Below are 142,474 nucleotides of genomic sequence, written 5' to 3'. Positions count from 1 at the left end.
CAACTATATGATTTAAAAAAACAAGGACTAAGAAATATGTTTTTTAGATATTGGTTAAAACTTTCACAAGTGCTGTCAGATAATGTATGGAAAGAGCTGCTATTGCCATCTGAAGAAATGCCTGCTTCTGATCAAAAACAACCAGTCAGAGCCAGGAGGAGGGTCTTAGCGCTGTCAATCAACCTCATCAATGCACTGCTAAATGTGCTAATGGCAAATGGCCTTGCTGATTCACTGCACTAAGACCTGCCTCCTGGTTCTGATTGGTTGTTTCTCGTTTGCACTGGGAGAAGAAAGAGGATTTTTCTCCATGGAAGTTCCTGGCAGTTTCTTCTGATTTGTGACGTTACACTCAAAAGAGTTTTTATTAATGGCTCATTTTCCAGACATTAACTTATTTCCAAAAACTGAAATTTCAATAATAAGTCATCTTTAAATCAATAGGTTTGACCATTTAAAACCCATCTCTAATTTGCTATGATTTGGTAAATCTGCACCAAAAATCACTAAGTAAACGTAATTGCTAATAAATGCTAAATATATTCAATACACTATTTGAAGGTTACCGACTAAACTGCAAAGTTTGAAAGTTGTTCTTTACTGTCTTGTCTAACATTTGGATATATGGTGTAAAACTGAACTTGAATACATTTGAAATGCTTGGAGGAACAAGTTGAGCGCTTGACTTATCGGCTTTGGAGGGTTATTGGAGGAGAGGAAATCCCACGTATGAATTTGTGAGTCATGTTTAGAGTCACGGTTGACTGTGTTACTCATGTAGATGTTTTCTCCCCGGACAAATCGAGGAGATTTGTTTTGTTTTTAAATCATATTTCTTGTCTGTTTCTTTCCTTCTTCATTATTTCTCATCAGAAAGTTACTGTAGCATTTCATAGTTTGCATGGTGTTGACAGTTTAGATATAAATAGGAAACTCTGCGTTTGAACTCTTAATACAGCGTTTTTAATTAGCTTTGTGTCTTTGCTGGAAAAGGCCACTTGGCTGAATAAAGAGCTCCTCCAACCTTAACATATTCAGGAAAAACAACACTTGAATATTCACTGTTGGTTAAATAGTTGCGGTCAAATCAGCTTAGGTCCAATTTGTGATGATTAGATTTGCATATTTTTACTCTGTTTTGAGAAGAAGTTCCTGTTTGTAGGTTTGAAGACATGCTGTTCAGTTCTGCTCTCAGGTTGAGTCTTGTTGTTTTTTGTCTCTTATTTGTTGATGGCTTTCTTCATACATTTTCTTTCTTTTTACAATTTTTCTGATATTTCTTAAAGTTAATTCTTAGTTTAAAAAATTCTTATTGCAGTTTAGAAATGTCTTTTTGCTTCAAATCTTTGTTCTGTTTAATTTTTTTGGTTTTCAGTTTCAAATCTTTTATTGTTTTCCTTTTTTTAGTTTGTTTGGAAATTTTCTGTATCAAATCTTTTTTAAGTTTAGAATTTTTTGGCATCAAATATTCCTCTTTCTTTAAAATTTTTACAGGTTAAAATCTTTTTTCAGTTAAAATGTTTTTCAAATATGCTTTTCAATTTTATTTTTATTTCAATTTTAAATCCTTTTAAATCACATTATTTTTCTTTCAACATATTTTGTTTTCAAATCTCTTTTGTTTCCATTTCCTTTTTATTTTTTTTACTTGTGGGTAATTATTTTTCATTGATGTTATGAAAACAATCACAATAATGCTGTTTGGTTTTTTTTGCGTGCATATTTTAAGTAACAAATAGTGTTTTTTGTTTGTTTTTTATTCAAGCCACAGGAACAAATGCTTGAGCATGGTTGTGTGCATACATGCAAACTTTCAGGAGAGTCGCTGGCTGTACAAACTGTTCCCTACTTTGGGTCATTCCAGGCGTATTTTTGTGTCAAGAAGGGCACTTATCATTTTGAAGACTGAAATAAACAGTCAAAAATAATTAACTGGAGAACATTCTAGCTACATGCAAGGCATGTGATGCATGAACAGTAATTATAAGAAAACTTATTTTCTCAAACTGACTTCACCTTCTTAGTAAAATGGTGATTAAAGCACAAAAACACAAGTTTGAAGCCATTTATAGTTTTAATTTAAAGTCGTTTTACTCATATTTGCATCAAACTATCAAGAAACCTTTTTCTTTTCTTCATGAAGTTGCACATAACTTTACTCTGTTTCTTTAGGCCAGTTATTATAGATTGAGCTCCAGGATGGCAAAGCACCTGGATTTGAGCAGCTCTTCTGCTAAACAGTTTGAGGCTTTGAAAGGGATGAGAGTTAAGTCGCATCCTGCTGCTGGTGTTAGGTTGTCCTCTGGGACTCATTTATGTTGTTTCCAAGGCTGAGAGAAATAAAAACACTACACAGACTGTGTGAAAAAAGACAATACATGTAATTTTTACTATGCAGTCAAATTAGATGTGCAAAATGTGAAGAAGAATTCCACAAATTAATGGTAATGTTGGCCACTTTTTTGGTTTATATTGTCTTTTTCATGCTGCAAACAATGAAACTTATTTTCTGGCACAAAAGGTTTTAAAACTTCTACAGAATTAGAAAATTTGCCCGCTTGGTAATCCAACACGTTCACCTGACTGCTTCATTCTGAGTAACAGCCTGATTATGAGATCATTTGGCACCTGGATGTACATTTCCTACCAGCTGCCGCTTTATTTTCTGCTCCGATTCCAATCTTTACTGTATTTCCCATCCAGTCCGAGATGAATTTATTCCTGCGAGATTGGCCTGGTGAGACATTAATTTAATGCGGACCGCTGCTTTGTCTCTGTTCGCCAATATCTGCCGTAGGAATCCATAACTCCTGATATTAAAAAAGTAATAAGGCAGAGAAAGACATAGGAGTGGAGGTGGAATGAGAGACGTGGAGAAGATGAGGTGTCACGTAATGGGTCACACTCATTACCAGCGCCAGCTGCTGTTTGACTCGCAGCAGAGGAAATCTTTCTTCTGCAGAAAATCAGTTTTGGACCAGCCTGGCCTTTCAAGGACACCTGATGGATATTGTGTCTTTCTTGTGTAAATCTGCTCTTTTTTTAAGGTTGTACATCTAAAAAGAAGAAATCCTAAAGCTCTCATATTAAAGCATTAAAGCTTCTGCTCTGAAGGTTTGTTATGCTATGGATTATATGATTCAGTCACTTTATGCCAGAAAAACATCAAACAACCAAATCAAAAGATTACTTTCTGCCAATGATCAATACTTACTGAAAGGGTTTGATTTAATATTGTTTGTTTTGCGATTGTAGCAAAATGGATCATCCAATAGTCTTAAAGTCGGATTATATCAAGTTTTTATCGAGGTCTGATTTGGGTCACTTTCACTGTGTGAATGTTGCCTAATTCTTGGTTTGGGTTTCTTCTTTTCCCTAAATAGATGAAAAATAGTTCAGCATTTACTGATATTTAAGTTCTAGCATTGATGCTGATGGTTGTATTTTGCAGGCAGGACCGGACACACTGAGGTGGTGCGAGTTGTTTACCATCCAGAGAAGATCAGCTTCAACAGCCTGCTGAAGGTCTTCTGGGAAAGTCACAACCCGACTCAAGGTAAACACAACATTCATGTCTAAATCCTGCAAATAGAACAAGAAGGGTTTTATTTTGAGTTTATATTAGGTGTGAGCAATACAGACTTAAAGCTGCAGCTTAAAATGTGTTTTTCATGTATTAAAACTGTTACCATATTGTGACAGTGTCATATGAGACAGATAATGTGTGAAAACACATCTCCATCTCCTCTTTGAGCTGTTAATGCTGTCTGAAGAAATGCACCAATAACGACCAATTAGAGCCAGGAGGAGGGTCTTAGTGCTGTCGATCATCCCATGAATGCGCTGCTAAATGTTCTAATGGCGGAGAAACAACTCATAGTTTCAGAAAAACTGTTAATCTGACGTCATCGGTGTGAGTGCATGACACAGCAGCATCAATGACGACACAAACACAAGTCGCAATAAATTAATTAACAATTAATCGCTTCATATACTGAAACAAATTCAATAATTTTTATTTGCATGATTTATTGTTTCTCTCCATCAATAAATGTCTTCAGTCTGGTGATTTGTTCTCAACTAGCACTTAGTTTGAAGAACAGTTTTCTTTCTAGAAACTTCATAGTTCACTTTATTTGTTGTTTCTTGTTGTTTTGTTTATTTATTTTGGCTATTTAGAATGTCTTCAAGTTCCAGGGTGAATTTTCATCAGAATTTAAAGTTTATTGATTTTTAAGAACTTAAAAATGGTGTCAAAGCAACAACATTATTACTTGCAACAACAACAACTTCTGGGACGATTCACAGCCCCATTTGTAATGTGTTTCTTTACGACACAAGAACTGTGATTTCTATCACAGTATTTTCAAATTTACTGATATTTATTGACGCTTTCATTGAACAAACAGTGGAAAAATTTGTAAATACTATCAATCTTGACAGTAATAACAGTTTCGGGGGTTTAAACATCATTAACTGGAATTTATTGTGACGACGCATCAGTGCTGAAACTCCAACCAGAGAAGAAACCAGTGGAGCTGACAGACTGCTCACATGGAGAGAGTGAAGTGAGGAGTTTCCTGCAGTGTTTATCCCACTGCTAGTGGGATAAATTCCCACTAGCAGTGGGAATTTATCATGATAAATCCCCACTGCTAGTTTTTGCTCGCGACATATGATCAATAAATGTATCATTTTCAAACCTGTTCCTACATTCGACTGATTAATAGAGCATCACATATGTGAGCCAGCCTTGGAAAGCTTGAAACATTGAGACTGACAGACTGACAAGCTGACAGTGAAACGATGACATGATCAGTCACGAAAAAACAGCTTTCAGTTCTGCCAAGGCAGAAGAAGACAGGTTATATTTTTGGAAATGCTGTCGGTTGTGGTTTGCCAAGAACTGAAGACAAAGACGCCACGCTGCCATCGAGATCCTCGTTTTAAAAAATGAACATGTGTGTTTTCAGGAATGCGTCAGGGGAACGATGTCGGGACAACGTACCGCTCTGCCATCTACGCCTACACTCAGGAGCAGCTTGACGAAGCGTTGGCCTCCAAGGATCAGTACCAGAAGGTGAGCAGATCCACCGGTTTTTGTTATCTGAACAAAAACATTTTGATTTTTAAGGGATCCACCATTAGTTGAACATGTTGCCCTAAATAAGTTGTAATTTTCCTTTTAACTTACATAATGCTGTTTGTGATGTAGCAAAAGTCGTTATTACTTCAGATATTTTTTTTTATACTTTTCACTCTTGGAGGTGGCAATTTGTGAACCTGATGGGTTGATGATCCATTCTGTACTGGAATCTACAGAGTAAACACAAGAAGGCTAACTTTACCGTGGTGTAATCTTAGATAGTACTACACTGCATTGCTGTTGGATGTAATTAAAAAATAGTGAAAGTCACTATATATTAAAAAATAGTGACTTCCCACATGATTAAAGAAAAAAAAGAAGAGCATGGTCAGAAAAAGCTTCCAAAGGACCAATTTGTGCGCTCAACATTTCTCTCCAGAAGACGTTAAGTCATTTATACGAGCAAAACTGATGAAGGCGCTAACAGGTGTTACCTTTACAAGCTAAAAATAAATGCGGTACCAACAGTTTTTATCCACAAAGCTGCAAAGCCCTGCAGCTGCTGCAGCGAAAACCACTGGGACAAACTTCAGACAGGCAGCACAGAAAACTCTTTGCAATGCTAACATAGCTTATGCTACTGCTGCCGTTTCTGATTGTGAAACCACGGAGCAACACCGGACCGTAAACTTCTGTTACCGTACTGGCACAGAACAATAAAAGTGCTTACCGGATCACACAGTCCAACCAGAGGTATATGTCAAGCTGGATGGAGCTAGCGCAATCTGACTGAGCATACATCATTTACCCAGAATGCATTGCAGCAACATGGCGAAGTCCTTATGAGAATATTTTATTGAGATTTATAAAACCTAAACATCCTGCAGTGTTATTACTGTTTTGTTTTAACATCTAAAATAAATATTTCTGAGATAAAGTCGATTGTTACAACTAAATGTGGATCCCTTTAAAGAATCTGGAGAAAAGCCGAGCTGTGTATGAGACAGCTGGGAAGTTTGTAGAGGACAGAGAGTTTTCTTTTTGTAACTTCTTATCAGGTCAGTGGGAAGAGGAGAACAACATCAGGGGACGGACAGATGGATTGCAATTAGAGTTTTATTTAAAGACGAAACTGAGATGTAGCAGAGCCGGCAGTCAAAAGGAAACCAACACACAAAGCGAAATGGGCCTGGCAGAGCGACTCACTGAGACAACAGAGATGATCCAATGTAACAGCATAAGCCTGACGCTAAAGAAAAAACAACCAAAAGAGCTAAATAACCCCAACAATAACTAAAAACAACTTTCACCAGGGACAAATGCAACAGAAAATGCTGCAATCAGAAAATAGAAGCAAAGGGGAAAATGCCGCATATAGTCAAAATAACAGCAAATGTGAAAATTTGCTCCATAAAAGTCCTCCATACAACTTGGCCTTTTCAGGCCACTTACCCATTTGACAAACACTCATGGCTGCCTATGCTGAAGTTGCCCCACAATAACACAACATCTTAGAAAATGCAACCTGAAATAAAAATATGAGTAGCTCATTGTCTTAGTTCCTCCCAATGAGAAAGGTGGTGCTGTTTTGTAAACATGACTGGCCATAATTGGGGCATTTTGAGTTATTTACAGATTCTGAAAAGGTGGAAGGTTTCCAATGATAGAAAGTACCAGGAATTCAAAAAACTTATTTAATACAAGAGGCATAATTTAGAAGCATCATAAACACATAATAGATTTGAGTTGTGTTAGCAAAAAAACATTTTCTTTCAGAACATAGTCCACCATGAATCATTTTACTTTTGGTGTTAAGATGCAGTTAGTCAGCATGGGGCGCAGCGTTGCTCTCTGCCTCGTCACCGGTGGAGGGATATGCCAGTGACGAGGCAGTGAGCAGCGCTGCGCCCCACGCTGATTGACCGCATCTTAACACCAAAAGTAAAATGATTTATGTTGGGCATGTGGCATGTTATGTATCATAGTAGTATTAAAAAACAAGTTATTTAACTCACCCTCTTCGGTTTTTCTTTTTAATGACGCAGTCTTAAGCCATTTATTAAACACAATCTTTTGCTAAGTTAACTCTTCGAGCTCACCTCACAGCAAATAGAGTTGTTTACATGCAGTATGTTGCGGACCACTAGGGGGCGCCTGTGGACCACCACTGTTCCAGCTACCAAAGTTTTAGAAAGTTGCACTTTCTAAAAAGTGCAACTTAAATGAGCTACTGCTGTTCTCTAATATTGAAGATGTTAAGTAAAATTCTTGATTCTTCCTCCAACTTGGTTCTTGAACAAGTTAATTATTAAAATCCAGGAATTAATTCATCTACTGCTTGGACTAAAGTTAATGCTGAGCAAAGTTTCCCTTTGTCTGACACTGACTTAAACATTTGGCATTTTGACTTTTCCGTCTTCATTTTTCCTCGTTATCCTCCCCGTTGCCCGCTGGCTGCTGCGCAGGGGGGCGGGGATTAAAAACGAAGCTCATTAAAATCCCTGCTCTCACTTAAGGTAACTATGCACAGTTTTGCAGTGCGTTGCCTCAGTTTTGTTGCCGTTTGCTGAGGTCAGATCTAATCTGGTGCTTTTATTTTTTGACCCTTGTGTTAAATATTTTATGGCTCCTCATCTGACTCAGAGTTTTGACCAATTTTCACTGAAATCAAGCTGTTTTGCTCCTTTTCTGCTATTAAACAACTGAAAGTATAAATTTTTTATATAATTTTTGTAATTTTCCAACTTTTCTGAACCAAAACTCCTTTTAAACATTTTTTTAAACCCTAGTATCAGGCATGATTTTCGTTTTTCATCTGTTATTCCTAATGACCTGAGTTTTAATTACATAATTTGCCGACAGCTGATGTAGAAAAATCTATTTTATATAAAAAATAGACTTGTAAACACTGAAAAACAAAGGATTTTATATCTAATATTTTATATGTTTTAGTTATTGTTATAAACACACAATATAGTTGCAATTAGTTCTAGTTTTCCCCGTTAATCACTATTTTTATTTGTTTCTTTTGTTTTTTTTTACTTTAGCTTTTGTTATTTTGTCAGTTTTAGTTAATTGTTTATTAACAATTGCTCCAGAATGGTTTCTGTTTTGGAAATCAGTTGTTGGCATCATCAGGATTCAGTCTGAAAATGAAACATTTCCATTTTTATGAATTTCAGTTACTAAAAATGATTTATGCACTTCAGTTTTCATCACTTTGTTAGTTTCAGTCAACTCTATGACGCACATTGTTCTTTAAAAATCTTTTCAGCTTTTGTCAGGATTCATATCAGCTTGACTTCACTTCCCAGCATTCCTTGCTGCTCTCCGGACCCGCTCCCTTCGTCAGAACCGTTCCTTTTGCTTCTGCTTGTACATGCAGCTCGTATACGTCTGAACGCTTTTAAAGTCCACTCACACAATAAGAAGTTCGCACGCCGCCTCCCTCGTCGACTCGTCTCCCGCTGAGGCTTTCCACCGCCATCGCACCAAAAGGCTTGTTTCCATGGAAACTGACGGGGTAGAGGCTACTCTATTCTTTTCTAGTGTAGTCTGGTCTTCATTAGTCTTTTTTTCTCTCCTTCTCCTCACCCTGTTTGGCCTTCCTTTTCTCCTCTTCTTTTTGAAACCTCTCTTTTCTTTTCACCGATATCCGTCTGAAAAATAAAACGCGTGAAAGGATTTTCTGTTATTGCTGGGCTTTTTGGGGTTGTCCCATCGCTTTCAGCTGGTTTGAGGCCTTTTATGTTCAGAATGAATAGAAAACAAAGTCAGCCGACAGGAAGGTGGGACGAAAACTGTAAGCAGATCTATGAACAGCCCCCCGGAGGAGAGATAGAAGGATGAGGTTGAACACGCGGAGAGGTGAGGAGTGGAGATTCAAAAGGTTAATTAACAGAGATGGTAGAGATTGTTGTGACTCTAACTGCTTCAATACAAAACTGCTGAAGTGAAATTGTTTATCCTTTTGAAGGTCAGGCTCTTTTAAGGGACTTTGCACATATTGATTTACTTCTGCTGCTTGTTTTCTACAAGCGCTTGAAGTTTCAAAATGTATAAAAATAATCTTTGGTTTGTTGCAGGGACTGTAAGTGCAAATCGTTTACCTGGAAATCAGACTTATTACATCTTCAGTTATAATTGTCTGTTTTTGCTTAAAACCAAGATGCTTTCAGACATTTGGGTTGCTGAACAATAAACGTGATAAACTTGGACCCCCATCTTTTTATGGAGGCATATCAGGACCACTGGATGGTAAAAAAATCTAAATATAAAGTAAATTTCCACCAACAATTCAGATATTTAAGGTTAATTTCTGAAATTGACATAAAAACACTGGAAATTTCTTAGTTTAAAAAGTAAAAAAAATTCTAGAAAAAAAATTTTCATTAAAAACTGCACCGTTACCTAGCAACCCAAGCTGAGCTCAAGCGCATCTAGTCACTGGTTTCGCCACTGCATGCGCCGTACAACGGCTGCTGGAAGAAAAAGGTATTTGGTAGTTGACTTGTCATCCATTCTTGTCAGTTGTGCAGGAGGCTCCACTTCTGCTTTTCAAAGATGGACGGTTGTATAATCTGTCTGCAGTCATTTTCACGTGGGAGTGTAAACGTTGAGTTGAGTGGCCAGCAGCAGCTTATTTGGATTTAAAGTGACATGCAGTCCATAAGTTCACTGTTTATTTTCCAGTCTGTTTGGCTGCAAACATCTAATTGTGCAAATCTAATCAGTAAAATAACAGAAACCATTGTGTCCAGGTTGGTGGCCATAGATCTCATCCAAGAATTCATCAGCATCGGCTCTGATACCGATGTTGGATCAGATCAGCTTCATCTCTGTATCACTGGAAGAGCGGTCTCTTCCAATCAAACAGACCGCTGGCGCTTTGGTTTCCTTTTTCCTCTTATTTTCTCGCAGAAACTCAAACGACTTTCTCTGCGTAATAGAGAGATTTCCTGACTCCGGCTCTAACAACCATGTCCTCCTGAAAATCTCTCTTAGATTTTGTTTCCGTTTTTTTTTCCTCACCAGATTGGCTCACCCACCCCCTCCCATCTGTGTCTGCATGTGTGTGTGTGTGTGTGTGTGTGTGTGTGTGTGTGTGTGTGTGTGTGTGTGTGTGTGTGTGTGTGTGTGAGAGAGAGAGAGAGAGAGACACAGAGAGAGAGGAAGAGAGAGAGAACATGCTTGGCCTTTAGCAAACACAATCCATGCCAAACCATCTGGGCATTAAATCTGTCCTACTCAAAAATCGCTTCAGTTGCAAAAGTAACGAACTCTCTCTCATACTCACACTTTGGGTTTGTTCTGATGATGCATAGTTTTTATTGTTTGCACCAGAACAAAGTCCGGTTGACGATGAAGGGCCTAAAGCTGCCATTTATGTAAATTCTTCCCTTCTTTTCGCCACATGCCTTCAAATATTTATAAATTTGTGCTCCAGAAAATCTCTTTAAAGTCTTTGTATTCAGCCACCCAGTTTGTTCTTTCTGAAAACCCAGACTGTGTCGAAGCCTTGCCGATCACGCGCTGACCTGAATTTCCAAAAAGCTCAGTTAAATACAAAGTTAAATGCTCTTTTATTCCCTTTTTTACTCGACTGCCATGAAAAATGTAGATGGAGGAGCAGAGACGAGTGAAATAAAAGTTTAAACCAGAGATGAGAAGCTAAAAAAAAAATAAATAAAAACAGAAGGAAAACAGACGGGTTCATTTGGTGTCACGGTATTGACCATGTTCGCTTCGCCGGCTGCCTTGATTGTATTGTTCACACAGAGCGTGATTGGGTAATTTAGTGTGTGTGTGTGTGTGTGTGTAAGGCACAACAACGCTGCAGAAAATTACCTTGCAGGCGACTGGTGGTTGTCTGCAGCATAAAAGGAGCCTCCCTTTTCTTTTCTCGCCCCCTACCCATCATTAGGGTGTGCACTGCGTCTAAAATGGCAGGTAGTGGTAAACGTGTGTGTGTGTGTGTGTGTGTGTGTGTGTGTGTGTGTGTGTGTGTGTGTGTGTGTGTGTGTGTGTGTGTGTGTGTGTGTGTGTGTGTGTGTGTGTGTGTGTCGTTGCTTGATGTAATAATGTGTGCTCGGCCTGTGGGTGCAGGCATGGCTCCTGAAAGCGGGGTGTTTTCATTGTTCTGGTATCTTTTCTGGCTGATCCATTTTCTTTCCATTCTTATATCCACTTCTAAACAAAAACTGCTGCTTTTATTTCCTCTGCCTCTTTGTGCACAGATTCCCTCTCTACTGCCTTCACGTAGCCTCTGTTTTCTTTTTTCCATTCCTTCTGGCTGCTTATCAGCGTTGTTCACGTTTTCCTGCTTTACCGGAGCAGTTGGAGGTATTTGCATACCAAATGAGCAATCTACCTCTCTGACATGCAAATTAATGGATGTGAATTATGCATTTATGGCACGCAGCTAACGCCGCATCAGGCTCCAGCACAAGCAAATGCTTTGAAAACATTGAGAAGAAGGAGGGACAATAAAGATGCCACCACAGCAAGGAACGCTGCGGCTTTGAGCTTCACATGCAGAACTGGTGTAAACAGGACAGCAGCCATGTTTTCTGCCAGTTCCGTCTTAAATTAACCCTTAAGATTGTTTTTGTAGTTCTGGAAAATAAGGAATTTGATTTCACTGTAAAGAATTTCTTTGATTTATTGTTGTCACTATAAATAAAAAAATTAAGTGACGGTATTATCTAAAATGTTATATTTGCTATTTTCTCCATTGTTTATTCCACAAGAGCATCAATAAATATTAGTAAATTTTATTAAATGTAAATGCTTTGTGCAGTTTATTGATACAATGAAAATGTTTTTCAAGTTTTGTTTTTGTTTGTGGCGCTACAAATGCTGTGCCAATCAGTAATCTAAAAAATAAGCAATAAATCGTGTTTTTTTTTTTTTTACAATATCACAATAAAGCCAAAAAGTGTTCAAATATAATTTGAAGTCAACATTGCCCAACCCTCCTTCTCACAAACAGCTACTGTAGCTGCAGTAGATGAACCAACCAGAAAATTTGTTTTCAGTTTTAGATGCAGATTTTAGCTGATTTTATTCCACTTTTAGTCACAAATAATTAACTTTTACTCTCCCATAAAAATCTATCACATTTAACATTTCCATACACACGTCAAATATAAATAAAAAAAAGCCATTGACGGGATTGTTCTACTGCTGCAGCGTAAAACAATTGTCTTTTTGCCTTCCAGCAAAATATCCGATGTAAACAGCAACATGCATATTAATACTGTAATAATATGTTTTCCTTGATGTTTACATAAAAATATGTTTTTTTCTTTTTCTTTCCAGCTGTTTTTAGTTCATAACTTAATAGCCTCCCATTATATCTGCTGTATATCTTCCCTCCATATGTGTGACCATAGATGGAGTCCATCAGAAGTTCACAGGAAGTGATGAATCAGACTGAAACTCTTTTCCTGCCTCTAAAGCCTCACAGACCCTCTGGGCTTGTTTGCTGATTTCTTTGCTAACGGTCTCCAAGTGCTGACGTCAATTAAGCTAAAATGGTTTTCAAATAATTACCTCTCTCAAAGTATTAGAGCCACCAAAGTGTGAAATTACTGAGGACACTTTTAGTGTGATTGTTTTTGCGCTAAAACAAAAGAACTCCTGACTTGTGAAATGTGAAGTGCCATCACAAGGGTTTAACGTTAAAGCTGTTTTGAATTGAGCTTTAAAACATTGTTTTGTTTTTTAAAGAAATTTATTTGTATTGGATTTTTTCCTCTCTGGTTTTAGTGCATTAAATCCACAACAGAAGTAACTTTTCCCTTTCAGGGAAAATTCCCCTGTTGTAGTGAATTGAAGTTTTTTCTTCATACATGACGTTGCTAATCAGTACTTGGGCGTCTTCTTGTTAGCATGTTTATTTTGGTTCTGTGTACCCAGAATGCCCTGTGCCATAGTCCACTTCCTGCTATTGGAGTCAAATCCAGTTAGTTTTCGCTTACGCATTCAAACCGCACCAGAGTTCCCTTGTGCCGAACCCAGACTATTACGCAAAGGCAAAAGATAAATCTCACAAAAAAATTTTGACACCACTCCATTTTATTTATATTATATGAAGAAGAAAGTTGTGCTCTGTGTCTTCTGAGATTTTACCGCCATTTCCTTGGAGAGTCCTTGGCACAGTGCCCCCTCAGGTGAGGAGTGGAACAGGTTTTTAAATTAGTTTGACAGAAAACAAACCGCTGCAGCTGGAACTCCAGTCCCAAATGTTGCAACCAAATTTCATCATTTTGGAATAAAATAATTAATGTTATTAATTAATTTAAGTAGCAGAGAGAAGCATCATTACATTTGCTCTGCGTGAAATTTTAGTTGGTCTTTGTTCGTTGCCCTCCACCTCCACTTCACCATTTTATTAAAAACACAAATAAATCCACACAAAAATGGAAATATTAAACCTTACCGTTGCTTTTTCATTATTTCACTGCTTATGTCTGTTATAATAACATTTAAAATAAATATTTTCATGAAACGATCCATTTTATTTGTCATGCAAAGTAACGTTCTCAATCTGATTCCCACCTTTCTTTTCAAATAAAATCATTTTTAGTGCATCCGAGGGCTTTAATTAACCTATAAAATATATTAAAGATGATTTATCACACCGTTTATTAACTTTTTCTGAACAGATAGCCACACACAGCACATAATGACAGGATATGGAGCGTATAATCAAGCTCTGAATTATAGCGCGCAGTTTGTTTCCAGTTGAGTACCTCCTCTAAATCAAATGAAGCGCCAACCTCTAAATAATTAACCTGGATGCCCAGACTTTCGTTACATTCACATAAAATTTTTAGTGAGTAAAACCGGAGCGCCTTCGTCTTCTTCATTTGATGAAAATGAATCGCTGATCTCGGACCGAGCTTCAGAATCGGCCCGGATGATTGTTGACCAACAGGATAATAACCGTAAACTTAATGAACTCAGAGTTTTGGGTTTGCTGCTGTCAAGTCGAGAAGAAATAGGAGCAGCTTTGCAAATAAAAGCCTAAGCGAATAAATGTCAAACCATATTTATCTCCTCCACCATCCATGAGATGATCAAACAAAAAGCTGAGCTGTAAACGGCCCAGCTAAAAACACGGCAGCATCTTCCATCGCAGATTAAACTTTCATCACAGTCTGCGTGTGTGTGTGTGTGTGTGTGTGTGTGTGTGTGTGTGTGTGTGTGTGTGTGTTTGTGTGTGTGTGTGTGTGTGTGTGTTTTCATGCGGACCGTCTCTCTTTGTCTTTTAAATTACCCACACACCATCTGGTTGAGTAATTTTTATAACAAGCCGGAGAAGGTGTCATTACCAAGCGATGCAGCGATTGTGTAAGTCTGTTTTTCTTCAGACGTATGAGATGCTTGGCAGGACGAGGTGTTGATGGGATTAGTTCAGCTTAAAGGTTAATGATTATTCAGGTAAATTTGGTTTAATGCAGACACACAAACAGCGTTAAAGACAGAAAACATGAGACCAGGACAAAAAGAAAGTTTCATTTGAGAATATCAGAGTTTATGGTTTCAGTTTTTCTTTTTTTTTGCAGCAGATTTTAGCAATATTTTGTCCATTTTTATAGTTTTTTGTCTAATAAAAGCTCTTATGAACTTCTTTTGTTGGATTTAGACCATGAGAACACTGGAGACAACGTCTCTTTTTTAGCTTAATAATGTCTTTTATTATGTAAATGAAGACATTATTAAACCAGTAGCTTTGGGTTTCTCATTATAGGTTAGTTTTATTTCATTGTGACATTTTATTTGTCTAATTCAGTTGCTTTCAGTTAGTTTTTAGAGTGTTGTTAGTTAAACATGGTTTGGTGTTTATTAGCTATGATTGTTTTAGTTTTTTCATGCTTTGGTTAATTTTTAGGTGCAGAATTTAAAAAGTGTTATATTGTGGTTATATGTGGTTATAATCAACAGAAGAAATTAATTTCAAAAAAATGTTTCACAAAAAGTCACTCTTGCGATTTATTTATTTGAACTAAGTTTTAATGATTGTTTTGACTTCAACTCACCTTCCAAAGTATGTTTTCTAGTAAGTAAAATCTGGAGTCTGTCTTTTATCACCTCTCAACATTTATGGCCTTTTAAACATTTTTTTGATGTTTTCTTTTCTTCTGCTTCTCTCAGGTTCTTACAGAGGAAGGTTTTGGTTCAATTACAACAGAAATCACTGAAGCCAAACCGTTTTATTACGCTGAGGATTACCACCAGCAGTACCTGAGTAAAAACCCACATGGATACTGCGGGCTGGGCGGGACAGGAGTCACCTGTCCGATCGGACTCAGCAAAAAGTCCTGAGAAATCCTCACCCATCTACAATTACAGCCAACATCAAACAAATGTTGTTCAGCTTCTTATCAGACATAATTTTTACTTCCTGCTTTGTACATCTGTAAGATTGAATTTTTTCTGAAAGAAATTGTGAATTATTATTTTTTTTCTGTTGGGACTATTTTTATAGTCTGTTTAATGAGTTGATTTCAATTAAAGCAGCTTATAGAATAATGCAGATTGTCTTGAATAAAGCAACCTCTGAAAGTAGACATGTTGAGTTTTTCCTTCCACTAAACTTTCCTCCTTTGTTTGAAAATGTTTTTTATTTTGATGAAATGATTCTGACCCTTTGTTGATTTCAGGTTTTTTCATAAATAAACAAAGTGATAAGAATGTTGGTTCTTAGCACTTTGACAAAATCCTTCAAGCTTTTTTTTTTTTAATACTTTGGAAATACTCAACTAAAAAATTTTTACTCAATTGCATTTACTTACTGAGTAACATTTAAAAAAAAATAAAATACAAAGAAATATTTTTACTAGGCTGTACATTTTACTTCTACTTGAGTAACTTCATTATAAAGTATTTTTACTCTTTGAGTAAAATTTCAAGATTTTTGACCCACTGAATAAAAAACAAACATGTTTTAACCAGAAATTTACCAGATTCAGAGACACTGCAGTTTGTTTTATTGAAAGATACTGATTTGGGAACATTTTCTTTCACTTGGTTTTGTTAGTTTTTAGTTACTAATATGAATTATTGTCATTTTTGTCCTTAAAATACCAAAATTTCCACTTAACTTTAGAGTTTGGTCCATCTGATGACATTATTTTTAAATGATTGATAATTTGATCAGCCAAATACTTTTTTACTCTTTCTAAATATCCTCTCTATGCCTGCTCAACTTGCCCATCGACAATAAAATCTGGGTGAACAGTATTAGAAAGGTCAGATCAGATGATTTACTGTAAATATTTCCGCAGTGCGTTTGCTCTGCAGTGTTTTGTGTGCATGTTGTGTTGTGAAATGACCTCTTTCCTCTGATCTTTGCCCGAAGCCATGTTCCGGTCCAGGCCTCATCTGTCATCACGGTTAATCTCCAAGCATGTGTGTTTCTCTCCACTACATGCACATGTGTGTGTTTGGATGCAAACTCACACACACCCAGCAGGAGGAGAAAATATCGGGCGCCAGGCCCGCCGAAGCCTGGCGCCGACATCACGCAGCAAACCAGGGAAGAGATGAGTCTCTTTGGAGATGGCAGAGCGCCACCTTGCATCTCTGCTGGCTCGGACTGCAGCTTCACTGCCTCTTGGAAGCTGATCTGGAATAACTATTTTTGGAATAAAGTGGGTATTATCAGCAATATTATGCGACTCTGCCATTTAAATCAAATTTGAAATAATTTCCTCATGTTAAAAACTTTTACGTCTCATTTAATTAAGGGGAAGTGTTTTCCAGGCATAATCAAGTAACTAAATTACCTTTAATTGATATCAAAATGTTGACTTGAAAGAAATTTGTCCTTGTAATTTAACGCTGAGACATGGCTCCTCTATTAACCCTTTAACATTATTTTTTACGAATGTTACTGAGAAGTAGCTCGTATAAAGAGTTCAGTTCCAGCGGGTGTTTGCTAATTGCTGCTGGCTAGTCTGAAGGAGCTGAGTGAGGGAGGGCTGCTGGTAAACTGCAGCTCTGAGGAGGAGCTGCGCCTCGAAGGCGGGGCTTTGTCCACCCAGGCGTCTTGCAAGGATGGGTTGTTGCTATAGAGATTAAAGGATTTCTTAAGCATGCATGAGAAAACCGGCAATGTTGTTTTGATTTCAGAACAGCATTAAAACATGAAGATAAGCTAAAAAGGGGAGATTTTACCTGATACTGTCTCTTTAAATGTGCCAACAATACAATAGTTTTCTCACTTAGCATGTAGCGCCCTCTAGAGTTATTAGCCATGCAAATAAAATATGTTATTACACCTTAGTGATCATAAGATGCCTCTTTGTTGCAGATTTTCAGCAGTCAGCTTGGTTTTCTTCTCACCCCGCCGGGTTTTTAGAAGTTCCTGATATTTTGATCTTTATAAATATTCCTGTGAGCATACATATAGGTAAGTGTATATAAGTATCAGTTCATGTTTTCATACTACAACCAAAAACTTTACACTTCAAGTACACAAAATATTACCAAGTATTTTTGGTTTAGCTTCAAGTGCAGTTACACATAGAATAATATATAAGTTATTACAAATATGATAAATATATTGTTCCACTGGCAGATTATTTCACTTATAACTAGAACTTTGTGATTGATGGGAGGAACATCAAGCTGAGATCCCAAAGTGACTCTGGAGGAGCTGCAGAGACCAACAGCTCAGCTAAAAGATTACTGAATCCTAAAACATATCCTTTATGTAAAACACTAACTCTGATGTGCAGAGAAGGTGAAACTATTTTATAATATCATCTTTGTTGGTATCTGAGTTGTTTTTGCATACAATCTAGATTTTTGTTGCAAGTTCATAATTTTGAGTTTTTAAATTTTCCAAAATCAAACTTTGTCTCAAAAGGGGGAAGCAGTGTTATTTTTATTAAGATCATGTTTTAAACGAGCTGACAAAAAAAATTACTCATTTAGTTTGTAAGCTAAACATAAAATACCAGGAGGTTTAAACCCTGGCCTCTGCTGCCATCTGGTGGTGAGTGTGCAGAATGACCATATTTCTGTGTTATAACAATAACACAGAAATAAACATTTTAATTTGACCCGGAAAGTTTTTATCCAATAAGATTTCGCCTGTTTTTGCTGTTTGTAATTCTTCAACTCTGCTTCTATAAATGGGATTTTAAAAATAGTCACAATTTTCAGCTCAAATCTCATTTAAACGAATCTGGTTCATCCAGATCAGGTTTAATGAGCTGATTTAACTGGCATCACGGTGCACACGTTCCATAAAAGGCATTTCTACACTTTACTCTTCATTGTGTTAGTTGTGATTCACCTGTTCATTCACCTGTTCTTGGCTCGTCCTGCTGAGTCTTTCAAGAATTCCCAGTTATTTGGCGTCTCTTTGACATTTTAAATATATAAAGTCGTTTCGTTTCATCGTCTTTGTTAACATTACTAATCTAGAAAAAAAAGTTGTTTCCAGGATTTTCCCAGTTTTAATCCTAACATGCTCTGCTCCACCGTTTCTCATCCTCGCTTCTGTCTTTAAAACTCTGATGACCCTGATGACCCTGAACCCTGACCCGTTATGTCAGAGGAGGTTTGGTCTGATTTAGTCAGACTATTATGTATTTTTATTCAATGTATGTAAATATCTGGTTTCTATTATATATCATGTTCACTTTTGAATCAAATTTCTGAAAAAGATTAACATTTTTGTGTTTTTCTCATTCCTTTAAATTCTCTTTGCACTTTTCTGCTGAATCTGAAAGTTTGTTTTCTCACCACTTGAGGGCAGTAGTGTAGCAGTTTACCATGGAGTTTGCAAAGCAGCAAAACCAACGTGCAGAGAGAAATCATGGGAGATTCATCAAGAGTTTTTAGATCCAGACAGCCTGTTAAGATTCACAGATCAGATGCTGATGTCTGGTTTCAGAGCCAATTTCTATATTAGGCTCAGAACGTCTAAAACTTACTTTCCAACTGTATTTCAAGACCTAAATGCCAAACACAACTTTTTCCTTGCCCGTTTCAAAACATGTCAGGATGACGATCTGTGTTTTTGTTATGCTTCCTGTGAGTTGTTGATGGTTTGCAGATATTTTCCTACTTAGACCCGAAGGCTCCAGCTTAGCAGCCACCTACACATTTACTCTTGCAACACTGCACAGCGTAAAAGTATCCACACCTCCACTGGTTTTTGTGAATGTGTAATTGCAGATAATACAATCTAAACAAACTTCTGCAATTGCTTGCAAAAAAGTGGAAATTTGAGCCTGAAGAGATAGAAGTAATGTCAATATTTGGACGTTGCAGGGAAGGCTTCATTAGGGAGGTTTGGAGATTTTTCTTTTTGGGTGTTTGGAGAAAATGAATGAGAAAACTCTCAGACTCCTTCCTGAGTGGGTTGTATTTACAGCAGCCTTATACAAAGATCTGCAGTCAGCATCACAGACCATAAATAATCTAATTCGGATAAACAACATCACATGAATTGATACAGTAAAGCATAAAATGTTTTATTTGTGTCCGAAACATGAAGCAGATTCAGCAACATGAACAGTCAAATAAAGTGATGACAAAGCTTCAAACCAGAGACAACAAGGCCAGTCAACATTTATAACTCGCAAAAGAAAAGAGAAAAAGTTCAACACTTCAAGTTTTAAACACTGAACTGGATTCTTTTTTCATTAACCTGCAAAATATACTTAAATAATCTCAACTCTTTCACTCCTGGTTTGGAATAAATTTAAATATAGAAATGCTTTGATATATAAATATTTACATCATAAACTACATTATTTGAACATAAAAATGTATCATTTTTTAACCAAATGAAAGGAGTTAAAAATGACGAGCTGGGTCATATAAAACAGCCACACTGATGGTTTATATGTTTTGACTTGAACAAACGTCACAGGATTATACACACCTTACAGGAAGAGCTAATCTGTAAGATAATGGAAACAAAAAATGCAGAAGCATTTCCACGAGATTGCCTCATCTGGTTGGATTAACAAAAAATCCATGTGGATTAAAATGCAACAAAACAAAATGTAGACTTTAAAACTTAAAAATCTGAAAGTTTATCATCACACAACAAGCAGGTTTATCTCTTCAAACTTTCCTCAGGATAACGAGGGAGTAATAACTGGATCTCACGTGTTGTTTTTTTGACATTAATGCATTATTCTTTGAAACTTAAAGGCTACTTTACTAAAATTTAAAAGCTCAAGTTCTTGGAAGTAAAAGTTACTATCCTGACACATATAAGTTCTTCTCTGCAATTCACAGGTTACATTATATCTGTAACTTCAAAGCTACTATGAAGGAATACATCGATTATTTTCCTCAAAAGTTAATGGATAAAAAGTAAAGGATATTTTTCTGAAACTCTCTGTTTGCTCTCCTGGAGCTTACAGACGTTTTGAATATTTACAGAAACATACAAGTTGCTTTCAGGAAACTAAAATGTTGTTTTTCTAAAACTTTAATAATAATTTAAAAGTTTCCATTTAGGTTCCTGAAACAGGTTGCTTTCTGAAATGGACGTTACTTTTCTACAACTCACAGATCACCTTCCCAAAACTTGCATGTTGTTTTACTGCAGTGTTTCTCCACTGCGGTCCTCAAGTCCTCTGCCTTTTAGGGGTTTCCCTTCTGCCACACACCTGGATTTAATCTGTGGATAATTCAGAGCCTCCTGTGGTACTTGGTGGTTGCAGAAGAGGTCATGCAATCATTTGAATCAGCTGTTACAGCTGTTACAGATGATGAATAGAGGCTCATGTAAAACATGCAGACCGGTGAGGCTGTTGAGAGGCACTAATTCACTGGAACTTAAAGAATTTTTACTTTCTAAGTATTTACAGGTTAGTTTGTTAAAACTAACTTTTCTCTTAAATTTAAACATTAAAACAACTTTCATTAAAGATGTTTTCGGCAATGATTTTATGTTTTTCTTTGGTGTCTGGAAAATTGGCTGTTTCAAAAATCTTCTGAATGCAACGTCATAAATCAGCAGGGACCAGACTGTTACCTAGCAACCTCAGTTTTTGAGTAATCATTCAGAAACCATTTGTTACATTCTTGGTGGTTGTGCAGGAGGCTCCACTTCTGCTTTTCAAAGATGTACAGTTGTATAATTGCGCATCGCTTTGCAGACATTTTCATGGACAAGTGTAAACGTTGAGTTGGGGGGCGTGTCCACTGCTTATTTAAAGTGGCAGGACGTCAATAAATGGCTCAAAATAGGCAGAACTGATAAAAACAATTTTCTATGAATGATTTTTATACAAAAAATGAAATGTAGCACATTTTCTATGTCCTATATACCTCTCCTAACATTTCAAAGAAGAATTATAGGAACATTTTAAAGCTTTGTTCCTGAGAAGAGCAGTAGTTGTTAAGTTTTTATAATGGCTACATTTAAACCAGAAAGATTGACTAACAGTCATTTTTCCATCATTTGCAATGAAATCGGTTTGGCCCCCAGTCCTGCTGTTGTCGTAGTTGTTGTGACCATTGGTGTGGTTGAGGTAGACGTTATCAGTCTCTTCCTCAGACATGGTGGGAAGAAAGTGGAGATGTAAGCTACCTTAAAGCCTGAGTTGCAGAAGCAGTAAACCAGTGGGTCCAACAGGCAGTCGGCGTAGGACAGAACCATGAGGGCGTCGTACACCTGGACCACCATATTCTCCCAATCCTGACAGTTTTTCAGCCTCACGATCAGCAGCGCCAGCCGAGCCACCGTGCACGGCAGGAAGCAGATGGCGAAGATGATGGCGACAGACAGGACGGCGAACACGGCTCTCCTCAGTTTGGCCTTTTCTCCAATCGATTTCCTCCTCAGTCGGCTGATGATGCAAGATGTGCAGTAAATGAGGATGATGAAGGGGATGATGATTTGAGAGAAGAAAACGATCTAAAAGGGAAAAAAAAAGCTTATTACTCAGGACAGCAGTGCTTCATGTGGTAAATACTAATTTGATATTACAGATTTTGTTTTAAAACTGGTGGAAAAATACAAATCGGTGGTGATTCCTGAAGAAATGTACTGATGTGACTAACTCAGCGTCAGTTAGTGAAGTGGAAAGATTTACCCGTGTAGGTAATAATTAATCTCCTGAATTGTTGCTTCTCTGAGAGACTGGCTTTATGTAAATAGCTGCAGGTCAACTTACATACAACATCTTGCATTTGTCTTGCTTCTCTCTTAAATCAATATATTATTTTTTCAAAGTATTTTTCCAAATTTGTTTCATTATTTTTAATTTCTGATTTATCTGTTTATTTAGTCTTGTTATATATATATATTTAATACTTGAGAGACTCCTGTATGCAGCTGGTTTTTATTCAGTGTTTTCACAGTAATAGTTACTCTTAAGCAGAGCAATATTTCAACATGTTTTTACTCAATTAAAAGTTAAAAAAAATAATTGGAAAAATGTTGACTCAAGTACTGAGCAAATGATCAATTATTTAATTTTTTTAAATTAAATAATCAGAAGAAACAAAATATGAACTGGAAATGTTTATATTTCCACTAATAAAAACACTCCTAAAAGTAAATTTTTCCAAAATGTTACTCAAGTAAAAGTAATTGAGTAAATGTAACTAGTTACTACCAAACCTGTCTATGAATGATTGCCAAGTATGTGGTTGTATAAAATTATTTCTCATCATTGAATCATTGGTAAATATCTACACTTTTAATATTGATGTAAATTAGTGAGGGCAGAATTTTACCTCTCTTAAAGTGTCAGTAAAAACTTCCAGAGTCGTGGTCTCACGTCGGCCGAAGCTGTTGCAGCAATCGAAGGAGGATAGCATCGTGGGTATGGTGAGCGGCAGTAAGAAGACCCAGATAAGCACAGAGATCAGTGGAGACTTCTTAAACACCTTCACGTAGTTTTTCCTACCAAGATGGACGACGCTGAAGTAGCGGTCCAGGGACAGAGTGATGAGGAAGCCGATGCTGGCCCCTCGATTGAGGAACAGCATGAAGTGCATCAGACGGCAAAGAGCATCATCCTCACTGTGCCTCAGGTTGTGCTGATAGTGGTGAATTTTAACAGGAAGACAGACCACCAGCAAAAAGTCAGCGACCACAATGTTGAAGAGGAACACACAGTTGTTCTTCCAGAATTTGTACCTGAAGAGGAAACAGTTCACAGAACATTTAGTCAGGAGAAACAGGACGTTTGGTTCCTTATTGATTTAAACTATTCTGGTTTCTTTGCAGTATCAACAATGCTGAAGTTTCACATGTCAGGAAAAATGACTGCAATATTTTTATATTTTTGCATAGAACGTTTGAATTCAGAAAATGTGCAACAACGTTAAAAAAGTTAGGCTGTGGTTGGCCTGTTGTGCGTTGTTAGAGCAGCTATTTCCCCTCTTGCAGCACATTAATCTGGTGGCATCTTTGTGGACATGCAGTCCAATTTCTGTCAACTGCACTTTGACATTTAAACATCTTACATAAAACAGACAGCATCAAAGGTTTTTGTGTGTATTTGCACATGCAACCTAATTTAATAGCGAAATACATTTACCTAAGTGAAGTTGTTTGGTATTTTATGCAGGTGTATTTTAAATGCATCTCAACAGCCTTTGCTACCACAGTTGAACCTCATAATGTAACCATATCTTCACTTTAATGTTATGAAATTTTCATCCGTGCAGCTGAAAATCAGTGGTACCTGAAGATGAAGATGTAGAGCACCGAGAGGTTGAGAGGAAGTCCCAGGATGAACTCCACAATCATGAAGCTGGAGAGGACTTGGTAAGTGGCTGCATTCGGTGTATGGCACGTGTCATTTGGTGGAGAAGTATTATTACACATTTTGATGAATCTCAAACTTCGTCTTCACTCTGCCACTCCAGATTTTCCTCTCTTCCCTCTTGAACAACAAATTCAACAGTTCCTTTCACAGATCCTTGCAGTGATTGAGAAATCCAGACTATCCTTCGCCATCCATGCCAAAAGATCCCAGGGAAACAGAGACAACAAACAAAAAAAGAAATCAGAAGCAGAGCAGAGAGGAGGAGAAAACTCTCCGTCTGAGTGTGTGTTCTCTCTTCAGGCAAGGCTGCAACTGAATCCTCAAAGAGGAAGGACCGATATTTCATCTGGAGGTGTGGTTAAAGAGAGTGGCTCAACTGACTGAGAAGCGTCAAAGCTCCTGTCTTTAAGGACAAAAGTGAAACAAAAAGATTGAATAAGAAATTGTTCTGAGGAAACTGATAGTGTTCAATTTAGATTTCTGTAAAATTCCTGAAAGTTTCTCTGTTGCCTGATCATGTCCATGCATGTCAAAGTATTTCCTTTCCAGGAAATATTAGATCTGTCACATCATCAAAAACAAGGAATTAGTGACTTAAAACAAGATCCTGTATCTTGCTGAAAAGTTATGTGTAAGTTAGTTTTATCTTATTTAAAGTGTAACAAACTATTTGCATTAGAAACTAAACCAAAAAAACTAAATAATGTATCTTTTAAAATGAATTTTTCTTGTTAATGTCATGTTCCTACAGCTTAAAAATTTATTTTCTGTCCCGTTTACATTTTACTTTTTTCAGTGAATATATGCAAATACAAATTGTATATATTTTTTCCAAGAGGTGAAACCTGGATCTCTGATGGTTTTCAACAACAATTCACAAAACTAAAGAAAGCTTTGCAATATTGAGCGAATGTGTTAAAATCATGTCTGACTCACCTGAAACTGGCATGAAGCAATATTTGAAACTCATACGTACCATTTTCTCTAGAAACTGGTGAAGAAAATTCTTAGTAATTACATCATCGGGCAGACAAATGTCTAAGTTTTGTCACCACAGTTTTCTGTTTCAACTGGTCAAGAAGAGACTGGTCTATTGTTGCTGCAAAGCAGATTTAACCCCTAACATTAATACAGTTTCATAGGGATCAATTGGTAAATCTCCACTTAATTTAATCTCATGAGAAAAAGTCATAAAGCAATTTCTGCTCAGAGATGAAAAAATGCAACGATGTGTAATAATGTGACTTTTAAAAATTTGGCTCAGAAAAGACAGTTGGTCTTTTGTCACCTGCGTAAGTGGAAAGATTTTTCACATATCTTTTCACTCAAAAAATATAATCACACATTGTCAGTACTGTTTCCATTGGGTAGTTAAGATCTTTCAACAATCAGGACATCATCCACACCCTGGGTGTTTTTTTTTTTCACAGCTGATCCAGATGTTTTGCATCTGGTCTTCTGGCGCTGCCTGAAGACCAGCGCCAGAAGACGCTGGCGCGGCTTGTGGTGTTTTCACATCAGATAGTTTGGCAGGCCCAGTTCCTCTGAAGAACAAAATTGAAACATTTGTCATATTTTCAGCTGGTGTGGTTCATGTTCACTAGTCAAATGAACCAAACCTTTTGAAAAACCTGTTCACCTCTTCACCTGTGGGGGTTTTGGGTTTGGTAAAAGACCAGGAGCTAATTCTTCTTCTAATGCATTTGTTTTAGTTGTATTTACCCAGAATGCCCTGCATTGTAGTCCACTTCCTGCTTTTGGAGCAGCCTCCCATTCACTTCTCATATGTATTTGATCTGCACCAGAGCTCACTTCAACTGAGCCTAGTTTGCTCTTTTATGTATTCACACCACAAACTGCAGTTCGATTAAAATAGTGTGAATGCAGCTTTAGTTTACCGGCCTTCTGCTCTGCAGCAAAGCGTTGCAGAGCCTGTGCCGGTGCTCACTCCTCTGCCTGTTTCCCTTTCACTCTCTCAGATGCTTCACTCTTCACACATTAGTTTGTTGCAGGCTTCAGTAACGCTGAGCTTCTGTAGTCATTGGAAATCTCCAATTAATGCAACTCATGAAAAAAATGTTATGAAGTTACTTCTGCGAAGTGGTGAAAAAATGTGACTCTTAGAAATTTGTTTGTCATATTTTGACCACTGGACTCAAAAGTAACTTGTGGTTCCTATGTAAGTAAAAACTTCTCATCAGTTCTTGCCCAAAGCGATATGTTTCATTTATTTGGCATGCCTTTGTAATTTCCTTTTATCTTCAGCTTTATTTTTGCTCAGACTATTTCACCTTAAGGTTTTATGTTGCCTTTCATATCAAATAACAAATTCAGCATTCTGCTCTGATCTGCATCAAGTCCTTCATTTTTGTCGTCCTTTGCATTGCCTGACAGAAGAGAAGTCCTTGTTCTCCTGATCCTAATGGATTTATAAATCATCTGGGCTATAAAGCTTTTACTGCAGCAGGAAGTGAACCACATAATGTATTTAGGCTGAAAACAGAGTAGAAGCATTTGTTCTTATATTGCTCAGTCCAGATGCCCACAAATTGTTTTTGCAGCTAAAATATGAACATTTTCTTTTTCAAGATGAAATAAAACTGTTTGTTAGAAACAAGCACTTTAATATATTTTACACAGAAAGTGAGCAAAGTTTCAAGGTCCACTAAAAGTAGAAATAAAAGCAAGATATTTTCATTTTGTTGTCAAGAATAGAACAGAATGACAGAGTCTAAATGTGTCTCAGTTTTTTTACTATAATAATTATAATTCAGTAAATTATAAATTAACCTTCAGTAGAAAACATTAGTTGTTTTCCAGATTATTATTCTTTCCTCTACAATATTGTGGAAAAATCTTGGCCGACTCCTCATTTTAAAGTTGGTCCAGTTCTTTAAATTGGGAATATTATATATTTTCCAGGCACTTTAGGCCAATTTATAACACAATCAAGTTACCTTTTTTTTCAGTTTTTATGAAAATGCTGTATATACCAAAAACAACCTAATAGAAATCTTAGTTTGCGTCATAGCCATGTCCGGCACCTTGAAATTGACCTCTGTCTCTTTAAGAACCTCCTACCCTGACACTTCCACTTTAACATGTTATCACAACAATGTTTCTTCATGATGCTGTTTACATCTGTTCTTTGCATAAGCTCAGCAGATGTACAGTCCCGCCAGGTGTTTGCTGATATCTGCTGCCACTAGTCTGGAGGAGCCGAGTCGTGCGGAAGGATTGACTTTAAAGTTTGCAGATATTGACTGGAGCATTTTAACACTTTGACACTCTTTTCTTTTTCAGCCATTCTGCTGCATATGTGCTGTGTGTGTAGAAAAACTCTGCACTGATTTTCTTCAGTGCAGAGTTCATGGGCGACTCAATGAGTGCAAGCTGAACAGGAAATAAATCATCAACTCTTGACAGTTAGTATGAACTGTTTGTATCATTATAACCTATTCTTCCACAGAGTAGATTGTTTAAGTTCAGAGAGATTGTAAATAAATCTCCCCAAGTAATTGCATCAATAATTGCTTCTTTAAAGTCATTGCTGATGCTTTTCCTCTGCCGCTGTGTTAACACATCTGTAAAAACCCAGAGTTTCCCACTCGGCTCAGTAGCGACTGATCAATTCATCAACTTCCCTCTTTAGTCCCATATCTGCAGTCAGTTCTCCTTTCTGAATTGATCTTTGTTGAATAAATTATGAAAATGTTGCATATGATGTGTTTTTCTTCACTCAAAATTAGACTTAAATAATTTTAAACCAGGGAGAATTAAAAAAAAAAACATTTTAAGTGCATCTTGTCAAAACAAAAGATGGCAGCTGAGTAGCAGAATATGTGTCAAATATTAAAATATTTGAAGATGAGCAAAGAATAAACATTTTAAACCAACAACTTATACCTGCTGTTTTCTTTGTCTTAATGGCTGGTGACTAGTTGCTGTGGAGATTATATTGCAACATGCCGCATCAAATTTTAATGCTTCTGAAAACACTGAGCGTTACTGGTAGACATTTGTTCACCATCCTGATGCCTTTACTTGGTTACTCATTTCCTAGATGGTAAACTCTGGAAATAATCCATGTGGTTGTAAACTTATAAGTCCCTCTGTCCGCCCTTCCACCTCCAAAGCTGCTGTGGTTTGAGGGAAGAATGACAACACATCTTACAAATCACACAATAAAACATTGGACAATAAACCTAGCAAAGCATTTGATTGGACGAATAATGTCTGTCAGCTCCATTTCAGAGCCAGATAACTTCACACTGGATGTGTTTAGCTATGTTTACTCAGAGAAATGATTGTTTTCACCACGCCCACTGAGACAGAGGAGGATTTATCATCCATTGGTCACTGATCACACAGAGACAGGAGTAGACAAGCACCAGCAGATTGTTTTTAAGCTCTGCGTGTTAGACAAATGATCAGATAAGTTTATTCTCGCTGCTCCTTTTGGTGCATTAGGGAGATGATATCATTTAGAGAATGACTTCATTCAACATTAACAAATATCTTAGTGCTCATTTCAAAATCCAAACCGAAGCACTTTTTGACTCATTGCAAACAAATCACACTTTAAACAGATTGTTCTATTGAAGTAAAACATTAAATTAACCTCCTGCACTAAAACATGCAGAGCTAATAATTTCCAACTTAAACTTTACTTCCTGCAAAGCATCACATTGACCATATAACTTCCTTTTGCTTCTGCCTCATTATTCTGCTCTGTCACACCAGGTTCTAGACATGAGGGAATATTGCATAAAACCAGTGCTGCATTACTTTTGCAACATCTCACACACACACGCACACACACGCACGCACATGCACACACACAGAGTGTATGCATGTTCTGTCTTGCACCCACTGGCAAATGTGGTGCCAGAGGCAACAAATGTTATAGTTGGTCCTGAGTAATGGCGGTTATCTGCCCCTGTGGATGAAAAATATTCAAGCCTCCAAAAAACAAATTATAAAAAAAAATCATAATTTGTCCAGATGCATGAAAACTTTACCACAGTGACAAAGGGGAGTGGTTCAAAAGATGCCTGCAACAGATAAGACACCTACGGTGAAAGAAAAATGCCCTTACAGAGGACAGGAAACCATGTGAAAAGTGATTATCTAACTGAAAAGGTTAAAGCTGGTCTGTGTGAAACAGTTAATGTTAACACTTTAACCCTTTGTCTTTTTTTTTCTCTGTTGTCTCAAAAAAGAGAAAAGTCTGAACTACTAATGATTTTCTACAATACAAAAGAAAATTCACAACTTTGTAATTTATCTATTTAAAATTTTAAAAAAATATTCACATTTTCTAAATAATTTTTTCTGCCTCTCAATTTACTGGACTCTCTATGTTCGTATCATCCATTAGCACCAATCCACAAGAAAAATAATTCCAAGTCAATTGATAGTAGACAGAAAGAACGAGTTCACAAACAGCACTGAGACAGCTCATTCACATGGTCCATTATCTGTCTCATAGATCCCGACAGCAGCAATTTTTTTGATAAATATTTATCTTGTAACATTGGTCAACAGTGTATTTTTGCTGGTCTGGAAGTTGTGGCCCATCTGTGCTTTGGGCTACATTTGCATATCAAGATGGCAGGGCTCAGAGTTGTGGGAACTATGTATGCTGAGATAAACTCAAATATTTCAAAATTCCTACATAAAGATAAAAATAATCCACCCCAAAAAACTATTTAGACAGTTTATCAGAAAAGATTTGGGAGGTGAAATACACTTCAAAGTTAGCCAATAAATGTAAGGTTTTTTTTTCCACTATTTCTAGTGATATCCAATTTTTCCTGCTCAGTACAACAACTTCACAGTATTACACTGCTGCTGTTTTTTTTCACTTTCATCTTCATCGCTCTACATAAGTTTTTTTTTATTATGAAAGACTTATCTAATCTGCAGTGAGGTGAGTCCAACACACACACTGCATGAAGTGCGTAAATGCTGCAGAGTGAACTAAAATTTCACTGCTGAGAAAAAAACCACAGAGCTTCTTGGAAAAGTCGTCAACAAAAGAGAAACAGTAGCAAACTAATTGAGTTGTATTCAGTGAGGGAAATGAGTTTCTCAGCTCAGAGTGCAGATGGTATGGATCCATTGATCAATCAATTTATTGACCAAGATCGTTCACACAAGCAATACTGTAACAGCTCTGTTGCTTTTTGGTGCCATGCACACCAAAGTGCATTCATGAATTTATTTTAAAGTCTTTTATTTATTTTTGCATTCTCTTTTTTAATGTAAAATGTATTAATCCTGCTAAAAATTTGTACTCAGAGAAACAAACTAGGTGCGCGACATAAATGTATTGTTTGTGTTCATACGTAGATTTATCTTTGCTATTGAAGATAAATCTTAAAATCTTCCCAATTAAAGAACTCAATCTTTAATTGGGAATGAATGTAAAATTTTTGTATTTCTACTCCTTCTGCTTTTAGAAGTGGTAGAAATCCATTAACTCATTTAAAAGTAATCTTTTTGGTCTTTGGAAACTTACCCGTTTCGAAACCCTCCAGAATGAAATGTCGGAAATCAGCAGACACCGCCTGCCACTTCGCAATGCCAGTGAAGCTCAGCTCGTTACCGAGCAACCCCAACAAATTTCCACCTGTTAATCTGTTGCCTAGCAACTTAAACTGAGCTCCAGCGCCTTGGTTTTACTGCTGTATGCTGTAAGCACTGCACAATGGCTGCTGGGAAAGACAAGAGTACTGTTGATGACTTACCATCCAGAAACTACTTTCTGCATTCTTTTTGGTTGTGCAGGAGCCTCCATTTCTGCTTTTCAAAGATGTACGGTTAAATAATTGTACTACTGTTCAATTGAGCACCCCTGCTCTACATTTTGATCTATGTAGAGCAGGGGAGCTCAAACTCTTTGAGACCAAGATCTACTTTTTCTCTCACCAGCCGGCTGAGATCTACCTTATGGCATGAAGACATACAAATTATAAATTAAACCCTATTGACTAATTTTCTATGCAAATATCCATCAGTTACATCAGAAATGATAAAGTGATAGAAAACCTAATGCAGTTTCTTCCTCAGTGAGATTCTGACACTGGGAGCAGGTTACTGGTTTCTCAGTCAGACGCTGGTTGCAAACTTGAGGCCAGCAGGTGTCGGTCAGTTATGGTGGATCCGAAATTTGGTTTGATGACGTCACTATGCGAAACTGCAGACTGACAGGAGGAACAAAAGAGCTCAGTTACTCTCTTGAGTAACTGAGCTCTCAAGAGCTCAGTAACTCTGGGAAAAAACAACTCTCAAGACTCTTGTGAGTCTTGAGAGTTTAAGGCACAGGTGTCAAAGTCCAGTCCTCAAGGGCTACTGTCCTGCAGTTTTTTGATGTGCCACAGATACAAAACACTGGAATGAAGTGACTTAATTACCTCCTTTTTGTGTAGATCAGTTCTGCAGAGCCTTAATGACCTAATTATTTTTATTCAGGTGTGGTGCAGCAGAGACACATCTAAACGTTGCAGGGCACCGGCCCTTGAGGACTGGAGTTTGAATAACCTTGCCTCTATGTATTGTGGGGATGTTTTTGTGGATATTAATTAAAATGCTGTCACTTGTCTGAAATTTTGAGATGTGTTTAAACTGTAACTCAACCCGATGTGAAAGCAAAGCCAGGCAAATGTAGAAAAATTCCTCCAAAGTGGGCGGAGCAAGAAGACCATGAGGAACGTGGCAAGATGTGGGGATGATGAATCAAGAAGAAAGAAGGTTTGCTGCTATATTCAGCAAATTTTCACACCTGAGGAATTATTTCAAAAAAGCAAAAAGTGGCAAACCTAACAAATTCTTAGAATAAACTAGTGATAAACAAAGCTATTTTTAAAAAAAGAAAGCTACAAATATAGCAACAAATTTAGCAATATTTTTTAAAGAAAACTGTCAGTATGGTGATTTTTTTCAAAAAGGAGACTAGTGGTAAATCTAGTACATTTTCTAGAAAAAAAAAACTGGCGACAAACACAGTGAATTTTTCCAAAAAAGTGAAAATCTTTCAACTGTTTTGGAAGAAACCAATTAGAGACAATTTTAAAAACTTTAATTTAAAAAAAGGATTAGTGACAAATATAGCGTTTTTTGTAAGTTACAAATAGTGAAGTTTTTTCAAAAAGGCAACTTACGGTGAATTTGTTTAAACTTAAATAAATATCTATTACGTTTTTTATGATATTCGTTCATTTGCCTTTAGAGTTTTAATGATTCATTGAATAACTCGGGTTCCTCGATTGTTACGATTTCTTTTGGTAAATTATTTTTCTCGAAACTTAAAGTATGTTATTCCAGATAGCGCCATTTGTTCCTGCCGGACAATTATTTCTGTTGCGCAAAGCTCTCACTTCCGCTAACAGTAGTTGCTAATCGCTATTAGCATAACAGAGAGTGACCAAACATTTTCTTTTCCCCGTACATGTCCACTTTGTCAGCGGGGATTTTATTAACTGATGAAAATCTCCCAAAAATTCCCTTTTGGGACCAATAGGCATCCTGAAATTGATTGGCGCGATTTGTTAAAATAAAATCTTTATCCCGGAGGGAACAGAAACACAGCGGGCTGACGCTTAGCGCAAGTCGCATAAACAAAAAGCTGTAAAATAGTGTGAAAAATGAGATGTAAATTAACTGAAGATGGATGTATACACTAAAAACGGGAGTATGCATGTTTTTGTTTGTTAAGTGCTTTAGTGAGACTGCTGCTTTTTATGTGCTTTTTATTTTTTAGTGATTTTTGTCCAGTGGGCTGTTACTGGTGTTATTTGTTGACATCATCAAAAACCTCATCACCATCCACACAGTGAAACATGGTAGTGGCAGCATGATTCTGCCACTACCATGTTTCACTGGGTGATGTTAGGGCTGCAACTAATGATTACTTCAATTATTCTGATGATTAATCTGATAAAAAATTAGCACATTCTGCAGATATTTCCTTTAACCACTTAATATTATTTTAGAGGAAAAGAAATGCAAAAAACAATTAATTAATTAGATTTTTAAAGAAATTTACCATTTATTGCCTAAAATGCAGTAACAGAGCATTCCTTAAGAGGGCGCTAGATCGTTTGTAGCTCAAAAACTACAGTGCAGGGTTGATGTGTTGATCATTTTTTAGATGAATAACTGGACAGCAACAGATTTGTTCTTATTTTTTATAGAATTTGAACCAAGTGAAGCTAAAACTGTTTCACTTGAAGAGCTCTAAACATTTTTACAGACAAAGCCTTTTCTTTTAATCTTAAATGCGAAACACGTATGTTTTTTAAAACAGTTTTGGATTAATTGCTACTCTAACCATATTGTTCTTTAAAAAAATGCTGTTTTTAGTTTTTTATTAGACTTTAAAAAGTCTTGTGAACTGAGTGTCTCCAGTTAAGGTTTAGTCAATGATTAATCAATGACTAAATTGTTTTAATAATTGATTAATCACAATTAATCCGATTAATTGTTTCAGACCAGCTTGAAGTACCAGTTAGTTTTGGCTTTAATTTAAGATGTAAAAAGCTGAAGAGAAAAAGCGACTGAATGTTAAATGTAACTTAAAATCTTGTTCAGAAAATAATCTGTTTACAAATGTGCAGCCAAGTTAATGCAGAGTATTATTTATTTAAATTTTTGCCTGTATGAGATTTGTGTGTCCTGTTATATCATAACATAAATATATTATACTATAAATATTTTAACCTGCTTTGATTTGGTCAAACAGGTTAAACTAACCAAACAGCTTACTATAACTTTAAAGTTATAATAATAATAATAATAATAATACGTGATGTTTTCTCCCATTTTCGCTTGAGACTGGATGGTTGTGTTATTTGTAATGTGCACATAATTATGTCACTCATACTCACACATTAAAGCTTTGCTTTAATTGTTTGTAAAAAAAAATACACATATAGATTAAATGTTTGCATAAAGGAGGGTAGAAATTAAATATAACAACAATATATTACAAAAATCACACCCTACACCTTTTATTTACAGCACAGAAGTATTTACACAATGCCTCTTGTAAACAGAAGTAATTTTTGGGTGCATGACGTCCAAGTGTTTGTCACATATCAGTGCAGAAGACATTTACTGTTCATTTTACGATGTGATAAAAACAATGACAGATTACGCTGAGAAAGCACAACATTTACCTTTCAGGCCACAGTTGCTAAAGGTTTGTTTGGTCCAAAAACAGGGAAATATACTGCAGTCAAACACAGTGGTGGCAATATGGTGACATGGGATTAGTTTTCACTACAGACTCAACCCAGAATACATTTAACAGTTTATTTTAGACACATAAAGACATATTCTTACAAAAAAACACATTATTATCACAGTAAAGAGGTGAAATTTGAGAGAAGTGAGCAAATAAATGAGACTTGCCTCCAAGGATGTTGTCATTTTATGTGCTAGTAAACCTTGGAATAGTATCACATAAACTGTTATGAGAAACTGTCCAATTCTTAGTCAATATTTACTCTTTTTATAGTTCCCCACTCTAAGAGTGCAGCTGTGACATTTAGGTAATTAAAACCGTTGCTGGTTGATTCATGTTTCGCCATGGAGGTTGAAAGTTTATCCTGGGAAGACAGTTGGGTAATATTCCATAAAGGCTGTGACTCATGGATGTCAGACGCAGCAGATTACAGATTATCTAGGAGTTTTAGTCTATATTTTTAAATATACACAGAGCAATTTACTCATCCTTTCTTACCTGTATTACCAAAACTATGTCATTAAAATGATGGAGTTCATTCAGGTGGGCTCAGGTGGATTTGTCACCTTTCTAGGTAAGAAGGAAGAGTCATTACTTCTGATGTAAATCAGGGAAGTTTCTATTTGTGCTTATGTTAAAATCTGAAAAAAAATAAAGCAGATTCCAGCAAATGACACAAAATAACCTTCAAATCTCACAAAGACGAATGTAAATGTCAGAAAGACAGGTAAATAACAAACTTAACTTGGATTACAAAGTTACTTTTCTTCAGCTACTAAAACAGTCGCTACACCCACTTTGCATAAGTATGGTTTGCTACTCAAAGCACCCTTGCATTTAGATTTTCAGAATAAAAATATTCCCTCAATATTTTCTGCTACAGATTTGAACAGATGATTCCTCTAGCAGGAAGGAGTTTTGTAACTCATCTCACAGTCCAAGAAAAAAAGAAAAACAGATGTGCATACTTTTCTCGCTTCTCCCTTGAAAACGTTCTGGCAACAGCTTTCTTAACACAACATAAAAAGAATAAAAAAATCTTACTGAACTTTGTAAGTCAACATCAGTGGAAGCTTTAAATCTAGAATTACAACCACATTAGCACTTCTTACATCTAAGATATAAAATTAATTCAAATATTCCTTAAATTTTTTTATCTTCATAGCATGATTTAAGGTAAAGCCTCTCTTGGGACTCATATCTGAGGCAGTCTGGTTGTTGCACAGCAACTATCGGCTCATAAACATCCAGCAGAAATTGAAGTCACTGTTTTTAAATGACTTTGTTGCGCGGTGGTTGTGTTGTGTTTTCCGTTGAACTGTTGATTGGCTTCGGGGTTCCTTTTATGCAAAAAGATAAGTAATTGGAGACATAAAGTGCTTTAAACTTGGTGCTACAGAAGCAGTAAACCAGCGGATCCAGCAGACAGTCCAGGAACGAGAGGACCATGAGGCCATCAAATACCACTTCTGCAGTTTTCTCATACTTTTCCAGCTCTGGATTGACCCTAAAGATCAGCAGCACCATCCTGGCGATGGTGCACGGCAGAAAACAGAAGGAGAAAACAACCATGACGGTGGTCACGAGGAGGACCGCTCTCTTTAGCTTCGTCTTATCTCCAACAGTTTTCTTCTTCAATCGATTGATGATGCGAACGGTGCAGTAGACCAGGATGATGAAGGGGATGATGATCTGGGTGAAGAAAACCACCTCTCTGGCTATGTCTGCAGACTGCAGTTAAATTAATAACACAAAACACAAATTGAGATTCTCATAAACATCAATGAATGTTCATTAAAAAAACTCAGCCAGTAGTTTGACAAACTTTCCCAAGACTCTCAGCCAAAGGATTGACTCATTTCCTTAATTTCAAATTAAATTATTGCATTGTAAAACTGAGATGACGCTGAAAAGTGTCACTAGAACTTATTGAAATTAGCTATAACTCTTTTTCCCAACAAAGGAGGTAAACTGGAAATGCAAAAGCGTTTCAATGTAAAATTTCACAAATCTTTTATGAATCACATCTTCTGTGATTTTCCCATTTCACTGCTGATGCAAACAAGATAAGAGCCTCACCTCCCACCAAGTCTTATTTTCCCTCATATTTTTATCGTTGTCCAGGCTGTTGCAGCATTCAAAGTCCTTCATCATGGTGGGAATGGTGAGAGGCAGAAGCAACACCCAGATGAAGATCGAGATGTAGGGAGATTTCTTCAGAGCCTTCATGAGGTTTTTCCTGCCTGGGTGCACCACGTTGTAATAGCGATCTATCGAGGTCACAGTTAGGAAGGCGATGCTGGCGCCACGATTTAAAAACAGCATAAACAGCATCGTTTTGCAGATGGGGTCAATCCGGTTCCTCCTATTTCCATTAATGAAGTTATGAGCCTTGATTGGCAAACAGATCAGCAGCAGAATGTCTGCCAGCACCAGGTTGAAGAGAAAAATGTTGTTGCTGTTGGATTTCCAGAACTTGAGCTTGAATATGAAGAGGTGGAGGACCGACATGTTCAGAGGCAAAGCCAAGATAAAAATCACAATCATCACAGCTGCGTAGAACTTATACAGATCATTGTTATTAACAGCACACCCTTGGGGTTCATGTGTGCTGTTTATGCTGTTTGATACAGTAGTATTTAAAATCATGTCTGCAAATAAGAAAATAGCAGAGATGTAGAAAACAGTTATTCCCTAAAACTGAAGAACAAATTGTTCCATAAAATGTTGAGATCTGCTGCGAGATCGAGCCTTACCTTCCAAAGAACAGAGAAATACTGTTGAAAAAGTTTCTTCTTTGCCTTTGTTACGCAAAGAAGAAATTTCAGTCCTGCTGTGTGTAAAAAGTTGCCTTTTAAAAAGTTTCAGTCCTACTCTGTGCAACGGGATCTGCGCTTGAAGTTCAGGTCAAATGAGCAGCGTCCCCTCTGAGTTTCTACTCTCCTGAATCTGAGGCTCCTCCTAAGGAGGAGTGTTCAGAGGCAAAGCCAAGTTAAAAATCACAATCATCACAGCTGCGTAGAACTTATACAGATCATTGTTATTAACAGCACACCCTTGGGGTTCATGTGTGCTGTTTATGCTGTTTGATACAGTAGTGCTGCAGTAGTGCTACAGTAGGAGGTGAGTCATCCGCTGCTTTCTATAAAACATACAAACTCTCTCACAATACAATCTAACTCTCTTACAGAGTTTGTTTGCAATGGACATTAACTTAAAGATTCAGTTTCTGATTGGAGCCCAGGCAGGAGAAGGCGGGTTTACAGAAAAATAGCTGAGCGGCAGCGACTCACAGAGGGAATGAATATTTTAAATCAGTGGTCCCCAACCCCCGGGCCGCGGACCGGTACCGGTTCGTGAACCAATTGGTTACTGGCAGCGCACAAAATAATTAAATATTTCAGTTTTCTATGTTATTTGAATCTGGAGGATCTTTTATTTTGAAAATCCTTTAACCAGGTTCTCTCGGTTATGTTTTGCGCGCCAACATTGAGCCGCAAGCAGCAAAATGAGTCAGAAACAGATCAGATTCTTTGGAAAGTTTCTTCTGAATGGAAAAGGCCCAGAGAAGATACAGGAGAATGGATTTATCCCGGTAGGGAGAAACATTTCTTTAATGCACGAGAAATGGAGGATTGCCTTTGGGCCTCAAACTCTGCATGCTTTGAGCGCCTTTTCTACTCCAGCAGGAAGTCCAGACAGTGTTGCAGATTGAAATGTGTCGTCAACATCTGGTTTCAGAGTGGAGCCCTTTCCCAGACCTGAAAGTGAAATTAAGATGATTAAGTCACTCCACATTATGTGGATAGACCCAAATCTTTGTTGTGTTGACACACAATCATTTACAAAGACCAGTCTGTTTTGGACTTTTAGAGAAAGCCTATAGAAAGACCTCAGGCTCGGATTGCTCCAAGGCAACAGTGCTACCAACTGTGTGTCCATGCAGCTAAGTTTCACACAGTTGCACACAGCTTATTAAATGGCGGTTAATCAACGTCCCCACAATCACAGTCCAAAGCAAAAGGGGGTGACTATGCATTGAAGGCAGGAGAACATGAATCCATTTATAAATCCCAGAGTTGAAGCGAAAACCAGTCGATGATAAATAGAGGATCTTGAACTAAACGATAAAAACTGTTTGTTTTTGGGTTGGGTTTTTTTTGCGGTTTTAAGAAGAAAATGCACCAACAAATGACCAAGAGTTTATGTCGAATGAGCGATTCCTAGAAATACCACACTGAACTCTTAATCCTGTTACTGAAGAGCAGTAATGTGGGATCTGCAGAGCTCTGATTATTTAACCCAGTGGAACGTTTAATAGAGCTTTATTGAGGATGAGAAAAATATGCAGCCAGCTGAGAACATAAACAATCAGACTACTGTTCTCAGGCAGTAAAGCCAAACCGTGACATCACTAGCACTCGAAGTAAAGCTCCTTGCTGCTATAACTCATTCTGCAGGCGACTCCTCTCGCTTTGAACCGGGCCGTCTCTCACAAGGCTGATATGTTCTGCTGTTGCAGGATCCCATTTCTCCTGTTGCACCTTCATCATTTCTCCCACATTTACCAACATTTAATCTAGCTGATAACATATGCAAATAAAAAGATGATTTAGTATTTTATTAATTTTGCAAAGCTGACTAAAACAAGCAGAACAACAAACTAAAAGCATGAACCCACCAGCATGATATTTGTTGTGTATGATTGGATTGAACTGACTTTTCTTTTTTTTCTTAAAAGTGAATAAAAAACACGGTAGTTTTAACTAAAAGTCCTTCAGACCACAGACACACACCTGCAGTTTACAATAAAGTTTCAAAAGCTTTACATTGAAAAAAAAATATTTCTTTTGCCTGATTTTATTTTGCGATTATATTATCTATGTGAATTCTTTTCATTTGATTTTGAAACACCAAAATTACCAACATTTCAACATATCTTAATATTTTAAAATATTAACTAATTTGTTTTGATCATTTATTCAGTACTTCAGTCGCCTTTTTGCCCAATTACATTTTTACCCTTACTTGAGGAATTTCTTGGACTGTTTCTTTTTACTTTTACTTGAATAAAAATGTGTTGCAGTAGTACTATTTTTGCTTGAGTAAATCCTTTGTGTACTTTACCCATCACTGTTTGGAGTGAGGATGTCCTGGGTTTGAAGCGGTTCAGACAATGGATGAAATGAACGGATTAATAATCTACTGGATTATGATACTGTTAATCTCACAATGTTAGTAACGTCCCAGTTTTGGTACAGTCACATCAACAACACCAAATATTAAATAATTGCAATTGCTATAAATGTTGCAATGTTTCAGTACCAATAATGTAGTAGAGATCACAAAAGTCTAACTTTTTTTTACATAACAAATGTGAGGATGACCTTTTAAAAAAAAATCTATGATGGGCTGTTTCTGTGGTTAAAATTAAGATGCCACAAGAAAGAGAAATGGCCTTTGCTTCACAGTTTGTTTTACAGTATAACATTAGCTTACATAAAGGGAGCTCAACATTGGTGCTACTGTTTGCATAACACCATTATTATTCAGCTTTTAGTATCTGGAGAAACTGTAACCCTGATGGATTACTGGAGAGGCGAATATCTGAGTCAGATGAACAAACAGTGTCCCAGAGATTCTTCACTGCTTGATCCTCAGATTTTTTATAAGCAGCTGATTCATTGTTGTTCAGTGACTTAAAGAGCAAAGAAGATTTTTACCAAACGACTCCTTTCAAATTTGTTCAACACTCATCTCCTGCTCCTCATAAATGACTCATTAAGAGCTTTTGTCTCAGACAACTCATTAATGGGAAAGGATCATCACTGACAGCTACAAATGTCTCGACTGCTAGATGTTAAATTCGACAAGAAAAGTTTGCTGATCTGTGGAAGCACTCCACGCCAAAGAAATGCAATAAATACTGCTCATTTGTATGTATCAAAAGTAGTTATAGTGCTGCATGGATGGGTAAATGACATGTTTAAGGGTTATATTAAAGTCCAGACTTTGCCTTCTGAAATTCTAGTTTTATCATTTTCAGCCATTCAGAAACAGACTTGATACAATTTCTCTTTCACGTAGAGATAATATTGGTTTGATAATTTTGCTGTAAAATCAGCCTTTTAAAATAATATTTTTGATGTACGCAGGTTATCTCTAATATCAACATTTTAGGTGCCAAATGCAAAAACAGATGAAATCTGTAAGGACAGTTGACAGAATTGCATTATGGAGTCTAATAAATACTGTGAAATTAACCACCAGCTTCTTAAAGGGTTACCTGGCACTCAATTACAATCTGACCAGGTGAGTGTAGTAGAGTATAATTTGATAATTGTTTTTATTGCCACTTGCATTGCCTTTTATTTGTGCATGTGTTCTTTTAAAGAAGCACTCATTTTTTGAAAATACAATACTGTCTTTATTTTGACTGTCCATCTCTTAACTAGACTACAGTGTTTCCCACTGCACTGTAAAAAAGGAACCTCAGGGGTTATCACATTAACAAAAGAATATCATGTACTGTTAACTAAATAATTCCATGTTTGAGCCAAAAACATGATACAATCATGTTGCATGAACAAGATATTCCACAACTTCAACGTTTATAAAATTGAATCATGTTGAGCGAACATGATTCATTATAGTCAGACCGATCCTATGCTGAAGACCACGAGTGAGATCACGGGATATCACGCAAGTTCACGCAAGATTACGGGAAATCACGGGATATCACGCGAGAATACGCGAGACAATCGGTTTTCTCTCGCAAATGGAATAAATGTATTCAAGGTGAGATAACGTGATTCAATTACGTCAGCTAGATCTTCCGCCAAAAAAAAAGAACGTCGGGGCGTATTACATTAACAAAATAATATCATGTACCTTTCACACAATAATATTGGGTTTGAAGCGAAAACGTGATAAAATCATGTTGGATAAACAAGATATTCCACGACTTCACATTTATAAAATTGAATCATGTTGAGCTAACATGATTCATTATAGTCAGACTGATATTGTGCTGACGACATCGAGTGAGATCACGGGATATCACGCGAGAACACGCGAGACAATCGGTTTTTTCTCTCAACTGGACTAACGTGATTGAATGACGTTATCTCAACTTGAATACATCTAATTAACATATATATACCCACCGCGGGTGGTTCTTATCCTCTGAGCTCGGGTCCTCTACCAGAGGCCTGGGAGCTTGAGGGTCCTGCGCAGTATCTTGGCTGTGCCAAGATATATATAGCCTATATATATTTATATTTTTATTTTATTTTATTCAATATCTATATTTGTCAAAGTTAATCTAATAAAAAAAACAGTGACGTCAGTTCCAAAGCGCTATTGTGTCAGACTCATCCCGCTGAAGAGGATCCAGAGACATCAAGAGATTACGGAAAATCACGCGAGATAACTGGCTTGCACCTTGTTGGGTTTTTTCAAGGGCGGAGGGGAGATTCCTGGCGTGCAGTTACTTAATTTGAAGAAGGTAAGAGTCAAACTATTTTCATCTAAATCCATATAAAAAATATGTAACTTAAAATTTCTCTAACATTTGCACCATTTTCTACTTGTTCCATACTTGTGTCACATTATTTTATGTTCTGTAGATTAAGTCGGTTAGGTTAAGGCAGATAGCTATATGTGATATCATTGGTAAGTTTACATTTATCGCCGCACCATGTTAGGTACATTCTGTGCGAAAAAAGTCTGCAGAGCCATATGTAGTGTACAAAGCTGCTGCCAGAGACACAAATGGACCCCAGAAATGTCACAATTTTGCTCCTCCTGAGCTCCCTGGAGGTTTAGTGGATTTTTAACACATGGATCTAACATCAGTCTATTTCTAACTATTTTAATTCTATTTCAGTAATGTTACTATGGAGGTAAATGTAGATACACACACTTTGGTACCTTTCTATCATCATCGAGATTCTTAATTAATTATGGTAATAAAAAGTCCTACATTTCAGTCGGTGAAACCTGCAGAAAGCATTGCTTTCTGAGCTTTGTTAAATGTTCCTAAAATACTTGTTAGTTATGGATTTCTAGTATATTTTGTCAGGCTAAAACTCTCAATGGATTATTCATTATTACAGACTTGAGCTTTCTATTTTCTTTCTTTAAAATACATATTCCTCTGCTGTAAAGATGTTGGTTTTTTTTTGGACTCTTCTTTGTTGTCCCAAATAATTGTAGCTCAGAAACAATATTGAAGTTCATTGGTTTAATTTTGAAATGTTGATGTTTTTTGTGTTGATTGTATGTGCTCATTTTGACCTATGTTACTATTGCTTTCTACCATGTTCAATTCACCATTGTTCTGCACATATGTGCTTGCATGTGTCCTGTGGTTAATTCATGAGGCATTCAAGGGACTTGTACTAAAAGATACAACTCAGTTCACTATGAATTGCATATTTTAATGGCTGAAAATATATCTGATCTCTTTCAGAACATCACCTGTCTGTAATCCACCTGCTTAAGTTCTGGTCAAGGGGCTCATCGGCTATCAAGTTATAGATTTCAGTGGCTAATAGTAAGTTTTGCCAGATCTAAAGTGACTGAATGTAGTGTTAGAGAGCTTATAAAGCTAGGGTTCAGCTAAACATTTATTTGGCCAGTCTGTTTTATTTGTCTTTATTTGCGTGGGGATGTGGAAATGTAAGGAGTGTAGTCTCTCTCTGTCTCGTAGATATGACCTGTTAAAACATTTTACACTTAAACACCGACATATGCGACGTTATCCATGCCCACACATAGACTGTCCATGTACTTGTAAGACATGGAATGCTTTGCATATTCATTAAGTAGAAGGATATAGACTGTGTTGACCATTCTGTACTTTTCACATATTTCTTTGGTGATATATTCATGTCTTTATTTAAACCTCTAACAGCTTCAGTTAGATGTTTAAATAAGATGTTAAACTCCATTTTAGTCATGGCATAATGAAGGGATACTAACAATTTTAAATATCTTTCAAACAGACTGCAAGCCACTGATCACTTTTGTTGTGACTTCCTTTGAATGTAGCTATGTTTTCAAGTGTGTGAACCTATACTGCTGGAGTTTTGAGATTGTTCTCATTGTTTTTTTTGATCTGCATATTTAGGATGACACTGCTGAGGTCAGACGAGAGTGCATCCTCAAAGGTCTGTGTGTACCTAAATGAAGATCCAACAATTAAATTCTCTTTGTGTTTACAATAGAGGTCCTAAGAGTTGTTAAAATACTTTCAACAACTAAGGTCCATGAGTGACTCAATCAATGTCAGTCTAATTTATTTATTTAATTATATGTGAATTGTCTCCCCCCCCCCCAATACCCTTCCCTAACTCCCTTAGGACGTTGATGAATGTGCAGAAATGGCCAAAGCCGAGACTGTCCTCGGAATCGTCATTTGAGCAGAGGGTGCAGAGGCTGCCGATGCACATCTGGATGTTGGGATTGTCCTGGAGGAGGTGGAAGTTATGAACAGCTTGGGCAGTGTATCTTCTGCAATAGTGATGCTGCTGGGACTAATCTACGCACTAAACTTGAGCTACCCTCAAGTTTAGTGTGTTCAGCACTCAACTTGCTCAGTAACTCAAGCATACCTTTGAAGTAATACAGGAAATAATAATGAAATTGGATGGAAAGAACTTATCAAAGAAAGCACAAGTTCTCAATATGAAACTCGCTGCTAAGTTGAGTAAAGTTTCATATGGAAAATGAGTGTTTAAAGTCTGCAGTAGAAAAGATTTATATTGTTACAGTTCTCTAAGTTGAGCAAATATACTGGCATGTTTTATGTTGTGAAGAATTAGATGGAAAATGAAACTGTAACCTTTTTGTAGTTGTTTTTTTATTTCAATGTCCAACTCGGCTGTGTTTTGTGCTGTGTAAAAAAACGATGTATAACAATTCTGAAAATACAATTGTGTTGTACCTTTTCTAATTGTTGTGTGTTCTTAATACACTTTCACCTAGTGCTATCTTAAAATGCTTGATTAATGCTTGAAAAAATGTCTTTGAACTAACATCATGAAATAATGGAAAGGATTTCCACACGATTAACTAGCTGTCTTTTAGCATGAAGCATATTTGTTGACCTACTGAATCAGGTAGTGTGAAGGTACCACTGTAAAATAAGGTGGTTTCAACTAGATTCATCTTAATGAAGTCACATCAATGATTTGGTCCTAAACATAGCAGATTAGTTGGGCGGGCTGTATTACATTACACTGGGTCACACTATAGTAACTGAGTTAAAGGAACCTTTAAAAAATATGTTGAGCCAACACATTTCATTTGAATTTGAATAACCTTAATGAATGGAGTTGAGCCAACTCATTTGATTTACAATCATCCATTGCATTACCATAATTCTGGTTAAGCCAACATATTTGGTTTAAATTAGAACAACCTTAATGAATTATGTTTGCCAACTCATTTTATTTATATAAGAATAACCACAATATATTATGTTGAGCCAACATGTTTGATTTAGAATCACCCATTGAATCACCATTGTAACAAGTTGAGCCAACACATTTGCTTTACATTGGAATAATCTTAATAAATTAGGTGACCTAACACATTTGCTTTAAATAGGAGTAACACAAGTACATGGTGCTGAAATAAAGCAAAGTAATCAGGTGGAAATCCTTTCCATAATTTTTTTATGTTCATCCAATGACTTATTTTTTTCAGTGTGAGCCTGCCTGGAGAAATCAGGAAGTTTTTGTTAGTTTTCAGGCATTGAAGCAACACATTCCCAACCTTGAACATGGAAATTCAATCTACAGGCCCTGATGAAACAAAAACACAGCTCCTTCTCCACACAAGCAGCAGGTCGAGACCCGGAAGAAGCGCAGGCCCAACTCGGTCAGAGTTCAGCATCATGCTGGAACCACAGCTGCATCTTGTCACAGAGTGCCAAACAACACAAGTCGAGCATTAACACCTCCGAAACGCCGTGCAGTTCCCATGCATTCCACAGCAGGAACTACTGGTAGCAACAATGGCTGCACTGAGGATGAAGATAACCCATCCTCCCAGTGTCACCAGTTTCCCAAGCTCAGAAACCTGCATCCCATCTTCTGCCTCCAGGATTCCCACTTGGACATCCATTGGAGGGTAATTATATCAACAAGACTCCCAGTGAATTTCCTGACTGAATCCAAAGCTTTGATAAGATGAGAAAATCAATATTGACTGTGAAAGCTTTTCTTTAAACCTCATGTTAAACTCCCATGTTTCTATAGGCACTGGATTATTAGTTTTTAAATGAAACACAACATTTCCTTCTGTCTGAAGAGGATTTTAGAGCACTGAACTCCTTTCTCCTTTTAACCCAGTCAAAATGCTTCTGATTCAGACTCAGTTCACACCTTGTGAATCTACTTCAGACTTGAATTATCACTCCTCTGAAAGTTCCAGTTACCTCTGATGTTTATCATTTTGACAATGTTTTCCACTCAACTTCCCAATAATACTGGGTACAGAAGTTGCTGCTTCGTTAGCAATGATATTTTGTAGCTTAAACTCTGTGGGGAAGGCGTCCAACCGTCCCCCCCGATGGGAAACAAAGTTAATGATTTTCATCATTTCTGTGAGGCATTATTATGACATATAGTAAAGAAAATGATGGAGATGTCAATCATTTTTGTCATAGATGTACCTCAAATGTGAAGGATATAATCTACAAAACATTCAGAAAATCACCATCTTTCCACAGACAAATGTTCTTGGATGGGCAGGACAACAGGCAAACAGCTTATTCCACATCTCCCTTTATGGACCCATATCTTGGTGCCCCGTCCCACTTCTTTCTATGAATTAGTCAGACTGAGGAGCCCTGCAGTCAACTTGGATTCACAGACCTCAAACATTAACAGTCATGTTCTCTCTGTTTTGCAACTTGCTCTTCACCAAAGGCGGGTGTTATTCAGTGACTCGCATGGGGCCCCACGGATGTTTTACCAACTTTGGCCTTAACCTTTAACTCTCCAAGAAGTTTATGAACCATACACTGATACAATTTTACTACAACTAAAGAATTTAAGATTAAAGGTGGCTTAAATTTAGCAGAAAGAATACTCAAGTTACAAAAATAATCAACCTAACCCGTATTTCTCTATTGCTGAAACTGAAGGAGTCTCAGTGGAAACATTGGGAGACAGAATGGCTTTCATACCCCAGTCAGATCAGATCTTCTTTTCCTCCAAGTGGGTGAATGGCTATTCAGTTGCCAAGTTCTTTGCCTTTTTGTTTGGAGATTGAGGCACAGCTGATGAGAAATGCCCAGTCAGAATTGACAGTTTTTTTTAGCTCCTTTTTGCAATGGCTGCGGTTCCTTTGCTTCTTTTGTTGTCTGGAGGAAACAGCAACACTTCTCCCTTCTTCACTTCTTTTCATAGTTTTTTTAATAGACCGATGTGTTTCATTGGTTGGCAGACTCTCTTTATGGGGTGGAACTTGGGTATATTATCTTAAATCCCCCGGTGCTTCTGGAAATGATGTCATTCGGTTTGCATTCTTGTTCAAGAACCTTCACTTTTTCAACCCAAAACCATTGACTAGTTCCCTTTTCTCAGCTGTATTCTTATCTATACTCTTGTTGAAACACTTGATGTCTCAATGACGTATGGTTACTTCATCATTTTATTCCCTTGGTGATCTGACATTAACACAGTTGATATTCTCTTCAAGATTACCATTGAAAATCCCAAGTCATTTAAACATAATTTTTTCCATTTAATCGTTTACATCTTTGATTTAACAACAAAGGAATCACATTACTTTAGTTTAATCATCAAAGCAGCAATACTATGACAACTGCATGTAGCATTAGCCTCTCACAAATGACCTCTGGATCCCGGGATCTCATGGATAAGCGGGTATCGACGATGGAGCTTATGGAGAGGCTTTGAATTTTAGCTAACAGTAAAAGGTTGTTTGAAATGGTTAAGTTTAAAAAAATCTAAGGTACAAAACTGGTGAAACTGACTTTCAGCCTTTTACAGTTTGAACATTGATTGCATCAGGACCTTAAAATGCATATTTGGCCTTCTCAGAACTTGAGGGCAAATTATTTAATCTTTATCTTTTCCACTTATTTTGACAGGATAAGAAGAAAAGATGAAGATAATCTATTAATAAGGCCAAAATTGAGCCAAAAGATACTCCAAATGTACTGAATCTTCTGTTTACGATCAGTTATAATTCATTTAGTTAACATTGGAATACAGAAACACTTGGAGATTATGCTGCTGTTGGACACATTCTTGAATCTGTTATTTTTGGATTTTTCTCAGCTGGTTTTAAAACAGTTCATTCTTTCCAGTTGAGCTCAGTTTGCCATGAAACAGAACTGAGTGTTGTAATATCTTGGCCTGACTTTATACTCTCCATTCTTTAATTCCAGAGAGTTTAATTTTTGCTTGAGCTGTCCATTTATTGTATTGTAATTTTTCTTTTTCCATTTCTCTCTTGTGTGAATTTTGAGCTCAGCTTTACCAGGTTCTTATTGGGCTTGACTTCTACCTTAGTTTCATATTTTAGAGTTTTGTCTTTGAATCCTCCCTGTCCAACAACACAAAGATGAAAATTGACTGAGTTACATTTAGTTTCACCTGATTCAAATCAATGACTTATTACCAGACGTCTGCAGATTTTGATGACACATTTGGGAGCTTATTCATCTATTTGATTCAGGTGTGATGGACCAAGGATGCATCTAAAAGTTGCAAATCAGTGGTTCTCAAGGACTTTACTGAAGGTGTAGCATTACAAAATATAGGAAAAAAATGTTACATACATTTACGACAGCATATTAGAGCAATTGTAAATATCAATACATTTCTGCTAACAAACTCATGTTTTTTTAAAAATAATTTTATAAATTTTCTAAAAGAACAAGGACATTTCTGAACTCTAAAAGTCAACAATTTGTGGGGAAAACCAAACGAAATTTTCTAAAAAAATTTCAAATGTGAGTTTGAAAAGTATAAGCTTAGCTAAAATAAATCAGAAATTGTGAGATTTTCTAGAAAAAAAACTTTCAGGATCAGAAAAAACTCAGGAAATATTCAAACGTCAAACATTTTCACCTTTTGACATTTTTATGTTTACTTTTTCTAAAAATGTATGAGATCACTCTGAAAATTTCTGACTTTTCTAGCTAATTTTCTACTTATCAAGCTCAGAAATTTTTAATTTTTTTTCCTAAAAAATTGCTGAGATTAATCTAAAGATTTCTGAGTTTTTTGGCAGAAATTAATCTTTTTTTGTGTGTCTTTAATGGTTGCCATAACATTTGATATAATTGATTAGAGATAAAAAAAATTCTCCAACAGGAAGAAAATAGAAGGCAAAGGAATTTAAATAAATGTTTTAAGTGAATAATGATTATTTTGAATGTTCATCCCTGTTTATTGATGTATTTGGTTTGGAAGAGTATTTTCCCATTTTTGGGGAATTTTTCAATTCTTGTTTTGATGAAGGTATTTTTCCTACATAGTGAAGAATGTCCACTATCGGATTAATGCCTTTTGCTGAGGCATTAATCTTTTAATGTCTTTCATAATATTATGCTTTCAATGTTTTTATGTTGCTTAAACTGTGTTAGATAATGAATTAGTTGTGTCTGGAATCAGGAAGTCAGTTTGATAATTAAAGAAACTTAAAAGCAGCACAGATATCTTGGGGGGTTTTACACGTTCAAACCTTTTGCAGTTGTTTGATGGCATGCCAGCAGAGTGTCAGCAGATTATTTGGTTTCATCTGATAATTTTTAAGGGTGATTCTTCACATTTTATCAGCTGCTGCCTATTTTAGCTTTTTTTTTCTCCTAAGAAGCTTCTGTGCAAACAAAATAATCTGCAGATCTGTACCACCAGAAGCCAATGCTCTGCCAATCTCCTTTTGCTTCATATGCAGGACTTATGAAATGATAGGTAAAAAAGTGTTGTAATCGTGTCTAGGTCGCCTGCATGCATGTTTTTGTGGATGCTCTGTGGTCGGTTTGTACCAGAGGTGTGCAGCTCCAGTGCCACTGAGCTGCGACTTTTGGATGCATTCCTGCTTCAACATAAGTAGCAGACACTAAAATATTTCACATCTATTATAAATTATGAAGATAGCTTTAACACTCTCCCCAATGAAATGAATAGTTTTAATCAAACATATATGCATTTTTATTCACTTCCTGGCTCTGAAAACATTGCATGGTTTGCTGGAAGTATCTCAGTATTTCCATGAAGGAACAACTCAGCCCATCTGCCACACACTCAAAGCAGAGACAGTGCAACGATAAGCTTCTGTTGGAACAGTGACGTCTGCAGTTGTACCAAAACACTGGCATAATGCAGCACTGAGGGAAGAGTCAGGCTTAAATTCAACCTAAAGAACTGTGCACACAAGAACTTTTGGAGAGCAAAGAATCTGGAACAATTTGAAAAAACCCATTCGTTCTGTTGCACCAAAGCAATCCTACCAATAATATGGGAGAATAACAAAGAAAGAAAACCGTTTTGTTTTGATTGCTCGTTTATTAACTGTTTGCAAGTTGGATCACTATCAGAATTTGCCTGCTGTTATACTACTGCTTATTTGTATTAACAATATAAGCTCTCATCAATATATTTCTCCCCAGGTGTGATGAAGGAAGTACGAGTCGGACCGAGAAGATGGACCACAGCGAAAAGATTAAACAAGGTTTAATTAACAAATATCAAAATACGTTTATAGCTTCTTGGGATCGTCTTTCTGGCTTGATTCAGTAAACAAAGACAGGTAGGCGAGTGACTGGAAAAACAAACAGGAAGTATGGTAGTATGGTAAACACAAGGAGGTTTGCCAAACTCAAATCCTCAGTACTAGTTATTTTTAACTTAGTTTTGTCTCATATCAAGAAAACTAAGATATTTACACTAGAAAATAGACCAAAAATACTTGGTAAGATTTTGTATGTTTGCATTGAAGTTTCAGTTATTATTATTTTAGTTTTGCTTTAAAGGAATTCTGTTTCAGCATTTTTGCAGTTTTCTGGAAGTTTGATCCAGATCGGAGCAGCATAAAAACTGAATTCTCGGCCATTCAGTGACTGAATAAACTGACAGAAGTATTTTAAAGTCTATTCAAAACTGAATTTATCTTCATTTTAACCACCTTATTTTGGTTATGAGCATGACATAAATCTTTTTAATGTTGGTAGGTTTAATATGTTTTGTTGAGATGTGTAAATTGTGTCAAATGTGACATAGTTTGTCAAGCGTATGCACTGACTGATGGCACTTTTTAAAATTTCATTGTTCCTGTGACAATGACAATAAAGAGTTTTATCTTATGTTAAAACATATTAAGAGGCTGAAAAAACCTATGATCTTTACACAGGGTTTATTCAAAATAATGTGCAAAAACCGGTTCTGCTCATCCATTAGATGTAGAAATATCGTCTTCCACTTTACAAGACAGCTTAACCTGCTGCTGAACTATAAACCTGTTCTACAACAAAAAATCCTTGTTATCAAAACAAAGCAAAGTCCTGCTCTGTCTCAAATAAAAATTAAAAATAAATGGAATATGGAATATTACTCAGTGGCATCATCCATTCTCTCCTTATTAAGAGCAGGACAAAGCACACGGTCCATAAAGAGACTGGCAGTCAGGGTTCCCTCAATTGGCTCCTGTCTTCGGTCCCTTCAGTCTGGCACGCTTGGCCTCCTCATCGATTTCGTCCATGATCCTCTCCTGGGAGACTGAATAAAACGTGTAGCCATAAAAGTGTAGCCTATTAAACTCACGTTTTAATAGGCAAAACTGGTACCAGTGTTCCAGAGCTGTGTGTGGTGCAACATTAAGTTTCATTTTGTCCACAACTGGAAGATGATATCATGTCACCTGGTGAACGCATGTCACCAGGTGGGTAAATCCATCATGGCGTAACTATGTGCTCCATTTACACACACCCACTCTGTCACGGTCTCTCTCTCGGTGTGTGTGTGTGTGTGTGTGTGTGTGTGTGTGTGTGTGTGTGTGTGTGTGTGTGTGTGGTGTGTGTGTGTGTGTGTGTGTGTGTGTGTGTGTGTGGAAGTACAAGCAGACGAGAAAAGTCTGGTAGATTTAAAGTCGGTGAAATCTGCCCGGAGGATAACCTCAAAATGCCCCCTAGTGGCTGGTTGGTGGAACAACATTTGGACAAAAACAACACAAACTGTAAAACAACATTCAGGTCGTTGCGCCTCCGGTGTGATGTTGACGTCTAACCGTTGGAGATCGTCTTTCCAGTAACAGAAAGTCATGACGGATTTCGAAGGATGGAAAAAAACAGAAATCAGAGTCTAAGGAGTTAGAAATTTTACTCGTGTTTTGAATTTGATTTTTGTCAGTTTCACTCTATCTGAACTGGACACCCTGGGTTAAACTCCCAGTTTGAGCCTACTGGGAACCAGTTGTTACTGAATAAATACCAACAGACCAGACTGAGTTTGTTCTATTATTTACAATGTAAAGATTTCAGGACAAGTTAAAATAAAATTATGTAAAACCAAATTTTTAGTATTTTAATACATTTGTTTTTTCTTTTTTCCTTCATTTCTTTTTTTTCTTTCTTCCCTCCGTTCCTTTTTCTGTCTTCCTTCTTTTGTACATTTTCTTTCCTATTCATTTGTTCTTTCACCCTTTCCTTTCTTTAAAACTTGTTCTTTCCTTCTCTTCTTTTTTGTCCTTCCTTTAAAACTTCATTTCTATTTTTACTTCTTTCTTGCTTCCTTGCTCCCTTCATTTATTTCCTTCCTTCAATTTTTCCTTTGTTCCTTCTCTCCTTTGTGCTTCCTTCTTTATTTCCTTTCTCCTTCCTGACTTGTTCTTATCTCCTTTCTTCTTTCATTCTTCTCTTTATCTCCTTTATTTTCCTCCTTTCATTTCTCCCCTTTTATAAAATTTTCTTTATTTTTGTCATTTTGAAACATTTCCTTCCTTTTCATATCATCACTCTCAGAAGAAGTGTTCATAAATCCCTTTGCATCCTTCCAATCCTCTGTGTTTCATATCCAAACTGTAAAATCAATTTGGATATGAAGCGTGAAAGTGTTTGACACAAAACACTTTCACGTTACATCAAGAGGTCAATTAGACACTAACGAGATTTTATCAAACCACTATTTTCTCTGATGTTTTCCCCCTCAGATTCAGTGTAAATAATCTGAATTTGTTTTTTGCTCTAACTTAATCAGTTGGTTGAAACTGAGACTTGCTGCCTTCTAGCTCTCAGTTTAATCTCTGATTAAACTGAGAACATTTTGAAAGCATTAAATGACATGAAATTCAGGAATTAGAAGATGCTAACTGGATTTCCTTAATGGATTCTTTGTGCATCATGTTCCAGTTCAGAATCTCATTGTTGAGGTTTTATGTTTGTTTCTTTTTCTCTTTAAGAGGCCGTTAAGCACCATGTGAATAATTAATGGGGAAACAAAGAACCAGCTGACCTCCTGTTATTCTTCTTGGTTTTGTCAAAACATTTCAGTCATTTAATGACATTAAAGAAACAAGACACAAAAACACAACATATGAGTTTCACTGAACCAAATTTCATTTAATATTCCCAATTACTTAATCTGATCATTTCTGTTTCTTGGATCAGTTTTTTAAAATATTTTTTTCCACTTTCTTACTTATTTCCTTCTTTCTTTCCTTCGTTTGTTCTTTTCTTGTTTTTTTTTCATTCCTTAATTCCTTTCTTCCTTCCTTCTTCCCTTCCTTCCTTACTCAGTTTCAATAAAACAAATCAGAGTTCTGCAGAAATGCTTTGTGTTGCCAAAGCTCCACCTGATCATTTCTGTTTCTTGGATCAGGTATTTTTTGTTTTGGTGTTGACCACTGGTTGAGCAGCGGGGGGTCTTCTGGCCCCCACAGCAGTGAATCAAAGCAGTCTTCATCCTCCTCATCTTCCTTTCCCGTCGATTCCTCCCGTCGGCCTGAAGCCACCCGAGCCGTCAGCTTCTGCAGCTCCTGTATGACGGCCGGGACGTCCAGTTTGACCCGGGAAGCCTTCAGTGTTGCCGGGTTAAACGGGAAAGTCCGAATGAAGCCTCCAGCTCTGATTGGTGGAACATGTTGACCAATTGGAGGCTTCGCTTCCTGAACATGGAGCCGCCGACGTTTTCTGTGAAGCAACATTTGACATGAGTTGAGTTTGACTTTATTGGACGTAATGTAATAAACAAGTAAACAATGTTATACGTATATGGAACTGTATCCATATGTGGAAGAGTTTTTTTTGTAGGATCAATAATTTATTGTAACTCATTCATTGGGTTGTTTTTCTGCTTTAATTTGGCTGAAATCTTTTACATTTTTTTGAACGCTATCAGGAGAAATGGGTCTCGCTATTCAGGCAGAGACAAAAAGAAATCCTACAGCGGCTAAAATTTGATGCCACTCCATTTTTGTTTATATCTTATGAAGAAGGAAGTTGGTTTCTTCTGAGGTTTTTGTGTCATTTGCTTCAGCGGTTTTGGTGCAGCGCCCCCACAGGCGAGGAGGGAAACAGGTTTTTTAGTTAGGTTGGTTTGATGCAGTGCAGTGTGAAAGCGAACTACCAGGCTAGCAGGTGGGAAAACGCCCTAAAAGCAGCCAAAGTCCAAAAAAAGGTCCAATGACATTTTGAAATCCAGGACAAAAAAAATGTTAGTTCTACAGATTACGAGAAAGTCTGGCTCATTGTACGGAAAGTATGAAGTAGTAAGAAGAAGAATGAAAACCTGTAGATGTCTGGAAGCTTCCAGGAATCTGTAGATGGTCTGAATGTTGACCTTCTGCCCTGAGTGCCGAGTACTGAAGAGGAAACCTCGTTCTCCATTTCATCTTGTGTTTCAGCGTTGTCTCGGTTTGTGACCCCAGTAACCTGAGGAGCATATTTCATCTGGCGTGATGATAGACCTGTTTTCACCTCGTTCATCTTGAAGTATGAGCCGAGCATCCAGTGTAAAGTCTCAACAGGTGGAAGGTGTCTTTTTGTCTTTTCATGATGCATTTTTGAAGATTCTTTATTTTTTTGTTGAACGTTGCGATCTTTCAGCTTGGGCAGTGAAGGAACAGGTGTTGAAATGTTAGCATTGAAGCTAGTTTGGAGATTTCGTTGTGTCTGATAAGCTTTGTCTCTTAGACCATCAATAGGTGTGTAATTCATCAACTCAACCAGATCACTGATCAGCTCCTTCTTCACTGATAAGTCGGTTTGGCAGTCCAGAGCCAGGGACGGGCTGTGGTTGACCTCCAGAAGCCAAGGTCTGAACTTACTATCAATGAGGATGTCAAAGCCGAAAAGCTCCACGCAGTTTGGACAGTCCGGTACTGATGCGGTGATGGAGAGGAGCGTCAGCGTGATGATGTTGTTGATCCTCTGCCACAGCAACAGCTCATTAATGTTCTGGTTCTGTAGGAAATACCTGAACTTGCTCATAGTCCACTTACAGCCTGAACCGACCTGCCCTTTCTGGGTTTTATAGAAGGGACCGCGCTTATTGATGCTGGTGTTGGTGAGGTGAGCGAACACGTTAGACAGAGAGGACAGGTTGTATTTCTCTGTGGCGAAACGCACCAGCGCCTCCTGGTGGATGTAAACAGTAAGTGGATGGAAGCTTTTCACACACACATAAATCCTCAGGTCAAACTTGTAGCCTGATATCAGCAGGGGGCTGCTGATGTACCTCTGCACCACTACGGAGCAGTTGTAGATCAGGTCTTTCATGTCCCGGAAGAGGAAAATACCTCGACCTCTGGAGAGGTCAACGGGTTTGCAAACCCAGCAAACTGTTTGTTCTCTGTTGGGAAGCAGCTTGTTGTATTCAGCCAGGAAACTGGTGTATTCGTTCGGAAGGATGAAGGTTGTCGGACTGAAGTTGTAGAGAGCTGAACCAAATGTTGCCTTCATTCTCCTCAGGTTGCGAACCAATGAATCCTTTCAAAAGAAGTTAAGAGACCAATGTTTAGTTTTTAATCATTTCTGTTCTGTCTCATTATAATTTTGTTTAAACGGACAGCAGCTTGTAAAAAGCAATTAGTAAAGCTAATAAATGTTATATTTCATATTAAAATTGTTAAAGGTGACCTATTATGCTTCCTTGAACAGATTAGGCCTGTGGGTTAAACAAAACATGTTCATTACTATTTTTTTTTTTTTTTTCGCACAAAATCATTCTTCGATAATAGGATTATTGTCTGCAAAGTTCTGCCTATTTTGAGCTTTTTTAGAGTCTCTCACTTTAAATCCAAATAAAAAAACAGATGCACAATTATAAAGCATCTTTGAAAAGCAGAAGTGGAGCCTCCTGCACATTCAACAAAAATGAAGCAAGTGGTTTCTGGACAGTAAGTTAACAAAACTCTTGTCTTTCCCCTTTTTGAAAGTATCCACAGAAAGACTGTTGGTTCTGTTCGTTACTCTTTTATATTACACCTACAGGTGAATTAGTGGAAATGTAACGTATGCAAAATAACAGAACTTGTATATCAAAGCGTCACCTTTCGCGTGATGCCAGCAGTTTTGGGATGGTGATTGAGGCGTTGCCATGGCAGCAGGCTGTGATATTCGGAGCTGGTGAACTCTGACCCCCGCCAGTAGAGGTTCCAGTCTCCGTCCTCGCGTTTCCGTTTGTCAAATTCTTTCCATCCTCGTTCCAGAAGCACTTCCCTCACCTGCGACAGCGTGTCAGGGCCATTGTAGATAGAAAAAAAGGGATACATTTCCACTGAGACCCAATACATATTCAGAATAATCCACATTTTTCAAATTTTCTGGTAAAAAAACAAGGACATTTCTGAGCTCCAAAACTGAGCAGTTGGAATAAAAAAATATAAATTTTTAGATTAATCTCAGAAATTTTTTAGAATAGATATGGACATTTTTGAGTTTGAAAAGTCCAAAATTTCTAACTTTTTTTCTAAACTTTTCCAAAGTTTTCAAGAAAATTCCTGCGATTTCAAGGTTTTAAACTTTTTCTAAGAAATTTTCAACTTTTCAAACTTAGGATAATTTTTTTGTTCTTTTTAGAAGATTTCTGACATTGATCTCAGAAATCTTGGAATTTTTTTCTTGCACATTTTTTACTTTTCAAACTGAAATATCAGTTTTTTGATTGAAACTTTCCGAGATAAATCCCAGAATTTCTGAGATTTCCCTGAGAGATTTTCTCATACTTTCTTTTCTATCTGCAGCGGACTCAATAAGCCGTCATACTCACCAGTTGTGGACCTCGGTCGTGTAGCCTGAACACCAGCGACGCAGCCATCCACTGCAGGAAATGCAGCAAGGAGCAGTTAAGTTCAGAACTATAGACACTCTCTTGTGTTAAACATGTTTTTTTTTTTGTGGAGGATTGTTCAGATATTCATATTTAAGCCCATAATTTTAAAAAAAAGTAAGCTAAATGTTCCTTCTCTGGCTTGAGATCAAGAATTTGTTGGAATTTTAACATCTGGTAGTTATTAACAAGTAGTCGGGTTAAAAATAAACAGCGCAGACGTTCCTCTGGGCACCATTTTAAAGCTCTCATAAATGTTAAGCTGCATTCAGCATTTACAAACATGCAGTTAACATTTAACCCGGCCTGGCTGCTTGTTCTTATGTGAGCTGAAGCATTCCAGTCGTAAATCTGAGACGGCCAAACAAACCTGACACTTTGTTGACCCATCAGCACCGAGAGAAGGGTGAGAGTGCATCAATTATCCATTAGCTGAAAATATTTATTGCAATTCAAACTGATGTTCACAAACACAGTGATAATCGGCACAGGCATCATTTATGCTAAATGTGAGTCGACTTAACCCAGATGTGATGTTACTCTTGTTTGTTTCATGACAAATTTAAATCAGACCAAAAAAATTTAACATTTTCTCTTATTTCCAAAGCAAAACCAGATAATTTTATCTTACCTTTGTATAAAGTACTCAGAATAAAATCAGTTTTGTCCTTTTATGCAGAGGTCTTGTCTTTCAGCGAGTTGTTGACAAGCTGTCAGTTCTTGGAGCTCCTCCTCACAAAATGTGGCATCGATTGTCTGAACCATGTCAGAGTCATCAGCTCCCGAGAAGAGAAGCGGCTCTGATGACAGCGACTGGAAGGCTTTAATAACAAAAAGCTGAAGCAAAACGCGCTTAAATATGTAGAGCTGTAAAGGTGCTTGTTCTCTTTGGGGTTTTATGTTAGGAATGTTTCAACTGAATTTTAATGTAAAACAAATGTAACCTGAACAAACAAAACAAGAGACTAATAAAAAAGGAAGAGAATAACTATATAAATCAGTGACATGATCAGTTATTTTTTCATTGACTTGTCAAACTAAAGAAATTGCATCTGTTTTGATGTATTGCATTGTCTACTTTCTTAATGATCTCTCATCATTTTAGTGTGTTGGGTTTTGAGTTTATTCTTTCTTTTTCACATCATAATCAGGAGCTACAGATAGTCAGTATTTGCTAATTCTGACTTTTAACTTATAAATTGTGTGTTTTATTCAAATTTACTGTTAATTTTAAATGACTCAAAATAATACTTCAAAACAAAAATTTCAACAAAAACTCAAAGGAAATAATGTAATGATTCTGATCTTTTACATTTTTTAAAGTAGATTGCAGTGCGTTAGACATGTTTTGTTTAATAGAGTAGCCAGTTACTGAAATGTGTCCAGAGAAGCAGCCTGGGAAGGAACCATTTCTGTTTGTTGCAGTCTGGACCTGTAATGGTTTGTTGACCCAAACCAAACAGTGATGGACGAAAAAGCCTGAATGATGGTCGTGAAGATGATCGGCTGAATGATGTGAGTGAACTTTAAATTCATTGCACAAATCCTTGTTCATTTTCCCAAAATTTCACAGCAATTTGAAGAACTCCTCTTGTCTAAATTAGATAGCATTTTACACCAGCAAGAGTTTATTGCAACGTTTGAAAGCTTTCCATCCAGGCACCAACTGCAAAAAGTTCTCAGTTTTTAATGTAAATTTCACCTTTAAAAATTACACAGGTCTGAAAACATTTAGTAATGCATGGAAAAAAACAACAATTAACCTTTAAAATTACACAAATATTTCTGAAAATTTATTGCTTTTTTGCAATCAAGCTAATCTGATTTGTCTGATGGGCTTTGCGCCCCTAGATGGCAGCAGAGGGCAGGAATTTTGTTTGTTGGTTTGTCATCTTGACTCATCATGTTTTTTGCAAACCGTTTCCTCTTTGGTCATTTTGCTGATAGCTTGGTTTCACAAAGGCCTGTTTTGATTGATACATGACTCAAATCCCTTCTGTTCTTGAAACAACTGGCATGCTTAGTTGTTTTTTACATATATATTAGCTTGTTTCATGTGAAATGTCTTTTTTACTCATTTTTCTGATTAAAGAAAATGAGTAAAAAAGTCATTGGTATCTTCTAGAAATCTGAGGTGAAGCAGAATTTTTTTGATATTTTCCTGCTGACAAGCAGCCAACCCACAGTAATAATGAGCCATTCTCCATTTACTGAAAGGAAGATGCCTTATGTTTATGTTTCTAGGCCACATGCTGTTCTTAAATCTGCTCAGTTGATGCCAATCAACTGAAGCTGGGATCACATCCTCTAATTAAGCTGTGTCTAAACTCAAACGCCAGGGATCATGAGTTATTTCTACTTTGAGGCACAACAATGAATAATATGTCTTAAGGGAGCAGCAATTTTATAAAGTGAAAAAAAGTTAGTAATTTGAGTTTCAGTATGTTTTACCACTTTTATATATCAGATGAAATGATTTACTGATAATTATAAGGCTATTGAATGTGCTCATTACCAGACACTCATTTAAAAACCAAAGGCAATAATATGCAAATACAGAAAGAAATTCAAGGTTCTTTAGAAAGTCTTGCTATTCCATTTGGCACAACGTGATTCTACCAGATGGCCACTAGATGGCGGCAGAATTCAAACTTCTGAAATGTCTAAAAATGTGCCTCCATGTTATTAGGAGAGAGTTTTAAAGGATCCCAGTGAAAATAAGGCAGTAGTAGTCCTTCCATGAATATACATCAGTAAACGAGTTTCATTCATGCTGCATTCAGAAACTACAGACAACAGCAAATACTGGCTACACTTTAGTTTTTTGTCATAATTTAATGTTAAATGATTTTAAAGTTATGCTCTGATTTCCAGCATGTCTTCTGCCAAGAATCCTGAATAGTACAGAATCCTATTTAGCTTTCAAAAGTTATTGTTCTAGAAACAAATGCATTTTTTGTTTCATACGGTTGATCTCTGTTACTGTCGCAGTAGACAGTAACAGAGTAGTACACTGTAAACAACTCAACGAAGTGATATTTCTTCTTTTAAACTGTCACTGTTGTTCATGCCTGTTTGCAAAATTAATTCCAGAATGAAAAGGCGAGAATAAAATCACAATTAAAATGTTACTGTAAAGAAAATAGATTCAATATCTATTTCCATTTGATCAACTATCCAATCTTTTTATATTCAACTGTTTTACTTAACTCTTATTTAAGACACATACAATGTAGATGTGGCTCTGAAGAAAGAGAAAATTCTTCTCATTTCAATTTTAATTGTTTTTATCTACAAACCTTAATCTAAATATCACTTGTAGTTATAATGAGGCTTGCGTTGTTGTTTTCATTCATTTTATTTCAACTTTTAGCTGTGGTGATATTTTTTTCTATATTTTTATGGGACCATTAACGAGCAGTGGTCTCATTAATTGTTTACATTAGTTATAGATTTTACTGTCAATCAAACTTGTTGTAATCAATTTGTAACATGTTCTGTCCATGAGAGATATTAGCCAATTACCAACACAAGAGGACTAACCGATCTATAAATGGTGATTTAATTCCAAAATCACTCAACACACCATGCGGAAGTGGATATTTGTGCTTTTAGTGGATTGGAAATGAGTTTTCCTACTGCCCGCGAACGCCTCTACAGTCAGCACCCTCCGAGTCATGTGACGTCCTGTCATGTGATTCAGTCACTTCCTCCTGATTCGGTTCAGAGCCGATACTCTCTGCTGTATCATGTCGTCTTAATTCGGCTCCACGTTCGTCGTCCAGCTGAACAGAAACATGTTTTTCCGGGATAAACCGACTCACCGCGGGCCTCTGAGGCAGGTTCTGTGGCTGTGCATCGGTTTGGGATGTTTTTTGGTTCGGTCCGGAGCAGAAGAGGTCCGCAGCAGCCTGTGGTACCAGGACCTCTGCAGGTAACGAGCACACCTCCTCCAGAAACAAACAGACGTTACAAGGCATTAAACGGCGTTATTTGATAGTTAAACCCCGCAGCTAACCATTTAGCCCGGTTATCGCTGTCAGCTAAGTCGCTTCCCCCAGACGCTAGCATCGCAGCACCTTTGACATTTACCTCCAGCTAAAAGCAGCTCTTTGTTTTCGTGACAGAACCAACTTTTAGCTTCGGCGGTACCGCTTTCAGTCGGTTAAACTCAGCGTGACGCAGACGCTCTGCTGTTTGATAAAAGCGGAGTTGAAGGTCCAGATTGATCACATGTCAAAGCGCTATTGATCAGTAGTTCCTGGGTATTCAATTTACTTTTACAATTTTTTGTCCAAAAATAAATAAATCTTTTTAAAAAATGCTACTTAAAGAGACATTTTAATACAGAAAATGTAAATAGAAAATCAAACTTCTGACTCTGTTGTTGCGTATTTGTTGATGACTTCACAAGAGGTGCTGATCATCCTGAGTTAATTGACATAATGGCGGACAAACTGCACAGTAGCACTAATGCCTTGCAGCAAGAAGGTCCTGCAAAGGATGCAAAGTACAGCTTTGATGCGATGTATGCCAGGAAAGTTTGAAGTACTTTCATGGCTGCATCACAAGATGCAAAAATAATATTGCAATAAAAGGTTTATTTTTGCATTAAATGCAGGTTTCTATGTGTGTCACTTTGTTGGCCCAAAAAGCAGACATAATAAATAATACAGCTGTAAGCTTTGCCAACATGGTGGTATTTTTAGAGACGTTATCAAATGGTGACAACAAATTAGGTGTCTGTGGTAAAGTGCTTTCAGATTCAATTTAGAAAAGATGAAATGATGGTTCCTCCCATCAGTTTAAATTGTAAAACATTTAACATCAAGTTACTTTCATTGCTGTCAGTATAAAAGATGCAAAACATCTGAGACTAAATATTAGCTTTTCTTCACTGGAGCTCTCAGTGCAGCTGTTGTCTAAATATTGACTCAGTAATAAGACAGGAATGATAAGCAGTTTGCTGAATGCTCACACTGGCTGCTGTTTGTGTCCTGGTTTTGTCACTTTACTAAAGACAAAGTCCATCATTAACCTCAGTCTTAACTGCAGAAGACTATTGAAGATGTTGGATGTTTTGCCCATTTTCTTCACATTTTTATTAACTAAGTATTTCAATTCTTTCCTAAATAATTCTGCTTTTTCTGCCTTTCAGCTATAAATGGGAGGCTGTAGACCTGGACAACAAAGTGAAATACACCATAAAGCTTTGTGAGTCTTCACCACCGACCAGCTGTGAGTCCGGCGCTGCAGTTTGCGCCCAAAGCCTCAGCGGTGAAGAGAAGTACTCGGTCGGTGAGTACGGTTCAGTAAGAACAAGAACAAATACCAAACAGAACCACAGAAGGCTCCGAACAGAACCACAGAGCCTTCAAAACCACAGAGTGTTCTGTGGTTCTGTTTGGTGGTATATCGGACTGTAACATGTGGAAAGTGTCTGCATTTGGTGGAACGTTGCAAGTCAGAGCTTAATTTGAGTCATGGCTTCGTCAGAGATGCCTTTCGCCATGTTCGTATGGAGAGAAGAGTGCCAAGTTACGAGAAATAAATGACATTTAATCAATGACATTTAATTAAATGTCATGAATTAATAAAAAAAAACACAGATCCAATGCTATCTTCATCAACTCAAACCTTAAATGTAACAAAGTTTCACTTGAAGCAGAACTTTAATTACTGCCTAAACTTGATGAAGTTTGGAACCATCACACATCAGCTTCAGTTGGCGGTTTTATTTGAATTTCATAACATTTTAAGTTCAGTATTTGTGAAAAACCGTCAGGTAGTTGGACGCTACTGGTTCTATTTTAAGTAAAGATTTTACCGTTTTTGCTAAATAAAGCTGATATGTCCTTAAAAGAAGTCGCAGCTGCTGTATCGAGTCAGGATCTGTTATTTACCCCCGAGGAAAACCGAGATGACAGCCTTGTTAGTGAAAAGGAAAAGGGTTCCTTCACAGCAGGGTTGAGGAAAAAAGCAGGACCAATTTCATATTTATACGACAGTAAACTTATATCTGACCCCATCATGTGGGGGTCAGATATAAGCTGTTGTTTTAATTCTGAATAATATAATTAAACGAGAAACAAATCCTTTTCATATCCAGAAATATCTTCACTCCAATTATATAGTCAGATTATGGCAATTAAAACTGAAAATCAAAATATCAAAGCATCATTCTATAAAACATAATGGATATTTCTTTAAAACTTTTCTGTATTTTCATTCAGACTGAAACTATTTTAAGTGTTTAAGGAGTTCCTGAGGGTTTTTATTTAATATAACAGAAACTTAACAGGCACCAATAGATTAATGCAAAGATACAGAAATATAATAAGATATTCTCGTTTTTGTTTTATCCAAAATATTAGGGTTGATACAACATAGATTTAGGGTCGCATCAAGGAAAGAAAAAAATAAACTATAATATCACAGGAATAAAATCGTACAACAACAAAGTAATGTTACGAGAATAAAGTTGTTATATGACATTATTAATAGTAAAATGTTATTCTTGTAATATAATCTATGGATTATTGACCACAACCTGTTTGACATGTTTAAATTAACATTTAAAATTGAATTTAAACATGTGAAAATGGCTAAACTCCATAGTTTTTATGATATTTTATACCCAGATTCTTTGTTTGTACCATAAATATCTCATCTTCCCGTAGAAAAACTCTTCTTTTGATGTCTCAGAAATGCAGAAGTCTTTACTTTTAACACAGAAACAATGAAATGAGAGTTTTGTTAGAATAATTTGATCATAAAAGCCTTGCAATAATTCTTCTTAATCTTGAGAGTGAAGCATTGATCGCTCCAGCGTTTTCTCATGCTGTGTTCCTCGCTGAGTGTGAGGTAAAATTCATGGTTTTATGTTTTTCATGCCGCCTCAACCTGACAGTGCTCCCAGTCTTGCTGTCGACAACAGGAGGTTTTACTGCTGACTGAACTATTGATCTGATGCTGTATGGATCAGTTTGTTGGTGCTTCATCAGAGATTTGATCTGTGTGCTGAACAGACAGAGTCCCTGCTCCTCTTCCTCCTGCTCTTCCTCCTGTTCGTCAGCAGCATCCTCACCTCCTTCGCTGCAAAAACACAAAACCTGACAAGTATTTTTGGTCTAGTTTCTTCTGAAAGTATCTTATTGTAATTGAAATAACCCAAAACTAACCTACTGGTAACTTTTCAGCATCATATAAGAGTTTATTTCATGTAAATAAGTCCTTAATATTTCTCATTCCTAATATTCATATATAATATTTCTTAATTAATCTGCTAGTTGAACTGGTCAGTTTTCAGGGATTAGTTATTTAAAACAAGCTTTTTTTCTCTGCTTCCTTCCTAAAGGAGGATGTTTCATGTTCGTGTTGCATGAATGAACCCATTTTGAAGACTGAATTCAGTTTTAGCTCTGAGCTACATTTTGGTTTCACTCTGAGTAAGAATAGAGCCGTGGATGGACCCCAACCACAATTTTAGTTTATTGGGCATCTACTGGTTCACATTGGAGCAGTTAGGTTTAGATAACTTAATCCAAATCTATTTATTTTTCACTCTAGAAATGCATCGCTGCTACATTTGTTCTCATTTGTTTTTCGCTTGTTTACTTTTTTTGGATAATTATTCCCTCTGGCTGTGCAGCTGGAAGAATTTCTGCTCCTACTTTTCTTTTTTTTTTTTCAACTTTCAGACAGTTGTTATAATGTGTAACCATAGCAACAAGGTTTCACAAGTGAGAGCAGCTAATTAGCATCTCTGAAGCTCCAATAATACCTGAACTGCGACCTCAAATCACAGAGGAGTTGGAAAGGAGGCTTCGTGGCTGCAGATGCATAATGAGTAAAAATCCTTTCCTCTACTCCTCTGTCTCTTCACTTGGTCTTCTAACCATTCAGACAGATTTAAAGAGGAGAGGCAAAAGCAAAGGAGCTGGAAGAGCAACTTGCTAACAACTGAGTGTGTTTCTGGATGGCACACACTCTGCTGCTGTTATTGAGCTGTTAACATGTCTCATCATTCATGAGACTGTCGTACACCAACAGTCTTCAGTCAGAGAACTCTTCAGATGCAGTTGCAACACTGACAGCTACTCCATCCACAACATCTATGAGTTTCAATTAATTAATTGCATGATAAATTAAAATGAGTTTGATTTCCATTCTGATGATTAATAGTTTCTGAAGGGAAATTTGGTTTAATCCTTTTGGTTTCAGTTCTGTGTGGTTTTTGTTTGATTTTTATTAATTGATTTTGGTTGTTGAGTTTTAGTTTTTATATTTAAAATATCTTCAAGTTGCAGTGTGGAGCATTGTTTACAATATTAAAGTTGATTGATCTTGTATTATTATGTTATCTTCTTTATAAAACAATAATTTTATCATTTATCCCACTAATTTCTGGGACAATTTAATGTCCTGCAAATGGATTGTGCCAGGCTAAACTGGTTATGACAGCATTTAATTTTAGGATAAATAAAGTAATTTTGAATAAAATGTAATCTCTCTGATACATGAAATCATTCAGTCTTTCTTTGCCTGATTTTAAAATATGTCTGAGCTAAAAAAAAGAAAAAGAAAATGCAGCTAATGTTTCACAGGAGCTCACTTGGAGTGTTTGAGTCAGTCTCAATGTTTAGTCACTCTGAAGCCGCTTAAGACTTCCTTTATTCTTCTGCTGACCTCTTTGGCTGCCAGACGGGGTTATTTTAGGCTAAAACAGCTCGTCCTGCAGCCAGAGGTCACAAAAGTCCCCTTGTTGAATATCTGATATCAGTGTCCTGGCTGTAACAAGGAGCCATGTATCTTTAAAGACAACACACATTTTCACTTGCTTTAAAAACAAGTGAAAACTTGTGCAGTTGTTGGTTTTTATTATAAGTTTATTTTAGTACAGCAAGGAAGTGCTCTTATGTAAAGAAGAAGAATGAGTAAGTGGTGACCAAGCAGCAGAGAGGTCAGATGATTTGGAGTTAAATATCTGTGTGACTTCTCACATGACCCCTGAACGCATCAGCAGTTCACACAGACACAGAGCTGCTAGCCTGAGGCTTTATCTGCTCAGCACTTTTCTACGATTAGGGGCTAAATTATCTGACTCGTTGTATTCCAAAGGGTGAATTAGAGAAGTTAAACTAACAGTGAGTTCAAGGAAACACGTGAGTTTTCTCAGAACTCAGGGAAGGAAAATCCACACAGAGACTTTAAGCTACATGTTTTATGCCCTCAAGTCGAAACATGTCAGACAGTTTGTGTAAAATATGATGCAGCCTTTTCTGTAGCTGTGCTTTAAAAATTGTTCCAAAAACAAACAGGAAATGGTTTAATTTCTCCCAGCTTATTTTCTGTTCACCTTTTAGTCACTTTTGCATCGTGTTTCTTCTGCATTAGATGTGATCTCCTTGTTTCTGCAAAGGATGCAGTTTTTGGTGTATTTTTTTTAATTCAATCTTTCTTACAAAATAATTCTGTTTGCATTCAAATATTAAACAATTTTATTTTATTACAATAATTATTCAGCTTGGATAATTAGTAAAAAGTGAACTCAAATTTTGAATATTTGTGTTTATTTTTGTTTTTCTACCACTTTGATCTGCCTGGTTGCTGAAATGTTCAAATCTATAACATTAAACTTTATGTTATAGATTTGACCTGAATTTAGGTCCAGAATGTAACAGAAAAACATTAGCAAAGTTAGATACTAACAATGTTAACATATTAAATGTTTTCATTCATTCAGTTATTTTATTTTGGTAAATTGTCCACATCACCAGAAACAACAAAGAAATAACAATAAGTGTAGAATATCAAATGTATTACGATATGTTGAAATAAAGCAATAAAGGTCCATTTTTTCTTATTTTCAGGAAAACGCCGAAATTGTTTCATATTAATGCTATAATACAGGTTTCAGTTTCTCCATGGAGAGACCGACTGTTCGTCCTTATCTCCTGTAGTTTGTAGGTTTGTTGGTCATCTGGTTGCTCAGTTACATTTCTTTTATTGCTTTCTTGTGATTGCAGCCTATTTTGACCCAGAGTTCACATGAACAAACTCATAACATCACTGAAAATATTTACTCAATCACAAGGAAATACATTTGTTTTCTCTCATATGAAGCTCAGGTGTTTCAGTTTTTTTCTGTTTTTTTTTATCCATTTGTAAATTCTCTGAAATTACAAATCAAATATATGTTTTTTTTTAAAATCACTGGCCTGCTGTCAGTTTTTAAAACTCGGATCCGAGCTTTTCCCACAGCAGACAGTTTTTCCTTTCCGATCGAGTACCGACATGAAAAATGAAAACTGCTCTGACCCTGCAGTCAAAATAAACTTGGAGGTTGGGAGTCTGAGACATTAATCTGCCAACCTGTCTGCTTGGAGATAAAAACTAATGGTGAAAATGAATGATTTCAACAGATAAAACGGCGCGTTGACCCTGTCCTCATTTACTCTGCAGGTGACCTTTCCCTGCAGAAGCTCTCCGGCACCGTGCTGGATTACAACACCAACAGCACATGCCCCGGAGGAACCAACCCGGTTCAGACCAGCATCGACTTCCAGTGTGGGAAAACTATGGTAAGATCAACGGCGACAGGCCTGACGGCGACCGAACATCCCCTGTTCAGTCTCCTCCAGAACAGGGGATGTGTAATAATCAGAATATATGGAAGTGACTGATTGGTATTGTGTATTATTCTTGTCTGTTTCCTGACGTCAGCAAACACCTGCTCTGGGCAGCTGTTTTGTTGTGGCAGCATAAAGACAAACCCTGTATGTGTGTTAATATGTCTGCAGATATGCAAACACAAAAAATCTGCAGCATTTCAATTTAAAGGGAACTTTATTTTTCTTCTTGAACAGGTTAGGTTAGCAAAATGAGATAAAAAAAAAAGATGCAAATGTGATAGTTTTGCTGTTAAGATTTACAATAATTTTACATCTTTGTTGTATAAAACACTTTAAAGGTGAGCTACTCTTCCTATTGGCTATGCAAATGTTTGTTACATTTTTTGCACAAAATCATTCTTGGATAATGAGATTTTAGTTTCTGCTCATTTTCTAATTGTTGAGCCTGCAGCTCAACATTTATACTCACAAATGAAATGGCTAGATGCTGAGTCAACAGAAAAAACACTTGTCTTTTCCAGCAGCCATTGTACAGAGCATACAGCACCAAAACCAGCTGACCAAACATGCTGGAGCTCCATCTGGGTTGATAGGTAATGGTTTAGGTAATGGCGCAGTGCCTGATGATTTGTGATGTTACATCCAGTTTTTTAAAATAATAAAAAAACAAACCATGAAGTTATTGCCAAATAAGTTGAAATAAGTGTTTTTAGAAGCAGCAAAAACCCAAGTAGTAGAACAAAAATGTGCAAAATCAGAATTTTCCATGTGTTTCCATGCCAAATGTTTTTTTTTTCTCTCCATGATATTAATCACTTATTTCAGGCATCAAAATGCAAATAATTCAAAAATCATCCAATGTAATTTTTCTCTTTCTTCCTGCAAATTTCAGAGCTTTGATATTCTGTGTAGAATGAATGCAGAGCAAAAGGTTTCTGCTGATTTGGATCTGATCATTGTTCTGTGGTTTCGTGTGTGCGTGTGTGTGTGTGTGCGTGCGCGCGCGCGCGCTTGTGCATGTGGAAGAGAGAGCGAGAGTTGTCATAGCTTTGGCAGTGATGTAACTTCCTGTCGAGTCACAATGAGAGTAGTTGTTTCCACAGAGAAGTGGCTTAGCAGGTTATTATGTCTGGAAACAAGAAATGAAACTCAATGAAAAAAGAACAATGAAATTATAAAAAGGGAAGATTATGCTGACAAAATTGCTAGCCAAGTTCAGCGTCTCAACTTTTTAAATATTTGTCTTGTTGGGCTTCAATGTTTGATTCTGCACAGTTTTGGTTATTATTTTGGGTTGGCTGATTATACTCCTTTGACTGAATAAATTAAAGTTGTATTTTCATGTTTGATCAAGATTCTGAAGCTGTTAATGTGTTTAAATGAGCTGCACTGGTGCAGAGTTAGGAAATAAATGTGTAAGTCAGTACATTTATATCTATGTTTTTAAAAAAGAAACGTTTCAAATCTATCCTGCTGTATTTCTGTATTTGATATCAATCAATACTAAACCTTAGATTTCGGTGTCGGAAGTGAAAAAAGTGGACTCTGTGTTTTTGTTTGTGATGGTAGGTTTGTGGGCTTGTATTCAACCATAGAGCTCAGATATTCACACATACCAGGAAATTACAGCTACAGAAAAGTAAAAAAAAAAAAAAAAACGAACTCAAAAGATGTTTTTTCTTGGTAAATAAAAACAGACAAACTCCGTGTGCTTCAAACTTATGTGTACAGAAAACTTATGACGAATTTTTCCGAAAGTCACCCACTCAGTAAAAAGCCAATATTTTCTGCTTGTGTATAACGAAACAGTTTTTTTCACACTTCTACCTAACAGGGCACCCCAGAGTTTGTGGCGCTGTCTGAATGTGTTCATTACTTTGAGTGGAAGACCTACGCTGCCTGCAGGAAGGACAAATTCAAACCACACAAAGAGGTAGGAGACCTGACTGATGGTCCTGCTTGTAGGTTTCTGAGTGAAAACGGAAACCGCATCTTTCTGCAGAAACAATTAGTCAGCTGACAGAAAGTGACGCTTCCCATGAAGCGCTGCTGTTTGTGCTGCGCAGCAGAAAGCCTGTCACATGCTGTCACCGTGAAATGAATTTACGTTGCGTTAGTGAAACCATTTCTTTTTTTTTTTAGGGTAAAAGTTCACTGATGTAACCAAAACATCTCCAACCGACATCTCAAAACAACTAATTCTGATTAACTGATCAATCAGTTATGGAAATGATCGTCAGCTGATTTAGTAATTGATTAATAGTTAATTGGAGCATCCCTCAAAAAAGGCAATATTCTGAAAGAGCAGCAATTCAGCCAAAACTGAACAAGCATATAAGATTTTGTATTTAAGGCAAATAATAATAATAAAAAAACTTATTTTTTAGTAATATGTTCTACCCAGAACTCAAGTGGTAGTTTTGGCTTCACTTGGTCCAAGTTCTGTTAATAAGGTTCTATTAGGCACATTTTACTGTCCAACTATTGATCCGTTTATCTAAAAAAACAATCAGCAGATCTGCCCTGCATTGTATTGATAAGTCAAGCAGAAAGGCCTGAGCTTTGCACATGTAGTATTTGTTTTAGCTTGATTATTTGCTATGAATGATCAAGCCTTCACTAAAGGAATGCAGTATTGAGTTTTAGGCAATAAAGTCTGTTTTCTTAAATATTTGTTTTTTATGTATTAAGATTGTATAAAATGGCTTTATTGGGTAAAAGATAAATCTGCAAAATGTGGCAAATTTTTTTGATAGTATTAATCGTCAGAATAATTGAACTCTAAAATAATCATTCCTATCATCTCCCTCTCGCGTTAACGTAAAATCCAGTTCCTGTTTGTGTTTCTGTTGAGTGGTGTGTTAACGCTCCTGCTGTGTGTTTAGGTTCCCTGCTACGTGTTCGACTCAGACGGTAAGAAGCACGACCTGAACCCTCTGATCAAGGTGGAGGACGGTTACCTGGTCGATGACGGCGACGACAAAGCCGACTTTTACATCAACATCTGCCGAAGCCTGAGTGAGTGAAAACGCTCATTGGATTTAGAAATCTGGGCCTTTTTAAAGCGTTTTCCATGGAAGAGCATTAGGGCCACTAGTGGAGAAGAAAAAGAAAAAATTCAGATTTTCTTTCTCTGAAGTCAGACTTTAATCTTAACCGTGTGACTTCTTTTCTCAGAATTGACTTTTTTTTCTCAGACATTTTTTTTCCCTCTTAATTCTGACTTTTAAACTCAGAAGTTAAAAAATTAAATTCTGTTTGTTTTTCTTCTGTGGCCCTAAACCACATCTGTACGTTTCTCTGTCAGAAAATCAGTGGCTGCTGAAAGTAGCGGCTTTATGGTCATATACTCAGAATATTTGTACAAGTTATCAGAAATTTTTCCTGGAAACTTCCTGAGATTAATCTAAAAAATTTCAGTTTTTTTTATTGCAAATTCTCTGAAATTTTGACTCTTTTCTGAAAAGTTTTGAGATTTTTCAGGTGGAAATGTATTTATTTTTCTGCCTATAATGGCCGGTCATAGAAAGCTGATTTCATTATGTTCCCCTCTGATTTAGGTCAAGCAAAGAAAAACTTCGAATTAAATTTCCGGAACATTAATAAACTTTTGAAATTGTTTGATTTTTTTTTATCACTAAATAGTACTTTGATTTAATTCCTTATTTTCTTTTAATTAGTGAAAGTTTGTTGTCTTCTACTTTTTTATTTACTTAATTATTAGAACCCAATATTAGGATTTGAGTTCTTCTGTTCTGTCCTGCAGACATGGCAGATAAGCCGTGTGCAGAGGGCTCTGCAGCCTGCCTCATCACCGGTCAAGGCTCCTTCAGCATGGGGGTTCCCAGCCGGCCGCTGGAGGCCGTGTCCAGCGACAGGCGAGTCTCTTCACTGCAGATGTTTCCTTCAGCTCTTCTCCTGCTTGTTGTTAAAACTGAACATGATTCCACCGTGCTGCTTGTTTCTGGCTTTAAAAAAGCACTGAATTAAAATTTTTGTGTAATTTTCTGTCCAGTTTGAGGTTACAGTATGAATTAAGCGCCGAGTCGACGCCTCCGGAGAGATGTGGAGGACACCGGCCGACCGTCAACATCACTTTGATCTGTCCTTCAAGCCGCCATCCCGTAAGTCCCACAGCTCGCGCTGCTAACCCATCAACACCCATCAACAGCCAAATCACCCATCAACAGCCAAATCTGAGAACCTGGTTCTCAGATTTGGCTGTTCAGCTCCCAGCCATTAGCTGGGTAGTAACGTTTTGGAAAAAACTGTTTTAAGACTGTTTTTACTTTTAGTTTTGGAACTTTATTAGAGAAGTGTTAGAGAAGAACTTTATTAGAGAAGTGTCATTACTCTTACATGAGTAAAATCTCTGAATATTCTACCTACTGTAAGTAACTTTACTGGAGTTTTTGTTAAAGTTTAGTAAGTTTTATATTGAAAGAAATTTATTTGAATTTATTTATTTTTTTTGCCTGGTTTTGTTATATTGTAACTGTGACTCTAGTGAATTATTTTCAATATGCACTATAAAAACATTGAAAGTGTTTTTGTGTTAATTTCTAGTGCAGATGTCTTGAAATAAGACAAAACCAAATTACAAGTCACGTTTCAGTGATATGTAGGAAAATGTTTTATGTTAATAACTTATGAATATTGATGAGAATACTCATTTCATTGGCAGATTTTTCACTTATAAAATTGGAAAAATATTTTATTGTAAGTGAAATAATCAGCCTTTGGAATTAGAGCGTTTTCACCAACATTAATGAATTATTGTCTCATGTATCTATAGTTACCTGGAAGTTAGTTTGTCTTATTCCACGTGTACTAAGATATTTAACTTTGATTTAAAAACTAAACCAAAATTACTTACAATTCTGTGTGAACTTGTGTTATAATTTTTAAATATTAAATGATTGATAATTTGCTCAGTAATTTTAGTCACCTTTTTACCAATACCCGTTCACTCCAATAATTTCTCGGGCAAATACTGTTTACTCTTACTTGAGTAAAATCTTTGGGAACTTTACCCTCCTCTTCTTCCAGGTAACTCCTGATTGTTCTCATTTCAGGGCAGCGCCCCCAAGATGGTGGCCGAGTCAAACTGTCGTTACGAGGTGGAGTGGGTGACCGAGTACGCCTGTCACAGAGACTACCTGGAGAGTCACACCTGCAAACTGACGAGCGAACAGCACGACATCTCCATCGACCTTTCACCTCTCACCCTCGGCAGTAAGTCTAAACAGGAGCTTTTTTGATCCCAGATTTTTACTATACTTTACATGCACCAGTTTGAATTTACAAGATATTAATATAAACAACGTTGATCATTAAAGAGAAAATGATCTGCAGGTAAAACCATAAAAACTCTGAATTTCTTTTTTAAAAACAAATGGATATAGAGACATTCCATCCATCTGATTCTCCAAGGAAAAGTTTTATTTTTATACTTCAGATTGGATGAAAAATGTGGCTGGAAATGTAAATGTCTTTGAGAATATGGAGGAAAACCTGTTGGAAACCTGCTGTTATGATGCATCTTTACACCAAAAAATTATTTGAGCTTCAAAGCGTTTAATTAAGTCTGATTGTTTTCAATCTGCAATTAATTTACTGTTAAATAAATGTATTTTTGTCCAGGATCACTAACTAAAAATGTTTTTCTTAATTTAGAAAATCAAACTCAGACCAGTTATTGTAGCTTATGGCTACAATAACTGGTGGCCGAGTCAAACAGTTTTAATTTTAATGAGAATTTAAACAGTCTTTAAATTCTCATTAAAATGAGATTTTTATTCTTAAGCTTCCTGTTTTTGTGTCATTTATTCAATTTTACTGATGAACAGTGAGCAAAATGTGTCTAAAATCTGTTAATTTAAAATTAAAACTAAAAGGTGATTAATTCAGCTGGTAACTTGGTTTTTATGATAGGCTCATGTGTTTAGAAACGGTTTCAAAAAAATGTATAAATTTCAAACCCAAATGTTGCATCTTTTACAGCAGTTTTTTTCTTTTTGCAAAAATGAAAAATGATGCTCAAAAAAGACAAAAGCTAAAATAACTAAAAATGGAAATGGATTTATTTGAATGTTTTCAAACATAAAAAAAAAAAAAAAACTTCAAAATCTTTCTGGAAAAAAAAGCAGCGCAAAATAAACTTTAAGTCATTTCAGCTCATAAAAATGGTCTTTTTTATGTAGTTTTCAAACAGACGTATATATATTTGTATTTTAATACCAATATAAATCCAGTCAGATCATCTTTTTTATGAGTTTTGCTCAGACATGCTGTTATTTTTGTGTGTTCAGCCACAGACAGCCCCTACTTCATCCCGTCTCCATCCGGTGAAGGCTCTGAGAGCTACCTGTATTACCTGAATGTGTGTGGGAGCATCTCCAATGAAGAGTGTGGCAACGACCCTTTGACCTCGTCCTGCCAGGTCAAGAAGTCTGGAGCCGCCCCTAAAGTGGCCGGAAGATTCAAGAACCAGACGTTACGGTAATGTTTGTCTCTGTGTGCCGGTTTCTGACCTTTAGATTTAATCAAAAATAGATCTAATCTCAACTTATTTATTCATAATGTGACACTTAATGTTTCATATTTGATTAAATGTTGAAGTTTTCTATCGAGAATCATTATTATTTGATAAAATACAATTACTGGCATGTTTACAATGATTTTATGTTTTTATGATGTAAAATTCTTTGAACTGACTTGAAATGTGCTATAAATGTAAACTTTATTGATATTATTGTCTACGTTATTGATCACAAGTGGACAAAATGACTTAAAAATAAAATGTCTCATTTTAAAAAACATTTTAAACAAATTTTTCCCTCACATTTTTCCTAATATTGATTTACTGCTCAGCTTAAATTACAAGTAATAAAATGTCTCTTTGTTCCTTTGATAACTTCTGGTTTACTTTTCAAAGTATTTCTGTAAACTTGCTGTAATCTGATGATGTTGCCTCAGATTCATAAATTAAGAGGAAACTTTGGCCTGAATTTGAAAAAACCTGAGAATTGGATTTGTATGAAAACAAAAAGGTGCAAGATCTTTGATGAATCTGCAGAATCTAAATGTTTTGTTCCTAGTTAATATTCATTGATCTGTTATTTTCTCCTCTGCAGGTACTCAGATGGAGACCTCAGTCTCATTTATCCAGGTGGAGATAAATGTTCCTCTGGCTTCCAGAGGATGACCATCATCAACTTCCAATGCAACAAAACCGCATGTGAGTTGGACATTTTTGTACACTTCTGTAACATAATCGCATTTCTTGAGCACTTACTGCTTTTATGGTGTTAAAACTGATTGATTTGCATCAGAAAACAAGGTACATTTCAAAGGTAAAAGGCAAATAATGTCTTCAGGTGATCTTATTGATTTTCCTCTTTGTGTTTTACAGCAAACGGCGGACACGGCAGACCGGTTTTCGCCGGGGAGACGGACTGTACGTATTACTTTAACTGGGACACGGCGTTTGCCTGCGTCAAGGAGAAGGAGGACCTGCTGTGTCTGGTCAGAGATGGCAGCAAACACTACGACCTCTCGCGCCTTACAAAATATCCCGGTGAGTTCCTCCTCGCATCTTATTTCGATCCGCTTCTGATTAATCCAATCAGTTATTATTTTTGCCCAATTAATCCTTCCACTGAGTTTTTAAATCATTTTCACTCTAAATTGAGCTATTTTAACATAACTTCAGTTGATGTCATCCAAGTATTTCTGTGGATGGTGATCCACTAGCAGTCAGTGTTGCAACAAATCCGAAGAAGCCTCTGACTGAAAACTGTTGCCGTACGACCGCACCCATGCTAACATGCTAACAGCTCAATTTCAGTTCCCAAACATAAGATATCAATAATATTCCACACAGTTGTAGTTTGTCCTTAATATTCCATCATAGAGTTGACTTAAATTCAAAGTCCAAACAAGATGGCCGCTCTGGGCACGCTGACATCACTCACAATTATGGAAGCCCAAGGAGTCCATTGATGGAAGAAAAATAAATTTCTCACTTCATAGTTCTGAATGAAAAAGAACCTGGAATCATTCAAGTTTGTCTTGATCTTTTGTCTTTTTCTCTGTTCTGCTTCAGAGTCGAAGGACGGTGAGAACTGGGTGGTGGTGGACGACCGAGCCACCAAACCGGACACGCGTTACTTCCTGAACATCTGCCACAAAGTCCTGCGGAGAGGAGGAGCTGCCAGCTGCCCAGATGACGCCTCGTTCTGTGCTGTGGGTAAGACGTCCACAGGAATCCTAAATCTTACACTGCAAAAAAAAAAAACAAAGTCTTTCCAACTGATTTTGGTTTCTATTGTACAGATCTCAGTACATGACAGGTAACTTTTCAGCAACATAAGAGAGCTTGTTTCAAAGTGGCGATATCATGTAAAATCGACTCTTCTGAGGTTATAATGTTATTCCTTCATCAAAAACAAACCTGGTGTGTTGCCTTGATTATTTCATGCATGTTTGAGAAATCCTTTAGCCTCCATGGCAACCATACAGCTACGCAAAACACCTGAGTAGACTTAGCCCCGCCTTCCAGACACAGCTCCTCCTCCAAGCTAACGTTTCCCGGCTTCCACCTCACAGAGCATCGCTTCCTCACTCAGCTCCTTCAGACTAGCCAGCAGCAATTAGCGATTACGCAACTGCTGAGCTCATTACAGGAGCTACTTCTCAGAGCAAAGCTGGTAAAAAATGTTGATGAAGGGATAATGAACGAGCCATTGTTGTGGTGACTTCCTCAAAGCGGCGTTTCAGAAAGGGCAGGAGTTTTAAAGAGACAGAAGCCCAATTTCAAGGCATTAAACTACAGAGTCAAATGTCTTTTAAGTCACATTTGATGCAGCATTTTTAGGCAACTTGATTGTGATAGAAAATATCACGAGATGCTTGCAAAATAATACTTCCCATGTCATGAGTGAAATAATCTGCCGGTCGAACTGGAACGTTTTGATCAATAAAAAGAAATTATTGACTTCAAACAAGCTCCTATTTCTTGCTGAAAAGTTACTTTTAAGTTAGTTTTGTCTTATTTGCATTGAAACTAGATAGTTGGTAAGGTATTGTGTTTTTATACTGAATATGACGGGTAATTTATTTAATGATTTCTTTGTTTTTTTCTGATTCAGATAAAAATAATAAAACCACCAACCTGGGCAGCTTCCTCTCTCCTCCCCGGATGACTAAACAGGGAAGTGACATCAGACTGACATACACTGAAGGGACGACTTGTGAAAACAGGAAGACGACCCAAACTATACTGACTCTCAAATGCAAACCAGGTGAAATAAGCAACAGGATTTCACTGCCATATTCTTTGTGTTTATGTATCTTTTTTTAAATTCGATAACCATCTTTTTCCTCCTCCCTGCATGTTCTGCAGGCCATCTGGTGAGCCCTCCCATGCTTCGCAGCGTTTCCCCTGATAAATGTCTTTATGAGGTGGAGTGGTACACCGCTGCTGCCTGCGTCCTCTCCAGAACCGAAGGACACGACTGCACGGTGGAGGACCCCCAGGCTGGTACGACACCAACACAAGACTCCAACACTTCATGCTAAACTTCCCCAACATGAGAATAAAAACATATTTAGCTTTTTGTGGTTGCCTTTGTTTCCTAAATCAGCTTCATTGGAAATCAAAAAAGATCTAAGAGGGATTTTTGCATAGTTGGCTTTTTTCTTTAATAATTCAGACCCTCAATATTCTTCAACCAGTTACTTTTTAAGTTGAAAAGAATCCGGGAATTTTAGTCCAATTTTCGACATTTTAGATAACAGCATCATTTATTAGCGGCTTATTTATAATCCAAAAAGTGAAACGAGGAGGGCAAAAATGTTGCTTCATCTGTGCCAGCGAAAAGTTTTTTCAATAAAATATCCATTTGGAAACCTTGTGAATTGATTGGATCCCCCAGCCAGTGTGCTGTATCACATAAAAAGCATTTTGATATAAAGTCATTATCGTCTTGCGTTTATTAACTCAAGAAGAAGCTATTTTGGTGTGGATTACCGCCACCTACTGGTGATGATGCACCATTCAACTCAGAATGTCAATTTTGTTCAAATATGCTTAAAAATGATGTGAATTATCTCAGTTTCCGCAGGGAGAATTATTTACAGTTATACACACTTTATTTTATTTGCTCACTTAAAAAAGCAACAATATGCAAAAAAAATAAATAAATTAAGAAAAGATACTTTGCACTCTGTACCATTAAAAATTGTATATATTTCTTCAGTCTGGACATTGTGGGTTGGAAATTTCACTTTCTCTCATTCTATACTAATAAACCCTGATCTGGTTAGAGTTTCCTGTCTTCCTCCTCCCGTTTTTAATCCTCCTCTCTCTAACTGCATCCACAGGTTTCTCCTTCGACTTGTCTCCTCTCACCAAACCCAACGGCGGCTACTACAACATGACCAGCGGCGGCTACGACTACTACATCAACGTTTGCGGTCCGGTCAAAGCCGCCGCGTGTCCTGAGAAGGCCGGAGCGTGCCAAGTGGAAAAGAGGTGAACCTTCGCCTCCAAATCTCTGCACTCAATCCAGATATACGGGATTAACTCCCATCTGTTCCTGCTTTCAGCTCCTGGAGTCTCGGGGAGGCGAACTCCCGCCTGTCCTACTACGACGGTCTGATCCAGCTGACCTACAGCAAAGGCTCCCAGTACAACAATGCGAACCACACCCTCAGATCCACCCTCATCTCCTTCCTGTGCGATCCCGAGGCTGGAGCAGGAAGCCCAGAGTTCCAGGTAAAATTCCTCCTCCTTCTGACAGCCTTCAAACTCTTTCCGCATGTTGTTGATTCATTCTTTATGAATGCAGGTGGAAGATAACTACACCTATAACTTCCGCTGGTACACATCCTACGCCTGTCCTCAGCGGCCTCACGAGTGTTTGGTGATGGATCCCATCACACTGGACCAGTATGACCTATCCAGGTAATGCTTTTGTTTTTCCAATGTGAAGTTAGCATTAATTACAGCATTAATTCAGCACTTTGATGAAATCATCACATTTGTTGGGTTTTTTCTTTAGGACCTTGTTGGGAACTTTATTAAAGGAACAAAGACACTGTTTACAGCTGCTAGTGGAGCAGATTTTTTTCTTTCTTTTCCCCTTAAATAGAAAGTTTGATGCCTTCCCTGATGATGATTTTGTTTAGCATTGGTCTGTCATGGTAGCAAATTTTGCTAGAAGATAAATTGTCCCAGAAGTTATTGCGATAAACAATGTTGTTGTTTATAACATTTTCAAGTAATATAATGGCAACAACAATAAAATAATGGAAGAACAAAATCTCAAAGATTAATAAACTTCTAATAAACTCTAATGCTGGAACTGAGATATAAATATTTAAAGTAAATAGAACAACATAAATATAAACATACATGATAAATTTCTTTATATTTAGCAAATAAAAGTGAAAAATAAACGGCCATTCTGCATCTGAATCTGATTTGATTTCATTGCGTAAGTCTTTAAAAACGTGTTTTCACTTTGTTGCTTGAATTTAAAATTAATCTAAAACAATCACTGCGAAAATACAAAATCTTACCAAATATTTCTGCTCTAGTTTCAGATTTCTTAGTACACTTGAAATAAGATAAAATTGGAAAAATATCTTGTTATAAGTTAAATTATCTGCCGGTCGAGCAAGATTTTTTAAAAATCAATATTAAGTAATTATCAACTTAAAATAAGCTCTTAAATTTCACTGAATCATTACTTGTATGTTGGTTTTGTCTTATTTCAAGTGTAATAAGATATTTGCACTAGTAACTAGATCGATATTATCTGTAAGATTTTATATTTTTGCAGTATACCGATTTGTCCTCCTCAACTACCTAATTGCTGCTTCTTCTTCTGCCCTCAGTTTGTCGCGGTCTACCTCAGCTAACAACTGGGTGGCGATGGATATGACCGACGTCTCCAATCAGAAGAAGTATTACATCAACGTCTGTCAGCCAGTCGTTCCCGTTCCGGGATGTGACCACGACGCATCGGTCTGCCAGATGAAGTACATCACAGAAAAGGTCTGAATTCACCTTTTTCTTCACCAGATATTAGTAAAACTTGAAGTTTTACTACAATATTTTGTGGCAGTATAGTAATAAGTGTTCATAAGTACTTTTTTTTAGGTAACACTGTGGCATGCAATTGAAAAACACTCCAATTTGTAATATGCTTTTAGTCACGTGATTTGTGTCACTGAACTGCACACAGTCACTAATTTAATCAAATTCTTTCATATTTATTGTCAGGCTGATTAATTGATTATTGGAATAATTGTCTACTAATTTACTAATTAGTAGACAATTAGTGGAGAAAATACTAAAAGTAATCCTAACAATGAATGATGTAGCATAAGCTAATGCTAAAGCGTTAATTTGAGCTCGAATTATATTTGTCTTTGGAAGACGACCCTCAAGCAGCTATTTAAGTGAATTAGAGTTTTAGAAATAACTGAAAAAATTAATTTGGGGGAAGCAAAGTGCGCTAAAGTCAGTAAAAGTGCTAAACAGAGCACTAGTGCAAGTTTATTGAGCATCGTAGGCTTTTGTTACTAGAGGAAGTTTAAATGGCCTCGTGTTTCGCCTTCAGGGCTCGCCAAAGGAAGTGGTGTCCATCAGAAGCATGGGGAAGTCCAAGAAAGGGCCAATTATCGAGGCCCGGGACCGTCTGCTGCTGGAGTTCACAGACGGTTCTGACTGCATGTCAGACGGTCAGAAACTGTCCTACACAACGCTCATCCACCTGGTCTGCCACAGAGGAACCATAGTAAGTCCAGTCTGTCACCTGTGGATGTTCTCCATGAAGCTGGATGTAATTGTGTTTCTGCTGCTCAATCTGAAGGTCAAGTCGCCGCAGTTTGAGTTAATCCAGAACTGCACTGCCATCTTTATTTGGGAGACCAAAGCAGCCTGCGCTATCCAGACAGTTGAGAATGACGTACGTTTTCCCACATCCTCCTCATTTTTACACCTGCAGCAAAGATCACCTGTTTACTTGAAAGTAAATTGTTGCTGGTATTTTTCAGACTTGTGCGATTGTGGACCCTGACTCAAATTTCAAGTACAACCTCCAGCTTTTGGCCTCTAAGGACGGATACCGGACAACTGCTAACGGCAAAGACTTCCTGGTAAAACTCTGACTGGTGAAACTAGCAATGTTTCAATTTGACTTTTCAAAAATAAAATTGCTTTACGGAAACACACCAATTTAAGTTTTGGTGCTGGGGTGAAGGGATTTGTTTTGCTAATCTGCAATGGAAACATTTCTTTCACATGAGCAACAGCAGGATGTTGCTACCGGCACAAACCGTGAAGTCAACATGGCGCCATATGTTTTTAATAACTTATTCATGTGTGATTTTAGTTTCACTTCTTATTTAATGAAACACATTAATTGCATAATTTTTCTTTTTTACATTTGTCTGATATTGACAAAGTTTTGAGCGTATTTGAAGTGAAAAAGCAGCTTCTGATGTGTCATTTAAGATTAGTCACAGTGCAAGATCTTCTAGATCATTTTTTAAAAATCCAGGATTTCATTTGTTAACAGAAAATAAAAAATATATATGTATATTTTTCTCATTTTGTGTTCCCTCATTTAAACAACAAAGCGAACTACACTTCTATTATGAGATGTATTCAGGAGTTTCAGTTTAGTTAAACAGAAGTGATTCCTCCTGTCTGCAGCTGAACATCTGCGCAGACGCCCCGAGATGTGGCTCTGGGGTGGGTGGCTGTGAGCTGGAGGACGGGCAGCCAGTATCCCCAGTGGGGGTGCAGAAGACGCTGAAATACTCCACTAACGGCAAACTACAGCTGACGTACCGGGGGCAGCCGGATGGGCAAACAGGTACTGAAAACACATTTTATTTAACAATAAATGTAAAATAACAGGAACTAATTGAAAACTGGATTTTATTTTTAATTTCACAAATGATTTCAGTTATTTGTCGTTTACTCAAATCAGCAAACAGTGATGGAAAATTTATAGTTATTTTAAAATGCTATATATATTTTTTTATTTTAACACTACAAATCATGGAGTTTCTTAAAATATTAAATGTTTTTCCACATTTCTTATGAGTTTTTTTTCTCTTTTCTTGTGATGTTGCCATGTTTCTCCAGGAAGCATAGACACGTTCGTCGTTAACTTTGTGTGCGACCCAAACTCTCACCCGGGCTCAATAACGCAGGTTCATGAGGAAATGAGTTCTTTATCCTCCCATGTGGTTCATAACGTCCTGTTTGAGTTCTCCACCGCTCTGGCCTGCGTCCCTGCTGCGGTTGACTGCACCATCGCTGGTAGGAACACCGACACACCTTATTCTTTACTGGTTCAAGGCTCAGTTCTGAAATGGCTGCTCCTGTTATTCAATTGCTAAATTAGTTGACAATGTTTTCAATAATTGATTAATTTGATTAACTGTTGGCCATAAAGTAATCTAGATTTTTTTTCAGATTCCCGTGGAAATGAGTATGATCTGAGCCACCTGGCCCGAGATGAAGACGACGCTCCGTGGATCCCAATGGACGCCGGCGAGTCGCGCAGATTCTACATAAATGTCTGCAAGCCGCTCCCGACGGTGGACAAATGTCCAGGTTAGGACGGCAGAACATTCTGCTTCTCTCCGTTTTTCCATTTTAGCCTTTGATTTCAAACCTTTTCTCGTAAACCTCCTCCTCAGTGGGTCCTCTCGGAGCTTGCGTTGTGATTGGTGGGAAAGGTTACAACCTGGGATACATGCAGTCCAGCCCGCAGGTGGCGGAGGACGGCTCCATCAGCGTCGTGTACCAGAACGGAGACAAGTGTGTTAGTTCGTCGTCCACTTACTCAACGCGCATCATACTGCAGTGTGACGACAGTCCGGTAAGTTTTCCAGCTCCAATGAGAGTGGAGTACTGTCTCTTTAAAAACTCCTTCTCTTTCTGAAACTCTGCCTTCAGAAAGTCATAACAATATGGCTCCTTTACTAACCCTTTAACGTTTTTCTCAGCATTTCACTGAGAAGTAGTTTCTATAATAATCTCAACTGATGTTTAGTACCACCAGATGCTTGCTAATGGCTTCTGGCTAGTCTGAAGGGTCTTACTGAGAGGGTCCACAAAAAAATATACAGTTAGTGGAAACCGTGAATAGACGTGGGCCTACTTTAGTAGCAATTTTTGCATTTTTTTTCCCCTGGAAAATTCAATTGAGCATCTTTAATTTGAGCAAAAATGAATGAATCGGCACATACCTCTGTAGAAAACTAACCAAAACCGACCAAGTATCTTTGTCTTGATGCACAGCTGTTTACTTCCAGGGCTCCCCTGTGTTTGACCGTCTAGAAGGCTGTGAATACATCTTCCGCTGGAGGACGTCTGAAGCCTGCCCCATCAGGAAGGTTCAAGGTAAACCAGGTTTAACTTCCAGCATTCACATGTTTTCAGTCGAAAGGATTTATTAAACTTGAATCAAGAATCATCTTTTCTTTGCAGGGGATAATTGTCGAGTTCGTGACACCAAGAGTGGCTATGAGTTTGACTTCAGCTCCCTTAAAGACAGAGATTTTGCCATCACTAGTGGCAAGTACATTTACCACCTGTCGGTTTGCAGCCCACTGCAGAAAGATGTCTGCTCTGCCAAAGACGGAGTGTCATCCTGCCAGGCAGCTGGAGACACTCACAAGATCGCTGGTAAGGACGTGTCAATGTATTCCAGTTCTTTTCTGTTGTCTGTGTTTTTTTTCTCTAACCTCTTGTGTTTGGTTCTGTAGGACTGTCCAATCAGAAATTGAGTTTTGTCGGGGATCAGATCCTCCTGAACTACACCAGTGGGGATGTCTGCCATAAAATCTATTATAGATCCACAGTCATTAGCTTCTCCTGCAACCCTGACAAACATCCAGTAGGTGTCACCAGTTGTTGGAACGTTGTGCCTCATTTTAGACAAAAACAATTAATCTGATTAATCATCAGCTAGTTTAGTAATTGATTAATCGTTAACTGAGGTGTAGCGATTCCAGTTAAAAATGATGTTTGCTGAAAGAACGACACACAACAATTAATACAAAGTACAAAAAAAAAAACATTTTGCAGTTAAGATAATAACAAAACATTTTGCATATTAAAATGTTCTACCCTGAACTCCCTAGGTGTCATAGTTTTAGCTTTATCTTGTTCAAATTCTGTAAATAATAAAAAAATCTTTATATCCAATTATTAATTGATTAATCAGCCCTACACTGTATTGATAAGTCAAACAGAAACAGTTGAGCTTTTCATATGTTGATATTAGAAAGATTTTTTTTCAGCTCTTACTCCATTTTAGTAATTAAATTAAATCTTAATTTTCTTATTTACCAAAGGATTTAAATATTTCTTTGCATCTTTTAATGAATTTCCAATTCTGCATAAAAAAGACTTAAGTAGTTAAATAAGCAATCTGTAGTGTGACCAATGTTTTTAGCCGATTAGTTAATTAATTGTCAGAATACTCGGTTACTGAAGTAATTATTTGCAGCTCTAATATTTATTCTGTCTAATGATGTGCTAGGATTTGTTTATGTTTGTTACATTTTTGTTTTAAATGCTTAAAAATGTGTGTTTGGGATTTTCTGTCTCCAGGGAGTTCCAGAGTTCATGAAGGAGACTCCGGATTGCACCTACCTGTTCAACTGGCCCACCGCGCTGGCGTGCATCCCAGTCAGAACCACCAGCTGCTCCTACAAGTAAAGGATTAAAGTTTTTTTAAGTTAGATTGTCCAACTTCATGTTTGAAAATTTTTCACTTTTTTTTCTTTCCTTGACTTAAACAGCGAGTTTTTCAAGAATTAATTTTTTGAGGCAAAAATAAACAAACTTTGTCTTGATGCCAAAATAAGTAACTGTCTTAAAGCCAAAAACATTACATTTTCCATCTTTTTGTCTCATTTTATCCTCAGCGACGGTCAGGGTCACTCCTACGACCTTTCACCTCTGGCTTTGGACTCTAAGAACTGGGAGGTGGACGTCTCGACTCAAGACCCAAAGAAAATTTTTTACATCAACGTCTGCAGGCCGCTGGTGCAGCAGGGAGGTCCGTGTGAATCTGAAAGCATTCCACATTTCACTAAACACCCAGAAGGCAAACATTGAGCATTTGCACGTCACCCTGCAGGCTCGTGGAAGTGTCCGTCCAGCGCAGCGTCCTGCTTGAAGGACGGGAACGACTATCTGAGTCTGGGGCAGCTGACGTCCGGTCCTGAGCTGGACAGAGGCATCCTGAAGCTGCAGTACACCGGTGGCCATCGCTGTCCGGATGGCAGCAACAACCGGAGCAGCATCATCCGCCTCCAGTGCGACAAAGACAAAGTGGTGAGAGACTGCACACCTCTGGCATTTCTCAGATTAAATAATAATCGCATCTGTTTGGGATTAACAGCTACAGAAACTACGAAGGACTCCATTCAACATCTTTGTTCCCCAAATATTGCTGAATTTTTAATTTTATACACATAATGGATTAATGCGTGGAAATTCATCAGGATTCTTTCTATGGCTGAAACGTTTACTCGCATAAATTGGGATTAATCGCATAAATTGGGATTAATTGAATATTGAAATAATTGTCAACTAATTTAGTCACTGATTAATTAACTGGAGTAAACAGACTTAAAAAAGGCCATTTGAGTAAAGAACTAAATATTCAGAGCCAAAATGGTACAAAATATATGCATATTGCAATTAAACTTAAATTAAAAAATTAAAAGAAACTGTGTTAGTTTTAGCTATATCTGGTCCAAAAAAAAATTTAACCAATTATTAATAATCCTTGTGTTTTTCACATGTTGATATTAGAATTGAATTATTGAATCATTATTTGCATTTCTAATGAACTTCTAGTATTGTATAAAAAGGCTCAAGTGGTTAAATGAAAAATTGCTTAATGTGCCAAATATTTGATTAATTGTTTTTTCCTCTCAGGACTCCAGACCCATCCTGATCTCGGCGTTAGAGGATTGCGTTTACTCCTTCCTGTGGCAGACGGCCGCCGCCTGCCCTCTGAACACCAGCCAACACAACGACTGCAGAGTTAGCAACCCCGCTACAGGTCATTCTGAAAATGACGGGCCATCTAACGAAAACTCAAGACTCAGTTAATCTGATAGGTGCAGCAATTGAGCAAATGTATTTTCATACCAGTTAAATGGTAAATTAAATTCTGTAAGCCCAAAACGATCATTGTTATAGGAGCTGACTGCTCAGGGTGCCACATCCACGCACATTAATGGGAAAGTTAAGTGGAAGGAAACACAAAATTGCGCTTTTAACAGTTTGAGAGTTTAATAAGATTAAGAAATCTTAATCTTAAAATTTCTTAATCTTAAGATTAAGACCCAATTCATTTCCGATGAGCAGAAGTTACTTTATTAAATAAACTTAGACAGCCTCCATACCAAACTGCATTGCTGCAATAATTTATGCAAAAGTCGCCTCTCGCCCATTTGTGCTGTACAGCACACAGGCAGACGTTTTGTTTTAAATATCATCTTTTTTATTATTATTCTTAGATAATTTAAATTTTCATCGGCTGCAAGTCATTATAATCAAAATGAGCAGAAAATAAATGCTTTGGATGGGTCAATTTGTTCATTCCAACTGTACATATTATCGGAGTTTCAATAGAAATTCACTTCAACGATGCTCTTGTTTTAGATTTGATCATCTCATTTTTCCCATGTTGATTATTTCTGCCTCCTCCAGGTCACTTATTTGACCTGAATCCATTGAAGAAATCTGAAGATTACATTGTCTACGATCACAAGCAACCGCAGAAAATGTTTCGCTTGAACATCTGTGGAGAAGTGACGAACTCTGGATGCGTTGCAGGAACCGGTATGGGTCTCCGTCCTTTCCCCTAGAAGCCAAACTGATCGCTTAAACACAGGAGAGACAGAAATTACTTTAATTTTTAACAAGAAAGGAAAGAAATTATGTTATTTATTAAACAGCCGTGTCTCCTGTGCTCAGATGTTTTCAGCCACAGCTAGTGTACAATTAAAATATGTCCTGCAGGTCTCACCTGGTGTCCGTTTACAGATTTTCTGCGTCATCACTGCGTCCAAATATAACAAAACCCTCTGAAATTATTATCCACTCTTCAACTAGAAACACAAACCCGTAGCACATGAAAGTAGTTTATTATAACCGCTTGAGTGCTTGGAGATGTTAAAACGGTGAAAATGTAAATGTTTTATGCGAGGATGTGTTGATCTGAGTTTGTCTGTGCAGCCGTCTGCATTAAGGAGGGAAACACGGCCGTCAGCGGCGGTGGAGTGAGCACCAAGCTGACGTACAGAGATCACGTGCTGGAGCTGACGTATGAAGGAGGAAGTCCCTGCTCTGCAAACCCCAGCCTGAAACACAAGACCATCATCAATTTCATCTGCAGGTATTTTTCCTGCTGCTCTGAACTCCTTAAGTTATCATTATTTTAGTAGATTTTCTGTCCTAATTAGAGCTGCAACTAAAAATAATAATCGGTTAATCTGTCATTAAATGGCTATAGAGTATGCCATTTAAAATAACGGGCATAGACTATAGGTTTTTGGTCTTGGTAACGACCATTAACGTTTATTTTTTCCTCTTTATGTGATTGTTCAGGCCTTCCTACATGAGCTCCACCTCAGAGGAGCCGGTCTTCATCAGCACAAACGCTGAGACCTGCACACACTTCTTCTCCGTCCACACAGCGCTGGCTTGTGAACAAACTGTACGTGTTTTATGGTTCAGGTTTTCCTGGATGCTAAATTGAACCATTTGTTATTGTGTTAAGAGATAACATTGTTGTTTCAAAACAGTTTTCAAATAATACGTGGCAATGTTCAACATTCATTCTCAAAGCTCAGTAAACTTTAATTTCTAGCAAACGTTTGACATTGGAACTGGAAGGCATTTTAAATCTCCAAAATAAGCAAACAAAACAACAAATAAATTGCATTCTTAAGTGCATTCTTAAGTCTCTAAATGAATTTGTCCTTCAAAAAATAAGGCTACTTGAGACCAAGTGATGAAGACTAATCGCAGCGTTTTATTCGATGCAGTTGTGCTGTGAAATGGGCCTGAAGGTCTTCTCATTTTAATTCTTTTTATATGATTTATTTAAATCATCAGGTGATCTGTTCGGTCCACAACGGCTCTTCTGTGATAGACCTGTCTCCTCTCATTCACCGCACTGGATACTACACCGCTACAGGTGGGTGGGCTCAGCTCTTCCTGCTATTTAACTCATTTATTTGCCTCTTTAACTCCGTCTCCTTCTCCATTCCTGTCCAATCAGACGATGCAGTGGACCAAGACAACAACTCTCCTGACTTTTACCTCAACCTCTGCGAGCCTTTGAATCCCATCCCCGACGTCACCTGCCCACCTGGTGCTGCAGTCTGCGTGGACCCCGATAACGGACCACCTGTGGTGAGAAATCTTGCACACATTCTGGTTTTTATACCAGAGTAAGCAGAGTAGCCATCATCAACATTCTGTCACTAATAGGTATTGATGGACTTTATTTATAGAAATCTTTCAGCTCTGCAGAGTAGCAGTGCACAGATAAAGCAACCTTGATTTCTGTATTCACATTATTATTTAACTTGGGGAAAAAAATCACAAGACATCAAAATAAAATTGGTCAGAAATAAGAGTTTAACTGGAGTTAAAAACAGAAATACAGCTGAATTTAGGGGCTTAATGAGACATTTTAAAGTTTAGCTCTGTCTCTCATTCTGTTTTTGCTTTAATTTTTTGTAATTCTGTCTGTTGCAGGATATCGGCCGTTTGACCTCTGGCCCACAGATGAACAGCATAACAGGTGAAGTGTTCATCACCTACCAAAGCTCGACCCGGTGTGCAGCAGATCCTCATCAGAACTACAGTTCAACCATCATCTTTACCTGCCAGAAAGGCCTGGAGCTGGTCAGTTTGCCCTCTCTCATCAGAAATAATCCCATTCTGCCTCCCCGTCTTTAATCTTTGGATATTTTCCTCCAGGGTTCCCCGAAGATGCTGAGGCTGCAGGGTTGCGTCTACCTGTTTGAGTGGGCGACTCCCATCGTCTGCCCAGATGCGACTCAAACCAGCGGCTGCCAGCTCAAAGACTCGCAGCTGGATTTCACGTTTGATCTCCAATCTCTTTCTGGTGAAGTCCAGGTGAGGATCAGCCACTTTGTGTTCTGGTTCCAGTCTGTCTGGATTCGGACATTAACACCTTTGTCTGCGGTTCTGCAGGTGAGTGGGTCCTTCGGGACGTATCACATCAACGTCTGCGGCTCGGTGGCAGAGAAAAGCTGCAAGCAGGGCGCGGTCTGCCTGGTTCCGGGTTCTGGCTCAAAGACGCCCGCTTCATCATTCGGCATCAGCAAAGCCATGACGATGGACTTCAAACACGAAGACCAGGCGGTGCTGATGCACTACGGAGGAGGAGATCCATGCCCAGCCAGTAGGAAGACGCTTTTGTCCTTTATGACACAAAATATAAATCATAGAATGTAGAAAACTGTCATAACACATTATCATTATTAACGATAATAAATTGGTGAGTTTTAGCAAATTAAAACTCTCTTTTTTAGCTCAATCCTTTTTTTCTCCAAACTGCAGTGCTGGAAAAGTTTGACAACTTACATTAAAAATGCTTTAGAAGTTCTTTAATTTTACTGTATGAAAAGTGTTAGAACTGCTTTTAACTGAACATCACTGCTGCTTTTAACTGAACATCACTGCAGCAGAAACATTTGTCTCCTTCCTGCTGATCAAAATGCCAGAACCCAGTTAAAGAAGAAGCTTTTGTGCCTTCTAGTGACCACCAACAACGAGACGTGCGTGTTCCCGTTCACCTTCACCAACAAGTCGTACAGCGAATGCACAAAAGACGGAAGGGTGGATGGCAGGAAGTGGTGTGCCACAACTTCCAACTACAACAACGACCAGAAGTGGGGATTCTGCAACGAAGGTGAATTTTTCATTTCCTGAACTCCGAAAAGGTCCGGATGTGTTTAACACTGCAAGAAAATAAAATTTAAAAAATTTTTAAATCATATAATCTGTTATTTAATAGATTTTCTAAATAAAATTTTTTACAGAATTTGAACCAGGGGAAGTGAAAACAATTCCAGATCTGTAAATGTGATCTAATTAACAAAACTGTAGAAAAACAAAAGCATTTAAAATCTTTGCACCTTGTTCAACATGAAGTGGAAAGAAAACATTTCAATTAGATTTTTACATGCAAATCCAAATGTATTCAGCTCCTTCAACTTGAGATTATCTAAATAAAATCCAATGCAGCCACTTTCCTTTGCCGTTATTTCTGTGAAATACTCAGAGGAACAGTGGGATCGTATCAGAGTGGCCTAGTCCAAGTTCAGATTTCTGTTTTTTTGCAAGACACCATGTCTCAAATGGGAACTTCTCCTCCATTTTCTCTTTCAGTTCCAACTTCTGCGAAGCGTCAGTCGTCCATCCTCTTCACCTGCGATCACTTTGTAGGCCACGGCACCCCGGCGCTGCTGTCCGAGACCGCCGGCTGCCTGGCCATGTTCGAGTGGAAAACCAGCGCCGTCTGCCCTCCAACAAAGATGGAGTGCAAACTGGTGAGCCAGCATCATACGTTTGATCTGCGATCCATGTCGTCCCGCACCAAGCCGTGGAAGTTCACCAGCCAAGGATATTCGTAAGTTTGTCATCTTTTTAAGTGTTGGAGAACGTTCTTGACCTGGATGTGACCCCTGGTTTAGGCGATGGCCCGTTTTAACGTTTCTGCTTCAAACTGATGAGTGATTAACAGACCTCTGCAGAACTTAATGACTCACTGATGGCGTCCAGATTATTTGGAAAATGATCTGGACGCCATCAGTGCCATCACACTTATTGATGTGAAGCAGCCGACTGTTTCACATTTTGTCACATCACAATTAGAAACTTTAATAGTCTTATTGGCGTTTTATGAGAGACGTTAATTAAAGAAGAGTATAATTAAGAGGAAGGAGAAACCCTTTGGCGAAATTAAAACCTTAAAATCTTATGGCTTTCAGTACTTCTGAATGCCAAACTTTCAAAGCATCTGCAGTCACAAGCAGTCATGTTACATTTTAGTCGAAGTTTTATGTCATAATTTTGCATCAGAAGAAGGCAGATGAAGTAAATCCAGATGTAAACAAAGGCGTAAGCTAACTTCCTTAGATATTTTATGATTTAAAATACATTAAATGTTTTAAGTCTGAGTGATTAATTGTGCGTTGAGCAACATTGACGCTGTAAATGTGGATCCCTTCCCACAGGTATTACTTCAACCTGTGTCAGGGAATCCATGGTGGGTTGACCAGCTGTCCATCGGGGGCGACGGTGTGTCGACACTCCAAATCCGGACAGACCGAGACCCTGGGTTGGGCTTACACCCAGAAAATGAGCTACACTGGTAGGAAAAGTACAAATTATACCTGAACAGGAAATATTTTCCCTCAATAGAAACATTTTAAAAGTAGTTTTCGAACCACATGCTCAGCTGTTTTTCTAAAGTTTCCAGTTGTTTTGTAAATTTCAAACCTCTTCATCAGGTTTGTGTCCCTCCACAGATGGAAAGATAAAGGTGGTCTATTCAGGCGGAGACGATGTGTGCGGTAACGGTTTGAAGGCCAAAACTGTGGTTCAGCTGAGCTGCGGCTCCACTGTGGGCCACCCGACACTCCTCAGGTAAAACGCAACAAACACGGATCTTAAATGTTTATTTTGCCTGAAAACTTGTCAGACATTAGACATGCCACACTTATTGATTATCCAAAGGAAAAAATTTTTGTTCAGATCAGTTATGCTATCTTAGCTCCACATGTGATGCTGCAGGCAGAGATTTCCAGATCTGTAAAAATCTGGAAAATATTTCCTCCTTTCTTCCTGACACACAAACTTATTTTCTTATTCTCTTCTTTCTTTGTGTGATTCTGTTTCCTGCCTTTTTTCTGTCCTGTCCTTTCTTCATTTATTGGTTTCCTTTAGCTTTCTTTCTGTTTTCCTTTCTCTCTTTCTTTCTTTGTCTTTCTTTTTTATCTTTGTCTTTTTCTTTTTTAGAAATATTTAATGTCTTCCCTTTCTTGTTTCCTTTTCTTCTCTAAAATGTCTTCTTTTCTTTTTTTTCCTTCTCTTTCCTTCACTCCTCTAATCTTTTGGATTAAAGTGTTTATGAACATAATAAAATAAACTTTTCTCTTTAGCTCAAGATTTATCTTGTATTTCATTTTCTGGATGTTTATTATTAACTAAAACTGAATCACTTTCTCCTGATATTTCCTCGCCGGGTCTGAGGTTTCGCCTTTATTCGGTGTGAATCTGAACGCGCGGCTGTGAAGTCCTCCATGATGGTCTCTGTTCTGTGCGTGGAACAGGGTCGACATGGCGACCTGTGAGTTCGTGATTGGCTGGGAGACTCGCATGGCCTGCGCTGTGAAGCAGGAGGAGGTCCATATCAAGAATGGGATGATAAAGGTTCCCGACACCGGAACCAGTCTCAATCTGGGAGAACTCTACACCAGGTAACCCCAACAGTGTCATATTAACGTTTATAACATTACAGAAACCAACCTGCTGTACAACAGAGACAAACGTGCAACGCCACAATCCCAGTTTTCATTCTTCATCTTCATTAAACAAAGTAGCATAACCTCAAAAATCTGCTCTGAATTTATAGCTTTACTGTAAAATCTGAAATGATTAATTAATTACTGAAATCATCGTCAACTGATAGGTAATCAATTAATTGTTAAGTGGTGTTTACAGACTTATAAAATGCCTTTTACTGAACAAATAATAGTCAGAGCGGTAATGAAGCCAAAGCTGTACAAATATATAAACATTTCTAGTGACATTTTTAGCTTCATCTGGTTCATCAACTTTTCTATCAAATTATTAATTAGTGAATCCAAAAGCGTCACACTGTTTGGATGAATCAAGCAGAAATATTTTCACATGTTGATGTTCCATTTAATTTAAATTATTGTTTATAAAGTGTTTCAAAATGGCAGTTTCTGTGAATTGAAGTATCAAATGTGCACTAAGGAAATGCCAAAATGTTACTTTAATTTCTGCAATAAAATGTTTATTTTCATTTAGTAAAGGAATTAAATTGTTTTTTGCATCTTTTTATAAATTTCTAATACTGTTTAAAAAAATTGGATGAAAAATCAACAGAATGTTCAAATTGTTTTTATCCCATTAATTAAATTTAGTTGCAGCCCAAAATTAAATGTAAAAACAATTTATTTCTGTGTCAGAGCACATCAGGCATCTGGTGACATCCGTACCAACGGCGACCGTTACATCTACCACATCCAGCTGTCCGGCATCACCAACAACTCCCTGCCGAAGTGCCTTGGTGCAAACATCTGCCAGGTGAAGCTGAACGCAGACTACAGACGCAAGATTGGCTCCTCTAACCAGGCCAAGTATTACATTAAAGGTAATTTATGTGATTAACACCAAAACCTGCAAAAAGCTGGTTCCTCTCCTTTTGTTCACGTTTCCTCGGATCAGCAGCAGACATGCTAGTCCTGTTAGCATTGGGATTAGCTTCTTTAAAGCTCAGCATTGCAAAGTTTCTCTAAAATAAAGATGTTCAACTTTGGATCCGGCTCAAATCAAAAACCTGAAGTGTCAAAACTCGGGACACTACAATTTCCGATAAGTAGAAGGAAAAAAAAGGTTTTTCAGAAGCACTTTGATCAAACACTGGAACAGCCACTGGAAAACGAAGAGATGAACGGCTTCCTGTGGCTCGGAATCAGAACAAATTTAATTAAACATTGGTGAAAATCTTCAGGAATATTTGGTCCTTCAAATGAATGTATGAAGCAAACAACAACTTCAACAAGCAAAGTTGTAAAAAGCCTTCAGCTGTCGGGTCTAAGGTCTTTGCTTGGCGTCTCCAGGAGGAAACCTGGACGTTCTGGTTCCCTCTGACTCAAAGTGCCACGGCGAGGAGAACAGAACCGTCTACTCCACCATCACGTTCTACTGCAACCCGTCGGTCGGCGTCGGGATCCCAGAGTTCCTGCGGGAGACGGACGACTGCCAGTACCTGTTTGTGTGGTACACAGAAGCCGTTTGTGGGCTGATGTGAGTAAACGTCTCCTGACCTCACGCCTTCGAGGGTTGTAGAGGTTTTACTCAGAGGTCGATTCTCTGCAGAACCGTCGATCGTCAAACGTCGGACGGCGACATCGATTCTTCCCGCCACAGCCAGACGGTGGGAATCATGCTGACCCTCCTGCTGGTGGTTCTGGTCGTCTGTCTGCTGGGATATCTGCTGCACAAAAGAGAACGACGGTAAGTCCTGTTCAGTCCACCTTAATCGAACTGCAGTTTGTTTGTCTTGGAACTCCAGTTTGTTTATTAAAAACAAAAATGTAAACAGATACATTTACAGAGGGTTTAAAAGCCAACACTGAATCTTTAAAAGAAATAACTTTTATTGTTTTTAAATATTCACTGTTCTCTGTTTGGGTGAAGTGAACTCTGGTGCACTTTGAATGCTGATGTGAACGCCAAGCGGCTAGAAAAGCAGAAAACAGTCACAGAACAGGGAATTCTGGGTAAATACTAAGGCTGGGAATCGTTTTCCAACTCACAATTTGACTGAATTTGGATTTCTGAGGCCACTAAAATCCAATCTAAATTGATTTTGGAGTCAAAAAAATTCTGCCTTCGATTTTGAAAAAGTTGATTTACTCCTGTCCAGTCTGGGTTGCAAGGTAGAATGATAAACGGAGCTAACGTGTCACATTTATTAAATTGTACTAATTAACCGATGCTTGGATGGAATTACTTCCTCAGTTAGTTTTAGAGTTTCTGCAGACATCCTCAGCGCATTTTTGATGTTTCCAAAGTGCTCAGTCTTGCTCAGTGTCATCTTCAGAGGTTTTTATTCAGCGCCCCCACAGGCGAGGAGGGGAACTTTTATTTTTTTGAATCAGTTTAGTTTGACTCTGTGTGAAAGCAAACCGTTCCTGATGAAAATCAAACAAATGTTACAACTTTGGTTGCAATATTTGATTAGGAGACTGACAGGTGTGAAAGCAGCCTGAGAAAAAATCAGTTTTTGTTTCTTCTCTCTCACCAAACGTTTCCGTCTCATTCAGGGAGCTTGTGATGCAGAAAGTCACCGGCTGCTGCAAGAGAGGAAATCAAGTCTCGTATAAATATTCCAAGGTTCGTTCTCACCGCCTTCAGAGAGCGCAGCAGTTCTCAGTTTGCTGCTGCTAAATCCGCCCTTTGACCCGCAGGTCAACACGGATGAGGAAGGCGGCGAGGAGGAGATGGAGTGGTTGATGGAGGAGCTGGAAACGCCGCTGTCGTCCTCCTCGCACCGCGGGAGGAGTAACCATAGCAACGGCCACATCAGGACCAAGCCGGTGAACACGGACGGGCTGCGCTCGTTCTCTCTGGACGAGCAGGACGACGACAGCGAGGACGAGGTGCTGAGCGTCCCGGGCGTCAGAGTGCTGAAACCGCCGGCGGCGTCCAGGACTCAGCGCAGCGCCGTCCTGCAGGTCAGAGGTCACGCCAGTCGATTGGCCTTTTTGTTTTAAAACTCAAATTTTGTTTACAAACACTCCATAATCCATTTTATTTATTGTTTTGGTTGTTGGGAGTTCTGTACAACTGTAAAATTGATAAATCTTTGGGAAGCTTGCATTACTATCATCCCATTATCAATATATTGGTTAAAAATAGGGATGCACTGAGCCACTTTTTTCTCTTCCAATCCAGATGTCTCAAGTTTAATATCGGCATTTACAGAGAAACAACACTGAATTCATTTAAAATATAGATGTAGATATATTAGCTAATTCTGCACCAGTTCAGCTCAGTTAAATAAACCAGTAGCTTAACAAACTCGGCCAAAAATGTAAAAACAACGTTAATTTGTTCCATCAGAACAGCAATTGTAAAATTAATAATAAAGAAATTAACTGCAACAAAATGTTTTTCGAAGAAAGTGAAACTAGGAATTTTAAATTTAATGCAAAATAAATAAAGGACGGCGTCATTTTTGTAAAATCAGCTTAGAATATCATCGTTCATCACAAAAGTTTCTGGGACAATTTAACGTGTCAAACCCTCACGGCGTGCTTTCTGTGTTTGCTCCAGGAGGAGAGCGATGAAGACCTGGTGGGCTTGTTGGAGGAGTCGGACAGGGCGAGGAAGAGCAGCAAACCTCGCAGCCGGAAGCGTGAGGACGACGACAGCGACGAGGATCTCCTCAGGGTGTGATGTCACCGCCTGAACTCTTCTCTCAGTGAATGTCTCCAAGATGGCAGCAGCAAAACCAACAGATTGCGTTTTTTTTCCCCTCTCCGTTGCGCCTTTTCTCGGCCGATTCGGACCCGGACTGCCGGTGTTGATTTTAATTTATTGAGAGGTTTATTATTTAAAACTGATCTTCAGGCCTTTAGTACCTGCGTCTCTCAATTAGACCCTGATTGCACACGTTCCTCGCTGAGAAAACCACAACTATATTTTTATTTTCCAGTTTGAAATAAGGTTGTGCCATTAATTTAGCACTTTGACGAAATCAGTACATTTGTTAGGTTTTTCTTTGGGAACGTGTCGGGAAGCTGGTGAAACGTTATTAAGGGACGAAGACACTGTTTACAGCTGCTAGCAGAGCAGGTTTTTTTCTTTCTTTCCCCTTAAAAAGAAAGTTTGATGCCTTCCTTGATGATTTTGTCTGGCGAACAGGTTTTTTGTAAATGGACGATCATGTTTTGTTTTTTGTTTCTCGGCCTCTTTGGTGTGTCGCACACACATTTATTTTATGATTATTTAACTGATTTTCTGTACAACAGCCTTATGTGGGAATGGACGGTCGGCTGAAGGGAAACTGGAGATTGGAAGCCATATTTCAGTCACTAATCTAGATTTTTTTTCCTGCTGTTTTATGTTGGAGACTCAGCTTTGGTTTGCAGGTCTTGCTGATGTTTCTGCTCCAAAACGTTTTAGATTTTTCAGTGTCAGAGTTCACAGTTGGCCAAAAACACAGGATTTAACTTGCATCAGTATTTGTTTGGTGTATGAGATAAAACAAATCTGCAGTGTTATTTACAACTTGGTTTGGCAAATGAATCAGTGCTCAGATGTTCTAGTTTTGAGTAATTCCAGGATTTTCTTAGTTTTGTCCAATTTACATTATTGAATTTAATAAAACTCCCACAAAATGATCACATTAAAAACACAGGTCAAACAAGAGTTTTAATTTTTTTGCAAATCTAAATTTATTTCAATTTTACAAAAAAAATGAATAAATAATGAACTTCTAAATCTGAACTATTAATGCAAAAACTTTGCATCATTTTGTTGAAGCAAAGTTGGTTTCCACTGCAAAAACACAAAACCTGACCAAGTTTTGTCTAATTCCTCGTGTCTAATACCTTTGTGTACTTGAAATAAGACTAAACTAACTTACCTAATATTGATTTTCTAGTGAATATTTCCACTAGCAAATTATTTCACTTATAACATCATTTTTCCCATGTAATAAATCCACTTACAGATATAATCTACCAATGGAACTAGAACTTTCTCATCAATATTGAGGAATTATTTATCTAAAACAACCTCTTATATCTTCTTGAACAGTTACTTTTAAGTTAGTTTTTGTCTCATTTCAAATATTTGCACTAAAATTTAGACATAAATACTTGGTAAGATGTAGTTTTTTGCAGTGTCCAACTTACAGGAATTGGTGGTAGCAGTACAAATAATCCACATGTCCAGGTTGATCTGGGTTTAGCACAGGAACAAAAACCTCATTTCAAACAGAAAACAAACTTTATTTAGGAGCCTCGTTACTTATTAAAAGTTCACTAATGTTAGATACAACCAGACATGGCAAAGTGCTTGATTACATGACCATTTGGCTTGCCATACTCCCAACATGCTCTCCTTTATAACCATTGGTTACCAGAATGCTTCAAAATAAATAAAACAAGCATCTGTCATCATTAGCTGATGCAATCTTTGCATTGCTTTGGTGTGGAGAGCTTTAGATTGGATTTTCATTTTTTCCCAACTCAGCTTTCCATAGATTATGCTCTTCCTGTTCTACTCTGAGGGATTTGGGACAATCACATGTACTGCTGCACCCTTAAAGAAGGAGTTTATCTTCTCCAAAAAAAGAATACAAAAATTATTCTTCTTGATCTTCAAAACACTTGAAAAAAGCTGACAAATGGAAACAAAATTTATTGTTAAGCTGCATTTATTACCATCATCTACCTAAATACAATCTATTTGAGACTTCCTGTAAAATACACTGGAACAAAGTCTTAGAATGTGACAAAAAAATAAAAAAATCTATATTTTAAGTGCAAATTATGAGAGAAATTTCTTTAGGATTAGACTAACTGGAGTATTCAAGCTCATTATGTTGAGCTCTTACTTTTTTAGAGCCCAAAATGTAAGGTTAGGGTTAGTTGAACAAAATCTCTTCAAGTTTTCATTCAACTTCATGAGTTGAACAAAAACCGCAAACACCTGTTAGCGCTCCTGTTTTTATCACTTAGATCACAAATATCTCATTTTGAAAATCAGATTTTGTCATGGAAGAGACGATGTGTCAACATGGTTCCAGATTAATTAACAAAGGTGTCCAAGACGAAATTAAATTATTAAACTGTTGATTTGAAGTTACATCAATGTAGAATAAAAATGAAAAAAAAAAAACAGCCCAGTTCAATCACTCGTTAATGAATTCTGGTTTGAACTGTTGTTTTGGGAATTTTGTAACTTTTTCCTGTTTTCTGTTGCTTCCTTTTCTTCTCATCTGCATGGGACTGTTCCGTCGTAAACGTTCTCCTGAACTTTCTCATCCCTGAAACTTTCAGGTTGAAATCTGGAGTTAAGAAAAAGCTGTGAACTGGAAAAATCTCCTGGGATGATGATTCTGTACTTATGGGGTTCCTTATGTTTGAGTTGGTCTGAATTATGTTCTCTGTTTGAAGCTTTTTCTCAGTTTTTTTATTTAAAAACAAAATATTGATGTAAAGAATAATGCATTATTTAAATAAATAAGAGATCTGCACTCTGTTGTTGAAGTTTCATCTCATCCTGACAGTTTTTATGGAATATTCCTTCAATTTTTATTTCATTATTGAACTTGTATGGAGCTAAATAGGGGCCATACATGCAGTTCAACAGAAAATGTATGAATTGAAACTGAAGAAGTTGTAAAACTGTAAGAATGATGTAAAACTGTTAAAAATGTTCAATACTATTTTGGAATCAAGTTTTCTTTTTCAGGTTCCACGGAGATAAATTGTGGCCATAAAGTTTTAGAAATTTTAAACTTAAAAAAAATTTGTTTGAAACTGAAAAAGGATTGGAAACTGAACATTTGTTTTGAACATGTTTTTTAGTTTCAAATCTTCCATTTAATTGTTTTTCAGCTCCAGATTTCTTCAAATTTCTAAATATTTTTTTAGTTTCCAATATTTTTATTGTCTTTTCCAGTTTCAAATCTGTTTTTCAGTTTCAAACTTAACAATTTCAAAATTATTTTTTTAATGTAATCGTTTTTTTAATCGTTCCATTTATTTTCAGTTTCAAATCTTTTGAAACAAGCTTTTTTTTCCCTTCTGAACAAACTGTTTGGCCTCAATTTCGCTCCATAGAAACTTTTCAGACTGATCTGAGATGATGCAGTTTGTCTGAATTCATTCAGACCTGAGCGGGTTTAAATGTCCGCTATTTAAACTATTTGCATCCAGCTGCTCCATCAGATGCAATTATGTTAACGAAGCTTTGAGAAATTCATGCAGGCTTTGCGCCAAGGCTTTGCGCCAACTTCTAACTGTTCCTCTGACGTCTGTAAAAATCATAGCAAATGTTTTTCATGCTCTGCTGCACAGCATGCGAAGAACAGACGCATTTCAGTGGACCTTTGCTCCAGTTGGTCCCGTTAAAAACCCAAGTGGGCCACACTGGGCCCGCAGTTTGAATGGTCGGTGTGCAGCGAGAGGCCCGGCATACAGATCAGCTGCTTGCAGGCGAAACTCATGGCCACTTTCGACGACATCTTGGAGGAAGCGGGGAAGTTCGGGCGCTGCCAGAAGCGCGTCTTTGCCCTGCTGTGCATGGTGTCCATGCCGTGGGCCGGCGTGTACGTGGGCATCGTGTTCCAGGGCTTCACCCCGGATCACTGGTGCCGGGACTCGGCGGCGGTGCAGCGGAGGGAGGCCTGCGGATGAAGCCGGGAGGAGAGTCGCAGCCTGACGGCGCCGCTGCTCAACATCAGCGGCGCTCTGCAGCGCAGCAGCTGCTTGCGCTACGAAGTGGACTGGAACGAAACGGAGAGCAGCTGCGATCCACGGGAGACGCACCGGAGCGCAACACCCACGGCCGGCTGCAGCGAGGGCTGGGAGTACGACTATGACGGGAGGAAGTCCTTCGTCACCGAGGTGAGGAAAGTTCACTTTGACTTGATGGAAAAATCTATTTCAGTGCATTTGGTGAAGGATCCAAATTTCTGCCAAGTTTGCAGGAGAAAAATGTTTTTCACTGCAAACACAAAATCTCACCAAGTTGGTTTGAATTCTAGTGCAAATCTTTGTAAATGAGAAAAAAACTATGAAGACATTAAGTTTAAAGTCAAAAATTTTAGATTTTTCAAACTCAAAAGTTCCTTGGTTTTTTTTTCTCACTTTTTTTCAGATTTTTTTTTTTTTACCTTTGAAGCTCAGAAATTCTTTTTTCTTTTTCTTAAAAATTTTTGAAATCAATGTCGTTCTGTGGTTTCCAGAAGTTTGTTGTCTCATTTATTTATTTTTATTTTATTCAAATCCCACTGAGATACATTTTTTACGCAGGAGATTTTTGGCCAAGACTGATATTTCAAAAAGGTTAATATTCCGTTTAATGCAAATAAGATGTGAATAATTTGAGCCTGATTTTGTGTGTCCAGTTTGACCTGGTGTGTTCAGACGGGTGGCTGGTGGATCTGTACCAGGCCACGCTGAACGTTGGCTTCCTGATCGGCAGCATCGCCATCGGCTACCTGGCCGACAGGTTGGTTTGCTTTCTGTGCTCTGAGTTTAAACGGCAGGATGAGTTTGGGATCATTTCCCAGTAAATGTTTGTGTCTCTGCAGGTTTGGGAGGAAACTGAGCTTCCTGATGTCCAACGTGCTGAACGGGATCGCCGGCATCCTGGTTGCTGTGGCTCCCAACTACATTTCTTTACTGGTTTTCAGGACGCTGTACGGGTTCGGAGTGAAAGGAGGATGGGTGGCGGGATACGTACTCAGTAAGAATCCTTTTATTCAACATCCAAGTCATATCGTTTATCAGTTATCATGATCAATTTCTTATCATGATACGATTTTGATTTATTTTTGTCACAATAAATTCCAATTAATGATGTTTAAAAACTGTTAAATCTGCCCAAAATTTGTTTGTGGTGCTATGACTTCTGTGGTTTGCAGAAACAAACAGTTGCATAAAAATATATAAAGTAGTTCTTATTGTCGCTTTTATTATCACAGCAGAACCACAAAATATTGCAATGAAATTTTAAGTCCAAAAAACTGAGAAATATTTTGGTTAACCTCAGAAATTTTGTAGAAAAATGTTGGGAATTTCTGAGTTTGAAAAGTCAAAAAACTGGTCAGAAAAAACTGAAAAAACTTGGACATTTGGACTTGAAGTTGAAAATTTGTGAGAAAAAATTAGATTTACAAAAGTAAATAGTTTTCGACTTTTGAATCTGAGAATAGTTCATGGTTTTTCTTACAAATTTACGACTTTTGGAGCTCAGATTTTTTTTTTCCAGACAATTTTTTAGGTCAATCTAAAAATATATTTTTTAAAATTCTAGCAAATTTTCAACTTTTCAAACTCAGAACTTTCAATGTTTTTGTAGAAATCTCTTCTTTTTTTCTCGTAAATGTTCAACTTACGGAGCTTAAAAATAGTTTTTTTTCTTTAATTTTTCTGGGATTAATTTAAATTTTTGTGGAAATTTACTCCTTTTTTTCCTTTCCAATATACCATTGAACACATCGTCCGCCTGCACATCAGTGAAACAAAACAAAATGTTTGTACATCAGTCACAGAGATCGTTGGGGTGGAGTTCAGACGGACGGTGGGAGTTATTTACCAGATGTTCTTCAGCGTTGGCATCCTCATCCTCCCTTTGCTCGCCTACTTCATCACGGACTGGCGCTGTCTGCAGGTCGTCATCACCGTCCCCTACATTCTCTTCCTGTCCTACTATTGGTGAGACACCTGAATGGATCACTGATGAGTAAACAGTGAATTTATTTAGTGAACAAAGAAAAATGTCAAAATTATTTTATTTTTTGGCCCTAATCCTCTTCCATAGGTTGTTGATCACATGATGAGTCCAATTTACAAAAAAGAAAACTTTTCAGTTTTTCAAAAATACACTAATTTTGATACACCACAAAAAACTACCTCATCCTAGTGCAAAAGCATTTTATCAGAAAATGTGAGTTTTTTCAAAATTGGCTTGCAAAAGTTTTTGTTTACTACCTAATTACACCAATCAGTCCCTCCAGGTTTTTTTGATTCCAGAGTTTGTAGAAATTCAAGAAAAGCAGAGACATTTTCAGAAAAAATAGTCAAAATGGACGACCAAATTCCACCTGCAGGTGGCAGTATTTCTTACTTCTACTCCACTGCTGCCTCAGCTTTACTTGAAGTGTTGGGAGATATAAAGTCATATTTATCATCAATATGCCGCAAAATTTCTTATAAATATTTCTAAATTAGCTCATACATTTGTATTCTGTATCAGTGAAAAACTGGGATTTGTGGAAGTTTCCTGATTTCTGTCGTTGTTTTTACCTCTAAGGTTCATCCCTGAATCTCCAAGATGGCTGCTGTCTCAGAACAGGAAGTCCAAAGCTGTGAAGATCACCAAAGACATGGCGAAGGAAAACGGGAAGACTCTGTCCAAGATGATAGAGGTAACTCACCTGTCCTCCTCAGTTTGGACACAGAAACCCGGCGTGTGAAACTCCTGAATGTTTGTGTTTTCTAGACGCTGTCGGACGATAACGCTGATTCCTCCACCGCCTCCTTCATGGACCTGATCAGAACTCCAAAAATGAGAAAACACACGCTTATTCTCAGCTTCAACTGGTGAGCATTTCTCTTAAAACTCCACGCAAACACTGGTTTTCCCCCAGTTTTTGAAAAGCAAAACTTTTGTTCGTCTAGTTTCAAATATTTATATTTACAAATATCTTAGCAAATTTCAAACAAGACAAAACTAACTTACATGTCATTTTTCAAGCAGGTATAGGAGCTGGTTTTAAGTCAATAATTCACTGAAACTGACTCTGTTATAGCAATATGTGCCATCTTGTAGTATTCACTAGAAACAACCAATCAGAGCCAGGAGGCGGGTTTTAGCTATGCCAATCATGGCTGATTCAGTTTCTCCTTTTCAGCAGAGCCTGTTGTGAATGGTAATGCTAGTTAGCATAGCCACCAGTTATGGCAGATAAACAGTTTTTCTGTAAGAGTAAGTCTTTCTCCACCATTAGCACATTTAGCAACAACTACATGAGGATGATTGACGGCGCTACGACCTTCCTCCTTGCTCTCATTGGTTGTTTTTGACCAGGGGTATTGCATTTCTTCAGACAGAAATATCAACTCCAGTAAGAAGTGGAAGAGATCAATCTTTTCACAGATTATTTGTCTTATAACAAAATATGTTTAAAAAAAATCTTTAACCCTTTAATTTCCATGCTGAATAGAATCTTTCTGGATTTAATTTGATCCTGATTTTGACACGCAGTTTCAAAGTTTTAATGCTTCTATCGTTACGTTAATCCCAAAAATATGTTTCTAAGGCTTCTGTGTCTGCATGCCTCCAGGTTCACCAGTGCAGTCGTCTACCAGGGTTTGATCATGCGGTTGGGAATTCTGGGAGGAAACGTCTACATCGACTTCCTGATCTCCGGCCTGGTGGAGTTCCCTGCCGCCTTCCTCATCCTCTTCACCATCGAGCGAATCGGCCGACGCCTCCCATTCGCCACCGCCAACATCGTGGCCGGCGCCTCCTGCTTCATCACAGCCTTCATTCCTGACAGTGAGGCTCTGGGCAGCGTTTGGTCTCTGAAACGTCTGGTTGGTTCGGGGAGGAGAATCTGAAACTAACTCTGGTGCGCCTCCAAACCTCGGCCTCGGTTTGGTTGATGTGGACTCCGTTGTGGTTTGAATGCATATGTGACTGCACTAAAAGCAGGAAGCAAACTAAAACACAAAGCATTCTGGGTAAAAACAACCAAAACAAACGTGTGTCCAGCTCTAGTGGGAGAAATGGCTGCTGGTCTTTCACCAAAGACAAAAGAGAAATCCTACATCCGTTAAAATCTGTTGATACTTCATTTTGTTTTACATTCAGAAGTTTTTGTTTTGTTTCCTTCAGTGGTTGTTGATGCAGCGCCCCCACAGGCGAGGAGGTGGACAGATTTTTCATAGTTAACTTCGTTTGACACATAGCTAACCGTAACCAGCTGAAAATGGAACAAATGTTTCAATTTTGATCCCCAATCGAACTGAGTATGTCAGACAATTGGTCGAGAAAAATAAACGTATTACTCCAAGTTTTCCAGTTTATCAAGTTGAACAGTTTATTTTTCCTGGACTCTCTCAGGTATGTTCTGGTTTAAGACGGTGGTGGCCTGCGTCGGCCGGCTGGGGATCACCATGTCCTTTGAGATGGTCGTCTTCGTAAACACTGAACTCTACCCAACATTTGTCCGGTAAGACCCTTTGATTGTTCGTACATTTTGGTTAAGAAGCATTTTAAATCTCAGACTTGTTGTTGTCTTTCCAGGAACTTTGGCGTGTCGGTTTGCTCCACTCTGTGTGACGTTGGGGGCATCGTCGCTCCTTTCCTGCTCTACAGACTCGCTGTCATCTGGCTTGAGCTCCCACTCATCATTTTTGGTGTGCTCTTAGTTTTATAAACAACCTACAGTGTAATTTAAGGTTCACATCAATGGAAACTAGAACAACCTTGTCAGTAACTTTGTGCATTTCCACTGTCTGGTCCAAAATCAGGCCTGTAAATCAACTAATCAGTGTTGCTACACAAATATTCACCAACCACAACATAATGGCATCTAATAAGTTGAAATAAAACTATTTTAGGTTGTTTTATGTGTTATGGTGTAAAAGCAAAGTAGTGTCACTCCAAACATTTGTGGAAATGTGAGGATTTTAAAGGAACTGCATCAATACTGAGTGACTGAAAGTATAATGCAAAAAACATAAACCCTAAGTATTTTTTTCTCTAGTTTCCAGTGCAAATATTTTAGTATATTTGAAATAAAACAAAACTTACAAGTAACTTTTCAGCAAGAAAGAGTTGTTTAATTTACTCATTTTAAGTGAAACATGTGACCAAAAATGAGAAGTAAACATGATTATAAAAGCTGAGTTTATCATTTGCTCTGCAGGATGCTTGGCCTTCGTGGCTGGTGGTTTAGTTCTCCTCCTTCCAGAAACCAGAGGTGTGCCGCTGCCTGACACCATCAACGATATCGAGTTTCCTGAGAGGTGAGCAGCAAAAAACAATTAAAAAAGAGAATATCTTAAAATACGCTTGTCCAGTTTCATTCATGGATGAAGATTAAAAAATCAAACTGAGGAAAAAAAACAGAGTCTAAAAATAAAACCAATATTTCTGATTTCTAAGCGTGCGTTTTATCTACCAGCCAGCAGGGGGAGACATTACTTTTTACTGAAAAAACAAGATTGACAGAGAAAACTAAACTTCCACAATAAACTCTTTTTTACAACAGAGTATCAAGACATAAAATAAATTCGCATAAGAAGAAAATTATAAGATTATGAGAATAATTTCTCATAAAAATTTAATTTAATTTTGGTTATGAAAATGTCTTTTTTTCCCCACATAAAAAATAAAAATATAATAAACGCACAATATAATGACCTTTTCTCATACACATTTACTCTAATATCTATTTTTTTATTGTTTTGGCATCTCTCTAATACTCATTTTGTCAGTTTACATAATATTTCAGTTTTGATGACTTCTTGTAATTCTCATTATTTTATTTTATTTTTTCTTAACCTGGCCAAATCTCTGTCATTTTTTAACCATATGTAGCAAAATATTTAAAAAGTTCTGTTTACTACCCATCGTCCTGAGCTAAGCTAAGATTAAAATGTTCTAATCTATAAATGAACGATTTGGTTTCAGTTCATTTGCTGGTTGTTGTCGGTGAACGAAGGTTTTTCCATGTTTGTGTTCAGGGTGAAGGAGAAGATGATGCCGGACAGCCAGCAGCTGGACAACCTGCTGCCCAACAGCAACACGTCGCCCTGCAAAGACCCAGCAGCCGTGTGATTGATTTATTCCTCTTCCTCATTTCTGCTTTTATTTGTTTGGATTCATTAAAACTTATTTTGTTCCTGCACTGTTCACATATTCACAGAAGTTAGAGCCAAGATGAATCTGCTTTTATGTTTTCTGATGTTTAGCAACAGTATTAAATTATTAAAGAGTTTTATTCCAAATAAACTGGAGTTTTGTGTTGTTTTTTTCAGAGGTAAAATGTTGCCTAAAATTGACGTGATGTCTTACGGCCAGCAGAGGGCGATAATCATGACTGAAACATTTTTGATAAGTTTTTACTTCATGATTTTATGTTCAAACTATATTGTACTTCATTGAACTTTCATTAGTTCACAGTAACTTGCCTTTATTCAGCAAAGGTTCATCATTTATTGTCTGTATTGTTTCTGGTCTGTTTATGTGGAGAAAAGTTGCATATATTACAAAAAACAATGAAGTTTTGCTGCTGTCCCCATTTTAAGATTAAAAATGAAATAGAAAAAGTATATAAAGTAAATATCAATTGTTCCTCATGGAAATATGATTTATGTTTTTAGAAAAGGAGGAAAATTATTTCTACTTTAGGATATAAACATCTTAAATACAGCAGTTACATCATTCTGCCTTATTTCCACATTATTGTCAATGTTTTAATTAAAACTAAATTCTGACATTTTTCTCAGCATTTCAACATTTTTCTTTAAAGTTTTGACTTTTTTCTGTATTGAAGAAAAAACATGCAACGTTTATCTTTCTTCATCCTCCCTATATTTCATTTAATGTTGGTTATGAAAATCTCTTTTTTTATCCACATAAAGCTGATTGTAAATATGTAAATCATTGAATCCTAAACATTCCTGGATCCCAATGATTATCTGTCCTCCTTGAATCTGTGATGATGTGATACTTCATTGAAAACATAAAGCATGCTTGTGACTTTTAGTTAAAAATTATGCATATTAAAGTTTGGATAACTCCTCTGTCTTTCACTCATTAAAAGAACGAAGGTTTTCCCTCTTGTGCACCTTTTAGCTTTTTTTTCCACCAAACTTTTGGACTTCACCTCCGGACATTGACCTGCTTAGTGACGCAACATTTAAACGTTGAAAATCTGTGAGGGCAGACCTTTACAGTAACCTACAGTGAGCTGAACAGACCAGCATCAAACACTCAAACGTCAGCGCTTGGATGGCGACCTTTGATGACCTCCTGGAGGAGGCCGGCTCTTTCGGCCGCTGCCAGAAGCGGATCTTCGCCATGCTCTGCTTCTTGTCGTTGCCATTCTCCGGTGTCTACGTTGGGATTGTCTTCCAGGGCTTCACGCCGGATCACTGGTGCCGGGACTCTGCGCTGGTGGAGAAGAGGGAGGCCTGCGGATGGAGCCTGGAGAAAAGTCGCAGCCTGACGGCGCCGCTGGTCAACGTGTCAGGAGTCCTGCAGCACTGCAGCTGCAATCAGCATGAGGTGGACTGGAACAACACAGAACTCAACTGTGACCCAGAAGGACTGGACTTTAGCGGAGCGGCTGTTATACCATGCAAGGTCAGTTTCTTGCAATCAAATGCATTCAGCATCAACACTTCTTAAGATTTTGTTTCTCTTTTTTATTATTATTCCATGTTCTGTTTGCCTTCTGGGTTTACTTTGACAGATTTTAACAATTCATAAATAAAAATGTTCAGCTTCTTTAGGGGAAGTGCACGATTACTTTTGGTAACTTAATCTATTTGACTTTTTGAAATATTTAAACTTTTATGTAAATTCCAGCTTCATTGAAATGCATTGAAATTCTCCAGAAATTCATCACTTTGTGCTCTTTGACAGCTTCCTGCTACTTTCCACTTCACCATAGAAACTCCATTCAACTTGTAATCAGGTCACAATGTATTAAACTATCTCCAAATGATTCATCTTTTTAATATCTCTCTGTTTTTCTAAAATCACGATTTAAGTTTCATGCAAATTTTTGTCTGTTTTCAGTTTTTCAATGCAAGTTCCTATAGAGCCCCAGTATCTAGATAAAAACTTACACATTATATGGAATTAAAATAATTTTTATTGCCTCAGTGTATTTATGGCCTCTGCAACAGGTGAAAGAGTATTTTAAATGTTGCACTCTAATGGGAAAGTTGTAGAATACAAGGACCTGGAAAAGTGTCACTGTTTCAATTACACTATTATGCCAACAATAATGTAAAGTAAACTGACTTTATTTCTTTTTCATTAGACCTACAGAGATGGTGCAAATGTGTTGGTTACATTTCGATGGTGCAAAGTCTGCAAGAATAATCTACCCTCACTCTCATGGAAAACAAGACACAAAGAAGCATTCAGTTTTTAATTTTTATCTCTTCAGCGGTGTAACCTTGCCCTTGTTTGTGAAAATCTTGCAGTTATTGAAGGTCAGAGAACTGGGTTTATAACGTAATGATTGACAGCGATCTGACAATGGAGGTAAACAACCGCTGTGATGATGTTCTGACAGACATCACCTTTTCAGATCCTTTTTTTTTTGCTCTCTGAATGTCGGATCAATAAAGGAATAAACAAAAATAACAAAACTGTTCACCTCTGATTCAGAAACAAGTCTGCACCCATGACCTCTGCTCTGCTAAAGGCCATAAAGTTTTGAAAAACATCCGAATTCATAACCTTGTAACACTGAGCGAATAATGACAATAAATGTGCAGAAGACAATGCTGGTCTGCTAAGAAATGATCACTATGTTGGTGTTTGCTTTTCTTGTTAGCTCCTCTGTGACCCTGAAGTTACATAAAATGTTCTTGTGGAGATGTAAACAATCTTTTGAAGAAAATGAAGGTTTTATCTTCAGAGCTGCTTCACATTCACGCTGCTTCCTCCTCTTGCTCCCATCCTGCAGAAATGTAACGGGGTTCTTTACATCCAGAGCTGTGAAAGAAGTTACAAACTTCTCTTGTCAAACTAATTACCTGAGAACAAATGTAAATATTTTTGATATATTGGATTCATGCAACAGCTGTCAACGCTGCTATGCAGTCAGTGTCAGTAGTTTAGTCGGGGAGCGTCTGCAGGGTTGGAATGAAAAGTTCAATTTGCATCCTTTCATTGTCATAATTAATTTTCCACAATCTGCTTGTTAGCTGTGTTTCCACTGCAAAATTTGTGTACAAAATTTGGTCAAAAAATGCAACTTTGTGTCATGTTGTGTGCATTGCACAGAAAGTATTCTTGTCCTGTGAATATATGGGCTTTTTTTTTTAGAGTTGACATTTTTAATACCATCTCAAACACACGCCAACATGGCAACTCCAGTTTATATAGAAAAGCTTCGGTGTTTTTAATGAAACATTTGATTTTCTGTCTTTCAGGAAGGCTGGGAATATCATTATGAAGGCAGGAAGTCGTTTGTCACAGAGGTGAGAACAAAATCTGTGCGTTTGAGCAAAAAAAAAAATGTGTGAGCAACAGTTGTAAACTTAAACATTAGAAATAATAACAATTAAAAAAACATGAACAAAAAAGTGGCAAAATTGTTTCATGTCTTCAATTATAATACTTGTAAAGAAAACTCAGAGCTGATCCCAATGTGAGCTGCAGTTACCCACGGTATTTTATTTTAATAAAATAAAAACCGTTTGTTCATCTCCACCTATACTGCACCATGCTGACACCTGACACCCACTAATCTCACAGAATTAGCTTCTTGTTTTTATTATTTCACCATTTTTCACGTTTTCTGTTGCACATTTCCAGTTCGACCTGGTGTGTTCAGATGGATGGCTGGTGGATATGTACCAGTCGACTCTCAACATGGGATTCCTGGTTGGCAGCTTTGCTTTTGGTTACTTTGCTGACAGGTAGAGCCGTGACAAATAGCTAGAATAACAAAAATTATCCCCCCAAAAAAAACACTTTTAGCCATTGGTTACAAACAGACAGTCGTTTAAAATTATGATTTCATTCATATGAAAAAAAGTATTAAAGGAAAACATTTCAAGTGGTGTTTTGTTTCTTCTCTCTGTAGATTTGGAAGAATGAAGAGTTTCCTCCTGTCCAACGTGATAAATGTAGCAGCAGGAATCGGTTTGGCTGTCATACCAAACTACGCGGTCATCCTGGTGCTCAGGGCCGTTTTCGGCTTCAGCGTCAAAGGAGGCTGGATGGCCATATACGTGCTGCGTAATGATGAGCGTTCACATTCTTTTCTCTTTAAAGCAGAACGTGGCTCGATGTTCTGCCTTTTCTGTTGTTTTAGTAACAGAACTGGTTGGGGTAAAGTACAGACGCACAGTCGGCATTTTGTATCAGATGTTCTTCAGCATTGGGCTCCTCATCCTCCCTCTGCTCGCCTACTTCATCACTGACTGGCGCTGGCTGCAGGTTGTCTTCACGGCACCGTATGCCCTTTATTTTGCTTACTACAGGTAATAAACTGCAGTTTTTTGTCCTTGGGTTAAGACTTGGCCTTCATTTTTACTATTTTATGTAATCTTTCAAATCTACAGATTAAAATAAATTAATCTGCAGATTTATTCAAAATACTCTTGTTTTATAATTGTGCATCTTTCTATGCATCTGAGATGTGACACATATTTATCACACAGTTATTACTTAAACACGTTATACGTGACTGTTTTGCACTGCATGTAAAATTAATGTGTCGTTTCATATTTATGCTGCAATTGCAATCCAAACAGTGTAAGAATTAGCATTGCTTTAATTAATCCTACGCAGTGCAGACTCTCTGTCTGCACAGATCAAGATTCATTCTCCACCACAAGCAAAGTGCTTCTACTGAATAATCTGACAATGATCTGACAACTTGGAAACACAAAATCTCCGTAACACTAAACATTGATCCCAGGATGGTCAATGTTTAAGGATGGAGCAAAACAACTGGATGGTGACATCATGTTAAAAGTATAATAGGGTGAAAGAATACTAAATAGAGTCAAAGACATGTGCAAATGAGTAGAATAATTTCAAAAATGTACATCTGAAGATTTTCTATGTTCTGTTTCTGGTGGAATCGCAGAACAGAGGCCACATTTTCACCTTTGCCCTGATGAGCATCTGAAACATTAACTCATTTTCCGGAGTTTTAACACAGAGCAGATTGATTGGCTCACTCTGCTGATGCATGACAGGCTGGAACACGAGTCCAACTATCTTATAGAATCGTTAATGAATCTCTATGCCAAGCAAATGATTCATCTATTGATTACAAGAATGAGGTACAGGAAAGCTTTTCTGAGAATTTATGACTTTCTTATTGTATGCAAGCTGCATTCTGCTGCTGTCAGGATGCAGGTAACTAACTGTTTATATGAAAAAGATAAAGAAACAACCAAATGTTTGTGGTTTTACCTGTCAGGTTTATCCCAGAGTCTCCAAGGTGGCTCATCTCTCAAAACAATTCCTCAAAAGCTCTGGAAATAACCAAGGCTATTGCCAAGGAGAACAGGAAGAATCTCTCCTCTCATTTTGAGGTAAATCCTGTCAATAGTCAAATCCTTTCCTCTGCAGTGGAAGGACTTTGATTAGTTTTAATATAAACAAGGTTTAAGTTCATTCTCATTCTCATCTCATTCCTTGGACGGCTACTTTTTACTTTTACTTGAGTAAAAATACTATATTATGAAGAAGTCCTTCTCTTACTGGAATGCAGATTTTAGGTGCTCTATCCACCTTTGCATGTTTCTTAATATTCAACTGGCTTAAACAGTTGTTGGAAATTGGGTATAACATAAAATCTACAAGGAATAATGTACAATTTAATTGCATAATTATAACTTCTCTATGTAATTCATCAAAAATACTGAAGACAACTTGTTCACTTTGGTTAATGACAGCATGTGGGTATTTCCACCTAACACATTTTAAACTACTGGCAGGACTGTATAATTTAATCCATAACTACATTACTGTTGTAATGTTAATGAATTGTGTTGTAATTTTAATGAATTGTGTTGTAATGTTAATGAATTGTGTTGTAATTTTAATGAATTGTGTCTCATCATAGATATTAACTGATGATGAAGTTGAGTCCGCCTCTGCCTCTTTGTTGGACTTGATCAGAACTCCCAAAATGAGAAAACACACTTTCATCCTCATGTTTAACTGGTCAGTAACTGGTCAGTAACTGGTCAGTAACTGGTCAGTAACTGGTCAGTAACTGGTCAGTAACTGGTCAGGCTCTTCTAAACCATCAGATCATTCCAGCCCTGCATGCAGGACAGATTAAACGCTTCATGTCTTTATATTCCTTAGGTTCACCAGTGCTGTGGTTTATCAGGGCCTCATCATGCGGGTGGGGATAACAGGAGGAAACGTCTACATCGACTTCCTTATCGCCGGTCTGGTTGAGTTTCCCGCCGCGTTGCTCATCCTGTTGACCATTGAGCGGATCGGCCGTCGGCTTCCCTTTGCGTCCGCCAACATCGTAGCTGGAATCTCCTGCATCGTCACGGCTTTCATTCCTGACAGTGAGACATCTTACAGGCTAAAATCAGGAAGAAGCGTAAAAACAGTCACTGCATAAATACTTTCTGTTCTTCAGGCATGTTCTGGCTGAAGACCATAGTGGCCTGCGTCGGCCGGCTGGGGATCACCATGGCCTTTGAGATGGTGGTGTTTGTTAACACGGAGCTTTACCCAACTTGCATCAGGTGGTTAATAAATAAGCATCGTTGGGCTGACTAATGTACTATATAACCAACCTCTCTAACTTTTTGCTGTAGGAACCTGGGAGTGTCAGTTTGCTCCACTCTTTGCGATATTGGAGGAATTGTTTCTCCCTTCTTGCTCTACAGACTGGCCAGCGTCTGGCTTGAGCTGCCTCTCATTATCTTTGGTAGGTCTCCATGCTTTGTGTTGACATCCTGGCCAGGCCAGCAAATCCAAACACCTTAAAAGCCTTTACAGTCTGATTGATGTTCGTAGCTGTTTCTCATCTGTCCTTTAACTTCCTTATCTTGCTTTCTGGGATCTTAAAGCCTACTTCATGTCGTCTTTCAGGTTCTTTTTAAGTGATTTATTTTATTTTACAGACCAGGCAGAGACTGGCTGCTCAAACTGGACCAAGAACTGTTTTTTTTTTTTTTTTTTTGTATTTGTGATTTGAAAGGAGAAAAATATATTTCTAAGCAGTGCATTGATTTTATCTGAAAAAAACTATATTTTGTTTTTTACACAGGATGTCTGATGATTTCAAATATTAAGTGGGGCAAAAAACACATAATGAATCACCATGATGCTTCAAAAGGTTTCTTAACCTGGTAGAAATGGATTTTAAGCTAATGGAACAAATGAACAAACAAAGCGAATACTGACCAGAACTGTCTGGTTCAGGTTAAAGTTATCAAAACATTGATCGACTTTGGCTTCATTGACCTTCATGCTCTGATCCTAAACAGGAGTTGTAGCTCTGGTAGCTGGAGGTTTGGTTCTGCTCCTGCCTGAAACCAGAGGAGTTGCTCTTCCTGATACCATCGAGGACGTCGAATTTCCTGATCGGTAAAAAAAAAAAAAATCACCAGCCCTTCATGCTAAGACTTTAGCACCTTATATGTTGTAGATTTATTGTTTTTGACAGACTATAATACAATTTTATTGTTATTCACTTCAAGTCTTTTCTTTTCTCAGGAAAAAGGAGAAACAAGAAGAAAATCTGGAAGTGAAGCAAGTCTTGAAAACTAATGAAGTGGCTTAGTTTTATTTTAACAAATTAGTTCCAACCTAAGAAATCAGTTTTTATGTGTTTTTAATTCAAAGCATTACTTCTAAAATCAAGCATTTGTTTTTTCCCAGTACAACATAATCGTCAGCTTTTTAGTTGGCTAGCATTATTTTCTTGACCCAGGCTTAAGTCAACCTGGAAATGCGCTGGAATCAAATTAGAACAAACTGGATTTTAAAACATAATGTTGAAAACTGAATTTTTAACAGAAATTGCATTTTTCTTCTCCTTTTTGTCTACTTTTTTATTGTGGCACTTAAAGAATCATCACCCTACAAAACACCATTAAATGAATTAATCATTCAATAATTGTATTAAATGACATCATGGAGTATATTTTATGGTAAAATGTCATCGGATTTTAAGTGTGAAAAACATTTAACACTATAATGTTTCAAATGCATAATATTATTCCAGTTGTATTAATAATATTGTATTATACTATGTGTGAAAAATACATCCAACAGTGTTTGTTTCATTAACAAGACAAATATTTATGTAGGAATTTTACAAATAAATAGCAAAAACTCAGTGATGCTGAACAAAGTTGAAATAATTTCCGTTGAATGCTTTGATCATGTAATATGACATCAGTAACTTTAGTTGTGTCCTGTCACTTTAAACACAGCTGAAATGAATCTGTTTACCTGCAGCATTGTGAGGTTAGTCAGCTGGTACCATCATGTTTATGGAAAATTACCTGCATTTCTTTAGCGCTTTATCAAGTCCAGAGGACTTGAAAGCTGTTTACATTCAGTCAATCAGGTGTGGCTACATTGTGAGCAGTCCTGAGAAAGTCTGACAGAATCTCATTTTCCCTCCCTTCCTTCTCATTCTTACCTTTTAAACCACTCAATCGTTGCTACTCCACAAGCTGAGATCCATATGGACTCTCAGTCTGAGGGAGATTGACAGTCATTTATTATTTGGTGCTGTTTGTCTATTGTCCTGTAGTCTCTAATTTAGGATAAAACAGCTCTTTGTTCTTGTCTGTGTTGGGAGGTTGGAGTGTGATTGAACAGATGTCTTTTCTACAAGTAATGAGTTTAAACAGCTGCAAAATGTGGACAGGTAACTGGGAAAACTTTAAAGAAATCCTTGATGCATCAAAAACTTGTTTCCTTCACTATTCAAAATCTAAAGTGATGTCAATAATTGCGTCACCTTTTTTTCTGCAGTGATGCAACAGTAATGCCGGGAAGCCAGTGTTTGCAGAGATTGTCATTGACCCAGTGGGGTTATATTTGAAACATAAGGTACCAAATAAAGGACCACTTGGTCAAAAAGACAATAATTTGTTTTTGGTTAATAGTTTAACTTTTCTTCAGCACAATTGTTAGAAATATCTTACTCTGCTATTGACTCAATGACTGAAGCCAAAAAAAGAAAAGAGGTGGACATTTTATCAAGTTGTTCATTTAAAAAAACTGCCATTTTCTGCCATTATCACAGCGTTGAGACAATCTCCTGGCTCTGAGTGGTTGTTGAGGGATTCGTTTCTGCAGATTGCAATGGCAGGGGTTAGAGGAGAAGCCTGAATGTTATTTTTTATTTTTTGCACAGATCAGCTGCCTTATATGATATTGCACTGAAACAGTTACAGTTTTGGAAAATATGTAAAAATACATTCCCTTTATGAATCTTGCATACTGCAGGTGCAAGTGGACCAACGTACCTTGATGCCTTGCTATGAAGTACTGAAAATAAGTGTTGATGATTGCTGTCGATCATAACATTGACCTCTATTCATCTATTCAGAAAGGCTGAATAGATGCCAAGTACGTTTGGTTTTATTCTTTATTCTTATTTTTTGTATTTCAAAAGTACAGTTTGTTTAATAGCACCCTCTAGTGATCAGAAGCTACGATACAGCTGATCTTAGTGCTCCTGTTTTGAAAAGTGAACAAACCTGTTTATTAAAAATAAGACCTAGTTTGAATTGAATTTCTTCCAGGTTAAAATTAAATTGTTCATGTTCAGAAGTTAACATCTTATAATTTAAATGAAATTAACAGTTTCAGCTTGAACAGATGTTCATTGACCTTTGATGACCTCTAGAAACTTTTCTTTTAATAGCTGCACCAATGTGGCCAACTTGATTGACACCCATTGTACCTGATTTGAAGAAGGGGGGGTTGGTTGACCTTTGATGACCTCTATAAACTATTACTAATATCATTAAAATGATAGCAGTACAAATGAAACACAAATGTAGCACAGTGGATTGAATCCAAATTCATTAGAGGAGAAGCCCGAATGTTATTTTTATTGCACAGATCAGCTGTTTTATATCATACTGTACTGAAGCAGTTGCAGTTTAATTAAGGTTTTCCAGGTCAAAGAAGTCCAGGTCCGATATCCGTGGCAAACCTGGTTTAGAAAAAAATGCAAAAATTGTCAATAACTTGATATTTATGTATTCATTCATGCCTGCAAATTTCGGTTAGATAAAAGAAAATCAGAAATTGTTCAAAATGCTCTTAAAATATAGACATATCATACAACATATTGCACTATGATATTAACAGATTGGATATCTTCAGGAAAACAAACTTCAACCTAAGCACTTATAATTACATACATGACTTAAACATATTTAGCACCTGCTGTACCTTGATAAATATTGAAAATACATTCTGGCACATAGCAGTAATCCCACATGTTGTTACCGATGTAACACCATGGTTTGCTTGTCCTTCCCAACACATTACGACAATAATTGTGGCGTAAATCACTGAAAAGGACAAGAAAAGCCTTTGTTAACCCAAACATGATGTATAAATAAGATCAATGAAGCATAATAAATTAAGTTTATACTGATAGGTTGAATTTCTTTCTATTACAAGGAATGATATTATTTTCTATTAGCATATTATAATAGATCAGAGTAGGTTGTATCTCCTACCTGCAGGGGAAACTTTCAGGTTTATAGGGACTTTCCGACCACCTTTTGCATGGATAACCATTCTGAGTCACAGACAATGTGCCGCGGTAGTTCTTACCATTACCAGTCATACAGATCATCTCAGGATTGATAAGGGGGGGAGGTGGTGATGCTAAAATTGGAAGAAAGTCGGTAAAGTTCACTGTTAGAAAACAAATGCATACATTCAAATTATTTTTATTAATGTCTAGCTTTGTGCTGTACAAAAGTCATCCACCATATGTTTCTGAAATATAAAATGAAATAAAAATCTCAAATTTCAGACAATCTCATTCGTCCCTAGAATATTCCAAACATCGTTTTAACCTCACTGCGTCACGTTGACTCAGTGGGACAAAGTTTTTGTGCTACTAACTTATAAATATTTGTGATATTTACACTTATGTATGATGTAATTGTGATTTTTTTATTACTTGCTGTATAGATCATGGACTATAATGTGACAAGAAATACTGCTGAGGCAGCTGTTTAGTGCAAGAAAGAAAGTTAGCATCACTTAAACCCAAAGTTTTTCATCATTTTTGCCAAAAATCATCAATAAATGCACAATTAGTGCAAACAAATTTGGGAATTTGTTGATTTTGTGGAAAATTTTAAAAACTCCTTTTGTAATTGATCAAATGATATTTAATTACATTGTTATCTTGACGGTACTCCAAGACAACACACCACCACGTAACACATCACACACTTCAGGACGTTGTGAGATTGCCGTAAAGGGAAAGTCGGGGTAAAAAAAAAGAAAAGGAACGCCAACATGCAAAAGCATAATCTCACGCTCCCCACCCTCGGGCCGTAACAAAACTCGCCAAGTCTTGACCGGTCCATGGTAATAAAAAGGTTGGAGACCACTGCTCTAGAAGTGAAAAACTATAGCAATGTTTCTCTGATTGCAACTCTCTGTCATGTGCAGCACAAACATTTGCTCAGGTGTCATATACAGTGAAGAACCTAGACACTAAATTATCCCAAAACATTCAAGCACTAGTGAAAGTAGCAACTGAAACAGAACGACATACAGCAGCGGGGGATGTCGCAATAATCCCATCTTTTGGCTGGATCTGTGGTGTAGCACCACGGCGCAACATCTTTATTGGGATTCCTGCAGAAGTTCCCTTCCAGAGTTTGACCTCCATCACTAAAACAAGGAAGTTTCTGAGGTTCAGTTCAAACTGTTGAAAAAACTTTTAAACACGTTGAGAACGTATTTAGAAAATATCAAATGTTCAAACCCAGTCTCACCTTTCTTTTGCCCAATGGATGTGAGGATATTGTGAGTCCCAGCGCTGGCAGGTGAAACCATTTTGTGTCCAGGAAATAGATCCTCTGTAGTTTTCACCGTTGCAGTGCATACACTCCCCTGTCATTTGAGACAAACATACAGAATAAACATAGAGGTTTGAACACAATATATTTTTAAATACTTCAAATACAATGTATCAGACTATAAAGAAAAGAAAACATAAAATAACACGAGTGAACTGTTGATATCCATGTTTACAATTGAATGTTACATGTTTTTAACTGCTTGATATGTGATTGCATGATGTTAATTAAAGCGAATGAAAATGAGATGCACTTGTCATTTTCATTTAAAACATCTTGTTGACAACCACAGATAAAATTTAGTTTCTGATTTAATCAATTTCAAATGAGTGGATAGAAACAGGCCTTGTTAAATTTTCGTTTTAAAAATTCAAGTTGGGATCAGAAACTCTCAAGAATTTTTCTGAAACTTTGTTTCATGGCGTCATTTACATGTTTCAACCACTCAGAAATTATAATACCGTAATTATAGCCATATGCAAAACATTCTTATACAAATTGTATAGTAAATTACTGTAATTAGTTTCTCTCCAACATACTTCTGCTGTATTCTGGGTTTCTAAAGTGGATTATTTGAATGAAAATCAGAAGGTTTCTGATTAATCTCAAAATGTCAAAACTTATTTATGTAGTATATTTAGAACAACCTGAGCTGACTAAAGTGCTGCACAGCAATCAACATCAAAGTAGATGAACAATAAAACAAAAATAAAATTGTTTTGGTAAAAATAATGGCTTCTGTTATTTTGGTAAGACTTGTGAATGTTGAATTCAGAACCACAAGTTTTAGATTCTTTTAGTGTACGGCCAAAATAAAGGGCCATCCTGGATGTGTATTCAGATTAAATTAAACCATGAAACGCTTTGCTTCATGTATACCTGGAGGGAGGATCCTGTTGCAGAGCGGCAAGTTGCAGTACTCCCAACGTACAAAAGGGTCAGTGGTGTAACACCATTATTGGGGTTGCGACAATAGTTTTTATCTAAGCCGCTGTGAAAAAAAAATGACACAGATGAAACCCATTGGAAATCCAATATAAAAGCTTAACTTGTTTTTATGAAAACAAAAGACGTTCACTCAATTATATTGACTGAAATGGCTGTTCACACTGCAGCCTGAAGTGACCCAATTTTAATTTTTGTATCAAATCGGATTTTTCTTTTTTTTGCCAGGGCCGTTCACATTTCCAAATAAATGGAAATGTGACAACACGACCTGTATGTGTTGTCCAGTGTGAACGGTAAACGACCTGAACGTGTCCCGCATGCGCAGCAGAGGGCACAATAACATCAATGTTTTCAGTATTTTGCAATCTGCCACAAAAAGAAGAAACATTCAGTGTTTTTGGAAGTGAACATGGAAGCTAATAATGGACTAAAGCTTACACATTTTAAGTTATTGTCTAACCGGAGCTGCATACTAACAACTTAATTCTCATTGCAGTCCATCATGGTTGTTGTTTTTCTTCCTGCTTGCGCTCATCAGGACGCAGAATAATGTTGAGTGCCAGCAACGTTCAGGTCATTAGGTTACATTTGGATCGGATAAGTGGCCTGGGTCGCATTAGAACAGAATCCAACCTGTGTGGTTCAGACTGTCAGAAAAAGATTAGATACAGGTCACTTTACGCAAAAACAATTGGACTTGGGTCACTTCAGGCTGAACACAAGCTTATTCTAGCTACTCATTGCTCTGTTATGTAAATAATTTCTCTTACGCGTAGGGATACATCAGTGGCGAAATGTCTGAATGGTGTGGCGTTTGAGCTGCCCACTCCTGGCATGTTCGACCACTCGCTGTCACGCCCACTGTCCCGCGGTACGCAGCACCATTGCCAGTGATGCAGGTCAAATACTGGTTCCCCCCTTAAAGAAAAGACATGAAGAAAATATTCTCATTCTATCTTATATTGTTTTGACAATATTTTTTAATCATTTGTTTCTGATGTAAATTGAATTTTCTTTTCATCTTTTGTTTTTTTCGCTGTTGGTTTTGTGTAGTATCAATACATTACTATGCATCTCACAAGCAGACCATATTACTCTAATATACATAATTCCCACTAAAGAGTACAAGCACACTTTGGTGCAGAACTTGCTGTTCCCTTGTGGGAATTGTACAAATACAAAAAACATGTATAAATAAATAAATTGTGTTAAGAAAGTTGAAATAATTTCCACTGGATAACGCATCAACAGACTTTTGTCGTGTCCTGTCACTTTAAGATCAGCTGAAATTAATTGTTTACCTGGGTAGATGACAAATTGAGCTTCCAGCCCTGACAACAAAGAATGAAATGTCAGCAGGTTAGAAAAGTAATGCACAGCCTGTACATTATGATAAATGGCCTGTAGTTCTTTAGCGTTTATCAAGTGCAGAGGACTTGAAAGCTGTTTACCTTCAGTCATTCAGCTCTGACAAAATCTGCCATTCTTCTTTGGCCTTCACTCTTCAATTAGCAACTATTTGTTTTTTATTTTGACTAAAACAATCACTCAGATATTTTTCATCTTACCAGTGCAGATGAAGGCTCCCAGCAGAAATGCCACCTTGTAGAGGTCCATGGTGAGGACCTCACACCAGCTGTTTGTTACTTGCACTCAAACATCCCTGTAGTAAATATAATGCATTGGACAAATTGGGCCGTTCAGTTTTTAGCCAATGGTTGGCCTGGCAAGTAACTCAAAGAGCAACAGTCCATAGTCCTTGTTTGTGTTTTTTTCTTTCCAGTGAGCAAAATTTTGCTGTCAAAATCTTATCCATTTTTAATTTCTTTCCCTGACTATAAAATAATTTTTAATATTAATTTTAATATTAATAAATTACATATTTCTGATAAAACATCACTACCCAAACTGGTTTTGGAAAATTTAGGACAATCAATTGATTTTCTCCTGCATGTTAAAGTAACATTGGATCCTACGTTAAGATCCAAAGAGGTCACTGGTTCCCTCCAACAGAAGAGTTTAAAAGCTTAATACTCAAGCAAAATAATTGAATTTCTCTCAGAGAATATTGGTTTAATATTCCACTTCTTACTTTCTCTGCCTCTTAGGCTGTTTGTCTATTGTCCTGTAGTCTCTAATTTAGGATAAAACAGCTCTTTGTTCTTGTCTAGGTTGGAGTGTGACTGACTGTGTGAACAGATGTCTTTTCTACAAGTAATGAGTTTAAACAGCTGCAAAATGTCGACAGGTAACTGGGAAAACTTTTTTAAAATCCTTGATCCACCAAAAAACTTGTTTCCTTCACTATTCAAAATCTAAAGTGATGTCAATAATTGCATCACCTTTATTTTCTGCAGTGATGCAACAGTAATGCCGGGAAGCCAGTGTTTGCAGAGATTGTCATTGACCCAGTGGGGTTATAAATTAGCCCTTAATCGTGCAACAAACCACACATCTGTACCTCACGTTGCTCCTTTATTTTCTTTTTACGTGGGAATGATTTAAAGTACCACCAGACATGTTTTTGTCCAAATTTGAGAAGTATTGAGGTTCATGTGACTATTTACTTGGAAGAGGAGCATCCTTTTTATGAAGCAGAGTTGTGTGGTACACCGTTCCTCCTTTATGTTTAAATTTAGGGAAATTCTAACTAAAATATTTTAATATCTGAGAGTATTTAAAGAAACATTGTAGATCATTTTAAGACATTTTTTTTTATCATTTATATACTTAAACCATGATGGTTGTTTTGTTTGTTGCTTCAGGGCAACATTGCGCAGTTGGTGCCGTTTTATTCAGACGATATTATTCTAGTGTGTCAATATGCAGTGATTACAGTGATTACTATAGTCACTGGAATTATTTACTTTATTACTGACTAGCAGCAACAGGAGATGGATGCAAGATCAGTTCATGCACAAGTGCATTGTTCATAAGTTGTTCCCGATGAAAACATGAGGTTCTACTGTACAACCATTATTTCATTGTTTGTTTATCCTCAAAACTAAGTTAAGTCCAAAAGGGTGAATAAATGAACAAATGGCCCTATTCCAAGAAAGGTAAAGACTGAATCTGCCAAAACCACAAATCTGGGCTGCAGGGTTCGTCATATGGCTGGTGCAGATGGAGTTCCTTGCAATTTTAAAACCCGCACAGGGTGAGTTGTGCCACCACTAAAGCTGCTGCAAATGTTGTCCTTTGCTTACCAAGGAACCAGAACTACAAACTTTTGAAAAAGAGCATGCAGCCCTAACTATAGTCACTGGAATTTGGTTGCTACAACTCATAGATAAACAGATAAACAGATGTGGATGCACACGTATGTCAATAATCAAGTACCAGAAATGTGATATACACAGCAAGTAATTCCTTCCTGATGTTTTCCATGTAATATGGAAAAGACTGATGGAAACATCCTTAGTGATTCTAACTCCACCAAACTTACACACAAACAAACTCACAAATGCTCGGTTTAGTACTTTTCTTAAATGTACCATTGATTCATAAAAGTTAGTTGTTTGTTTCACATTTGGTGAGTTGGTCCCATGTCTGATTTATTTTTGTCAACAAAAAGTTTTTTTCATAAAAATAGTTTTGTTTGATTTGTATTTTATTTCTCACAATCACTATAGAAAGAATCGGTGTTTTAGACGTCTTGTAGCACAATGCTGCCCTGAACAAACCCAAATCTGGTCCTGGGAGGTGTCAGGGTCCAATTTTATGATTGATATGGAATTAGGGACCATTACTGGGACCAATCCTGGCCTGCAATTTTGAGATGTGCCACAGATACAAAACACTGGAATCAAATGGCTTAATTACCCCCTTCTTGTGTAGATCGGTCCTCTAGAGCCTTGCTAATGACCTAATTTTTTTATTCAGTTGTGGTGCAGAAGAGGCTCATCTAAAAGTTTGACATCTGTGCCATAGAGGAAAAAATAAACTGTGAAGTGCACAATTCAGAGACTGAGGTCCAGACAAAAGTCAGGGAGCAAAAACAATCTTTAATACATCTGCAGACGGAGAGCAAGAAATACACTGCATTAGGCACAAATTAGGATCCGCTCTGAGGAACTCAGAGTTGCATAGTTACTTTATTCATCTCTCTCTACTACCGAGGCGGAGACTCAATCTCCTAAGACCAAACAAAAGAAACAAAGGAAAACATACGAAACCTTGTATGCTCATTCACTGTAATGTTTACGGGATGTGAAAACTAAACACTTTATCTTCATGCAGGGAAGGCCACGGGAAAAACAGCGAGTTCCCAAATAACTGTCTGGGGAAGTTCAGCAACCCTGGAAACTTACTTCAGTAGACACATCTTGGTTCATTAGTTTGCACACCTCTTCCAGCTGCACAGGAAAACACCTTGACCGAGATACAAAAACGTTACATTTATATGAAACATAAAGGAACATCATTTAATACGAATAACCCTTCTTCACAAAACACACCACATAAAGGACCGCTTGGCCAAAAAGAAAATAATATGTATTTAGTTATTGGTTTTAATTTTCTTCAGCACATTTGTTAGAAACGAAGCATCTAAATATCTAAAGCTATTCTGTTCTGAAAGGACATGAGTGAGGTAGCCGCAAGTTGTTCATGTATGGCTTCAAAACCGGCTGTGGTATAATTACTGCGTGGGGAACGAAAAGGGTCAGATCAGAATATCCCACAATGTCTCTAGATGCCATAACAGCTTTTTCTGCACATGCCACTGCGCGCAAACATCGTGGAAGTGCGGCTGCTACAGGATCCAATTTGGATGAAAAATAGGCGACTGGTTTCAATCTGTCACCATGTTTTTGGAGCAAAACAGAAGTCATACAACCCCCCTTCTCATCAACAGCCTGAATAAAAGGTTCTGTTTGATCGGGAATACCCAGAGTGGGGGCCTTTTGGAGTTGTTTTTTCAGCGCTTCGAATGATGCCAATGCACTTTCAGTCCATGTGACACGTGAGCTCATCAATAATCCCTTGTCATGACATACTTCTCTCAGAGGTTTTTCAATCTCAACATAACCCGGTATGAAATGCCTACAATAGCCACAGAGTCCTAAAAAGGACATCAGTTGTTTTTTCGTTTGAGGGAGAGGTATGTTCACAATCGCTTCAATGCGGTTGCTGGAGATAGCTCTGCCTTCGGAGGAAATCACATGACCCAGAAAAGACACAGAAGGCTGCACAAACTGCAATTTGCTTCTTTTAACTTTATGACCATTTTCTGCTAGGAAATGAAGTAATTTCATGCTTTCAGAAACACACAGATTTTGATTGGGAGCCGCCAATAATAAATCATCAACATATTGCAAAAGAGCTGTCTGTGGTGCGAGTGTCAAATGTGAAAGATTGTCATTTAATGCTTGGTGAAAATGGTTGGACTCTCACAGTAGCCCTGACAAAGTCTTGTGAATGTGTAAAGTTTATCATTAAACTGAAAAGTGAACCAGAACCGGCTTTCTGGGTGAATTAAAACACTGAAAAAAAACATTTGCTTAATCAATGACTGTGAAAAACATGCTGCCTGTTGGAATTTGTGACAAAATAGTGTTTGGATTTGGAACAATAGCTGCTCTGGCAATGACAGATCTGTTAACTTCTCTAAGATCTTGAACAAACCTCCACTCAACAGGTTGATCAGGAGCACTGAGTTTCTTCACAGGAAACATGGGTGTCCTGACAGGTGAATTTGGACAAGGTACAATGATACCTGCTTCCAGCAGGGATTGGAACACTGGAGTTATTCCAAGCACTGCTTCTGGTTTCAAAGGGTATTGTTTTTGATTTGGATAGTGACAATTTGGTTTGGGCATTATGTGAACTGGTTTTGATTTTTTATTAAGCCCACATCATATTTGTGAGAAGCCCATAAATGGGCAGGCAGGGAGCTCAAAATAGGATCAGATGCAAGGGATAACAAATTATGTCATCCACTGTCATCAACCACCTCTTTTGAGGGAACCACTGTCAGATCAAAACAAACAAACTGTTTGTACATTTTCAATGATGGCGAAAAATAAATGTTTTCTGAGTGACACATCCAGTCAGTTGTTTCATGTGTTGCTTTTGCTAGAGGGCCAAAAGATTTCCACCTGTCTCCTGGATGTTTTGCCAAAGAGACATGAGGAAAAAAATCAGTCAGTGTGAAGAAAGTCAGTTGCTCAGGCGACAACCCAACCAGCAAAAAACAGGTCTCAGCGGACCAGCATATGTGAGTTGCACGCAGCAAAGATGGGCATTTAAGAAGGGAGGAGTCACCCAGCTCATCAGCTGGATCTATGGACACGTGAGCTGTGCAATGAAGGCATTTTACTGACATCACAGTGGAAGTGGGAGGAACTCTTTCCTGAGCCATTTGCGAAATGGCCTCAGATTGTCGGTCTGTAATCAACCATTCAAAGATGTAGAGCAGACTTGGTGTTTGGAATAAATTTAAGTCAGTGGGAGTTTGTTTTTGGACACGGAGCCCCGTGTCTGAACATTCAATAGACAGAAATAGTTTCAAAATGAGATCTCTGGCCAGGAGATTCACTGGACAACAGTTAGAAAACAGAAACTGATGTAAGTGAAGTTCCCCAGTGAACGGGTCAACTACTTCTAAAGCAGTTGTAACAGGTTCACTGATTGTTGAGCCTGATGCTCCAGTGGAATGAATTGTTTTCCCAGACAGTGGAGCATGAGGCAGGGATTTTTTCATTATCAAGGACTGTGTAGCCCCAGAATCAACAAGAAAATTTAGACGTGTTCCTGCAACAACCACAGTGAGCATGGGTAGGACTTTGTGTATGTCAGATGTATATTTTACATATGTGTTGTGTGTGTTGGTACTTGCGATTTGCTGAACCAGAGGAGGTTGCTCCAACGGCACCGGATCTAGTCAGGTGGAGAATCCTCCGCGATTTCCCCTTCTAAAAGGAAAATCTCGTCCCCCTCTTGAAAAACCTCCAAATCTTCCTCCTCGGCCTCTGTTGAACCTACGTCCAGCCCCTGGACGTTGTCTGAATCGTCTTTGGACGCAGTCCTTGGCCCAATGTCCTCTCAGTCCACAAACAAAACAAACATCAAATGGCATGATACTGTGTCCATACTGTCCATACTGTAGCGGCAGTTGCTGCGGCTGCAGTTGCTGCGGCTGTAGCAGTGGCTGTTGTTGTGGTTGTTGTTGTGGCTGCGGCTGCAACTGCTGTGGCCCAATGTTCAGAGCAGCCTGTTGAAGAAGCGTGAGTTGGGCTTCTTCCACCTTTCGGTCCTTCTTGTCCTTTGCTTTTTTGTTTCTTTCTTCCACCAGTTTCTCATTGTGTTTGATATGATCCAAAAGCATTTTGATGCGAGGTGCAGTGTCCCAGCCAATGTAGGTTTGTTGGACTCCGAGTTTAATGTCAGGCCTTAGTCCATCCATCAACTTCTGGCAAAGGATAATCTCAAAAGGTTCAGGTGAGACTTGATCCTCCCAACCAGAATAATGATTCAGGCCAGAATTGACAGTGAAAATAGACAGGAGTCTCTGGTAATAGTCTATAGCAAGTTCACATGGTCTTTGGACACAGGAGGAGATGGTGTGGTAGTTTGGACGAACTGGAAACTTTCCTTCGAATGCGTCGCTGATCGCTGTGATAGCATCATAGTAAGGTTTGTTTGCCCTTATACTGTCCTCATCCTTTTTATTTGGAACCATCATACGAGCATCTTTGTCAAACACATTTCCAAGTGCTGAGACCACATGGAGGCCATAAACACGGAGAAGGAGGCTTTTCAGTTCAAAAATTGTGGGTCGTATAGTTTCCACCATGAGTTTTAACGCTTTTGCGATATCCACCCCTCCTTTTTCAATGCTAGGAAGGTGTTCTTTTGCCACAGCATGGAGAACATCTGGATCGCACATCCTATAAATCAGTTGGTTTCCCGACGGACCTGGGACTTCATACATGGGACACAGAAGAGCTCCTTGCTGTTCCCGCTGTTGCGTTTTCATCCGCGTGTGCTCAGCAACTGGAGTAAAAACAGTCTTTTCTTCCTCCCCCTCCAGGGGAGGCATAGTGTCTTCCTCCTCAGTTTTCAGAGGCACAGTGTCTCCCTTCTCAGTCTTTGGGCCATAGGGATAATGGTCATCAATGTCCAAAAGGGGGTCTTTCCTCGATGAGGCTGATGGTTGGTATGGAGGAAGGGCTGGATAGAGTCTAACGATGCCAGGTGAATCTGCTGGTGCCGTTGGATGCAAGCTCCTCGTCGCAGCAGGTTGACATGTTGAAGAGAGAGGAAAACAGTCATTAGCTTTCTCATTTTTCTGCTCTTGTTTCACTAATTTCTCAGGTGTTTTCTGCAGCATCCTGAACCATCTGTAATTTGTGTTGTTGTTTTTGCTCTTGTTTGTTTTGTGATTCCTGTTTCCAAACTCTAAGTGTGTCCGTGTGTGCATACATTATTTGTAAATGGTCAAGTGAGATTTTTTTTTGTTTCAGCAGCTGTTGTTCTGTAGCACTAATTTTTCTTCCAATTCCATCAAATGCTCGGGTTCAAATGACCCATGTTTAGGAAATCCAAATTTAAGATGCCATTGTGGCAAATACTGAACACATGATTCCCCATGTTTTCTAATCATCTCTTCTACAATCGGCCCAAGAGGAACATAATTACTAAATCCATCACTAGGCTCTTTAGAAGAGAAAAGTCCCATTCTCTAATTTTACAAACCTCTTACAATTTAAAACGTTTATTTGAAACGTTGACTTCAATTCTCAGTCTAATTTGATAGACCTACAACTCAGTCTATTTTGATAGACCTACAACTCAGTCTAAATTAATAGACCTACAAACTCAGTCTAAATTAATAGACCTACAGAAATCAGTCTAAATTAATAGACCTAGGGGAACTCAGTCTGAATCGACAGACCTACAGGACTCGGTCTAAATTGACAGACCTACAACTCAGTCTAGATTAATAGACCTACAAACCTGAAGATGTTTTGCAGCCCCTCTCAGTTCTGAGTTTATCCTGTCGTGGTTGATCCAACCCGGTGGAGTATCAGAAAAGTCCTCTTTCACTCCGAAAGGTTTGGTGGAGGTTTTGAAGGAAAACCAGTTTGAAGGTTTGGTGGCCAGCCCTCTTCTGAGGTCCACCGACTTGGACGAACCAGCGAAGGTTCCCGGCCAATGCACCAAATTGTGAAGTGCACAATTCAGAGACTGAGGTCCAGACAAAAGTCAGGGAGCAAAAACAATCTTTAATACATCTGCAGACGGAGAGCAAGAAATACACTGCATTAGGCACAAATTAGGATCCACTCTGAGGAACTCAGAGTTGCATAGTTACTTTATTCATCTCTCTCTACTACCGAGGCGGAGACTCAATCTCCTAAGACCAAACAAAAGAAACAAAGGAAAACATACGAAACCTTGTATGCTCATTCACTGTAATGTTTACGGGATGTGAAAACTAAACACTTTATCTTCATGCAGGGAAGGCCACGGGAAAAACAGCGAGTTCCCAAATAACTGTCTGGGGAAGTTCAGCAACCCTGGAAACTTACTTCAGTAGACACATCTTGGTTCATTAGTTTGCACACCTCTTCCAGCTGCACAGGAAAACACCTTGACCGAGATACAAAAACGTTACATTTATATGAAACATAAAGGAACATCATTTAATACGAATAACCCTTCTTCACAAAACACACCACATAAAGGACCGCTTGGCCAAAAAGAAAATAATATGTATTTAGTTATTGGTTTTAATTTTCTTCAGCACATTTGTTAGAAACGAAGCATTTGTTGGTTTGGCAGGACCCTCTTTGCTCATGCCAAATATCTTCTAACTCTGCTACTGACTCAATGATTGAAGTTGAACAGAAAAAAAGTCGACATTTTAGCAAATTGTTCATTTGAAAAACACGCAACAGCATAGCAACTCCTCCTCATGCAGATTACTGACATGGTTTATGTTGATATTTATTGAAATCCCTTTAGGATCAGCACCATATTGCATCAGTTATTAGTATGAATATATATACTACAGTATATGACTGTACACTTTTCGCCACGTTTCTTCTGCATACTTTGTACTATTCTCACCATTTTGCTTTTATCGTTTTCAGCTTCTGTTAATGCCAGCTATATCTTTTGGTATTCATAACTTTTACACTTTTTATAATTTTCAGCTTTATATACTTTTTCTCAGCCTTTTTGAAGTGAATGGAACAACAGGAACAGCTCCCTCCTGTGGCAGAATTGAGAATTGCAATATGAAATATGATTTGTGTTTTACAAGTGATGTTTCAGTTCCTGTGTATTTAATTATGTTTTTAGGTGTTGTAGAAATAGATTTTTAAATCAGCACAATACCGCACAGGATAGCCTTGATGCATATGAAATATACCATAGAAAGTTAAAGTACACTCTACATTCACATAAATTTAGATAAAGATCCAAACTAAAACAACTGGCCACTCTCAGATTTTACAGGGAGGAGTCTACAGAAAAGAAAGGCCTAGACTCCTTAAATCTGCAATTAACCTTAGTGTGGTTCAAAAGTTCACAAGGAACTTAAAACTTTTTACAAATAATTTTATCCATACTAGAATTAAAATATATAATAAGGGATGTTCTTTTAGTATTAAGACAACATGTTTTAAAGTAGTTATTTTGTCATCATACTATTTGCATGCATTTTATATTAAAATATTTCTGATATTTACAAAAAGAGTTCTTCTTTAAGAAGAAAACACTTTAGTTCTTAGATCCAAACTTATAGTCATTATTTAGCATTAGATTTTGTGCAAGTTTGTTTAAAAACACAAACTACTTTCTTGTGGAATCATTTGAGGCAGAGAACGCTCCAGCTGCATGCTATAAATCAAGGCCTGGGCAAGAGCCTGGTACAAGAAGATCTGGGTGGTTTAAGCAGGCCCCAGCGGTAATAAAATCAATGTTAAGACAGCACCCACAAAGGGAAGACAAACCTCCTAACGCATATATTTAAATTTAGATAAAGGCACAGGCTTATAAAAGTTTTCGTTTGCAACAGAGAATTCGAATTGCTTTCTGCCCGAGTTCGCAATTTCCGGAAAATGCATTTTCTGTCTTTACTTTCTTTCAACTCGTGCAATTATTTCTGTTTTGTCATGTCTTGGACTTTTGGGTTTCTGGGTGAGATGCTTATTGTGACATTCTGTTTGCATTTTAATTCTCTGGATAAATTCTAGATATCTGAAGTCTGATGTCGTATGATTGCTCTTTCTCACTGCGCATATTGAGGCTCAAGAATCCGGGATCAGAGGAATGAATCAACGAGCTGAATTAAGTTATTCCTCATTTAATTCTTAACAGTGTTAAACAGCTTTTGTTCTGTTTAACACTTGAGTAAAAATGATAAGTTAGTTTCATACAACTTTGCATGTCGGCTGTTTAAGCATTTTACATACATTAGGTTTTGGTTGCTAATATGCTATGGCTAGATGGTCTATTAAAATCAACATTCCCATGCTAACAATCCATGCTAGCAAATAGCAACATGATTAGCTTGATTTAAGCTAATATCATTTTAACTAATTTGCGCTTTTACATTTTTTTGTTGGTACTGCATGTAGTATTGTTTTTAGTCATCATGCAAGTGCCAACCCTATTACTGTAATTAATATTATAGTAATATTAATTATTACTATGATTAATATTTTAGCTAGCTTCAGGTTTTTACCCAAATTATTATTAAACCCAAGGGAAATTCAATTTAACGCAATGAATCCAAGGTTTTTCACAGAGTTGTTTAAGATGCTGATGGCTGTGAGAAGGAAGGACCATGAAAGGAAATTGTCCATAATTTTCTTGATTCCTTCTCTGCAAAAAATTATCACTTTGACATGAAAAATGTCAGTTTATCGATGCTATTGTATAAGGACTTTTTTTATATGTTCTATATGATATAATATATAAAGCGTCTAAAAGAATGAAGATGAAAATAAAATAAAAATAAAGGAATGTTTGGAAACAAAACCAGTGTATTTTATTTTATTCAGTCAATTCAAAAATAATTTTCATTAATAAATCTTTAATCACAAATAGGTTTCTTCTAAAGAACATACAATTTAATCCCGTTATATAAAGCTCAAAACCAGGAAGGTGTGCAGCTGTCTTTGACCTCTGGTCACACTTCATGCGGGGACATTTCAGTTGGCCTTTACTGTCCTGTCGATCCAGTCCACAAACTTGGAAACGCGAGCGTAGACTCCAGGTTTCATGGCGTTGGCGCATCCCAAACCCCATGATGTCACACCCTGCAGGACGTACTTATTCTGTGCATAACACACCAGAGGACCTCCACTGTCGCCCTGTTGACAAACAAAGCCACACACATGTTGACGTTTTATTTTAATTAGCTGAATTTGGAAAATTCTTGTTTAGGCCAAAGGATTTTCAGGGATTTTCTTTCTTTTTGGAAATGGCAGCTATTACAAAACCGCCACCTTGTGGTTGATTTGTCAGCAGCTTGATAGAGGAAAGAAAGAGATAATATATTGTCTCAAAACTATAATATTTTAGAGTTAGATCCTGCAAAGATAACTACTATGGCATATTAGGAACATTGTAGATGGAAAAAAATGAGAAGTTAATTTCTGCGAAAATATTCTGAAATGTTTCAGATTAATCTCAGAAATTTTCTACAAAAAAGGAGAAGGAGGTAAAACAGGATTTGTTCTACAAGCGGAAGAGTAAGAAGGTAGAAGAATGAATTATTACATAATCTCTCCAACATTAAGCAATATTATTGATCTGTATGAATTATGAATACTTAGAAAACCAATAAATGATGCTGGAATTAATTCACTCGTAGAGTTATCAATTCAATTATGACATTATTAGTGAATTATGACATTATTAGTGAATTATGACATTATTAGTGAATTATGACATTATTAGTGAATTATGACATTATTAGTGAATTATGACAAGCGTCCTGCACCTGGCAGCTGTCGACTCCTCCATCGATGTGTCCGGCACACATCTCATGGTCTCTAACTCTTCCGTTCAGGTACGATGGCCGATTGCATTTCTTGTTCTCGATCACAGGGAATCCAGCTTCCTTCAGTGTACCCTCACCTCCTGTCCCTGTACCACACATTCCTGCAGTTATCATCCCAATAGACGTTCCCAACAGTTTTTAAAGCTGCAGTATGTAACTTTCGTTATAAATATATATGTTTTTTACATATTTGCTGTTGTAATGGTAAAATATGAAGATTTTCTCCATTTCTTTCCTGATATGCTGTTACCGTCTGAAGAAATAAGCAGCTCCCAGTGAAAACCAACCAATCAAAGGCTGGAGGAGGGTCTTAGCGCAGTCAATCAAGCTTATGAACGTGCTGTTAAATGTGCTAATGATGGAGAAACAATTTTGTGGCCATGCTAACTAGCCTTAGCATTCACAGCAAGATCTGTTGACAAGGAGAAACTGTAGCGCTAGTAAAAAGGACATGATTGACTGCGCTAAGACCCGCCCCCTCTCTCTCAACAACATGTAAAAAACATTATTATAAAAGCTGCACAGTGTAGCTTCACTGCAGCTTTTGAAATGTATTGTTGTGTATTTTTATACTCGTCCTGATGTTTTGTAAGTCTTGATTTATTTAGCTTTTTTTCCACTGTGAGTATTTTAGTCACAGAAGTTTTGGGCTGATTTAGTTTTTGTTTTCACCCATCCGCTGAGAACGTTCTGAACATTTTGGATCTTAGTTGCTTTTTTTTTAACTCAAGGCATTTTGTGACCTACCTTGCGTCTCACCCCAACCAGTGACGTAACACTCTGTTCCACTGGGAACAATGTAGTCCTTTTCAGGCAGACAAACAGGAAGCACTTTGTCATTTATAACAGCTGGGCTGAAAACACAAAAGTGTGTAGTTATGGGATTACATAATCGACTTCTTAACACCATGCTGCACTGGAACGCGATCACGATCAGACGTTTACTAACGTCTGCAGCTTGAGCAGAGCGATGTCCGCTCCATTAGGTCCCAGCACCAGCTTCTCCAGCTGCCGTATTTGTTTGGATGGTTCTGTAGCTGCTTCGTTGTGGATTCCCAGGACGACCTGGTAGGCTGCGGGCCGTTTGGACCTGCAACCGCAGAGCAAGTCCATCTAGTGTTATTTTAATAACAGGATTTGTTATACAAGCGTACTGCTGTAAAGTTTCTGTTTTCTGACCTTTCCAGGCAGTGTGCAGCAGTGACAACCCACTGTGGGTGAATCAGAGTCCCACCACAGAAATGGATTCCTGAGCTGATAATGGAAAAGACCATGAAATAAGTAAAGGTGTTGCAAAATTCACATTTAGCACATGTTTGTATTTACATTTGGGCTTCAAAGCTTATAAAAAAAAAAAAAGCCCAAGCGCTTGAAAATACAACCAGTTTTTGGCAAAGAGTTAATTTTTTTTTTTCAAAAGCCTTCAGACTGTTGGATCACATTCAACAGGCAGTGCACCGTTGCCTAGCAACCCAAGCATTGTTCCAGCATGTTTGGTCAGCTGGTTTAACCACAGAATGCACTGTGTTTTGTGTTGATTTATCATCCAGAGGCCACTTGCTGCGTTCTTATTGGTTGTGCCGGAGTCTCCACTTCTGTTTTTCAAAGATGTGGATTTGCATAATTGCACATCTGTTTGCAGCCGTTTTCACAAGCGAATGTAAACATTGAGTTGGGGGCAGATTTAAAGTGACAGCTCATTATGAAAAGAGCCAAAAATAGGCAGAACAGTGCAGATTAAAACCTCATTACCAAAGGCTCCATTCACACCAAAGTGTATAGTCCGCTTTGATCCAACTCCAGTTCTTTTATCTAGAAAGTCCAGTTTGTTTGGAAAGTGAATGCATAATTCACATCTCTCTGGTCTATTTACAGACTAGAGTTTACTGGTCTGTAGGTAGACCAGTAAACTCTGGTCTACCTACAGACCAGGTCTCAGTTTGGTTGAAGTGAACTCTGGATGCAGATGTGAAAGCCAAGCGGAATGCAGTCCCATACAAAAGCAAACTATAGCACAGGGCATTCTGGGTAAATAAACATGCTATTTCAGTGCTAGCAGGAGAAAATGGTCGTAGTACAGAAATTTGACAGCCGGTAAAATCGAACTCTACTTCATTTTGTTTACATTTTGTGAAGAATGAATTTGTGCTCAGTGTCTTCGTCAGAGGTTTCATGACATTTCCTTCAGTGACTGTTGATGCAGCGCCTCCACAGGTGAGGAGGGGAACAGGTTTGTGAATTGGTTTGGATCATTTGACACAGTGCAGAGTGATGGTGAATTATAGCAGCTGAAAATGTAACAAATGTTGCAACTTTGGTCCCAGTTGGACTGTCAGGTGCAAAGACACCTGAAGATTGAACTTGTGCGAAACGTGTCATGAATAATAAATAATTTAAAGTTGAAAATCTTGTGCTTTGGTTCCATTATCATTTTTTATATTTTCAGGAGGATTTCTCATGCTCACCTGGTCCGGAGGCTGATTTGCCAGGGCCATGAGTGAGGTTTGGACACGCAGCCACCAACGATACGACCAAAGCAACGCTTCGGCCTGTTCACCGGCGTCCCGCAGTCCATTCCAGCTACACAGACAGAAAAAAATGTTTGCTTTTTAAAACTTCAATGATAAAGATTTAATCCATGTTTCCTGACTAAGAAGGATAAAGATGAAAACTAAAGACTCAAAGAGTTTACTTTTTATTCCAAATTGTCTTTGTGAAACAATTTTTGTTTTTACACTGGATACAATTTCAGGTTTTTGTGTCATTTTTTTCCAGGTTAACTTACAAGAAAACTTTTACTGTTTCAGGATAATTTTCCAAGAGTAATTATCTTTTTTTCTCTCTAGCTCTTGGTGAAGGCAGCCACTCTGCACACCTTCGCTTGCTCTGTTTTTGTGCTGCTTTTTTTAAAGCATCTCTTTGCACATCTTTGAAGCTGCAAATTATATATCTGGTCAACCGGTCTCTCAATGCAACTGATCAAATTTTCTCAACAAGAAAACTGGGCAACGGAGTGTTTGCTTGTCCTGCAGAGACATACACAGCAGGATATACCCAGAATTTATTTGGATTTCTGCTGAGTGGAGTTGGCGGATACCTGGGATATGAACCAATTTGTGATGGTTTGGGCCGATTCGCGAACACTCAGACTAACATGCTGACAGAGGGACAGAGGCGCAAGTTAGATATGATTCTTGCTGAGATTTGCAGGCCCTAGAACTCACTAGTGGGAGGAATCGATCTGGGAGAAGTTGCTAGTCCGGCCCTGCGGGAACGCCCACACTCATTTGGATGATCGGAATCAACAGAGATGTACCAGTGAGATTTTAGGGCAAATTGAAGTTTAAAATCCACCTGACCTAAAGCATCTTGTCTCTGAACTGACTGCCCTGTGTCAGCTTCGACTGGATGGCTATCTCAAATGTCCTGGATGACGTGTAAACAAGACGCTCCGATTCTAAAATCATCCGTGTGACTGTGGAGCAGAGCAGAGCGCTTCCAAGGACCTGCTCTTTGATAAGACCATCAGATCAGACTGATCTGCATGGATCGTGGTCAGTCACATGCCGACTCATACGCAGCAGACAGATATACTCTGTGACTGTCACCACCTTTTCTGGCTCCATGTCTGTATCATATCCTTCCTTATCTTGTAATTTCATCCAACTTATACTCTATACTTTTTAGTTTATTCCTCTTACAAATTGTCGAGTACTTATTACTTTAGACAAACATTCTGATTTATCATTATAATATCGATGCAAAACATAGAGAAGCTCCTGTTAGTTCACTTAACAACCCAGAATAAGAATCAACATTTAGGCTTAAGTTGTACAAATCTAGAACTCACTTTTAGGCACCAACTCATTTATTGTTTCAGGAAAATCAAACTTTTAGTGGGTGAGAAGTTAGACGCTTAGGAATTATCTAGAAGATTTTTTTGAAATAAAGTGATTTTAAAAATCAAATTAAATTTTATTTGCATTGCACATTTCAGCAGCAAGGCATTTCAAAGTGCTTTACATCATAAACACAAAAACACAAAGTCATGTAACATATAATAGACAATACATTGTTACATATTACATTTCAAATCCAATTCTAAGCGGGTGTGTTTTTACTTGAGATTTGAAGGAAGTCAGGGTTTCAGCTGTTTTACAGTTTTCTGGAAGTTTGTTCCAGATTTTTGGTGCATAGATGCTGAAAGCTGTTTCTCCTCTCTTGGTTCTGGTTCTGGGGATGCAAAGCAGAACCAGAACCTGGATACAACCAGAACCTGAAGGTTGATACAACAACAGCAGATCTTTGATGTATTGTGGTGCTAAACCGTTCAGTGATTTATAAACTAACAACAGTATTTTAAAATCTATTCTTTGAGCTACAGGGAGCCAGTGGAGGGACTTTAAAACTGGTGTTATGTCTCTATCTTCCTGGTTTTAGTGAGAACAGGAGCAGCAGCTTCTGGATCAGCAGCTTCTGGATCAGCAGCTTCTGGATCAGCAATGTTCTGAATCAACTGCAGCTGTTTGATTGATTTATTGGACAGGCCTGTAAAGATACTGTTACAATAATCAATGCAACTAAAGACAAACGCATGAATGAGTTTCTCTAGATCTGGCTGAGACATTAGTCCTCTAATCCTGGAGATGTTCTTCAGGTGATAGAAGGCTGACTTTGTAATTGTCTTTATGTGGATCTGAATGTTCAGGTCCGAGTCCATCACTACTCCCAGGTTTCGGGCTGATCGCTAGGTTTTAGTTGTAATAACTGAAGCTGTGCATTGACTCTAGATCGTTCCTCTTTAGGTCCAAAAATAATGACTTCAGTTTTATTTTTGTTCAGTTGGAGAAAGTTTTGGCACATCCACACATTTATCTGCTCTAAGCATTTATTCAGTGATTGGATGGGGTCAAAGGTCACCTGGTGACATCATAATGTAGAGCTGTGTATCATCTGCATATTTGTGGTAGCTAATATTATTTTCTGTTATAACCTGAGGTAGTGGGAACATATAAATATTAAATAAGAGGGGTCCTAAGATTGAACCTTGGGGTACCCCACATGTGACCTTTGACCTCTTTGATGAGAAGTTTCCAATTGAAACAAAGAAATCCCTGTTCTTTATGTAAGATTCAAGCCAGTCGAGCACCGAACCGGAGAGTCCGACCCAACTCTCCAGTCGATTCAGTAATATGTCAAAAGCTGCACTGAGGTCCAACAGAACCTCAGTTGGACTGTAAAGCTGTAAAGGTTTTACTTGTCAGTCGAGTCCTGACCAGCCAATCCAGGTATAAATGAACATTTACACACCACAATCAGGGATCTGGCAGTAATCCCACTTCTTGGTCCTGTCAGTGGTGTAGCACCAGGGTCCGTTCACATCGTTGTCTGGGTTTCTGCAGCTCTGGTCGAGATTTATGGAGACTCAGTGAGTATAAACAGACAACACCGAGGGTTTCTTTAACACACAGTTATGTGACGGAATATTAGAGCCATGCAATTAAAAACTCAAAGTAGGGAAATAAAGTAGAGAAATTTAAATAATATAGTTGTATCAGAATAAAGTTGAAACAATTTGAAATTAAAGAAGGATTAATACGAGTATAAACTTGCATGAGAACAAAGTCATAATATTAAAAATATGAGAATTAAGTCAAAATACAAACTAAAAGTTATGGACTTAAAACAATAAAGTCAAAAAATATGAGAAATCATAATATTTCAAGAATAAACTCAATATTATGAGAATAAAGTTGTAATATTACAAGATTAAAATCAATAAAATATGAGAAAAAAGTCATAAGAATAGAAATATGACTTTGTTCTCATAATAACAGAATTTTGTTCTTGTATTATTTCAACATGTTATTCTCATAATGAGTTTATTCTTGTATTTTTATTTATTGTACAATTTAATTAATGTACAAACTTTTTATCATTTCCTTATAAGCATGAAACAAAATGAATTTTAATACATTTTATGAGGAAAAATCACTAAAAAGTGGTGCATAATTGTCAATAAATATAATAGTACAAGTAAAAACATGAAATAACTGTAGAGATGCTTACATTTCCCTCCAGACCTTTATCCGGGTGGCTGGTCGGTGTGAAGCTGTTGTGTTGGTGCGGGCTCTGAGCGCTCCACGCCTGGCAAGTCACGCCCACCAACGTCATGGAGGTCGGGCCTCTGTACGTCGCTCCGTTTCCAATCTTACAGTCTGCAACAAACCGAAAGCAGTGGATTTATCCAGGAGCAAAACCACCACAAGGATGGTGCAAAAAGAGAAAGATGCACCTCTCAGAGCCGGAGTTGGGCTTGGCGCTCCTGCAGGTTTGGGGGAGCATCTTTCGAGGTTGCAGTATTCCCAGCGGACTGCAGGGTCGGTGGTGTAGCACCACGGCGCTCGGTCTCCATCAGGGTTCCTGCACAGATTCCTCTTCAGGTCCCTGAAAGGCAAACGCTTCACGCTTTATGTCCAATCTATCAATGTAAAGCACATTTAATCATCAGTGCTTCACATCATAAAGTCACATTATGGTTTCAAATTCATCAATACACAGCAAATATATTGTTCCATGTTTTATTTATTGTGGTTCAAAAGAAAGTTTTTAGTCTGGATTCAAAGGAAATCTAATGTAATCAGGTTCTGTTATCTGATTCTCAGTTATTGTGGCAAAACTGATGATCTGAAATAAAAAATAAAACTTAAATCTTAAAACTAAAGTCATAAACCTCACAAAATCTAGACAGAACATTACGGTACAATAGAGAGAAAATCCAGTTTAAATCATTTTTGTTTAAAAAAAATCATTGGAGTCACAAATATTAACAATTTATACACAACAGATGCAACATAAAATATTTAAATTATGCTTTAAGTAGATCAGAGTTTTAGATTTATTTACTTATTCCCAAAACAGTTTTTTACAAAAAAACTCATGATCTGCTCACTATGTTTATTAACATGTTGCATTTTTTAGATATGGTAAAAGGTAATAAATAAATAAATACTTTTCATTAACTTTCTTTTCTTTTTTTATTAAAATAAACTAATGTCAACTCTTTGAAACGTTGCACTTTGGTGATTGAGGGAAATTTGGACTATTTGTTGTTTTTATTGACAAAAGAGGCTTAAACAAAACCTACTAGGTTTAGTAAATTATTATTTCTGATGTGCATATTTAATTTAAACTGTTCAGTGTGAGATGTTGTTGCTGTATTTTAAAGGTTTTCCAGACTTCTGTTGAGTGTGGAGGCGGTTAAATTAAAGTAAAGTATTATTTACCATCATTAATACTCACGCTGAGGGGAATCTGTCTGGGGTTTTGCTGTGTCTTTGAGGGGTTTGTGAACTCCACCACTGGCATTTCTTCCCACTGATCGTCTGTGACATAATTCCCCGGTAGCTGCTGCCGTTCCCCTCGTAACAGTCGTCGTCTTCTGGAGGAGCCACGCCTTCATCTGCACAGAGGAACCACATTTTCTCAGCATTTGGCCTTTCTTTTCTTACGACAACTCTAAATGCTTCCTGTGTTCAGCTACACCAGTGGATTTTGATTCTAGGAGTTAAATTTAAGTGAGAAAAGTTGAGTTTTTTACGGTACCCGGATCTGGAGCGTCTCCACAGCGAGGCACGCTGCAGTACTCCCAGCGGGTCTCAGAGTCGGTGGTGTAGCACCAGGGCCTCCTTTCGTTGTCAGGATTACGACAGTAGTTATTGTCTAACCCTCTGAAAAGGAAGAACGCAGACAAAGCAATTATTAATGTTTTTAGGGCTTTTAATGGTGTAAGTTACAGAAGCTGGGAATGGTCTCCGTCAGGGTTCCTGCACAGATTCCTCTGTGCAGGAGGAATCTGCACAGAGGAATTTTCCACATTTTATTTGACTTTCTTTCCCCGAAATAACAAGGAAACATGGTTTTCTTGAGCTAAACAGTTTTTGTGAAATGGTGAGTGTATTTCTCGAGACGATGAGAAGATTGGACGCCTTTTAGGACGTGATCAGGCTTAACACACCAGTTTGTCATGAATAGCGATGGTTGTAGGCAGACATGATGAATTACAGTATTTTAATGGGAAACAAGGAGGAGCACAGAGACGTCCAGGCAGCACAGGTGACACTGATGACGATGCAGAGACAAAAACATGCAACACGACAAGGAGCAGGAAACAGGTGGGATGAAAAACACAAGGGGAAACAGACAGAACAACACGGAGACAAAACCGAACTCAGAAACCGAAACAAACCCTGGTGATCACAAAGAAACTTTGTTTCCTCGAGATGAACTTCAGTCATCTGGAAAAATGTCTCCTCTGTGCTTCCGTACGGAGCATCAATCAACCCCACTAATGAGTCTGAATAATTTAAAAAGCGTTTGTCCTCACTTGCAGGGGTAGTTTTCAGGTGTGCGGTTGTGTTTATGGGGCGTCTGAACCGACCAGCTCTGGCAGGTTTTTCCCGTCTCCGTGACGGCGATCGTCCCTCGGTACGCTTGACCCTCGCCGGTGATGCAGGTCGTCTCCGGGACGACGGTGGGAGGCTCCGACGCTAAAAATAAAAAACCAGCAGAGCTCAGGTTCATACACCTGAAGTTTTTCTGCAAACTATGTGTAATTTTTAAAGATTTTATGTGACAGACCAATGAAAGTTGAGTTTGTAAAGTGGAAGGAAATATGCCACAAGATTTTTATTTATGGATTCATCACATTTGTTCAATTGAGTTAATTTTCTCGTAATTAAGAAAAAAAATTCATTACGAGAATAAAATCCTAAAATTCAGAGAATAAAGTTGCAGCATTTTGAGAATAAACTCATAATGTTAGGAGAATAAATTCAAAATAATACCAGAATAAAGTCATATATTGTGAGAGTTACTTAGTGCACAAACATGCACTATGAGAATAAAGCTGAAAAAATAAGAGAATAAAGTCGGAAAATTTTAATGAAATTGTAATTTGACAAATTCTCTAATTTTTACTCTGGACATTTTATTATTTGATTTAATTATTTTTATTTTCTTTGCTTCCTAGTCATAATGACTAGTAAAATAATTTTAATGCATCATTTTCCTTTCCGTTTATTTCACTGCTCTGTTTAATCTCCCACACATTGTGAAAACGGCTGGTGCTCTCTCCCGGTGAAGTGTCATAAATAAAAAAAGACTTAAAGATTGTCTTCTGGAATTGAGATAATAGTTAAGATCCATATCTGTGTGAACATCTGCACAAAGCTGGAAAGAGTCAGTTAATAAAGAGCAATGTTTGGACTCACTGCAGCGAGGAATGGAGCAGAAATCCCAGCGTTTGGACGGGCTGGTGGTGAAGCACCACGGCCGCGGATCTCCGTCTGGGTTTCTGCAGTAGTTCTCCTCCAGGTACTTCTCTGGAAGACTACAACAAGATTTATTTCATCCCCTAAATCACATGCGTTTGGGACTAAACTAATTAACCATGGTTAGAAAAACATATTTCGGTTTGTTCTTACGTTGCAGGGTTGTAGCCGTGATTCTGAGGTTTCTGGGAGTCCCAGCGCTGGCAGGTGAAGCCATTTTCAGTGGTGGAGGTTTTTCCTCTGTAGTTCTCACCGCTGCAGACGATGCAGTCCTCTGCAAACGAGTCAGAAGGTTTTAAAACCGGTCAAATATTCTCCTTTTATCATCCCTTGTGATATTTTCATTCCACCTCAACTTTAGAAATAGTTATGCTCTTGCTTAACTTTGAAGTCGCTGATAATGTTGGTGCCTGAGTTTTTTCTCACACACAACAGTAAAAGGTATGAAAAACTGTTCATGTGGTAAAATTACCAGATGGAGTTACAGATCTGACACCCTCTAAAGACATTAGGAGCATTATGAAACAATAAAAAAAATCAAGAGATTCTAAATGGCAACAATGGTGAAAACTTTGATTTCTAAAAGTCTCTCTTTGGGTTTTTGTCTTCAGATATTTAAAGAAATATATTCCAGTAATGTAAAGAAATTCTATCTGTGAATTGGAAAATAAATTTGCTTGTGGATGGAAATGTGCTAAGAAAAAGCTACAAAAAAAACCTTGCGCTAGAATAAAGAGTTTCCTGGCTTCATCAAAAGAGGTTTATTTAATCAAACTTTTTCCACATCACCAGATGTTGCTACACAAACCAAGAAGAAGAAAATGACAGGAAGTAGTCAGAGGATCATGTCAGGTTTTTTTTAATGACATTGTGTCAGCGTATTACTCACCTGAGGTTTTTATTGTTTAATGGAAACACCGGAATTGTGAAATTATGGAGTTTTCTTACATTAGCGAAATGCTAGCTGAGTTTCCATTGACTATAAAATTGCACAATTTGGAACGCACTTATTTTGAAAAAAGTCTTGTTTTCCTGTACAATTTAGGAAAACAAGACTTTTTTTTGAGGCGGCCGTATCAAAATAATTGTATTTAACAAATCTGCAATTTAAACTTTTCTTTCTGCATCACAAATCACATGATGAACAACTGATGTTGCTACTGGAACAAACCATGAAGAAGAAGACGACAGGAAGTAGTTAGAGGATCAAGGATGATATACGCAAAGTTTTGCAACAAAACTCTTTGTGTAATGAAAACACAGAGACTTCTAACGTACGGTAAGGAGCCTTTGCTCTCTTTTTTAAAAATGTTAACCTTACCAGTGCAGCTGGAGACATTGCAATGCTCCCAGCGGGTGTCTGGGTCAGTGGTGTAACACCAGGGTCCATTGGCATCCGAATCAGGATTTCTGCAGAAGTTTGAGTCCAGGTCATTGAGGGGATTAGTCTGTGGTGAGAAACTTCAAGAGACACAAAACAGGAACCGTTAGAAAAAAGATATCAAATGATCAAATACCGTGAGGGGAATAAATCTGGTGTCTGTGAATAGATACTTGGGTCTGTGTGGAAATTTTGCATCCCATCTTTGACAGAGTTTTCCTGTTTTTGTTCTGTCTTTGGTTCCTCTGTAATCTGCTCCGTTCCCATTGATACACTCCAGGAGATATTCTGGACGAAACAAAGCAGTTTTCCAGAGTGAATC

General features: G+C 37.6%; 9 protein-coding genes across 15 annotated transcripts in view; 4 read left to right on the top strand and 5 right to left on the bottom strand.

The window, feature by feature from the left end:
• Positions 1-15,663, top strand: part of msraa (methionine sulfoxide reductase Aa) — a 30,668-nt gene extending 15,005 nt beyond the window's left edge. For all 5 annotated transcript variants that reach the window (XM_055054424.1, XM_055054425.1, XM_055054423.1 and 2 more), the window contains 3 exons: positions 3,452-3,556; positions 4,974-5,080; positions 15,248-15,663. In XM_055054424.1, coding sequence (XP_054910399.1) covers positions 3,452-3,556; positions 4,974-5,080; positions 15,248-15,418 — 383 coding nt within the window. In that variant the 3' untranslated portion in view covers positions 15,419-15,663. The remainder of the gene's footprint in view (positions 1-3,451; positions 3,557-4,973; positions 5,081-15,247) is intronic.
• A 3,935-nt stretch (positions 15,664-19,598) lies between these two features.
• LOC129375342 (hydroxycarboxylic acid receptor 2-like) lies at positions 19,599-24,135 on the bottom strand. The gene is made up of 3 exons (XM_055054367.1): positions 23,770-24,135; positions 22,814-23,219; positions 19,599-21,989 (listed from the first exon to the last, which is right to left on the bottom strand). Exons 1-3 carry the CDS (start codon positions 23,910-23,912, stop codon positions 21,519-21,521), a joined length of 1,020 nt encoding a protein of 339 aa, XP_054910342.1. The 5' UTR covers positions 23,913-24,135; the 3' UTR covers positions 19,599-21,518.
• A 9,662-nt stretch (positions 24,136-33,797) lies between these two features.
• gpr31 (G protein-coupled receptor 31) lies at positions 33,798-36,994 on the bottom strand. Its single transcript, XM_055054366.1, has 3 exons — positions 36,859-36,994; positions 36,182-36,753; positions 33,798-35,833 (listed from the first exon to the last, which is right to left on the bottom strand). The coding sequence occupies exons 2-3, from the start codon at positions 36,749-36,751 to the stop codon at positions 35,375-35,377; spliced, it is 1,029 nt and encodes a 342-aa protein (XP_054910341.1). The 5' UTR covers positions 36,752-36,753; positions 36,859-36,994; the 3' UTR covers positions 33,798-35,374.
• Positions 36,995-52,881: 15,887 nt separating this feature from the next.
• ttll2 (tubulin tyrosine ligase-like family, member 2) lies at positions 52,882-56,429 on the bottom strand. Its single transcript, XM_055054228.1, is given in 5 exon segments — positions 52,882-52,984; positions 52,987-53,273; positions 53,872-55,070; positions 55,634-55,807; positions 56,353-56,429. Coding segments are annotated over 5 exon segments (1,734 nt in total). The 5' UTR covers positions 56,401-56,429; the 3' UTR covers positions 52,882-52,958.
• Positions 56,430-60,133: 3,704 nt separating this feature from the next.
• On the top strand, positions 60,134-98,170 carry igf2r (insulin-like growth factor 2 receptor). The gene is made up of 51 exons (XM_055054227.1): positions 60,134-60,346; positions 61,571-61,710; positions 66,877-66,995; positions 68,881-68,979; positions 69,932-70,064; positions 70,813-70,924; positions 71,062-71,170; positions 72,122-72,281; positions 73,358-73,547; positions 74,183-74,286; positions 74,461-74,625; positions 75,154-75,297; positions 76,199-76,351; positions 76,453-76,590; positions 77,433-77,583; positions 77,658-77,826; positions 77,900-78,015; positions 78,951-79,110; positions 79,679-79,855; positions 79,931-80,026; positions 80,115-80,216; positions 80,776-80,938; positions 81,214-81,390; positions 81,547-81,687; positions 81,774-81,955; positions 82,392-82,479; positions 82,567-82,764; positions 82,845-82,975; positions 83,695-83,798; positions 84,012-84,145; positions 84,227-84,423; positions 85,033-85,159; positions 85,813-85,944; positions 86,341-86,500; positions 86,713-86,821; positions 87,223-87,304; positions 87,389-87,522; positions 87,871-88,020; positions 88,096-88,254; positions 88,333-88,543; positions 88,901-89,053; positions 89,533-89,773; positions 90,381-90,517; positions 90,675-90,792; positions 91,479-91,625; positions 92,364-92,548; positions 93,018-93,204; positions 93,277-93,414; positions 94,227-94,296; positions 94,371-94,637; positions 95,239-98,170. The coding sequence occupies exons 1-51, from the start codon at positions 60,210-60,212 to the stop codon at positions 95,359-95,361; spliced, it is 7,419 nt and encodes a 2,472-aa protein (XP_054910202.1). The 5' UTR covers positions 60,134-60,209; the 3' UTR covers positions 95,362-98,170.
• Positions 98,171-99,092: 922 nt separating this feature from the next.
• LOC129375264 (solute carrier family 22 member 2-like) lies at positions 99,093-104,685 on the top strand. The gene is given in 10 exon segments (XM_055054226.1): positions 99,093-99,545; positions 100,049-100,152; positions 100,235-100,389; positions 101,192-101,360; positions 101,959-102,073; positions 102,148-102,248; positions 102,992-103,206; positions 103,774-103,882; positions 103,957-104,069; positions 104,582-104,685. Coding segments are annotated over 10 exon segments (1,587 nt in total). The 5' UTR covers positions 99,093-99,143.
• A 1,911-nt stretch (positions 104,686-106,596) lies between these two features.
• LOC129375417 (solute carrier family 22 member 2-like) lies at positions 106,597-113,350 on the top strand. Its single transcript, XM_055054483.1, has 12 exons — positions 106,597-107,025; positions 108,834-108,881; positions 109,219-109,322; positions 109,490-109,644; positions 109,721-109,889; positions 110,840-110,954; positions 111,488-111,588; positions 111,736-111,950; positions 112,025-112,133; positions 112,206-112,318; positions 112,881-112,980; positions 113,110-113,350. Exons 1-12 carry the CDS (start codon positions 106,672-106,674, stop codon positions 113,174-113,176), a joined length of 1,650 nt encoding a protein of 549 aa, XP_054910458.1. The 5' UTR covers positions 106,597-106,671; the 3' UTR covers positions 113,177-113,350.
• A 2,136-nt stretch (positions 113,351-115,486) lies between these two features.
• On the bottom strand, positions 115,487-120,058 carry LOC129375418 (hepatocyte growth factor-like protein). Of its 3 annotated transcripts, none has more exons than XR_008607633.1 (9): positions 119,990-120,058; positions 119,723-119,752; positions 119,192-119,339; positions 118,353-118,464; positions 117,390-117,507; positions 117,167-117,285; positions 116,109-116,259; positions 115,816-115,937; positions 115,487-115,573 (listed from the first exon to the last, which is right to left on the bottom strand). XR_008607633.1 is itself a non-coding variant. In XM_055054485.1 (7 exons), exons 1-7 carry the CDS (start codon positions 120,036-120,038, stop codon positions 116,224-116,226), a joined length of 612 nt encoding a protein of 203 aa, XP_054910460.1. In that variant the 5' UTR covers positions 120,039-120,058; the 3' UTR covers positions 116,080-116,223. The 3 variants fall into 3 exon arrangements, 1 of the variants encoding a protein (XP_054910460.1); XR_008607634.1 differs by lacking the exon at positions 119,990-120,058 and adding an exon at positions 119,873-119,928; XM_055054485.1 differs by lacking the exons at positions 115,487-115,573; positions 115,816-115,937 and having other exon boundaries at positions 116,080-116,259.
• A 10,355-nt stretch (positions 120,059-130,413) lies between these two features.
• The window catches only part of plg (plasminogen), a 15,169-nt gene continuing 3,108 nt past the window's right edge, over positions 130,414-142,474 (bottom strand). The window contains exons 4-19 of the mRNA XM_055054316.1: positions 142,326-142,440; positions 142,093-142,232; positions 140,925-141,045; positions 140,712-140,830; positions 139,826-139,988; positions 139,045-139,169; positions 138,742-138,901; positions 137,735-137,886; positions 137,509-137,657; positions 136,750-136,843; positions 133,905-134,019; positions 132,619-132,693; positions 132,389-132,529; positions 132,187-132,293; positions 131,380-131,525; positions 130,414-130,747 (exon numbers count right to left, since the gene is read on the bottom strand). Coding sequence (XP_054910291.1) covers positions 130,586-130,747; positions 131,380-131,525; positions 132,187-132,293; positions 132,389-132,529; positions 132,619-132,693; positions 133,905-134,019; positions 136,750-136,843; positions 137,509-137,657; positions 137,735-137,886; positions 138,742-138,901; positions 139,045-139,169; positions 139,826-139,988; positions 140,712-140,830; positions 140,925-141,045; positions 142,093-142,232; positions 142,326-142,440 — 2,084 coding nt within the window. The 3' untranslated portion in view covers positions 130,414-130,585. The remainder of the gene's footprint in view (positions 130,748-131,379; positions 131,526-132,186; positions 132,294-132,388; positions 132,530-132,618; positions 132,694-133,904; positions 134,020-136,749; positions 136,844-137,508; positions 137,658-137,734; positions 137,887-138,741; positions 138,902-139,044; positions 139,170-139,825; positions 139,989-140,711; positions 140,831-140,924; positions 141,046-142,092; positions 142,233-142,325; positions 142,441-142,474) is intronic.

Source organism: Poeciliopsis prolifica, unplaced genomic scaffold (assembly GCF_027474105.1).
Source record: "Poeciliopsis prolifica strain line A6 unplaced genomic scaffold, Auburn_PproV2 SCAFFOLD039, whole genome shotgun sequence".
Classification (NCBI taxonomy): Eukaryota; Metazoa; Chordata; class Actinopteri; order Cyprinodontiformes; family Poeciliidae; genus Poeciliopsis; species Poeciliopsis prolifica.
Note: the sequence above shows the minus strand (reverse complement) of the source record. Positions and strands in the feature narration are given on the sequence as shown.

What these genes read in the sequence shown, in the direction of transcription:
- gpr31 (XM_055054366.1), bottom strand. Translation starts at nt 36,751, where the DNA reads ATGATTTTAAATACTACTGTATCAAACAGCATAAACAGCACACATGAA. An exon ending in AAAATAAGACTTGGTGGGAG is followed by an intron (nt 35,834 to 36,181) that starts GTGAGGCTCTTA and finishes ATTTAACTGCAG; the next exon opens with TCTGCAGACATAGCCAGAGA.
- LOC129375342 (XM_055054367.1), bottom strand. Translation starts at nt 23,912, where the DNA reads ATGTGTAATAATACTTCTCCACCAAATGACACGTGCCATACACCGAAT. An exon ending in CTCTACATCTTCATCTTCAG is followed by an intron (nt 23,220 to 23,769) that starts GTACCACTGATT and finishes TTTCCTCTTCAG; the next exon opens with GTACAAATTCTGGAAGAACA. An exon ending in TTACTGACACTTTAAGAGAG is followed by an intron (nt 21,990 to 22,813) that starts GTAAAATTCTGC and finishes TTTCCCTTTTAG; the next exon opens with ATCGTTTTCTTCTCTCAAAT.
- igf2r (XM_055054227.1), top strand. Translation starts at nt 60,210, where the DNA reads ATGTTTTTCCGGGATAAACCGACTCACCGCGGGCCTCTGAGGCAGGTT. An exon ending in GACGGTGGACAAATGTCCAG is followed by an intron (nt 81,688 to 81,773) that starts GTTAGGACGGCA and finishes CCTCCTCCTCAG; the next exon opens with TGGGTCCTCTCGGAGCTTGC. An exon ending in AGGAGATCCATGCCCAGCCA is followed by an intron (nt 88,544 to 88,900) that starts GTAGGAAGACGC and finishes TGTGCCTTCTAG; the next exon opens with TGACCACCAACAACGAGACG.
- LOC129375418 (XM_055054485.1), bottom strand. Translation starts at nt 120,038, where the DNA reads ATGGACCTCTACAAGGTGGCATTTCTGCTGGGAGCCTTCATCTGCACT. An exon ending in GGGAGCCTTCATCTGCACTG is followed by an intron (nt 119,753 to 119,989) that starts GTAAGATGAAAA and finishes CTTTGTTGTCAG; the next exon opens with GGCTGGAAGCTCAATTTGTC. An exon ending in TTGCGACATCCCCCGCTGCT is followed by an intron (nt 116,260 to 117,166) that starts GTATGTCGTTCT and finishes TTCCAATTTTAG; the next exon opens with CATCACCACCTCCCCCCCTT.
- LOC129375417 (XM_055054483.1), top strand. Translation starts at nt 106,672, where the DNA reads ATGGCGACCTTTGATGACCTCCTGGAGGAGGCCGGCTCTTTCGGCCGC. An exon ending in ATCTCTCCTCTCATTTTGAG is followed by an intron (nt 110,955 to 111,487) that starts GTAAATCCTGTC and finishes GTCTCATCATAG; the next exon opens with ATATTAACTGATGATGAAGT. An exon ending in GCTGCCTCTCATTATCTTTG is followed by an intron (nt 112,319 to 112,880) that starts GTAGGTCTCCAT and finishes GATCCTAAACAG; the next exon opens with GAGTTGTAGCTCTGGTAGCT.